Source organism: Accipiter gentilis, chromosome 15, assembly GCF_929443795.1.
Source record: "Accipiter gentilis chromosome 15, bAccGen1.1, whole genome shotgun sequence".
NCBI classification, from domain to species: Eukaryota; Metazoa; Chordata; class Aves; order Accipitriformes; family Accipitridae; genus Astur; species Astur gentilis.
In genome coordinates, this window is record NC_064894.1 from 7,632,929 (window position 1) to 7,777,107 (window position 144,179).

At 38.6% G+C, this 144,179-nt stretch overlaps 1 protein-coding gene and 1 long non-coding RNA gene across 3 annotated transcripts; both read left to right on the forward strand.

Annotated features, from left to right (window-relative positions):
- The first annotated feature begins 22,306 nt into the window (after nt 1-22,306).
- LOC126046198 (uncharacterized) lies at nt 22,307-27,801 on the forward strand. Of its 2 annotated transcripts, XR_007508253.1 has the most exons (4): nt 22,307-22,592; nt 23,151-25,099; nt 25,218-25,306; nt 25,547-27,801. It is a non-coding gene; the product is annotated as an uncharacterized LOC126046198 (long non-coding RNA). The 2 variants fall into 2 exon arrangements; XR_007508252.1 differs by having other exon boundaries at nt 23,151-25,306.
- A 17,361-nt stretch (nt 27,802-45,162) lies between these two features.
- Nucleotides 45,163-114,277, forward strand: MEI4 (meiotic double-stranded break formation protein 4). Its single transcript, XM_049818275.1, has 5 exons — nt 45,163-45,193; nt 53,832-54,080; nt 66,505-67,064; nt 82,134-82,265; nt 114,026-114,277. The coding sequence occupies exons 1-5, from the start codon at nt 45,163-45,165 to the stop codon at nt 114,275-114,277; spliced, it is 1,224 nt and encodes a 407-aa protein (XP_049674232.1).
- Nucleotides 114,278-144,179: the final 29,902 nt, after the last annotated feature.

Here is a 144,179-nt window from a genome sequence, read left to right on the forward strand (position 1 = left end):
CAGAGGCAGTATATCAGATTTTCTGATGAAGGATATAAGAGTTTTTCCATTATAGAAATCATCTATACTCCCTCTCGCAGGGGGAAATCCAGACTGCAGTATACAATGGTACAAGAAACCATATATTTTGCGCTGGCTTCTAGAACTGGCTGGGTCATAACTTTACTAAGCAGGGCACTGCTTGAACTTAAATATAGCTGGAATATAGTTTGGCATTTAGCTATGTGGGACTAACATCAAATTGTGCTTCCTGGGTTTACTGTAAAACACACGTGTAACAGGCTAAGAAGGTTTAGTTCAACCTGATGCAACGCTGTCTTCATTGCTCAGCTCTTATCTCAGCTATACTACTTAAATTGCAGTATGATAACTGTTAGGGTGGTCTGACATACCTGTGATAGTATTGTAAATGCCTTGTTTTTCTATGTGTTACCATAGACAAATTTAGTGGATAATTACATATTAGATTTTATGCCTCTGGTTCATATAATTCTATGGCTCCCGTTCAGCCACAAATACACTTAAAACTAAGTTTCTGTGGTTTATCATAGATTAAACTGTCACCGTGAACAGTTCTACCATTGTGTCAATTAGATCTTATTAATGTATTCCTGTTAGCCAATTAAATAATTCTGTTTTATAACAGATTGCATTAATAACAATTGGCATACATGAATTCAAATTTTTAGGAAGGTATTACCATGAATAAAACTCATCAGGAACATATCTCCCTGCTGTTGTCTTCATGATTCTGTAATTGCAATGACTTCTTATCTCAAAATTCAGGACAAAAGGGCTTGACTGAAGACATTTTAAGCTGATAGAAAGTCTAACCAATTTCAAAATGCTTAGAACTAGCCTTGCTAGTCACCGCTAATATTATCATAGATTAATAGAAAATCAGAGCAGGAAAGTCCTTCATGGGGTCATTTAGTCATTTAAACAGAATCAGAGCTGTCACCGAGTTCAGTGACTACAAATCACATCTTAGGAAATATAGTTCCTAGTGTTGAAAAATTACTCATTTTAAATATGTTTTTAGATATATTTTTTTTATTCTACAGAAGCACATCTTTTGTCATTATTCATTTATTCCACTTCCTGGGCTACACAGTAGATGCAATGTTTTTCCAGACGCCAGGTTTTTCCAGTCAAAACTATTTTTTCCCTTCTAGCTGGCTGTAATCTTTCAGGGTACCCCAGAGTCACAGCAGAGCTCTGTTTCTCAGAGCATTCATTTACCCCCCAAACCGAATCCAGCCTGTGAAGGTCCCGTTTTGCTCATATCTATGCCCACGTGAGGAGCCCTTCCACTTAAAAGATGTGCTAATAAGGTAAAAAAAAAATGGAACTATGCTGGCCTGTTAAAAAAATGGCAGGTTTGAGTGCTTAGAGATTCCTGATTTTTCTGGGTAATTTCTTCAAAGAACAAAAGTTTTGTTCTTTGTTGGTTAATCTACCTTGGAGTTTAAACATACCGTAAAGCAGATTGGCTTCCAAGTGTTCAGTGCCATTCATTTATCTCCCTCTTGCCATTCCACTGACATGCTTACCTGCCTCTGAAGCATCATTGCTGCCTCTCTTGAAGATTTTTGTTAAGGTTGTATAAGTACCCTGCTTATCGCATTGCTATTCCTTGCTCCAGAGTGCATTTTCGTGCCCTACCTGCTGCTGCTGGACATTTGTTGCTTTGAACACCTCTGCATTAAATCTTAGAGTTTATCTGTAGAAACTTAGGATGACGTGTGATTAACCGCAGAGCTTTGATTTTGTTAGAAAGTTCTCCTTTTATGTAGGACCCCCGCCCCTGGCAAGCAGATACTAACTACCATTTAGTTGCTATTTCTTCTAGCATCAGTCGTTACACTTCTGCAGTTTCTTCAGCTTATTCTCAGTCTCAATCCATCAAATTCAGGAGTTCATTGGTACATCACATCTGCCTTAAGAAAATGTACAGAAAACATTACTCTGTCATTTTTTCATCTAAAGGCTAAATACGCGTCTTTTTGTGATACCTCAGAAAATCTACATACAAATTTCAGCTCACCCAGAGAGGTTGTGGCTGCCCCATCCCTGGCAGTGCCCAAGGCCAGGTTGGATGGGGCTTGGAGCAACCTGGTCTGGTGGAAGGTGTCCCTGCCCATGGCAGCGGGTTGGAACTGGATGACCTTTAAAGGTCCTTTCAAACTCAAACCATTCTATGATTCTAATTTACTGTTTCAGAGTTATATAGCCTTGAAGATAAAAAAGTATATTTGGCCTGTGATAAATTTTTTTGGTATAGTCATCCAGATCTCATACATTTTTGACTCACACTGCATTTGTTGACATTTTTACTAGCTTCTAAGTAATTGACTTTAGTTTCCAAATATATCCTCATTTGAAGTATATAGTTGAATGAAAATGTAAGTATATGTGGCTAGAGCCTGTTAACTGATGACATTGTGAACTGAAGAGCAGCGTGTTCAGGAAAGGATAACCAGGATTTTGTCACTCTGAAATTTTTAAGGAAAATACCTGAGTAAGCATTTAGCGGTAGAAAGATGCCACTTTGATTAGTGCATGGAGTGGAACAGTTTGGGAGGTTTGGGTTATTTTTAGAGGGGGACAAGCTAGGTGCTGTTGCATATAATTGTTGCCTGGTAACACATCTAGGATTACAAGATAGCAGGGTCATTGATGTAGACTTACTTCTACAGAAAAGAAAGAAAAAAACCCAAACCCAAACCCACTCCAGCAACCTGTTGCTTGGCAAGTTCTGTTTTTCAGTGTTTTGTGAGCAACTCAGTAATGCCAAGCTTTCAGAAATATATGTTCTAGAAATGCAAGACCAGAGTAACGGCTTGTTAGTCATTGCTTTTGTTGTATCAATAAGAAAGCCAGTTTTGCCTTTGGGCTTGGATTAGATTTATTTTCATTTGCCTTGCATGTCAGTTTACAAATACACAACAAGCTTTGGATGCTTCTCTGTATGCTTTTCTGCTTTAATAAATATTTGTTGATATTTCTTTTGTAATATCTTTGGACCTGATCCTAAGAGTGTAACTCACACTGAAAGCAAAATTTCTTTAATAAGATCACTCGTGCCCAGCTCCTACCTCTCATCACTAAGAGTGGCAGAATTAGGTTCCTCATAAATGTAGACTGGTGAGCTTTTCTAAGCATGTGTACTTAAATCTATATTTAAGTATTCAGTTGCTGAAAAAGTATCCTAATTTGCACAGGCATTGAGTACTTACAATGAACATTGTTTGCCGTGGGCATTTTTGATCCTCAGAATGCCTTGATTTAGGCAGCATTCAACAATTTTGGCATCAAAATATGCTTGAAATTGTTGGTTAGCAAATACAGTTGTCATTGCCATATTCTTAAGACCACTTTTTCCTCTGAATACATCCTACCTTTCTGCCAAGAACATTTTTCCAGCCAAACTGGGGACAGCTACAGAAGTCACTTTGCAAGTGGTTCCTCAGAGGTTCAACCTCTTCCTTTGAAGTCTTTTAACTTTCCTAAAATCTTTTATTTCACTGTCAGCAACTAAGAACTCATCCTACATCATATCTTGCTTGTTGCTAAGTTTCTTTAAAGCTCTGGTGTAAACAGGAACTGCTGGTGATGATGAATCACACTGGCCCTTGAGTTTCTTATGCAGTAAAATTAATCTTCCTGGGTTTTGCATGTACAGACTCAGGCTGTGACCCCACAGCTGTGACCTGTGCTGAAGCACAGCGCAATGAATCATAAGGGACCTTGTCAGAGACTTTGTGTGTGTGTGGGGGGAAATTCTCTTTTGTTACTCTCTGGACTCTCTTCATAAGGGCCAGAGGGACAGACAAACTGGGGAGCATTTCCCACTACTGCAACTTACTCAAATGGCCACAAGGCTCAGCCAGCAGAAGACAGTTGTTCTGTCCTAGGCTCAGGTCCTTTAATTCTTCTGGTTTCGGGAGGGTGAAGGGGGTGTGTGTGGAGATTGATGTTTGTGTTTTCTGATCTATCCTTCTGTTGAATAAATGCTTGCGTCCATCTCTGGTGTTCCTTGACTCCACTGGGAAGATGTTTACACCATCAGCAGTTTGCCACCTGTGCTAGGCAGACTTCTGACATCAGATATGGAATGTAAATACAGGCTCTTGTGGGAAGGGAAAAGAATAAAATGGGAGAATCACTGCTACTAGCTTTTTTCTAGCACCCTAGTCCTACTTTGCTTTCTTCTGTGTAGGTGGTGACCTGCATTCTCCTTGAGAAGCAGAACATCTTCACACTCACCCTTTCCTCACAAAACAGATCTTGATCCCTTACGCACCTCTCATGTTTGTGCCATGTTTTGATCTATACGAAATTGCAGCTTTTGATGGGAAATATTTTCTCAGTATGAATAGGTAAATATGAAAAATCTACATTCATTATCAGAAGGAAGCAATTAAACCATTGCTTCCTCCAGGTATCATCGCTCCATCAGTCCAGCTTTTCTGTTGGGGAATTTTGTAGTTTTGGTTTCTGCTAACAAAAAATCTTTACTTTTCAAATCTTCTTCTTTTTATTTTTTTTTGCCCCAGCAGCATTCTTTAAGGTCTCATTTCTAATATTATTTCATAATTAAGATAGATAGGAGAATCTCCTCCCTACTTTCTATCTCCACCGAACATAAAAATAAAAAGGAAGGTTTTGTCTTGAGTGTTCTGACTCTTTTAATTACCCTCTCAATTTTGATTTAGGTTTTTTTTGTGGCCTAAAGTAATTTTGCTTGCCAGCAATTACAGATAGTGTGTTGTACAACAAACTGTTCCAAACACTGGGGGCAACCTCAGGAAAATAGTTTCCGTGGTGTTTAGTCAGACCTGCATAAGTGTTGCTTTGTGAGGAAAACAAGACAAGGGTACTCAACAGCAGCAAAGCAGAGGGGACTTGATGTTCTGGGTTTCAACCTGCATGTTCAGCCGTACTGGCCAGACCTCCCAGCCAGCCTGCTGACGTGCTGTGCCCCAGCATGGATGGGGTATTTTACCAAGGTGAATTTGCTCAAGATTCTCTGTCTGAAGGCCAGATGATTATATGATTCTCTTTTCCTTTTTACTTTGAGAGTTATGAATAAAAGATGCTGAAAGCATGACTTACGAAGGGCTAGATCTACAGAACTCCCTCCTTCAAAGCCCACCTTCTCTTACCTCACTGCTCACATGCAGGAGGATTTCACTGTTCCCTGAAAAAAAAATAATCCTTGAGCCTCTCTGGTATTGCTCCAAAGCTGCACGGGGTCACCCCGAAGTTGGAGGCTGGGTGCTGGCCATCCTGGAGCTGCAGCTCGGGGAGTCACAGCTGAAATTAGTGAAAAGTGTTGCCACTCCTTAAAGCTAGAAATACAATTTCTTGCTTCTGCTGCCCAGTGGAAGAAGGTGAGAGGGAAATCTCTCTGCATGTGGGACAGGTTCACTTATAAAACCACATAAGAACTGAAAAGTTTTGTTTTTATTTGGATGAACGTGCAACCTGGACATCAAGCTGTACTCAGACAGGGCAACCTTGTGTTTAGGAGTTCCCACAAGACAACCCGGTACCTCCCTCGGAAATGAAGTCAGCCCCCTCCTTCTCAAAAAAAATTTCTCCCAAAGAGAATGGAGTCATGTGTTGCTCCTGCCTTGACCGTGAGCAAAATCTGAGAGATCCGGAGGCCTTCCCCACATCTGCCTGGCGCCATACGACGCCCGAGATCACTGATCCCACCTGGGAGGTTTAGAAGCCCGCGGCTCACCCTCATCCATGGGGCTGTGGCTCACTGTGATGGGTTGACCCTGGCTCAACACCAGGTGCCCACCAAAGGTGGAGAATGCGGGCAATGTGAGGAATTTGAGATAAGGATAGTGACTGAGAGAGGTAACGGGCAAAACATGGACTGAACGCAGCTAGAGAGTTAAGAGCTGCTTGATAAGTGGGGAATCTTTATTGTTGTAATTGTGGTGAAGGGATGAGGGGTGGATTGTGTGTGTAAATTGTCCACTTTTGTCAGTTTTGTGATGATATTATTTTGATTTTGGTGTGGGGAATTATTTTTGTGATGTGAGTGAAGACTTTGTGTGATGAATGTGGATTTTAATGATAGTTCTTAAAAATGTGATGCACAGAGGCGAGGGGTGGAATGTATTGGTTTTGTTTGGAAAGGTTTTGGTAGCGGGGGGGGGTTACAGGGGTGGCTTCTGTAAGAAACTGCTGGAAGCTTCCCCTGTGTTTGAGAGCGAGCGAGCCCATATTAGCCGGCTCTGAGACGGGCCCGCCGCCGGCCAAGGCCGAGCCAATCAGTGATAGTGGTAACGCCTCTGTGATAACATTTTTAAGAAGGAAAAAAAGTTGGGACAGAGAGAAACTGCCGCCGGAGTGAGGAGTGAGAACATGTAAGAGAAACAAGCCTGCAGACACCAAGGTCAGTGAAGAAGGAGGGGGAGGAGATGCTCCAGGCGCCGGAGCGAAGATTCCCCTGCAGCCCGTGGGGAAGACCCTGGTGAGGCAGGCTGTCCCCCTGCAGTCCAGGGAGGTCCACGGTGGAGCAGATATCCACCTGTAGCCCGTGGAGGACCCCACGCCGGAGCAGGTGGGTTCCCGAAGGAGGCTGTGACCCCGTGGGAACCCCGCGCTGGAGCAGGCTCCTGGCAGGACCTGCGGATCTGTGGAGAGAGGAGCCCACGGAGCAGGTTTTCTGGCAGGACTTGTGACCCCGTGGGGGACCCGCGCTGGAGCAGTGTGCTCCTGAAGGACTGCACACCGTGGAATGGACCCATGCTGGAGCAGTTCGTGAAGAACTGCAGCCTGTGGGAATGGCCCACGTTGGAGGAGTTCATGGAGGACTGTCTCCCGTGGGTGGGACCCCACGCTGGAGCAGGGGAAGAGTGTGATCAGCCCTCGTCCTGAGGAGGTGAAGCGGCAGAAAATAACGTGTGATGACCATAAACCCCATCCCTGTCCCCCTGTGCCGCTGGGGGGGCTTGGTGGTGAAATCCGGGAGGGTAGTTGTGCCCGGGAAGAAGGGAGGGGTGGTGGGAAGGTGTTCTGAGATTTCATTTTACTTCTCGTTACCTTGCTCTGGTTGATTTGTAATAAATTGCATATGTTTTGCAAATTGAGTCTGTTTTGCCCGTGACGGTAATAGTGAATGATCTCTCCTGTCCTTATCTCGACCCGCGAGCCTTTTGTTATATTTTCTCTCCCCTATCCAGCTGAGGATGGGGGAGTGATAGAACGGCTTTGGTGGGCACCTGGTGTTGAGCCAGGGTCAACCCATCACACTCACGGAAAGGCAAACGCCGCATGTACCACACCTGTGGGGCAGTCAATCTGAGGGACAGGGGACGGATAGCTCAGTCCTGTTCCGTCCTGGGCTCCGGTGGGAATAAAAGAGCATATTTTAAGTGGCTTGCAGCAAATAACTGCTTTTGGGCACACTCGCCTCTGCCCGTTTCATCACCGTCCCTAAGCAGAGCACCTCCAGCAGCACTGCCCAAGTGTTATACAGCCCTGGCTCTCTCTGGGCTCTTCCCCATGTAGCTGTGGTTTTAGCTATTGCTTTACACTGATTTATCAGTCCCTGTTCACTCTATCCCCTGTAGATACAGTCCTGCATTTCACTGTCAAGCTAGGAAAAAAAATCTTCAATGCGTTAAGCCAACTTCTGCCCACAAATGCTCCATTAATTCCATCAAATCTATTTTGGTCTTATTTCTGCCATCAGTTCTGCCACATTTTGTGCCAGCTCAAACCAATAAGCTAAATTATTAAGGCTCGGAGCCTTGCTCAGATAATATGGGCACTTTCTGAGCAGCACAGGACAAAGGTTAGCAGCAGAATGCAGCAGTGGAAAATGAAGCACGGAAGGGATGTAGCGTAAAGATGTCACTAGTTTTCTAGCCAGGCCTAGCATTAATGCACTTACTGTATTTTCCATGTCATTTACACCATCCTCTTCCCAGTTAATTTTGCAATCTGAATCCGAGGACTAAGGCTGGGGAGGAGAACTCCTCTTCTGGAAAATGGGAGGCTGTTTTAAGTATTTGAGAATTAAAGTGGAAATGGGGAGAGGGAAGGCTGGGAAATTTTGTCTGGGAAAGGGAAGGTGTTTCATTTGACTTTCCTTGCACTATAAAATGAGTGTAAAATGAACGAGATTTGTCTAAGCAGCTTTAGTTTAGAATGATCGCAAAGCTCTTCACAAATGCTTCACAGTTTGTATTTAGGAGAAGCTTCATTTTCCACTGAAGAATTATATGACGCTTCAGTCAGAAAATAAGGACTAAAGCCTGGATTTATTCCTCCTAAATTGAGGAGTTAGGTGTCAAGCTATCGTACCATAGCAACCAAAGAGATTTTCAGCCATTGGTGTGCCCTTCCAGCTCATGATGTCCAGGGTAGGGACCCTAACCCCACGTGCCTTCCCCAAGATATCTTGCATTCGATTGATTCCCCCTCGTGCGAGGAGTACGACCATCTGTATAAAAAGACCTCACCTCATCCTGACCTTTGTGCTAGCTGGGGAAAGAACCAGCAAGAAGGGGTTGAGTGAAATAAACATTGAGGGGGTTTCGTTTGGTGGGTGGGTTTTTTAAGAGGCAAGTGTGAGGATAAACTAAACTGGAGCGGATTGGAAGATATCAGCAGGTTTCAGGGAGAGAGATTAAGAAGGAAATCAGCCCTTTATGTTTCTTCAAGAGTTTGTCAGCTAGTCCCATTCTCTATGGGATGCTGGCAGAGACATGCCCTAGGGGCAGGGCATAGCGTGTACACCACTATTAGGAAATTCACGGGGGACACAAGAGCTAACCAAAATATACAAGGTCAGCTCTGTGCATAAGTGGCAGAGTGCACTCTTTCATGACTATCTTCTTTCTTCACCCTCTTCACCTTCAGGGGATTTCCCAAATAGGCAGCTACTTCCTAAGCAAGTCCTAATGGGGACTCATCATGTTTTACACTTGATGCTGCTTCTGCACGGTGCTTACTACTATATGCACAATGACTAAGTGGTCTTCAAAAGGAAAAATGCCACCTTCTATATCAAAAAAAATCTGATTTCCTTATGAGCCTGGATTTAATATTTATAGATCCTCACATTGTTTTCCTTGTTTAAAAAGCACATCCTCCTCCTCCTCCAAAATCTGTGTCAGAAGCGTGAAGGGGAGAAGCACACTTATTTGTAAGATTAAATTCCTTTTATCTTCCTCACCACCAGTCTTCACGTCAATAAGACAAGGCAGGTTAAGAGGTCTCTGTAAAGTACAGAGTCCCAGTTCTCATCTTTCTTAGTACAGACTTTTCAGTCTCTTCCTAATCTGTCTTATTACTCCCATCTGCACCCTTAGAAAGACTATATTTTGAAATAGGCTAACCCGAGGACAGCATTCCTAGCACAGCAGATGTATCTTGATTTATAAATGGGCTTATGATCTTTTCCTTTTTATTCTTCACACCAGCCTTTTGTAGCCTAACATTTACTTTCTGATTTTCATCTCTGTTGAGCAGTGATCCTTAGAGAGCTGTGATTAGTAATTTAGGACTGCATCCAGATTTACTGTAGCATTGAATTGCATATTGCCACCTCACTACACTGCCTATTTCCCCATGTTAGTCCTTCTAGTTTTGCCTGGGTTTGCTATCTTGCTGTTTATCACCCTCCCCAGAACGCTGCTACACATATATAACCGCATAAACCTCATGAATGTATTTGCTGTACCTCAGCAGTCACCTTTTTTTTGACTCTTAGCCAGTTTCTAGTCCATGGCAACAAATTGCCTCTCACCTTGATCGTGCTGAATTTCTTTATCCGTTCAATGTGAGGGATTTTGTCAAAGGCAGTTTCAAAATCTAAATAATGTCAAATAATATTTTCCTGGCATTTTGAAAGACTGCTAAATAGGTAAGAAGGCACGATCTCCTTCCTAGCGTACTCACCCTCACCGAGCCCTATGGTCATGAGGATTTAGAGGACATATAATTATGGTTATAATTATCTCCATAACCAATTCACAAACTATAAATTCAAAAGATTAGAATTACTCTGATAAAAATATATCTTTATCAGACATTAAAATTGTATTTGAATTTAAAAAAATGCTTTTGAAAATCTAATGCTTTTGATTTACTTCTCCATAGCAAAAAATGTAGGCATTGTGGAAACTTACCCCATTCAGAGGAGAAGCTTCCCCTCTGCAAGTCATTTGTGCAGTCACTAGAAGGGAGGCCACATGGTGTTATGTTGAGCTTTTCGAACAGGATATCCATATGGGAGATCTCAGTATTACTGATGCTTTCAGTTACAGCAATCTTGTTAGGCAGAAAAATACTTCTGACGTTTAGGTGAGATTTTCTTCAGGACCCCTCAGTTGTTACATGGGCCCCTCATTTTTCTTCATTTATGGGAGAACACGTTAAAGCACACTGGCATATATCAAACACCCTATAAAAGAATGACTTTTTTTTGCTTTAGTGTTGAGTTGGCATTAAAGCACTTTGACGTATTTATTCATTTAAACAGTTTCATTAATGATTATAAGCCATCAGTTAGAACAGTCTTAAAGACTAATACAGTGGGTTGTCAGATTAAATAAAAATCAAATTGTTAAGTAGCAAATTAAAACATTAGATCACACTTCTTCAGTTTACCTCTAGAATCCTATGTCATTTTTACAAGGGGTAACAATTGTCCAAATTCCTTGTTTAACTGGTCAAAATGTGTCACCCCAGTGTGCTGATCTCTATAAGTCTCTGCTGTGTTCCTGCCTGGTTACCATTTTTTCCCATTTTTGAATTGCCAGAGCATCATATTACGAAGAGCTCTACTCCAACTCATTCTAAGCAAAGAATAATTTTCTGCCCATCATTTCTCTTCTTTTCAAACGGGATAAGCTTTCCTAAGCTTCCGTGGAAAGGTCCTGGAGGACCCAGACAGAAGCACAGTCTTTGAGAAGGTGATTCAACCCATCTGGAGATAAGCACGAAGACAAATAATGTGCATTGCCTTTGGGAAGCACCTATCTCTCCCCATTGACTGTGGAAAGTAAATAATACATTTACATTGCCCAGTGCAGTGCTACACAGATACCGGAGCTTAGCCTATAAGCAGAAGCATAGCGGCCACTCCACCCTCATTAATTAGTCTTTCTGAAAAAAAAAAGAAAAAAAAAAAACCCAAAAACCACTGATGTGGCTGATTGCAGGATCTGAACGAGCACCTCTGCTCGTCACTGGTATTCAGAAAAGCCTGGCGATCTTTCTATGGCAATACACTGCACTGAGTAGCTGTGCCATCAAGGCCAATGTCACCCGCAGATGGCAAGTCCTGGCCCAGAAGCAGCCAGGAATGTGGATGTATTTTGGTTTTGACACCACCTACAGAAACATCAGGGTCTCGCAGAAAGCCTGGGGTGATATGCGAATGCTAGAAAGCCTAAAGGGAATCTTCTGCCTTTAAAGTGATTAAAACAGAAAATCAAGGAAAGAAGAAAATTTCTCTAGCAGTTTAAGGATTTTGAGGTTTTAACTGAGTATGCTGATTTTTTTAAAAAAGCGTGGCTTTATTTCCCTCTTTTATCAATGAAATCCTTTCCACTTGAATGTGTAGATTTTTTCTGTATGTATAGAAAGACATTTTAAATCAACTTTCATTTTTGACTCTACAGAGTACCACTCTGAATAAATGTCATTTATTCAGAAGACTTCCTGAAGAAAAACAGATTTTCGTGACAGGAGGTCACTAGAAAAATCCAGTGAAGAACATGGCTTTTAGTAAGTTAAGACTGCTACTTGTTTATTAAATGTTACTGTCATCACGGATCTCTTGACAGAATTAGGTGCAACGAGTGGAAACTTCTGTAATCTATCCCCATGTGCCATTTTACTCAATTACAATGTGCTTGTCTTGTTTTCTCTCTAGAGCATAGGTTAGCTGTTTGCTCAAGCCAATACTGGATGTAGCCTAAACATGACTAATACTTTTAACCAGATGGCTCTACAGATAGGTGTTTTTCAATTATTTTTTCAATATTTTCTTCCTGGACCTCTTATCTAGATTTATCTTGAGGTTTTAGCACCATATGTCCATTTTATATACCTTTTAATTGCCTGGACTTGTTACACAGCATTTTCTTTTCTAATGGCTCCTCAAAACAGTGAACTAACCAAATTGTTACAATTCACGGTCATTTTCACACTCTAATGTCTTTTTTCATAATCTGTTTAAAAGTAATTCTGGTATCTTATCCAACTAATGCTGCATCCTCTGAGACACTCCAGAGATATTCTCAGAAAACACAAAAGGTTTGTCCATTCATTGAGCAAGACGTTAATGCAGACTTGAGTTCTGCATCTATCACATTCCTGCTTTTAGTTATGTAAATCTCATCATCAGACGGCAAATTTAAGTGAGCTTGTTTCTATATAGAAATACCATCATTTTCTTTTATAATGGAAATTGTGTGAATGAACACTTGATTTTGCAAGTAGTTTTGGTGACTGCACAAATATGTTCCTAATCTGGGACTGTATTTTCCACTCAGATGTTTAAATTTACTTATGTGAATAATGTCATGGAAACGTTCTTCTTTTTTGGGGGGGTAAATTTAAACATACTGCATGTAGAACGTCTCACTAAGGATGTCTATACATAATGGTATTGGCTCTAGTCTGTGCACTAAACAAGAACTACAGATAATTGCTGAAGTAATCCACAATAGCAAGAAAACATTTTTAATATGTGTAACCAATTTCTTCAGCAAAAATTGCAGCTTTTATTGTAATTAACTCTTTGTAGTTAAGTGGCCTGAACTGGGCATAGGTCCCAGTGATTCAACACCTCTTCCAGGATGTAGCATGTGGTGAGTACTTCAGGGACACCTCTCTGTTTGTCCTTGAGTCTTTTGCTCAGTGCCTCCTTCCACGAGCAGAGTATTGGCACTCGTCATTGCTCTCATCACCTCCAAGCTGCCAGTATGATCATCAGTATACGTCTACATTATTTTTTCTTGGTTCAGGTAATTTTCTTTGTGCTGTTTTGAATAAAATTGAAATTGTTTCTGCTTTGGAGGTGTCAGCTCTTAAACTTTTTCCTTAATTTGCTGCTATACGAATGGTAGCCGCTAAAAAGTCACAATTTATCATGCTGATGTAAAAGCTGTTAAATACTTTGAACACAGCTTAAATAAAGTCTTTAAACTTCCAAAAGACTTTATCGGAAGATTTTCTTAGAGAGAGAAAAAAACCCTCATACAGTGAAAATCTAATTAATACTGGCAACGGATTCACAAAGAGGAAACAACATTCCTCTCATATGGTCAAATAAACGATGCTTTTCTACTCACTGAATCAGAAAGCTGTCATCTCGCCAAACAGTATAGCTCTGTGGTCCAAATACCAGATTCCAGAATTAATAAAAACAGATTGTGGCACATGTGCTGGACAGTTTGTTCTCAGATTGCCTGTAACGTGATGTGCCTTTCAGGAGAGAGTGGTGGGCTCCAGAGGGCTGGGAGATGGTCACCAGCCCCAGGGAAGGAAAAAGTCTCTGGGTGAGAGAGTCGTGGCAAGAAAGCAGGAGCAATTTTTCTCTCTTTAAAAGGTTAATTACTTTGGTTTATATTTTAATAAATTCTGGCTTTGAGTTGAAAGAGCTTTTTGGTCTTCTGGTCACCACCCTAAGGGAAGGGTCAAGACACGCATCTCAGCTTTACCTGGCTCTCCCCTCGCACCATTGCACACATATCGTTGGCTTAACAGTACGCAGCATTTGAATTTATCAGAACTGGCTGCAAATTAATACTTACACCCTGTGAAAATGCCAAGGTTTCAAAATTTGTGTTGTGTCAGACAAAAGAAATATTGTCGCTTTTTTTACATGGAAGTCATATTTCACAGCATCCCATTCTTTTGTTTTGTTTTGTTCTAAGCTAAACAACACTTTTTGACATTTCCAGATACTGGGTTCACTGTGAGCTTAACCGAAGCCTATTATTAAACTAATAATCTTCCTCCAATTTAGTCTGGATTTTGAGCCACTGTGCTGACTCCTGAAGAGCTGGTCTTTGTGCCTCCACTCTATTTTAACTCAACTTACGAAACTTAACCATCTCAGTGCTGTGGAATCCAGCCCCAAACTAAATATTTCATCTCCCAGTGGCAAGCTGAAAAGTCTCAACCACTGCTTCGGGGTTTGGAGGTTATCGTTTGGTTGGGTTTTAATTTTGAAAAATTGTCAAACAACTCTACACTTCATTTATAAAAATACCGGGCTTAATTTAAGAAAGAAGTTTTTACTGTGTTCCCGAAGAAAACCCTCAAGTTATTTAACAGTCACTATATTTTTTTATCCTGGCACTACGGTGCTGACTGATTTATGGCTTCTCCCATGGGCTGCTTTCCCCATTTGGATTTAGTTTTAGATCATCCAGAAACTTGGGAAAAATCTCTAAACATCCTAAGAATGTGGTTTTGACTTACAGAAATGTTGGGGGTTTTTTCTGTTTCACTGTAATGGTCTTTGTAAAGTACTAAGTTATGAACATGGGCCTCTGCTCTTAGGTATGTAGTGGAGACCTTGCATTTCAACACCACACTATTATTTTGAGTACCCTTCCGTAGCTACACACCTACTTGAATTCCTGGAAAACTGCGCTGGTTTGGGATTGTGACTCCCCGTTCCCTGTTGGTGCTCTCTCCTTATCTCCTCCTTCACAGCATTTCCCTTCTCTCCCGCCAGCTTTGTGCGATCGCTTCCACGAACCACAAATACCACTCCTGAGAGCTGGGCAGGGTCATCCAAAAAGACTCCTTGGTACTGTGGGAAAGGCACAAATAATCTTGGGTCATCACATTTTGGTACTTGTTTATTTATTTGCAGGTTGAGATCCTAATTCTTTAGTCTGAATTGATTCACAGTGAGCTAAAGGTCATACTCATTTTGGCCAGGCAGTTGACATGATTTATGATTCGTGTTTCTCCAGTTTTAACCAGGGTCAAATATTTAAGAGAGCTGTATCTGAAACGTTAACAGATTCCTAATCTAAGTACAAGGGAATATTTTTGGTATCCTTTTTTTTTTTTTTTTTTTTAAATAAAATTTGAATTTATAATGAAGAATATATAGGAAATTCTTAGATTAAATCTTTTTCTGTGTATTTTCTTTCTGCCTTTTTTTTAAAAATGAATATTGAAATTGTGCAATAGTATGTCTTTCTCTTTAGAACTGTTTTAACTTCTATACTAATTTTCTTTTGTTTCCATAAGTACAGCGAAATTCTGTCATGTCCAAACATTTTCTAGTTGATAATTTCATGACTATTACACCACCTTTTTATTATGCATGCTTGCTGTTTTCTTCAAACACTAAGTTTCTATAAGAGTCTACACAACTCATGTGTTACTGTTTACTTCTGCTTAAAGGGTAAATGAGAACATCCTATTTCTTCATTCACACACACAGTTATACGTGTGTGTGTGTGCATGTGTGTATCTACACACACAGACATATATATTTCCATCCTAAGCCCAGAGCAGAGGATTTCATAACTGTTCCCTGGCCATGAGTGAATATTCTGAAGCTATTTTTACACTGATATTATGTCAAGTAGTCATAGTATTTGTGACATTTTCCATTGGAAGTGTCTAGAACTCTATAAGCACTATATAATTACATTATTATTTGTGTATAAAATGTTGTGAATACTATGTTGCCCACAATAACTCTGCTTAAACCTGGGGAAATGCAGACAAACAATTAAAAAATCTTTTGCTATAACCCTTCGTTTCAATGTGTTGACAATTTGACTTTAGACTTTTTACGTTATCATCTGCTTTCACAGTATCAAGTTATGCTAGACTCCAATTTATTGCATATAAAACTATTTTCTTGGAACCTCTGTTACCAAGATCTCACACTGAAATAATATATTTTCAATCTTTCTCTAAAGAAGAGATGGTATCTTTCAGAAGGTCTGGAAACTGTTCTAATGCATAAAGTGCCTTTCAGTGGACAGGTACTTCAATTAAAGTAATATCTATCTGTAATGTGACAGGCTTGCAATAACTGGATTCCTTGTCTAGTCTAACTTGAAAGCTCAGAGGTAACCATTGAAAACCACAGGAAACGAGGTTTAATTTGACTATGTGACCTTGTGCCTTGATCTAGATTAGTTGTGTTGTGGTTTCTGAAACCCTAATGAGTTCGTTTAACAGCCACCCTGTAATAACCAGCCAGTAAACAATACCTCTGCCTCAGTCTACCTATTTTTATTCTGAAGAAGGCAAGAGTTGTGGAGATATGGAATGAAAACTAAAAAAACAGTAAAGCAAATACACAACTAGATAGGAAATAGCAAACAAATTGTCACATTACCCAGATGGCTTATCCTGTTTTGATAACAACTCCTAACTGCTGCATACATCTAATTTAAATGCAGAATAACTACTTGCAGGACTATGCTATGTAGTGCTAGTTAAGAACTGTTTTCATAGTTTTATAACAAAGGCTCCTTCATATTTATTATTCCAAAGGAATAAATCTATTCTCTTGCAAACAAGTTTTTTTTTTCTGTTCTTTTTCTAATCTAATGCTAAGAATTTTAATATTCTTAATCTTCACTTGATTTATTCATCTGCTTGATTGGTTAAACAGTGATCACACATGATGGTGTCTCTGGGATGTGCTTTCTCTTGGGGTTTTTATGAACTTGCAATCCTGTGTGCTGAATACTTATCAGAAGTAGTCATCTTAGTTAGGACTGTATTCAATTATACGGCTGTTATGTTTCACCTTCCCTATTTGTGTAAGGTGATTTCATCCAGAATGTTATCTGCTTTGTCCATTATCATGCAAAATAGTATTTCCAAATAACTTTCTTCTTTTCTTATCTATAATTTGCCTTCTCGTGGCCCTTTCTGACTGCTGCAAAATTTCTGTATTTGAATTCCCGTGGTCTGACTCTCCCTTCAGCACAAGAACAGGACAACATATCCAAGTATTTTGAAGCTCCTGGGACTGCTGATCCTAGTTTTGTTCCCCTAAGCTCAGCTTTCCTCTACCTCCCCCTTTTGCCATCGCTTCAGCACTTGTCTTTCCTTCGGACATCTTGCAGAGCAAGCATCCTGTGAGTAATATGGGGCTTTGTGGTCCTCTAATGCTACTTCTGTTATCCCATTTCTTATCCTATTTCTCCACTCTGGAAGACTTCCAATAGTACAGCTCTGCCTCTAGCAGTGCAGTTGTCATGATACCTAAAGAGCAGAGAAGTTACTTTATAGCTCTTTACACTTTTAAACGAGGTTATCTTTGTTCTACTTCTTTGTAGACTTTTTGAAATACAAGGAAACTTTTCCAGGCTCTGGAAGTCATTACACAAAGGGATAGAGCCCACAGGCCTCTGCGCCACAGGCAGGCGGGCTGTGAGCCAGTGACAGGTTACGTCTGGGGAGACAAAAATGCTGACTGCTAGGCATAAATCTCTCTACTTCAGGAGCTATAATCTTAGAAGGTCTTGAGCTCCCAGACCTTCTGATAGCTGCAAATAAAGGTTTCGGTACTACTTCTAATATCTAACCCTGCGAAGGGGTAATTCTCAGGAGCACAAAGGAAAACATGTGCATATGGGTGCTGTAACTGAAATAGTGAGCATCATTGCGGCTGTCTTCAGTGAAAAGTTAAACTGATGCAATCAAATGTATGCGTTGATGACTTGTTAAACCAGTCCCTGGCACATTCTGAGCTGAGTAAATTAGTACCCTGCTGAGCAGCTCCAGAGCACAGGCTGCCCCGTGCCAGGGTCCGTTCACAACAGGCAGTTTGGAAGCGGGCACCCCATTTTGGAGGCTGAGAAAAATGAAGAGTATGGGCACAGCCAGTCTAAGCCAGGCGGCCTGGGGATTAAGGAGCGGACCGTGGGACTGGTACGTTTACTGGTATAGACATAACCATCTTGTGTGCTGAGTGCTTGGGGATGCATTGCAGAACTGCAGCTGGCCAAAACCCCCAGGGAGGGGTGGGGGAGTGGGGTTCGACAACCTCATCAGATGCAATTTAGCTCTTTCATGGTAGAAGTGCCTGAAAAGGGCATGAGGGGGCAGTGCCTGAAAGCCAGGCTTTTTGCAAAGTTACAGTCCATATACAGGTAGCAACTAGGATCTGCATGAAAGGGCAGGGAGTGGACTTTACAGACTCCCGGTATTTGGGCAATGAGCACTAGGAACCTCTGGGACAAACCACCGCAGGTGGTTCAGAAAACATCTGTAGTACTACCCAGAGAGGGAGCTCTTGGGTTAGCTGCTGGTATATGGTATGCAGGTATATGCTGGAGGACACGTACAAATAATAATGATAAGGCTCAGTTATTATTGCATAGCCACATGTACAAGAATAACAAGCATAATGGAATAACAACCCTAACTGGGATATAGGTTTCTGCACCATGATGAGTTGAGTTGATGATTGGGTTAATAGAAATGGGACAACATTCAGTAGCACAAAACATAAGGCCAAGGATTAAGGAGTTTCTGCAGTAAATTAGCTCACCTGTTGGAGCAATAGACCAAAAAAAAAATTGATAGCTGGTAGTGATCCTGTGATAGACTGATTTGATGCAGCCATATAAAAAGACAACCTATCCGCAGGGATAGGGAGGTACTAAACAGTACTCAAGCAAGAGTTTACCTGGAATGCAAAGTACAACTATAGCTGGTTATACAAGTGAATTAAACACGCTGAATAGCAGAGAAAGACTTCCAAGTTAATTAGGGGAAAGAAAGGTCATCAAATGATCAGGGGGCTGGAGCACCTCTCCTGTGAGGACAGGCTGAGAAGGTTGGGGTTGTTCAGCCTGGAGAAGAGAAGGGTCCAGGGAGACCTTACAGAAGCCTGCCAGTACCTAAAGGGGGCCTGCAGGAAAGCTGGGGAGGGTCTTCTTACAAGGGCATGTAGTGACAGGACAAGGGGCAATGGCTTTAAACTAAAAGAGAGTAGATTTAGATGAGATGCAAGGAAGAAATTCTTCCCTGTGAGGGTGGTGAGGCGCTGGCACAGGTTGCCCAGAGAGGCTGTGGCTGCCCCATCCCTGGCAGTGTCCAAGGCCAGGTTGGATGGGGCTTGGAGCAACCTGCTCTGGTGGAAGGTGTCCCTGCCCATGGCAGGGGGTTGGAACTAGATGACTTTTAAATGCACTTTCCAACCCAAAGCATTTTTGTGATTCTGTCTTCTGAGAGGAACTTGGCTTTTACAGCCTAACAAAATGTTGCGTGTCTATAACATTGCATGTTAATACACCAGAGAAAAGCTATTTGAACTGATAGCCACTGCTGGCACAAGAACAAATGGGTATAAACTGGACATTAATAAATTTATCCCTAAAAGAAGGTTTTCAAGCATCAGAGCAACAACATTTAGGAACAGCCTTTCTAATTGCGGCACAAAATTTAATGTGGTTAAACAGCATGATCACAACCTGGATTAAATGATGTGACTGACCAAAATAGCAGAACTGTGATGCTTTCCTATGGCCTGTATTACTAGAGGGAAACTTTACACAAGGTTTTGGGCAATGGAGGTATAGATCCTATATCTCTAGATAAGTTTCTGAATTCAGTGCATGCTGAAAAACATGTTTGCTGTTGCCAATTTTTTCTTGCCTCACTTAATGCTTAGGTTCTGTGTCTGTTGTTTGCTAACAAGAGTTTGTGAAATTGATTATACATTGTTTTGCTACTGTTTAGGTACTTAACTACATCTCAGTCATTAAATACACATTAATTCTTTTAAAAATATAAATAAAACATTTTATTATTTCAGTAGATTAGATCTTTGCAATATATTGTTAATCTTTTAGTTGTATTGTTACATTTCAGTTTGGCATGCTGATGTGTTATGTCCATTCCCCTCTCCTATTAGGGTTTTATTGGTTGCTATAGTTACCAGCCATTCCTCTTCTCGTGTCATTTATGTAGGCGAAATTCTTAGTGACCCTAAAGCTGTTATCATACACAACTTGTTGTTCTATTTTGTGGGATGGCAAAGTACCCAGCCTGTTCTGAGAAAGACTTCCAAAGAAATGAGTATAGCTTGTCTGCATGACAGTCCGGACTCGCAGGGCTGAATCCCTCCCTGCACTGCCGTATCTTTTAAATCCCCACTAACAAGAACCCAGCAAGGTCTTGTACATGCTGTAACACAGTCTATCTTGATATTTATTATTTAATCTATTAAAACATTTGGCTCTCTTCACACACAGTTGGGGAACCAATTAAAAGTCCAGAAAAACCATACAAAGTTTCTGATGTAATTAGACATTTCAGGGCATGCCATTAGGGGCCATCTGTTCTCCTGGTTGACTGAGTACGACAGAAATGCGATGGTTCCTTTTGTACTTGTGCCTTGATGGGGGTGGGGGCTGAATTTATTTATAGTGGTCTTAATTTGTATAGTTGGTTAAGTATGGTTTATCGGGGAGGATGTTGAACTGTTTAGCATTTGAGGTGCCCTTTATTGTTTCAGTGCAAATAAGTCTCCTAAACATATTTCTAGGAGAATCTCCATTGGTTTTCTCTTGTTTATATTCCCCCATCACCTGTTTTTTTCCCTTTCTACCAGTGATCCAATTTTGCCATGCAGTAAATGGTTCCAACGAGAGAGAAATCACTGACATTTCATGCATCTTGAATTTGGCTAGTAAAGCCAAGCAGATCTGAGCAGTACAGCAAAACATACGCTGTAAAGTTATTAGAACTGGCTCACTGTCTCCTCTGTAACTTCTATGCGATCCCACTGAAGGCAACTTAGAATATGTCAGACTGACACACAATGTGGAGATAGATACCCAAATTAACTTTTAATTTCGGCATTTCTGCTATTCTGCCAGCCGTGATGTGTCAATACTGTTAAGAGGAGAGTTCAGTCCCTTTGTATCAGTGCAGCTGGTTGTCTACACTTTTCTCCCTAAGTGCCTCTAAATCCTAATAGAGCAATGACATGCAGCAACGCTTATGTTTAACATTTCTAACAAGTGATTGCTTCAGCTAGATTTTTGCACTAGCAAACGCACATTTCAAACCCAAGCCTGGCTCTAAATAATATTTTCACTTCTTGTATAAATTCATGCAAATAAGATCAAAGGTCTCATATGTTCTGCACATAGCAAAGTATTCACAAATCTGTGCCAAGGCAAGACATCTGGTCATTCTGCTTGGGTTATGGCACTGTGTTTCATTATATCTCCTGTGCTTCGTTGTTCCATCCACAGGTGCAGCAGGTACAGTTATAGCAATATTCAAGCAACACATTTATCTATTCTTTCACTGAAATGCAATATTGTTTGAAGAATTAAACCTGAAATATGAGTTTATAATGCACTATCACTGCACGCTTAGCAATGCTAATGCCACTGCTCCAGCATCACCCTTAGGCACGTAATCCTTGGCACTTGCCCAGGCTGGATGGCTTCCTGTCGGTTTTAGGAACGTTTATCAAAATCCATAGGCAGTTCAAAAATAGTATTTGAAGGTAATTGTAGGCACTTAGGGTAGGATCATCTCACCAAAATTAGACAAAGTCAGTTATCAAGGAGTGAGTTAGCTACCTTTCATTCCCTTTAGTGTCAGCAGAGAATAACAGGAATTTCCAACTTGCAATTATTTTCCCTGATTTAGGGAAGGTGTGTAATTAGGTACCTCATTTGGAGTGAGATGAATCACCTAGGAGCCCACATCTCTCATCACTATGAAGAGCTCAACCTTGACTTCTCTACGTTTTAGCCCCCTGAAGCTAACTTCACCCACCCCCCAATATGTGTTTCCCTGACCTGCAGTGCGATGAACTCAGCATTTTTCAGCTATTAGTAGCTGACTCTAGAGATGTTCTTCCTCTCTCTTGAGGAGATAGGGCATGCGTTTTTCTTCAAAGAGAATATAAGTGCAGCCACTGTGACCATGAAGCTGCAGCTGTTCATGATCCACACCACAGTGAAAGCAATTAATAAAGTCATCTGGAATTTATTATGTACTGTGAAGGAGATGTGGATACTTTGGGGTGTAATTGGAAGGAGAATTTAACTTCCTTTTAAAAGAATTCTCCCTGAAATAAAGAGTATCTTTTTTTTTAATTTAAAGTGAGTGAAGTTGCTTAAAGAACACAACAAAAGCTATTAAAACTTTGACAGATGTTCTGCTCTGGTAAAATGGGAAACTGTGTTAATTTTAACCCAAATAACATAGAGCTAGATTGAGCATGTCAGAACTTTTTGTTGCAACACTTTTGCAGACTGAAATGTTTCTTTGCATTTTTTTCCTTCAGGAATTACTTTGTTTCAAAATTGTAATTATTCTATAATCAGAAAACTGGAAAAATGAACTTTGATGGATTCATTTTTTTCTAGAATGGTTCTTTCATAAAGTCTCTGAAAGCATCAAGATTTCGGGAAGAATGAAATCATCCAAGAACTGGAATTTTCATCCTCACAGGAGCTCTACTGAAAGGTCATCTTGCAAAGCTGTTTTCATCTTGGGAATGGTCATGTCGACTGTCTGCTCCCTTGACGATAATAATGTACATCACTTCTCACAGTTTTCATGAAATGGAGGATGGTGTAAGTCACTGCATATTATATCATTACTAGATGGTAAAAATACTGGGTTTAGAGATGGTTTTCTATGTGCTTTAAGACATGTATCTTCCAGGTGCTACAGTAGTGGCTATGCTTTCTCAAAATTTAATATTCATCAGGAATCCTTAGCATGTTCCTTATCAATTTTCTCCATTTTCTTGCTTCATAAGAACAGACATTCTGTTACAGAGGAACTGAAAAAAAGATATGCACATGAAAGCCATGGTCTGAAAAATGGTTATACTATAAGCAGGATGGAGAAAGGTGATTTTTCTGGCCCTCTTGGCTTTTCTAGGCCCTGGCAAAAATATCCGGGCTTCTCGGGCTCCTCCCCATCTCAGCAAAATTGTTTATAAGTACCTAGAAGGGACATGTTTTCTTATAACGGAGACTGAGCGGCCAGAGATTCAGTCAAGTCTCTGCTATTCAGCAGCGAGTGTAATTTTCCATTCCAACACTTTACCTAGAGACACAGCAGATCCTTTGTCTCTCAGCATCTAAATTAAGATCAGGTTTTTATCTTATGCAAAATTTCCATAGCGATATCGGCTGTTTTCCATGCTATGGAGGACGTTACAGGAGATCGCTACGGCCTGATCCAGCTGCAAGAAGCTGTGAAAACTTTTGAGCTGTTTTCAGCGACTCTCCTGTCCGTGGGATTGCTCCTCCTGCCCGTTCCCAAGAAGAGGGAATTGCATGGGAAGTATTTTGGACCCCGAAGCCGTGTGTCCCGCACGCCTCAGCCTGCGAAGAAGCCCTGAAGAGCCTGGGTGACTGGTGCCTCTTGCCTTTCCCCACGGGGACGGGTCTGGGCTGAAGCAGCAGGAGGTGTAAACGGGGTGCTCCTGCTTTGGGGACCAGTTGTCCAAAAGGGGCTTGGGGAGCTTCTGCGCCAGTGGGGTTAGTAGGGTTTTTTTGTTCAAATCTTGGTTTAGTAGAGGAGCAAATGAAAATGGGTATGTGAAAGCTCTCCTGTTAGGCAGAATATCTCAGACTCTGTGTTCAAGCTGTATTTTAATCAAGGGTATCAAAAATACAGACAGTTTGTCACACAGACCGAGCGTTAGGGATATTTTAACAGGCAGAAAGAAGGATGAGCGAGAGCTTAGCAAACTAACATAGGCCTGGAAAATAAGATTTGATGACCTTTTAATCACTGGCTTCCTCAGGATGTAGAGGAAGACAATTTATTTTCCCAGTGCTTCAGTTGCTTTCTGTACAGTGGGGATAATAACACTACTTGAAATAAGCCTTGTAGGGAGAAATGTTAAATATTGGCAGCTGCTTATGGGTTTACAATCAAAGAATCACACTAGCTATTTACTTCGGGTGAGTAAATGCTATGTGTAGATACAGAATTTCAAAGTAAAATTGGTCATGAAATCATAACGTGGTAAGGCACTCCTCTCAGACTAGGACCAGAAGGCACGGGAGGACCTGTGGTATTTTATGAGACACCTGTACCATGAGCTAAAAAACCAACTGGACATTAAAGAGCCTTTGACAATCTTCAGAGGAAAAGACGAGTTATCACCTTTAAATCTGAAATTACAGATAATTACATTTTCCTCCCTTAATCACCCCGTGGTTCCAATTAGGGATGCTATTTCTCACTTTCTCTCCCAAAGTGTGGCGCAATGCCGCTATGCATTAGTGAACAGCTGCCTTACTTGACCCCAGCGGTGACTGCTTCTTGGCGGAGGATGAAACGAGCCAGGCCGATTCCTTGACTACATCACAGGGATATTGTGACTAGCTTAATTAGCTAATGCTCAAGAAGCGTTGTGAGATACTTGGCTTAAAAGCATTATGTAAGGCCAAATTAATTATGAGTATTAATACAATCTTGATCTAAAGAGTAATTTGAATAAGAGATAAAATAATAACGAGATCTTTGTGAGTCACGTACAGAGTGCTTTGCTTCTCCACATAAAACATCTCCCACGTCATTTAAAATGTTTCCGTGGAGCAGAGCAGGGCAGCGCCGCTCAGCAGTGACAGGAATATGCGCTGCCAGATGTGAGTCATCGCTGAACTCCAGCACTCCTCTCTTTGTTCACATCTCAAGCACAAGACACCCTGTTCCCTACGACAGAGTTGCCTGCAGATGCCTTGATGGAACATGAAATGAGGAACCCGCCAGACAAGGTGGGGTTGTTTGGTTTTGTTTTGAAGTTTGGGGGTTTATCTTCATTCCCTGTGCAGATCAACCAACCTCGTCCCTGGGTGAAAGCCTGGCATTTCTGAAATCAAGGAAATGTTCCCTTTGACTTCAGTGGAACCAGGATTTCCACCACGTACATGTTTCAGTGCTGGGTTCTTTCAAGTAAGGAAACGTGGAAGTGCTGGAAACGATGTGAATTTACATAGCCATGTAGTCAATTTCCCTACAAAAATAGAAAAATCAGACTGAACTGAACTGACTGATCTCCAAATCTGTCTTGACGGCTGTGTGGCCAGCACAGGCTTCCACTGCAGCTTTTTGCTTGGTAAGCTTTATACATTTTGTGGATACCTAAGAAAGTTTGGTATCAGATTTATTGTAATGAAATCTGAGCACATGGAGAACAGATTTCTAAGTCTAAACTTTTTATATTGCTACGGTAGATGCTTTTGATTAAAGACACATATCTACAGTACTCTAGGATGAACTGAGTTGCTCCCTAGATCTGCACTGACGCTAAGAGGAGTCTACAGTAAGTAACTACATTTAGTCACATGAATTTTATAATTTTATATTTACTTTTTGGTAAGTACTTTAGGATTTTAATGAAACAGGGCTGGAATATTGAATGAGTTAATGTTACTGAGCTAGTTACCACAGAAACTGAGCACAGAATTGTATTTTAACTTTAGAAGCAGTGTACCTCTGCAAACTTCTCACTTTGTTTACCATCTAATGAAATATTTGAACTGAATAACCATTTTCTTTTCAGGTATTGGACAAATATCTCTAATGACTACTCTTCACACAAACTCCACTTATAAGGCCAGACTTCCACTTGCAGACTTCCTTGTTATGTAAAACTTGAGCTGCCTGAGTAAAGCCAAGCATATAAATGACATTCTGAATATTTAGTTCTAGTCCTGTTATTTTTATTTACTCCTGTGCTTCATTACAATGAGAGATACATGTTTTTGTGTTTCAGGGATTATAATTACTCGTGTCCATAGAGCAGCTCACCGGAGAGTATAATTATTGCTCACACATTGGCTCAAGGCAAGAATAAGAATAGAAAGTCGGACACGGTCATGACTCTTACATTTTAATTTGTTCACCTCCTGGTAGCACCTAACAGATCACCTACGCCTGTCCTAATTTTTCAATACAAAGAGATTAAACTCCTGCCTCCGTGAGGCAGATATTTTTTGTGAGGAAGATATTCATACCTGAAAATGCAGTTCGCCTTACTCGCAAAGACATAGAGCTGTCCGAATCGCCACCCGCGGCAGGGACGGGGACGGCACCCAGGGCAGCTGGCCACGCGTGCACCGCAGCCGATATCACAGAAATGTCCGAGGCCACACAGACACGCCAGACAGCGCTGGGTGCACAGGGATGGAGGGCGTCCTCTTTTTTTTCGGGAGAATTCAAGCAAGGTCTTGGGGCAAGCTGCGTTATATACCACAGCTGGAGAGATTGATTCAGGCTGGAGGCGACATATCCATTGCTCGTGAGCCACGTGTAGACCAAGAATCGGTTTGACGTGGCCTCTGAGGACTCCTTGAAGATGGGGGCTACCGCGGGGATGGCCAGAGGGCCATCTATTTCCAGGTGGAACCTGGTCCAGAATTCCAAAGTGCTTTTAGTGCAGGAAGACGCTGGCCTGCCCCTCACTCGCCTGGAGAGCGGGCGCGGAGGGAGGGAGGGTGCTACCTGGCACGGGTACCTGCTCCTTTGCTATTTCACTGGCCTGTGCACTGCTGACGCGTCTGGTTTCTTCTGTTTTCTGTCCGGTGCACAGTTTAATTTCCTGAGAACTCTCATGTTTCAGTACAACAAAAGTCTCCAGGCTTTAACATAGCATGTCTGGTAAGACATTATGGTTTGTGTTATACGTTGGGCTAAGCCAAACAAGTTAAGCTCTATCAAGCAGTAAAAACTGGCAACATCCCTTCTTTGTCTATTACCAGTGAAACCCGGACCTCTAAATCACTGAAAAATATCTGGTACTCAGACTTTGCCTGGGCTGAATTACTCTTGAGTTTGTGCGAAGATTTTCCTCCTCCGCAGGGAGTCCTGACCATCTCCTCAGAGCTATACTGAACAGCATGTATTCATGAGCTTAGTTTGGGAACTACAGCCCTAGCTATAATGTTGGCCAAGATTTCTCCATGAGGCCTTGGTAAGGTACGTGAGACCACGTAGAGATGGCCACCCCGCTCTCCGTGCTACAACCAAGTGAACAGAGCAGCCGCTTTTCCCTCTGTACACTCCGTTGAGATCTTCCCTTTCACTGCCTCACCATGTACAGCTTCCTCCTCTGACTCCAGAAAAACTGTCTGTCTTGACGACAGGGTAAGGAACAGCAGAATTTCTCCTGGGCCATTCTTTTTCCTGAACCTCATTTATATTTGATCACAACCATGTTGGTATTAGAAGCCAGGTACCATACATGACCATTAGAAGCTTTGCTGAATGTGACATCCCACTTTTTTACTGAAGTGAAGCAAGGATTATAATTTTTTAATTCTACCCAGGACCAGAACCCTCATAAGAGTTGTACACACTTGCAATTTTAACGACTTAAAAGTACCACTTATCTCATGCCTGAATTTAGCCCAAAATGACTCGCTGCAAAACAATAAATTTATTTTTCAGAGATTTGTCTCCATTACAGAAATGCTGGAAGTGGTAAGAGGAGAGCGAGCAAGTTGTTTGTAAATATTAGTTATTCTGTTTTAACATCTCTTAGTAGTAAATGTTCACAAACAAGCATAAATTGAGAAGTTAATTCTGCATATTTTACGTTCATTTTACCTGTTTCTTTTATCGGACTTATGTCTGACTGTATGATTTTAAGTGGTTTTTCAAAATTGCTTCAAAAAAGATGCTTCTGTAGAGTTTGCATATGCTTGATATATATATCTTCAGAATGATTTGTTCTTGTGCATGCTTTTAGTTACAGAATAAAGACTGCTTAAACTTTTATTGAGACAACTCAAGTAATTTCCTTACAACAAACGGCATGAAAACCACAGCATTAAAAGAAGATTTAAAGACAAGAAAAAAGCCTTTTCATGAGAGCACGACTCTTGAATAATAACTTCAGCTCCGACAGTGAATTCTTAGTTATTTAATGAAATCCTAGTGAGCAGTACTTGATACCATATGTGTCAGGATTTTTCAGTGTGAGAAAATGAGCTTTGGTCCTAATGTGTGCTCTGGGAGCGAGAGGCACTGGGAAAATATTATAGCAGGGCACTTCAAATTAATTTTCTGAGTTGTCTTTGGAGGTAGCCTGGGTGCTGATAACAGCAATTCCTGGTTCTCCGTCAGGCCGTGCACGTGTGCGGGAAAAAAACGTGTCACTGTCCTTTCCTTCCCCACCCACCGGTTATGTTCATTCCTCCTGATACATAATCCACCTCTGCAGCTCTCTCCCCAGCATCACTAACCGTGACCCAGCTGCATCTACTCCCCCCCTGCCGCCTTCACCCCAAGCCCTTTTTTTTTGCCATCACAGCAGCCCCACGCTCAGCCAGCGAGCCGGAGCTTGGACGCACGCCGCCGGCGATGCACGCTGAAAGCGCGCGTCCTCCCACGCTCGAACACCCTGGCGCAGGGGCTGGTGTCGGGACGGTTTGGGGTGCCCACGGGGACCCCCTGCACCCAAATGCTCGGGTCAGCACCGTGGCAGCCGCTGCTCTGAGGTACCACCGCGCTGTCGGCCGTGCCTGTAGCCCAGCAGGACAAGGGCTGCAGTAATGCGTTGAGCTGCTGAGGCTGCAATTCCTCTCGCCTACTCCGGCTTTCTAAAGGTTGGAGAACTTGAGACTGGTCTGTTCCCTTCCCTGCTAATGGAAGGAGACAGGAACAGCTGTGCTCGGAGCGGAAGCTCCGGGTGGACCTCATCGCTCTCCAAAGGTGTCTGTCCTCCACTGACAAGGACATCAGTTGGCTAACGCTAACTGCATGTGGCACTGCTAGGTCTCGAGAGTTTGCAGAGACAGAGCTTGACCTTAATGCGCACCAAAATCATTTTAGCGTTAACAGAACCTTTCTCGGCAAGTGAGTTGCTCTACATAAGGCAAGATCTGCACAGGGTCCTCCCAGCATCTGCTCCTAATATTTCAAATTTCTTTTGCAGGTTATAAAATGCAAGAGCAATACAAACAAAAAGTGTTCCCAATGATGAAGAAATATTGTCATTAGAAGCTAATGAAATAACTTTCTAAACCATTTTACACCAGTTTGCCAATAGCCCAAGCCCAGACTGAGCTAACTCAAAAGGAATATAAATACTGATTTTTGAAAATTAATAAAATAAATAAAACCGCACTGTCCTGGTTTTGGCTGGGATAGAGTTAATTTTCTTTCTAGTAGCTGGTATAGTTTTGGGTCCAGTATGAGAAGAATGTTGATAACACACTGATGTTTTCAGTTGTTGCTGAGTGGTGTTTACACTAAGTCAAGGATTTTTCAGCTTCTCATGCCCAGCCAGCAAGAAGGCTGGAGGGGCACAAGGAGTTGGGAGGGGACACAGCCAGGGCAGCTGACCCAAAATGGCCAAAGGGGTATTCCATACCATGGGACGTCATGCCCAGTATAAAAACTGGGGGGACTTGGCCTGGGGTGGATCGCTGCTCGGGAACTAACTGGGCATCGGTTGGCAGGTGGTGAGCAATTGTATTATGCCTCACTTGTTTTGTATATTCCAGTCCTTTTATTATGATTATTGTCATTTTATTATTGTTATTGTTACCATTATTAGTTTCTTCCTTTCTGTTCTATTAAACTGTTCTTATCCTAACCTACCAGTTTTACCTTTTTCCTTCCAATTCTCTCCCCAGTTCCACTGGGTTGGGGGGAGTGAGTGAGCTGCTGCGTGGTGCTTAGTTGCTGCCTGGGATTAAACCATGACACACACTAACATTATCTGAGCAAAATTCAAGGTGGAACCAAGAAAAGTAGAAGCAGATTATTTGCATTTCTCAAAGATTATTGCTGGAAGTATATTCATGTCTATAAGTACAAAGGGGAAATTGAAACTGATATTATTCATAAATCAGCACATTTAAAGTAATATTACATAAACATTTTCATTGAGTATTGATCCACTTAAAAGCCATATAGCATAGAAGAACAGTGCTCTCATTACATGAAGTGCTTCATAATAAATACGTGAACCACTGAGTAAATCCATCTCATTCATAAGCTGCACAGAAGATAAAGGTAATCAGTGGGACAAAAAACATCAGCTAAATCTGTCATTGTTCAGCATGAAGTTCTTGTTTAGTGCCAAATTAAACTTTCTCGAACTTTTTTTCTCATATCACTACTCTTTGATGCTTTATGTTAAAGATGTATCTGAATAGAAAGCCAAAGTCATATCTTTCATTTGCAAATAAGAAAGAAATTGAAATTTGATTAAATACATTTCATCAAATGGCACTTCTGGTACCAGGATGTGATTGTAAAGCTCTTCCAGTATAGTGAATGACTTTTAAGCTCTTTTTTTTTTTTTTTTTTTTTTTTTTTTTTTTTTTTTTAGAAAAAAGTTACTTGCTTGCTTTCTAGCACTAGCATTTACTTTTTACAAATACATCTTCTGTACCTTATTGTTTTTGTGATGGAGCTGTTTTGACTGATCTCACACTTTTAAAAGTCAGTGAAAAACCTCTGTTTCATTGAAGTGGAAGCCTTGATCAGGCATTGCTTTTCCTTCTTAAAGCTGAAATAAATATAGAAGCATGTGTCTTAGTACATTTAGATCAACCTTTTCTTCTGCTCATGAACAAAGAACTCAGGAGTGGAGGGAGAAGATGAGGGCTTTCTCTAGGACAGGAGAGAAAGCCAGGGGTGGGGGGAGAATAAAAAACCCCATAATTTCTCCTTAAAATCCTTAGAAGACCAACTTTGCCTCCCCCTTCGTGTTTTGTGGATGGAAGGTTTTGAGCTGATTGGTGACAGAGGTAGGTCAGCAAAAGGACCATTTATTGAAATGAGGAAAAAAGCTCTCCAGGTCAAATGCTTCCATTGCCTTTCCAGTGGTTAATCAGTACTGTCTTCTGAGACAACATGACTATGTTGAATTCTGTTGCAAGAAGATTATTGCTGTAAAAATGTTCAACCAACAAAGATTTCAGAGTATATATTATCAATCTGTATGGGTCAAATCTTTGTCGGCAAAATCTCACTGGGATTTGCCTGATCCTGCAAAATGCAGTTTCCAGCTCTAGCTCAGTAGACTCATACCAGGTACATACGACTCTAAGCAGACCACCAGTCCCATGTATCAGAGTAAAGCTTTTCAGCACATTACAAAACTCATCCCTAGTTGTTTCTGTTCCAGTAACTTTTCCATATTTTTATTGTAGAAAGTTCTTCTTAGTTGATACGAAATTCCTTTCTTACACTGCATCCATCCCAGAAGAAGCAAAACTAATTGTCTGAGTGTGAATGTGTATGTACACACACACACATATCCACACACATGTGCTCTAATACGTACACAACATCACCCAGACTCCTAATATCTACAGCCAAAAGTAAAAACAGGGACTGTTTGACACAAGAACATTAAATGCCCCTACTGAACTGAAAAGTTGAGGATATCTTTTTTTAAAACATTCCTCTTACTGCAACCACCGACATAACTGACATAGCTCTCCTATCTGTCATCAAATAATTTTTTAATTGCTGTAGGTGAAAACTAGATTTAAACCAAAGCCCTGGAGGCATGAAGTTCCATATTTACATCCCCCTTCAATAAATAGCCAGCTTTATCGGTTCAGATTTCATTTATGTGTAATGAAAATACCAAAGCATCTGAAGATATTCTTTGATCTGCTTATAAACAATTTGAGATCAGTGGCAACAGTCAAGGTACAGTAATATGATTGATTGATACAAAAAAATTAAGCATCAGTGAAGAAAGTCATTGAAAAGTCCAAAACTCCCCAAACTCTTAGAAGACTGGATTTCTTCTAAAAGGCCTTTTTCTCAGTTAACTCACTTGGCAGTGCTCAATAAAACTGAAAAGCTATTAAGCTAAGTTAATAATAAGCTAAGTGAATAAAGTTAATAACGATCAGAAACTGTCTGGTTTTTGTTAGTCAGCTTCTTGACAACCAGTTATAACCAACAGCCCTGGTGTCTGGGAAAACTCTTGGCTCTGGATAGATTCTTAGAGAAGAAATTTCAACATCAAAATAATGAATGGTTTCCATGTAGCTTGAAATTTTCATTTTGTTTCCTTAAATTATATAAGGAGATGGAATTTTGTTCTCTCATATACCAAGCAAAAGCTAGGAAAATTTAGCAACAACAGCCTGGATAGATGGCTACACATAACATACTGAGTATTGCAATAGGATGTGACATGCTGCGCATTGCAAATGACATCAATCATTAAACACTTACATGTTAAAGGCCCTTAAGTAATTTATGCAATTTACTGGCTAGTCCACAAGTCAGTGTTTCAAGATTAATATTATACTATTATGGGTTGCTGAACAATGTCAGTGGTCAACTCCCTTCTTTTTCCACCACCTTATTTTGTGGTTCTCATTAGCGATACCACTTAACGCTTTATTGGACTTCCATTTGCCTGTTTTCTCACTATGTAGATATATTTCTGTTCCCTGTAGCCAAGTACCCACTGAATAATATGAATACTATTCTCTTTAAAATGTAGTGTCATTATGAGTACTTGCTCAAGCACACAAAAATTGCTTGGATTCAGAGGCCAGTAAATACGGAGTCAAGCCAATCTCAGGTGCTATTGTCAAAGTCTTCTCATTTTTCTACTTAGGTTTGTACATTCATTGAGCTATATGATTGCATCGTTCATAGAGAATACTGGGATCACATCCTGACTTTGTCACTTCTGCTGGTTTTGTAACAGTATACACTCCACTTCATCATCTTAGAAAAATAGGAAGGGAAAAGAAAGAGAATTGTATTTTCTATTCAACATTATTCAGCATACAAAATGCTATTTGAAGTCCTACCTGAAAATTTTAGCGCTAAATGGTTATTGCAATACACACTGAACACAAAGGAGAATTCTATTAATTCAATTAAAATGGAAAGACAGATGTCAAGCACAAAGAATCCCAGAAATTATTAAATATTCCTTTAACATCATCTAAGGTAGCTATGAAAGTAGATTACCTCTTTGTTGGAGGAACTACCAAGCCAAATGTTATTACTGCACCCGCTCATTTTAAAAGAAGTTGCACAATGTCAAAATGTTTTATTCCTATAATTTATCCGACATTTTATTTTTCAGTATGCCTCTTTGTATGTGTTAAGAGATGTTTTCATGAAACGAATGAAAAGAAAGAGGACAGTAGGAATAAAAAATAGAAGTCAAGGCAAAAATAAACTATCTATAGTCATGTATCTCTCTGTAAAAATGCCAAATAACCATGGCACTGGAATAATTGGCTGCTTTGTGTGACAAAGGGGACAGAGGAGGCACTAGCTCACTCGGAAACTGTACCAGCTTTCACTGGTGCTACCCAAGGCTTAGGGGGTCCTCGGAGCAGAAAGCCCACCTGGAGATGAGCTGCAGTTCCACCCACATCTCTGTGTCCCCTGACCTGGTCGCTCTTGTCACATGAAATCTCTGAGGATGTGACCAGCATGATGTGAGTTGTCCTGCTTGTTTAGAGAGGTAGGACAGGAACAGCGTGTCCTGCCCGGGGCTGGTGCAAGCAGCGTTTGTCTCTTCTGTCTCCTGATTCCCTTGCATCACCCACTGATTCAAAGAATGCAATTAGACTCACCCTAAATGAGAAATCACTTGATAGTACATCCGTGAGCAAATTGTAATTGTAAATTACTGTCACTGAACAGATGGATAAACAGAGATATTTTTCTAATGTGCATTCCTCTTTTATTAATAATATCAATAAGCAAAATCACTTGTCTTCTCAGGCAGGCTGGGGAATACAAGCAACTGCAATTGTTCATTAGCTCATTTACACAAGTACTTTTTGCTAAATAGGCGCATATTCTTGTATCCTCACCGCATGATCAAGACAAGATTGCTGGAGCTCAAAAGAAACAAAGACAAGCCCAGGGGGACTGCAGATATTTATTTAATCACAGGACCATTGACCTGATTTTCTTAAGCTATTTGCTCACTTGAATTCAAACCCATCCATAACAAGGATTAAGCAATTCACCAAACTTTGAGATGTAAACATCAAACCAAGCCTGTTTTATCTGATTACCTAAATTGAAAGGAAAATTTCCCAGTCTCTGGCACATTAAAAGATAAAAATCCTCTCCTCCCTTGCCCTCCCACACGTTTACACCTTGTCTCCAGGTCACATGAGAAAGAAACTTGTCAATTATCAAAACTCTTAACACTGAGACTGGGATTAGACAGAACACGGAAACATGTTTCAAAATTAATGCAGTAAAGAAATACGGCAGTAATAAAGCCAGCCTTATGCCTCATTTTAATATTTCCTCATTTTGGTTATTGGTTTGCAATATCGGCACCCCATTAGAGTCTAAGCTACAATGAAGGCTTCAGGATAATAGATCTTGCTTTAGGCACCACTGTTTGAAGGGAAAGGGACAATTTAATATTTTAAAGTCAGTGGAACTGTGTGTGGGCAGTAAGGAAGAGGGGCTTATCTGTAGATTTACTGTGAAACAATTACGCTCCTGTAAGCTCTAAATCCCTCTCCTACTCACAATTAAGGGCATAGATAACTTCTTAATGTACAGCAGCTGACAGTTCAGATGATGGAAAGCCAATATCTATCAGTCTCTGTTTACTTACTCTGTGTGGGGAAAATCAGCCATATGCAGAATCCATTTGGGACAAAAAGAGCTTGACTATCAGAGTAGAGATCATTTCCAGTATCAAACTGTTTCATCCATCAAGTCTCTCCAGCAAGACAGGACTGGATGTTTCATTTGCAGGGCAGAGGAGGCGATACCAAAGGAGGAAGCAATCAGTTCAATGAGAAAAGGAAAACTCCTTTCAGGCAGAATTTGAAGCTCCTAAATGACTTCCTGAAAGCCTCTGCATGGCTCCTTGATGGTTCTTTTGTTTGCTTGTTTCTTCTCGGAAAGGTAATTGCCAGAAAACTTCACTCAACTTGCCTTTTCATTCATAGGGAGAGCAGTGCAAAAGGAAAGGGTGTGGGATTTTAACAGGTACAATGAATCAAACCTTGAAGACTTTCTTCAGTTTGTGTTTTACAGCTTATACAAAACTGACCAAACCTGGCAGAAGCTTCAGCACTTCAGGAAGCCCAGAATTTGGCCTGCTGTGTTTAGCTGTGAAGCTCTTCCATCCACCTGTTACACAAAGGTACAGTATTTATTTGTACAGCTAAATTCAGTTTATTTCACTCGTAAAATTTATCCAGTCCACCAACAAAGGTTGTCTTTAATGCACATGACTGCACTCTTCTAGCAAAGAAAGCCATGAAACAGATCCTGCTGGATCCAAAGCATCCTATGGCTCTCCTCAAGCTCTTTGGAGGCAGTGAGGCTTCCCACTGCAGGAGCAGGGAGTTACTGCCTGGGGAACTCGACCTGTCAGGCACCTGGATTGACAGCTTAAGCACTTTTGTAACTCTGTTCCGTGTCCTTGTTTTTCCTATTAATCTCTTATTTTACGGGATGTAAAAGGAAGACTGGCAAACTAAACTGTGCAAACACGAAGCCAAATGAGAAGCTTGGCTTGCCTCCAAAATATCAGTAAAAACATCCTAATTTTCATATTACTTTTCAGATTTCTGTACCCTTCCTCCTCCCCTTCTCTTTTAACATCACAGGAGATTCCTGGCTGATCCTTACTTGTCATAAAGATTTTGTAAGGAATTTGTTTAAGGGGACTTTAATGAAGATGGCTACTAATAGCTCACTTGTGCTAACTATAGAGCGAGTAACTGAGGAGACCTGCAACTTGTCCTCTATCTGCCAACATTTGTGGGTCCAAACCCAGATGCCTGCTGCTTGAGACCTGCCGCACGTGCAAAACTGCGTGAATCGGTTTGCGCTTGCAGTGTCCATTTGCCTAGGTTATCTCCTTGCCTGGCCCAGCAACTATATGGAAGCCTGGCGGATTCCTGCTAAAAGCTGAAAAGCAGCAGGTCCTTCTGTTGAAGGTCTCTTCTGCCCGTCTACTGATATTGCAAGCAACTCCTTGACATCCAAAACATTTACCTCAAGAGACACATAATCTACAGTCTGCAGAAAATCTGGATACCTTGTATAGTGTTATATCTCAGTGACAGAAACGAAGTCAAAACCACTGTGTCAGTTGTGCTCCTTCAGGATTACATTTCAGTCTCGGCGCGAGACTGGCAGCAGCCTAGGGCAAACAAGTAAAGATGGCAGGTACTGATCAACAGTGAAATTACTTACTTCCTTTTTATTCATTGACCCATGATTGAAGTGATTGAAGATCACCCTCCTAGAAAATGGTATCAAAAAAGCAGGTTCAGCTCTTTTTCACCTCACTGGTTATTTAGGTGTAGGTCTTTGCAGCAGCATTTTTATTTTTGGAAAGAAAGGACCCTTGCTTTGATCTTAAAAATTTATGTCAATATTTTTTTAACCAGTTCAATCATACCTGAGTAGTATATTTTTGTGCTTCAACATAGTGTGCAGAGACTTGCATCAAGAAAACCAATAAAAGGAATTTTAAGGGGGGGGGGGGGGGGGGAGCATTTGTTATTATGACATTTGTCTTCCAGAGCAACCACTACATGTACTGAAGCCCTACATCCTGGGAAATGGCTGGACACTGCCTGCTGATGGGAAGTGGAGAATAAATCTTTTGGTTTTCCTTTGCTTCCATGTGTGGCCTTTGCTTTAGCTTTATTAAACTGCCTTCACCTGGACCCACGAGTTTTTTTCCATCTTATCTTCTCCCTCTCCCGTCCAGCTGAGGAGGGGAGTGATAGAGCGGCTTGGTGGGCACCTGCTGTCCAGTCAAGGTCAACCCACCACAGCTACCAAATATTTTTAACATCTTTCACAATCAAAGGTATATTTGCTTTTATAATTTTTGTAACAACATAATCTTTGTAGTATTTACATGAGGGGGATCGGAGAGTTGGCTACTAGGCAGAACATCTTTGAAACTGTTAGGGGATCGTTCAATGTATTCTCACCAAAAAGCAACATCTAATCACCATGCAAGACACTTTAGTTTCTAAGTCATCCTAGAAATTAAAAATCAACACTACCTTTATCATACAGGGAAAAATAATGAAGATGGAAAAACTTCCAATGCACAGGTTTTCCCTGTGATTTTTGTGGAGGCTCAACATTTTTTTAAGATCTTCTTATTTCATTGTTTTAAATTGAAAATTCAAATCCATGTTTTTATCATTTTTTTCTTTTTAGCTTCAACTGTTTTAGTCACCTAACAATCCATTGTTCACAATTTTCAGATATTAATAACTCAACATTTCCTTTCAAGGACTTGCTTTGAAAACTTGCTGTCTAAGCCCTTGTAAAAGTCTGACTTGAGTTGCATTTATGATTTTATGGTGAAGGATCTGTCAGATTTTCAATTATAAAGTTTTATTTTCAAGGACATTTACATCATCTTTGAATTCCTTCAGGGACATCTGAATGATCCTTTTAGGGTTTCCTGTATTTGACAGGATTTTCCAAGGTTTCTGTGAGCTACATAGATATTTCACAGGGGCTTTCTTAGCCCTGTGGTGCAAGCTTACTGCATATAACTCAAGAAACTGTAATTTAAGCATAGAAAATCAGTATGGGATAACATTTGACACAGTACTCAATAGCAATTTTTTCAGTTATAAATGGTGGGGGTTTGGGGAGTTCTCTTAGAAAAATGTAAATACTCTGTCCTGCAACTCTGTGGTTTGAACACATGTTAAAACCTACTCTATTTAATTTATAATCAATTTATCTAAGCACTTAGCTTTTGTAAACTGAATTAACATCTGTGTTGCATCAGTGTCTTGGGCAAATATAAATAGTGATGTTGTATATGGCCACAACCTGACTTACAGCTGTCATTTTACCAAAGGAGAAAAAACCTGTAAAATTTAGACTACAGCTAACAAGCTTTGAGGGCAACTAGTCATCTTGAATATGATCACTAACACTTGAAATGAGCTCTGATTAAAAACCATTACCTAGAATAGTAAACACTATCTGTATAATCTGCACTTTTGCATTGAACAGATAAGAAAACCTACTGCATGATCTTTGAAACAAATAAATACGCACTGAAGAAGGCTAAACAAATGAACACCTATGAAAGCAGCTAGGTTAAACTGAGTTGGCAAGAATTCTGTCCAAGTTAATTGCTAATTAATATTTTTTAATCACATGGGTCAAACAGGATAACTGACTTTATTAGATAGGGTGCTAGTAAAGAAGCTGGAGACGAAAGTTTAGTTTCTCACTCTGTGGTTGATTCCCTGTGTCACTCTGTTCAATAAAATTTAAGCAATGGCACTTTCTTACCATGAAGGTAAAGAGGAAAATAGAAGGATGCTCAGCTATGGCAGTAATGAAGGGCTCAACGGTGCCTACAAGCTGAAACAACACACAATGGAGAAAAACAATGCCAGCAAGCAATCTTTAAATAATTTTCTAACAGCCCTTCCCTCTGCTGCTGTAGGAGAGACAAAACTGGGCTAGATGGACTAAAACTGGGCTGGTGAGGAGGGCTTTACATTTGCCAGAGGGGAGGAACCTCAATCCTTCCCACTCCTACCAGTTTGATGCCAGTGTCAGCAATAGATGCCCAGAGCCTGGAGGGGGATCACAGGTCAGCAGGGAGCACCTGAAGAGCCACAGAAAGGATTTCCAGACACTCCAGCCCGTAAACCAGCCTCATCAGGGGCCCAACTTAAATGCCTCTATGCAAATGCGGGTAGCATGGGGAATAATACGTAAATAAACATTTCAAATGAGGAAACAAAGAGGAAAATGTCTTTTTTTACTTCTTATAGCATCTCACTGGTAATGGCCATAATTATGGTTGAGAAGGTATTTCTATTATGACATTTAGAGGTTTAAGAACATGATCTGTTGTGCTAATATTGTTCATGTTTGTTCACTACCCAAATGTGAATTATTAGGAAAGTGTAGTAAAAATCCAGTCTAGCTGGTTCTGAGTTATGGAATATGAGCAAACATACTTCTGCATAATTTGAAAAATGTTTAAGTTGCCCTTTTACACTCCAATTCACGTAACTTTTAGATTGACATATACCTGCCTTTGGCATGTTTGAAGAAATCTGTTTTTGAAATAATCAAGTTATGCATCTTAAAACTGCCTACCTCAATCACAACTGTGCCACACTGCATATTTATTAAAGGCCACATTTTCCCTTGAGAGAAATATGTGCATATGTGCATGACTCTCAATGAAGTCACGCACATATCTGTGTGTAGAATGAGGTGATAAAGCATAAATAAAATAGTAGAGTTGAAGAAGGAATGAAAATTATAAAAGCTATTGGAAAATAACTCCCCTCTAAATGCAAGGTGCATGGGAGTACAAGAGGATTATCTCCATAAATACATTTCTTGGACCAATTTCACCTTAGGTTCTCACAGACCAGTGCAGAGCAAAACTTCTGATTAAACTTCAGTTTAACTGTCTTACAGACCTTAAAGAAATTATATATATAGCACATATATCAACTATCACATGTACTCCACAGAACTCAGATTTCTTTATTCTCAGATATGAATTATCGAAGAAACCTACATAAGAATTTCACTCTGGTGACTTGCTGCTTTTTCTTTCATTGTTCCTCAAATCCTTGAGACTTTGAGTTATACAACCAATCAAGCTTATAGTAAAGAGCAACTGAATGTTACAGTTGAAATGAAAAACTGTGCATTGATTTTATATATCATAACTGACAAATCAAATAGTGAAATATTTCAACAAAAGTCTAGAAATTCGCTAGAACTAAACTAAATAGAATTTAGTCAGAACTGCTTTTAGTTTGTTTTATGAACTATACTTATACAGTAGTTTTCATGGATTTAAATGAAGCATCCTTCCCTCTAACAAGAGTTTTAGTGATGTACATCATGACAACTCAGTCTAGTTCCACAATGACACATATCATAAAATTTAGGTTCACCTTCATTGCAGCTAATTCCGTCTAACCAGTAGTTTTCTTAATAATTACACAACTGGCAATCTTGCAAATTTTCTTTTTTAAATTTTCTTCTGATGTTTTCTACTCATTCAGCAGAAACATCAGTGAAGATAGCACACACATTTTGACAGATGGGTGATTGCCTCTTAAATCCTCCTCTGGAATGGATATTTGTGGAGACCTATGGGCACGTGCAATATTTTCCCCTTAAAATATGCAGAGCCCGGCCTTTGTGGTTCTAATCCGCGGCCTGACCATCAGATTTCTGGACAGCTGCATCAAGACATAACTTGTATGGATCTTATTTGAATTGGAAATTGTGTCACTTGAGTCATGCCATGCAAGTTTTAAATGGCATCTTCATTTGCATCTACTGATGCTCACATTTGTAGATCACCACCATTTTATTTCAGACATGGGAACCATGGGAATGTGACCCTCTCATGCTGTAAGCAGATGCTCTTCTCTTCTGCAGCAACAGCCCAGCTGCTGGAAAGAAGAATTTATGTCAGGTCCACTGCCCTTCCCTGATGGGCTCCAGGAGCCCCAGGAAGCACAGGATAAGAGTTTCAAAGCAGATACAGTATTGATTGTAGCTCCCTTGATCTGTTAAAATTATGTTCACCCTTCAGCTGTAAAGCTTGGTAACAACTGAACTAGGACATGTGATGGGATTTTTCTGTGCGAAGGAAAGTTGTGTGTGGAGGAGACAAAGTGTTTTATCTTTGGAAGCCAGTTGCTATAGTTGAAGCATATTAATCAGATAACAAAAAATTACTTTCTCTGCCTCTTTACCACAACCTGTTTCACTTCATCATTTGTACCTAGCTATGTGTCTGTCTGTCTGTCTGTCCATCTATCTATCCATCTGTCTAAATGTGTATATATATATTATGTGTGTATACCTCTATATATGACCTATTCTATTTATGCTACATATTGCATTAGAAATTCATTTTACTAGTCTAAAATATTTAAGTTTTTCTGAGGAGTTTTTTTCTTTCTCCAATCTCCTTTCCACAGTTGCTAGATACAAGGAATTCTGGGCTCCAAGAATCTACGTTTTTAATAATTTAACCTGAAGCCTACATTTCACACCAGGAAAAATGAATGAATTAATAATTTAAGCTTGTTAAAATCCATGGGACACATTTACAATTAGAGCAAACTGACAGAACTCCTTTTAAGTGAATGAAATGGTGACAATTTACATGGCTGAACTGTACTCACTGTATAGCAGTACAGTACAGTCCTTTTGAGGGGAGAAGTTACCCCAATTTTGAAGACTGCTTTGTCTATAAGAATAGGTCTGTTAATCACTACTTATGTGTGCGCCTGTGTGCAAGGAGCATGTGTAAACAAGATAAGCTTCCACAAAATGAGGAAATGTCTACGTTGTCCTTTGTGGATATTTTAATGCACTCAGTTTTCTACACTACGAGGCAGTTCAGGAGAACTGTTCAGATGCTCTTTGATTCTAGCCCTGTGTGTAGAAGTGTAATCTAAATTTTGTATATCCTAGGATAGCTATTTGATAGCAATTACCTCTTCTCTCTGCTTTTTCTATAAACTTCATAAAGAAAACCTTGCGGAATTACAATAAAAAGTACTAAATTAAATGAAAATTCTTTTTATATGTCCTTACTTTAATTTTTCTTTCTTCCCAGATGTCTGTTGTCCTGTATAGGGAAAATTGAAAAAAAGCTCTCACAACAGTTTTTTGTTGGTCTTAGATCAATGATGAAATGCAAATGCAGAAAATTGTCTGTTATATTGTTACATTCATTTCTAAACATCTCTACACTAAATTATGACTATCACTCTGATTACTTGCTAACACACTTCTACCCTTTTTCTTACCTGATGGTGTGGGAATCTTTTAGTATTGATTTCCAGATGGTGCAATTCTTTGAGGGAAAGGTTTTCTTTCTTTAGTATGTGCTGTATAGAAAAGAATGGAATCTGTTGTCATTATCTTGTGTATACATCTAATTTTACAGGGTTATATAAGTGATAACATTTAAATAAAGCACTGTAAAGTATCTATTCATAACAGAGCACACCATCATAACTGATGGTATGTTGCCTCTTAATGGTAGCAAGTTTTGTTTCCTTATTGTCATCATACTGTGTCTAACTTTTTATATTGCTTTTGCAGCACGAGTTTTTCATAGCATCAGATGCTGAAGTGTTATCTTTTTTTCCTGATGGTAATGCTTTATTTCTGAACAGTAGCAAGTCATCGCATAACTCCCTGAACATCCTAAATCAGATGATTTATTTAGAATTGCAGATTATGATCAAAGGGACTACTTGAACCGTGTTTCTGTCATCAGAATTACATACAAAATAGAGCCATCACAAACATATTATAATCTATTTTGAAAAGAGCATGATGCTGAGTAATGAAGAAACATGATGCCAAATTTTTTTTTTAATTAAATATGGCACTGTAACACAGAAGAATGAAAACTCAAATGAGAAGACACTGACATTCCTGCTCATGATTTTCATGCATTCTTCTCAAGACAGCGTATCTCTTGCCCCACATCAGCTAAACAAAATTGCAGACTACAACAGTTGAGACAGCATATTACATACATATTTTCAGACACTTCCAGCTCTTGGGTAAATTGAGATATATTGAAATATAAAGATATCGGATGACTTCTGACAGATTGTAGTTCTCCAAATAAAAAGTTATTGTTTCACGTTTGCTCAAATTATTGTTGATATTGTAGGCAGCCAGTAAGAGCAGGGCCTGCCTGTTTGATAGTAATGTAATCCATTTACTTTTAACAATTGTTTGAAGCCTGGTTTTTTGGAGTTTGTTCTGAGTGGACCACTGACTTGTCTGGAATTATTCAGCATGTGGATTGGTGAAATACAGAGCATTCATGACCTCTAATGTGATTAAATACCTGCGCTGCTTTTATATTTCAATATTAATAAAAGCAGCTAATTATTTTCTATGACCTATTGCCACGAATGTATCCTTTGACAGTTCTTGAGATCAAAAGGCATCTTCAGAAACCGAGATCAAAAGAATTTATCTGCAACTAGTAGAATCAGCTTCCTTCATGATCTACAAACTGCTTATTTCAAATCAAAGCTTGATTTTACTGTTGGTTCACTTGAGAGTACATACAGTGCTAATCATCCTACATTTGGATATGGAAATGGGAATTGTATCTTATTTTTTATTTATTGGATATAACATTAATTTGCACACGTGCATGAATGCATGTGCACACACACACACTGTTCATTTATGAAAAAGTAACGTTAGATTATGTAACCACTGGGAATATTTAGTGCATAAAGTTAATACAAGTTCTGTACATTATTTTTGAAAAGTGTTCTTCAATAGAACAGGATCACGCATCTCAGTGAATCTGCAGTTGATTGTGCTCAGATTTTGCTGCTTTCAGATGACTAAAAATGTCCTTAGGGATGCTCTGTTAATGGTGGGGGTGGGGGGAATCAGGTTTTTTCCACCCTGAAAATATTGGGATGCTTCAATTTATTTTAAAGGCAAACCTAAAAACTGTAAAAAAGGTGTTAGTTGGTATTCGGAAAGTTGCATACAGTAAGTTTATAAGTTTAAGACACATTCCTTTTAACTACACCTAGCTCCAAATCCAGGGGAAAAAAAAGGGAGGGGCTGTGTATCTAAAACTAAATTTATGCAGCTCTTAGATGTTTAAGTCCAAAATAATCACGCGAAAAACATCCCTCCAGGCAGCTGTTTAATGGTAGAAGGTCTCAGGATTGTTAGGTGCCTCTCAGTAAGCCTACATTTGTGAGTAGGACTGGTACTCACACAAAAAGCAAACACTTTATTTTTTAGAACAGTAATAATGTTGCCTCCTCCTAATTCTGCTTTTCAGATTCAGCTCTCTGTATATAAATGCCAGGTTTGCAGGTAAAAGCACCGACGTCCCTGAATCTTTTATTTCAGTCACAGTTGAAAAGACTATGTGAAAACATGGATGTGCTGCTCTACCTAATGACTGTCCACTTTGCAAAGCATCTGCATCAGTTACATGCACAAAAGATGCGCAGCAAATGATAAACAAAGTGTAGCTGCTGATATGTCACCGAAATAAAAGGCTGGAGAACGTTTTGTTTTTTTTTTCCCCTGGGTTTCACGGAGAAATAAGTAGTGCTGTCAGAATGAAAATAGTCTCTAAATTATTCAGTCTAATTTATTTTTATCATTTGAAGTCTAAAATGAAAGTTCCAGTGTGTTAACGGTTTTCTGTAGTTGGGACGGTAAATCTGTTTTTCAAATTAAAAAAAAATAAATTAAGTACATTAGCTGGGAAGCCTACCACTATGTATTTTGATAAAAAATAGCCAGTTTTTAGTTGGGACGGTAAATCTGTTTTTCAAATTAAAAAAAATGAATTAAGTACATTAGCTGGGAAGCCTACCACTATGTATTTTGATAAAAAATAGCTAGTTTTTTGAATACATTAATTTAATGTGTTAAAAATAAAGCTGTTTAGATTACCCAGGAACAAAAACATGGGGATGAGAATTTTAAAAGTATATAGTAATGTTTGTCACATCTGAATACCGCCACGTTTAGAAAGGTCAATGCCCCTCTCCTTAAGACACACTGTGATAAGGCTAACGGCACCTAACGCATCTGACTTTATTACTAATTTCTTATCTCTCCTCCTGTCTGCCCTCCTCACCCTCCTCACCTGAAGAGACTCCGTTTCTGGCCAAGAAGGTCTTAACACAGCCTCTTCAGCAGAGTTGGCGTAAAGAATGTCATTTTACATACAAAACTAATTTCTTAAGTTAACTGGTGAGCTTTCACCGCAGTGTCGCAGCTAAAAGGCAGCTTCTATTTCCAATCTGCTGCGCAAGAAATACTGTTATGATCTGATTTGCTCTTAGGGTAGCGGAGCATAAGAAATGTTTGAGGAGACCGAAATGAATCCAAAATTCCTCTAGCGCTAGAACGGCGGCGGATTTGAGATCGCCCATAGATCGGCGTACAAGCGTGGGGGTCCTTTCAGGGGACTGACGGTGAGCTCCGCCACCTCCACCCTCAGCAGGACGAGCGGCAACACCGAGACAAACACGCGTGGGACGAGGAGGGCCTGGAGCGGAGGGCTCCCACCCACGTCCCCCGGGACGGGGCCGGGGCCGGGGCCGGGGCCTAGGCAAGGGGCGGGCAGGGCCCCGCGGCGGCTGTGAGGGCGGCTGCCGGCCGGTGCGCCTCGCCATGGAGCCGGGGAGCCGGGCTGCCCTCGCAGGTGGGTTGGGGCCCGAGGCCGGCTAGGGCTGCCCGGGGAGGCGGTAAAGGGAGGCCGGGCGAGGGCTCCAGGCGGGAGGCGGCGGCGGCGGCCTGAGGAGATGCCCCCCCCGCCCGCCGCCGCGGCGAGGAGCAGGGCGGGCTGCCTCCCCCGGCCGCGGCCGTCGCTGCGTTTGGGGCCGTCCTTCGTGTCTGTCAACCCGGCGTGTGGCTGTGGAGGAGGTCCGGGGGTGGAGGAGGTCCGGGGGTGGAGGTCTGGGACAGCAGAGGTGGGGCGGGCGGGCCGGCGGGGCCGGGCCGCCCGTGGAGGGTTCTCCTGGCGGGCAGCGGCAGGAGGCCTCGCGTGGGCGGTGTGGGGTGTTCCTGGAGGGGCTTCATGAAGAAAGGTTCCGTTTATTTGGCTTGTTTTATTTGGCTGTTGGAAATGGCGGCCCTCCCGTGAAAGTCGCGCCTCTTGTTATTAGCGAAGGCGATAAGCCGTCAACGACTGCTGCCGACATGGGTTCGGGGCCTTGGTGTTCTTTTCTAACAGGCTGCGAATCTGAAGTTTTTTTCTTACTCGTTTCACCTGAGTCACAAGTGTTGTTGCTAAGTTGTATTGGATAGATGCTGGAATGCGATTAATGTTTTGCTAAAACACGGTTCCGTTAAATACGCAGATATAATACAAAGGGATTATCAGAGAATTATCAAAGAGTATTTTTACCTGAAACTGATTATTTCTAACGTCACTGAATTGACTGTTTCTGATCCCCTCGTCATTAGGAAATTAGAAGTCATAGTGCTCAGTCTTCTACACTTTTATCAGTGACCGACAGAAGAAAGTAATGATTAATTTTATTTCCTGTTTGTTTTCTTAATTTGAATGCACTAGTCATTGAGCTGAATTAAAGTGTGAGAAATACTTTTCAATGGACTTGGTGTGAATGCTTGACAGGCACTTCCATAGTCCACTGTCTTTTACAACTTACAGTGCTTCGTAAACTAATATTCAGGCACTATGTATTTAATTGTGGTTATAGTTATGTTAGTAGCTATAGTATATATAAGACTTTGTTCTTCACTGCATACTGTATGCTTTTGAGAGTACCAGGTTCCTAGTATTCCTGCCATTCTCTCTTTTCCTTGTCTTGTATTCCAAACATTTGCTTTCTTTTGAACAGTCTCATCTTTCATTCTACCAGTATAAAATTTGTCTAAGAAAGCCAAGATCAAGGTTTTTAAAATACAACAGATGCTTTGTGGTACCTTACTTGAAGGAAACTCGTTCACTGAAACATACTGATCTTGCAGATTTATAAACTTGTGGAAATGGAACTATTCAGGTGAAGACTGAAAATGTGAAATTAAAAGAGAGAAGTATGGTGATATTTTAGCTGATATATTTTAGCATGGGAAGAGAAGAGATGCAAAGTAATCCCTGTATAATCCTCTAAACTGTTCATGACTTCAAAAAAAGGCACTCTGCTTTGAAATTCTATATTCAAGAACTAATGCAGTCATTGCAGTAGGTAAAACTTAGGAGATATGGCTGCTTTCCTGTTGTAACTGGCAGTATAGAAGGGCTGGGATTATTTTCCACAGTCCAAAATGCCAACTGTAAATTTATACTTTATGTAATTAAATATTATTAGCACATGTGAAACTTTGTAAATTACTAAGGGTCTGACTTTCATGGTCTATCTCATAAATCTACAGTTGTTTGAAGAAATAAATCATGTTACATTTTAATCACGTTTCCTTGTGCTTTTGACATAACGTATTTTAAATACTTATTTCAGTATAATTTTAGCACCTTGAGTCCATTTAAAAAAAGAAAGGAAAAAAAAATATGCTGGGGGTATTGTTTAGGCTTGTGGTAGTAAAACCGAGTTTTTCCCTCACCAAGTATGTCAATATTACATATCTTTGTGTGTTATGAGTATAGGTTGTTTAAAAATGACACTGTAGAGTAACCTTGTTTTAATATACATTTTTACAATAAAAGCTGCTTAATTGGAACACAAGACATACTTTAGTTCATCTTGATTATGCAGCTGTCCCATTATCATTATTTATTATATACAGGAAAGACAGTATTATGTTAGGCATACCAATTAAATCAAGTTTATTGGTGCTTAATGTTATGGCCTTATGTGTCTGCAGCTCAGCCCAGTTCCGCTAGAGCACTTGCATCGTTTTGTGACCCATTTTGTCTTCCATTATAACGGATCAATATCTTGGTTGCTATTGTGTAATGCAGAATGAGGTTACAAAGATGTGGGTAATTTTTTCAACTTTATCTGCAGTGTGTAATTGACAGACTAGTTAAAGTAAAAATCATGGCAACAAAGCAGTTTTTCCTATTATGTTTATGCCATTAAAGACAGACCACACACTTATATTTGGAAGGAAAACCATTTTTTTTATATTTGTTACATACTATTATTTAGGACTGTCTGAAGATTTTTAGCTGTGTAGTAATGGTGAATCATAGAATGGTTTGGGTTGGAAGGGACCTTAAAGATCATCTAGTTCCAACCCCCTGCCATGGGCAGGGACACCTTCCACCAGACCAGGTTGCTCCAAGCCCCATCCAACCTGGCCTTGGACACTGCCAGGGATGGGACATCCACAGTCTCTCTGGGCAACCTGTTCCAGTGCCTCACCACCCTCACAGTGAAGAATTTCTTCCTTATATCTAACTTAAATCTACCCTCTTTCAATGGTTTAAAACCATTACTCCTTGTCCTATCACTACATGCCCTTGTAAAAAGTCCCTCCCCATCTTTCCTGCAGGCCCCCTTTAGGTACTGGCAGGCTTCTGTAAGGTCTCCCTGGACCCTTCTCTTCTCCAGGCTGAACAACTGTCTTGGCCTATCAATTGCAATTTGTTTCTGTCCTGACAAATCCTTTTATATGTTCCATCTATTTCAAATGTGAAAAACCGAGCCCTTGAATGGCCTGGAAGTTAAATGAGTTACAGTCTATTTTGTGTCTTACTCTATTTTAAAATAATGTTCAATCTTAGATGATAATGATCTGAATAACAAATAAATGTCCTGTTGTAAGCAACAACATTTTGTCTATGACATTTGAAGAAGTATCTTCCATTATTAGGCATGAATTTTATGGGCAGAGTTAGAGATCATGCCTAAGGTGTGCAATCCTGTGACATAAACGAGTATTACTCAAATGTTGAATTATTTCAAACAAGTTTAGGGTTTGGTTTTACTTTGAGGTGCCTTATAATTTTAAATCACAGTAGAACTTAGCCCTGTTCCCCCCATCGCTTTGTGACTTCCCTGTTTCCAAGGTCAGTCAGAAAACTGTATGTAGCGCTTGGAAAGGTGAATTATCTAAAGTTATTCACCTCCCTTACCCAAAACCATCCCTGAAAGATGTAAAAGCTCTAGAGCTGAGAATTCCCCTGTGCAAACTGAGTAGCTCATCCCTTGTTGGCTGGGTGCAGCACAGGCTGCTGTTCCTCTGGGTAGAGGAGCCCAGCTCTGGGTTGGAGAGACCAATGGACGTGGGCCCAGGGGCTGGAGGAGGCTCAGACCAAGATCACTGGGGTTTTCGTCGAGGAGCAGTCCGTTTTGATCTGACTGCAGACTTAACTGTCCCACTTTCTAGGTTAATCGTGTTTAGGAGGCCGATTCCTCTAGTTCACATTTACTAATGCAAAGAATAATGAAAAGATCACCCCTGCGCTTCTGTTAAAGACAGAAAATTATTGTTATCCCTGTCAGCCTGTTGTTGACACTAGTGCAATTCTGGCATGAGGTAGAAAAACCCATACAGCATCAAGGAGTACTTTTTTTCCTCTTGAGACTTAATTTGCTGTTGTGTGCAGCAGTGAGGGCAACTGCTGTGCATTCAGAGACCAGGCTGTTCAGTTGTATGTATTTAACAGTGAAAAAAGAAGCAATGAAGAGGTAAGAGGCAGAAGAGCATCTTCTGACAGCTGAGAGAGTGCTAGGGGAGGAAGGGATGCTTTTGTGCCAGTAGTGGGCTCAGGGAATTGTCTTTCTTTCCTGAAGGTGTCACGTGTTTGACCTCAACTTCCAGACTTTGACAACATGTTATGGGGATGAAAGTGGGGATCACTAACTAACAAGGTGCACAAACGGCCCTTTTGTGGGGTTGCAGGTTTTTTGGAAATAGGAAATTTTATAGCTTGTTAAAATGACTTTAAGGAATGATTTAAGTTTAGATGCAAGTGTCATGGCTCTAATGGATGTTTTCAGTTTTTTTAATAACAATGAATGATTTGAACTGTTTAGTTTTTTTAACCAGTAATGTGAAACCTTTGAGCTTTGGAATGGAGTTAAATATACGAAGTTTCCGACTGACAAGAAAACAAACTAAAAAGGTGAACATCTGAAACTAGTGATTTGGTTTTTTTCTAATTAGTGGGAATTATTTCTTCCTCACGTGTTGCCAACAGTGTCAAAACCAAGGTGAGACTTATCAGAAAGGTATCTTGCTGTAGTTAATGGTGTAATATGAGCTGCTGCATCAAATGCACTTGCAAAACAGCAGGACTGGCAGGTTGGGGGAGTAGGGTAGTGCTTACAAATCAGATTTACCCTGGTTCTTTCTGTTACCCTGTTTCCTTTTTATATCTAAAGTCGTCAAAGGATTTTACACCACCTCTTATTTCCCCTTGGTTATCTAACACAGAGCTGTATAGGACAGTTGACTTCTTTTGTAATTATTTCAGCAGCTGAATAATTACTCGGCAGCCTTCCACGGCTGGGACCTCGGCAGGGCTGTGGGTCCTCAGTACCCTCTCCCTCTATGAGAGTTAGAAAGCTGGAGAGGGGTGGAGGTCTCTCTTGTGCTGGAAATCGGGAGGCTCAGTCCTGTTTGACAGTGATGTTAGCCAATCCTGTCCTCTGCATGCACTTCCCGTATCAGTTTGCGGATTGAAGGGCTTGCATAGGTATCTGTTGTTAGGGTGCTGCTACATGCTTCTAGCAGAGCTCGCAAGGGGTTACTGGTTCCCTCCTTAACACTGAGTAAACGCAGTTACGCAGTGAGCTTTGTTAGTAAGTAGTTACTCTCACTGAGCAACTTGTGTCCCAAATTTGTTTTGGTGGATAATTCTTGATCCTTTCAGTTCTTGACAGTCACATTTTGACATTAGCAGCTAGGATTAGACTGCTGACTTTTTCCTGTTGTTGGCCCAATCAAGGAAAATTTCTGGTTTGGTTCTAAACTTTTTTTCTGCCTAACCATTGGTGTCATTTCTGTGCTGATATGAGCAAAAATATAATTGATAAAACTCTGTAGCTGCCAATATGCTTTTAGTAGAATGCATTCACATTTGGTGGTCTTTGGTGCAGCACTTCCTGACGGCAACAGATTGCTGTGCAATTTTTGCTAATGCACAGTTGGCCAGCATCCCCATATTTCTAACAATGTCATCCGGTGTGTTATTTTCTAGGAGAATTTTTACAGTGGTTTCTGAGAGAGCAGTTATGCCTTTAGGGTGCTGTGAAAAACTTGAATCAACTCTTACAACTCCTGCTTTTCCTTCCACAAACTTCTCTTTTCATGATCATAAAAGAAGAAAAGAGAAGAGAGATGGTGATAGTGACAGTAATAGAAAGGAGGTGAAAGAGCTGTATATGCTCTGTAAAATCTTCATGAAATCCACTATTTCTGGAAATACGTGCAGGTATATCACCATTTGTCATTAATTACCTGGTTTTAAACAAGAGATTTTGAGATTCCAACAGAATTACTTCTCCAAAAACTGTTTTGATTGTGTCTTGTTCTTATGGAGAACCAACTTTGTGATCTGTGCTGCCTCTTTCTTTTTTTTTTTTTTTAAACCAGCATCTCTATGAGTAATTATTCCAGAAAAGGAGTGATTCTTTTTTCCAGAGTAAGAGTGCTTCATTAAACTCATTCAGTGTAAGGCATTACTACTGTAGAAGTGAGTCTGTACGAGATGTTAAAGAGAAAAAGGCGTCCCTCAAAGTCCAAATTTCATTACTTAACTGTATGTCCTAAGTGTTAAGGTGGAATGCTTTTAAGATTTTGATGATTGTGATTTAAAGCAAAATTAGGTAAGATACCATGGTTTATGTGATTTATTAGGGATACATCTCCTTTAGGAAATAGCATTTTGGCATGTTGAGGGTGAAAGAACCTTTTGCTTGTCTCTGTTGTATTATGAGCATGTGCACTAAGGTTTTTGCCCTGCTTAAAATATAGTAGTCCCCTTTAAAACAAAGTAGAAAAGTGACTCTCTTTAGTTTGGTAATAAGTAGTGAAAAAATACTAATAACTTTCCTTGACCTGTAGAAATTCAGTCTCAACTAATACTTGTCTACTACTTACATTATTTTTATTGGGGATTTCTTTTGCTCTAAATCACTAGATTTAGAGTTGTGGGCTGAGATGTATAAAGTGCATAGTGGTAAAATATTACTGGTCAAACAGCTAACTTTGACTTTTCTTTGTAGTAGTATGTCATGTGAGTAGAAATAAACAGAGCATGATAGAAAAGAAGGTATTGATGGTGACTGTAATGATAAAAGGCACCTGAACATTCATGAAACGCTGAAATTAAAGACCATCTCCTGACCTATACTGGAATGTTGGTCCTTCTGCAACTTATCTGAATATAATTTAAAGGAAAATGCTAGTACTGACAAAGCATGTTACAAAGCACAAAGCGAATCTTTATTTGTCCTTTTTTAAAAGGGGGTGAATCAGAAAACTTTTGCAAAGTAGACTCTGGAGATATCAAAATGATAAACCATCAGTGAAAGCCATTTGTAACACATCTTTCTGCCTGCCTTAATGTGTGGCTCTGCTATGCGAAGGAACTTCTTAAGAACGAAGCTTGACAGACACTGTTTGAGTGATATCCGGGTGAAACTTCTATTGAAGACGAGATAATCTGGGGAGCACCTTTCATGTTCAAAGCCAAAGATTTGGGATACCTTACTGTTACTACTTACTCTTCTTTCAGTGTGGTTCCATGTATTTCATTTTATTCACAGCTTTGAAGGCAGTTCAATTATTGCACGGTTCTGTATTTGTAAAACATTTCCTTTGATGTATGAGGCAAACAAGAGTCTTAGATCAGTTTGTTGTCCCACAGAGGGGCTGATCCTTTGAGGCTGGGAGAATTAACTTGTATTTTTCCACTGGAATTCTTGGATATGGTTCCAAAAGTTGTGTGAAATAGATTTTTAAAAGTAATAAGTTTTGCAAAAAGTACCATTTATTTAATGCATAACTGCTTTAAGGAGAGGGTATAGATAGTTTAGTTCAGTTTCTAAGGGCTTACTCTCTCATTAGCTTTAAGAGTGCACTGGTGGCTTAGACTAGGTGTTTTGTGCCCTGACACAGGGCAGGAATGTAGTGTTTCAAGTGGAGAACAGTAGCTTAAAACATAGCTGTAGGTAGCTAGATCCCAATGAATTTTTGCAGTCTTATCCCTTGTGCTCTGTACATTTCAAAGTGTGACTGGTGTGTCTGAATGGACACTGTGTAAGGAATGTACAGGAATTGTTTGTGCATTTCAGAAGTATTTGAAAGGCGAAATAAATATTTAAAAGGCAGGTCTTTATGTAAGTGCCCCTGATGGATAAATAAATATGTGATGATTTATGACTTACTGTTCAAAGTTGAGGAGAAGGAAAGGAGGAAATCAGCTTAGTGATAGCAGTGAAAGGGTGACATAAAATACCTTATTCAAACCTGTGCTGTGACTACTTCAGAGATACTCAACAGAACTTATTATAGTGCCTAATCTACAGTTTTCTTGGATAACAGGAAAAAATAATATTATGAACAATTTTTAGATGTCAAGACCAGGATGAAAGTGTAGGAAGTGGTTTTTTATTATTATTATTATTCTGGAAGGAATATTTTTTTCAAGTAAAAAAAAATACAGTGAACTACTGAATGAAAATGGTGTAAAATTAGAAAAAAATTTTGCTAATTAGGCTGGATATTATTAGTTATTTTTAATTTCATTTTTTCCTTTTCAGTTCCTAGGTTCTGTGCTGTTGCCCATGACACAATCATCTAGATAAATATTTTCTTTTTCTGACTCCTGTAATGCCTTTTGCCCTGTCCTCACAGTTTGTAACAGAGCTGATAAAACTATTTTCTTCACTTATCTTACTATCCACTTGCATCACTTTGAAGCTGTCTTCATAGACCTTTCTGTAGGCTTGAGGCTTAATGTAGATTTAGAACTGCAAGTGCAGCAATACCAGGTGTCCAAAGCCAGAAACTAACAACAACCTTAGAGTTTTATCTTTTGAGCACTGGGACTTTTTGGTGTTTTTTAGTGTTTTCATCTTTGTTTTAGTGGAGATAGCATTTGCATTTAAAATTTTTCTAGGATAAGCCTATTTGAAGTGCTTGCTATTTCCACAATTATTCTCAAACACTGCCTGAATTTTATTGTTATAGCTGGAGTGCAGCTCATGTATGTTTTATTCTCACATTGTGCACAGATGCTTACATTTCTACTCTTTTCCTTGATGATTTAGGAATGCACTAGAAATAAAATAATTGGTCTCACTGTTGAACAGTTTCCAAAGGCAAGAAAATGCTGTGCATAATTTCCTTAACAGAGTCATAGTGAAGTTACTTTTTTGTTTTCTGTTTTTCTAATGTAATAGAACTCAAAGGCGGAAGAGAAAATCAGGTTTGGTATTTGAAAATATCAAAACTAGCATTGGCTTTTGCAATTATCCGCTCAAAACCACCAGGGAAGAGTTGCAAAGAATACACTGAGCACCTTGCCAAAACTGTATCCGAACAAGATTTTGGATGGAAATCAAAAGTTGAAGTGCTGGAAGCTGAAGTTCTTCGATTACGTCAGGAACTTCTTTTGAACAAGATCTGTCCAAGATTCTGCTTGGAAAATGGTAAGTTTCTGAAATAACTTCTGACTTTATTGCAGTAGCAAGGAAACAAACAGCTTTCGTGTTGCCTGCACCATTTCTTGTACCTAGATATGAGAGTCTTTAGTGTACAGCTTTCTATTTTTCCCAAAGCTCTGAAGTAGTAGAACACTTAATTAATTTGTAATGGGATTGAGCTTGGGAATTTGATGCTTACTCAGAACTTACATTTTTAACTTTCAGAATCGATATGTATCATATGGAATAATTCCAGACCAAATTGTCAATACAAAATGTTACCCTATGACCTCAGAGACACTAGTTTGCAAGAATATTGATGTAACCTATTTACATTTGGAACATGTCTTAAAAGATATATTGCATATTTTTTTACCACTTTAAAGATGCTTAAAGTCAGAATTTCAGCCTGATATGTTGAAAGCATGAATCCCTAATATGTGTAACGGGAAGGGTGGGCAGGCAAAGGACTGTATGTCTGCTATTTCTGTTAATGTATTTAGACTGCGGATGCTGTGAATGTTTATTATGACGTATGATAAAATTTTGGGAGTCTGATACTGTAGGATTCAGGAAAGCTGTTAGTTAAAGAATAAGAAATAAAAGAAAAAAAAAGATGAGCTCACACAGCACTGTTTGTCTGACTTGTGCATGTTGAGTGAGTCATTCTCGCTCTGAGATATCAATGGCACAGGATGAACTTGGAAATCGGGCAGTAGGGGATGTCTCCAGGCTCTGGGGAGATACTTCCCCCAGGAGATGGAGGTCACAGTGCTCTGGGCTGAAGGAGAGAGACAGCTCACTGTTGAGGGGATCTCTAAAATCAAAATGTATAGCTAGTTGCCTTATGACTTGAGATTTTTAGAAGGTTCCATGATAGAAAACTTGATGAGGCTTTACTGGAATGATTTTGTACTGAAATGGTAACTTCTTTGTTTACTTGTGAAAAGATTTCTGGATTCTAACTCTAACTGAGAGGGCGAATGTATTAGACTTTAGCTAGAAGGTCTAATTTTTTTTTTTCTTTTTATAATAGACCTTTTCTCTCTAGAGAAGTGAATTAATGACTATTCATACTTTGTTATTGTTTGTATGTCTGTTCTCTGCATCCTGTTCCAAATGTGAAGTTTCTTTGAGTAAAAGTAACTTTCAAGCTGCCCTTTCGAACAGGTGTCTTAATATTACAAAGAACTGGTTCCATATGATGCATATGATCAGGAGAGATTTATTAACATCTAATGTCTGGAGAGGATATTCTAATTGTGGATTAAGCAGAACATACCAAACGCTGGAAACAAAATCAATTCATCTGCAACTTCTGTGTTCCAAGTGTAACTTCTTAAAGATTCTTTACCCCAAGCTGTTGAACTGAGCAATACTGGTATGTCACTTGCCAAAGTAAGCTCTTTTAGTTGCGAGATAGGCGGAGGGAAGCAACTGTCCCTGGCAAATAACACTTTTTTCAAAGGATGTTAATTTTCATTGCCCTAGTCACAGTGAAGTTTGTTCACAGGCCTAAAATGTGATAAATCTTATCTAATTTTAGATGTCTGCAGCAGCACTAAATTTTCTGTGCTTTTTTCATTATCTGTACAGGGAAATCGCATGCTTCCTCTAAAATTTATGGTACACTTGACCCATTGCGATATTCACTAATATGGGTATGGTGAATTGTCCACAAAAGACGTTCCTCTCCATTCTGCTAGCAATAGGCTGAGTGGCTTAGAAAAAGTCCCATGATTCCCAAATCACTTAAGTAAGCTGCTCTTTATAGATAGCTCTTTTTATTTTTTATGGTCTCAGCAGCCTGTTCAAACATAACCTGGGTAGCTGACCAAGTCTCATTTTTCAGTGAAGCCAAACTTTAATTTCAGTCTATGTTTAGCTCATGGGATCATAAATAGTAGAGATGAGTATGTGGTATCTATATCCCTTTAGTTTCTCCAGGGTACAAAACCAACACCCTACTAATTTGAAGGATTACCGTGTAGCTGCTTTTCCCTTCAAATGTTTGTTTTGTATTTATGATTACACTGTAGATAAACCTGTTAGACAGAAAACCTTTTGACATTTGAAATATCTGTGGGAATTTACATCAGCCCCACCTGCATCATATGCCAAGAGGAATAGGGCATAGTCTTCCGCTTCGGTTTCTCTTAGCCACTTGGGTGTAAGAGAGCAAAAATATGTGGAAGACCTGTATCATAATTTCTATTTCTTCATACAGGTTTTCCTTAACACTGAAAGGATACTTTCAAGCTCTTGGAGTCTAACTTTGAGATGGCCTTTTTTTGTGATATTTCTTTATTTTGACTGTTTTGGTTTGGTTTTCCTCTCCTTCTTAAACCTTGGTATGACATGTGAATTCTTCTGATAATGGATGTGAGCCATATGTTCTTTTGGAAAGAATATGTTCTTCATCAGACAGATGTAACTGCTGAGTGAGCATTCATGGTTACAGTTACATTGGAGACTACAATGCTCAGTCTCTTGCTTTTGAGTAAAGAAAGATCGTTACTGACACCTGACGGGATATCTGTTGGTGAGATCTGTGCACTCTTCTGGTGATCAAGTTGATGGTGTATATTAATAGCAGAACACCTGTGGTTGACATTTAAAGGGGGGTGTAGAAGCAAAGCCTACCTGAAATAGGGGCCACTCCACCACTGACATCTTCTGCTCTGGGGGAAAAAAGTTTCCTCTCGTGTGTTGTGCCAGTTTTGAGATTTTTCAAGCCCGTGGAGATTAGAAGCTAAAGGGGTGGCTGCTGCTGAGATAGGAAGGCACAAGGAGCTTGAATCTAAGTTGAGAGGAAGAGTGGTATAAGTGGTGTTCCATCCTGTTCACTTGAAGGCTAGTATAGATCCATCAAGCCATTGTTATGGTTTGTTGTTGATGGTATATTGCCCAAGTTTACTACCTAATATCATACCAGAGGAGTTCTCTTTAGGGCCAAGTATAACTGGGCTTGTTCTTAGGGCCAGATATTCTACAGATATCATGGATCCTTTTCCTCCTTCATTCGTTTCTCCAGCCTTGTTTTTGGAGCTGGTGTTCTGCTTAAAACAATGCAACCTTTTAAAACAATTCAAACCCTCAGCTTTTCTTTGGCTTTCTTGTGTTCTTAACAGCTCTATAGGTGAAAGAACAGCAGGGTTTCACAAAATCCACCACTGGAAGATCTCGTGCAGCAAGGATCAGATACTGCACTTGTGTCTGCTGCTGCCTGTTGAGAGCTGAAGAGTTCGAGTCCTTCAGCCAAGGTTCGCTTTGCAGCTGTATCTTCCCTGCTCTGCATTCTGAGTGAGAGAGCTTTCCTCTCCCACCTGCTGTTTGTAATAATAATAGTAGGTCTTTCAGAGGCTTCAGGAGTGATTAGAGACTGCCCATGGAGTTTTATTTCCCTGATGTGAGAAATTTGTGAGCTCTTTGAAGCTGTGATGTGTGTTTTCCTTCTCCACATAAAGTTGCACACAGTATGGATGCACAAGCACATGAAGGAGAAAAAACAAAGTATCCATTTTTAAAGATACGTTGTCTAGATTATTTTTGTCCCACCTGACCAGTTCTTTGTCCTCAGAGACCCCAAAAAAGTTTGGGGTTCCTCACTGAGGGGAAGGAGCATGCTTTGCTACAGGTAAACTGGTGGTATGGGTTGTTAAAGTTTAATGTGTTGTCTATGAAATTGCTGTGGTATATATTCACTGACTGTGCTGTGTCTGGAAGTTCCTTATTTGATTTAATGTGCAGCTGTCTTTCTGAATACAAGGACACTGGTATTCCTTTTACATGGTGCTGCTTTTGTCTGTATGTCAGCTGTCCGAAGAGGAAAAGCAAATCTTTTCGTAATTGTCTGGTCATTATTTTTCACCTTGCCAGTATTGTCCTGACAATTATGCCTATGGGTAGAAAAAAAATCAAATTTTCTGTTAATGAAAGTTTCTTGCCTTTCTTTGATTTAGATTGAAATTTCACAGAAAGGAGGAAACTTGTTGGTGTTATTCTGAGAATAAGAATATAACATATTTGAGCATTCTGTTGTCACTTTGCTTTGGAGCTACATGAAAATACAAAAGGTCTTACAAAGCATTGATGAATTGATAGATTCATGGATTGAAGCACCTGTCCTCTAAGACAAATTCCTTAGCTCATCAAATCAACAATCATATTGTTTCTTGGCAGCCTCTGTTAAAGAGATCTGAAAAGCCTGCAGCTGTTACTCCATTCCTAAGAAGGCATAAATGCAATACTCTACCCTTTTTTGCCAAGCATGTATTTTAGGAATGACAATTTAGAGGACCGATGTTTATTGCCTTGGTTTCTTTAGGCTGATACTCTTGAAGGGTTGCAAATCAGTTATCCAGGGTAAATTTTTAGCAAAACTTGTATCGAGTATGTGTTCTCTCTTCCTTAGCTTCACCTTCAATCTTGGTTCATGTTCTTCCCTTCTTATGGAGTGGATAGGAATTTACTGAACTGCTCGCTTCTCTAATTAAACTAAATAAATACATAAACAAACCAGATTCTCCCCCACCTTTTTTTTTTTTAGAATTAGTTTATTCTTCCTTTTATGGATAATTTACAGTAGAACTTCATCTGCCATGCCCTGAAGTCCCGTCCTGTATTCTTAGCCTCCACATTAGCATATGGCTGCCAGCCCACCCTACCATAGTCTGTGTGTTTAGGGAAATGCTGAACTCTGAGTCAGAATGTGATTAATGTGAATGTCTGATTTTTAACTGTGTCCTGAGGCTGTGTTTGACTTCTCAGGGTACTAAATTCTGCTTCCTGTGTCAAGACATTTGAAGCAACTTGTACCTCTTTAGGGAATTAGAGCCAGAGACAAAAAGAATTTGTTATCTCCTGCTTCACTCCTTAACTTGGTGTGTTTCTTGAGGCATTTAGATGTACACGTGGAAAAAGGGAGCAATTTCCTTTGCAGATTAGTATGAATGAAGACACTTCAGTCTCCTTTCTTCTTGCTGGAAGCTCAGACTTGTTGCAAAAGCAGAAACATATAGAATTGGAACCAACCAGCTCATCAGCTGAAGTAAAACTGATTATAAATGATACACAACTCCAGTTTACCAGCAGCCTTGTTTTGGGCCACAGAATTCAGCCATCTCTTCCCTTTCCACTTCCCTGTAAGTCATGGCTTGGCTGTTTCTTGCTCAGTAGGGAGAGTCAGAAACTCTGGGTGCTCAACTTAAAGCCCCAGCATTTCCTTGGTGGGCAAAGAAGGGATCAGATAAGTCCTGCTTTGATGAGAGCAGGAAGAGTGATAGCCAGTCAAAATCCTTTTGAATAATTTGATTTCAAACCTCTGGAAGGGCAGAACTCTCTGCCATAACTTAAATAATGTGTGATGTTTCTTATTCCTGCTTACATTAAAAGGAGCGGTGGGAGAACATAATTGATAATAGATTTTTTTTTTTAAAGCTCATTTTCAAAGAGAAACCAGTCAGATGAATTCAGAAAGATCAGACCAAAACATATGCATATTCCTCAGAGAATGTGTTATCTGCAGCCTCATAAAGGAATCTTTCTCGTTAGTGGAGGGAGCAGCAGCAGTCCAAATCGGACTGAATAATAATGATAAAAACATATTAGTCTATTAGGAGAAATTACTTCCCTCCCCAGAAAGAAGATGAAATGGTGTGAAATGTTTACAGCTGCCCTGAATAGCACTTAGCAAAGGCATGGTAGTAAGGTAGAGGAATATAGACTAGAATTTCTAAGTTATCATGGTATGTTTATGTAAAAGCTATTTCTTCAGGTCAGTATGTTTGAAAGAGCTGCTGTTACAGATTGCTGTGTCCTGTCACCACTTTTTTCCCTCCTGGTATTTAGCAGGAAGCAAGAAATGCAAAAGAATGACAGTTACAGAGGAATAGTCAACCTCTGAGGGGTATCTTTGGCTTCTTTCTTTTTCTAGCTTCCTTCTTCCAAGGTGAGATGATTCTCCATTGGGCAGCAGTCAACACTTAGTTTGATGTCGCCATGGAAAATATATCTGATTATTTTTGTCTGGTGCTTAGGGAATGTGATGTTTCTGCCCAAAAAGATTCTTCCTCCTTCCCTCTGCGTGCCTCCCCTCCCCCCCCCCCCCCAAAAAAGGGGGCCTTATCTCCATACAGACACATAAGGGCAGCCCAATCTAAGTGTCATCTCAGCATTTTCTCTAAGGCCTGATGTTGTCAGACAGTATTTAAAAAATGAACTATTTGACATCTTAAGTGTACTAGTATACTCCCATGCTTCTACCAGTGGTACTAATGCAAGTAGGCCAGCATTGCAAGTAATGTCTCACAACCTAAAAAGTATTTTATTTTTTTAGGAGGGGAGCAGGGAATTGAGAACAGATACGTGAGATGACAAAAATGAATTTAAAATGTGTTTAGCACAGATTTATGGGAACATGGCTCTTGGAATATGATGATGAGATAAATCTGTTCCCCATAATTGTAGTGACACAATGGGGAACTTAATGAAAGCTGAGGCCTTTTCAGGATAATTAAATAAGTTAATTTGCAATCTGGAGAAAGCACCAGCTGGAATGTAATGATTCATTGAAATCTCAGAGTACTGCTCCTTCCATGGATAACAGGTCTGTTTTGGTTGTGGAAACTTTATCCCTTCGAAAGCAGATGCTGTCTATCTTATCAGATGGCATTGCTACAGCTGTTCTAAGCACAATCTTGGGGCAAAGGGACCCAAGCAGCATCCTTTTCTTTCCAGGTTTCTGTATAAGGAACCTATTTGGAGGCAAAAACTACCCAATTGTCCCAGCAAGAGAAATATACTATTTTATAAATTCCCTGTGTAGATCAAGTTCCTGATAAGATGCATAGTGATTTTTAGGAATAAGGTTCGTAAAAGCAAGGGGGATTCCTAATTTAGTGTAGATTCATTTCCTTTCTTCTGGGTAACAGAATTATAGTTTTGGGGAAAACTGAATGTATATGGTAAAAACAGGTTATGAAGTGTGGCCATGGCAATTAGGATCCTCTTGCCTATAAGTCTACTGTGGGGAGCTAAGGATCAGTCAAATTTTTCTGTGGAAATACAGAATCACAGAATGGTTGAAGTTTGAAGAGACGACTGGAGGACATCTTGTCCAACTCCCTTGTCAAGCAGGGCCACCTAAAGCCAGTTGTGCAGGACCATGTCCAGACAGCTTTTGAGTATCTCTAAGAATGGAGATTCCACAACCTCTTCGGGCAACCTTAACCTAACTCAAACTTAGATTTGAGTTCCTCAAGCAGACCTTTGTTTGTGGGCTCCTGGATATATAAACAAAAAAGCCAAATATTTATACCATGTTGTATTCAAGAAAAGAGATGTTTTTAGGAATGTACACCCTAGCTGATTCCTTAGGGAGTCCACCTCATATCAGTCAGCCTTCACCTCATTACAGTTGCACCCAGATCACTGCTGCCTGCATTGGCTGATACTTCTTGTTTCTTAGAGAAGCTCTTTTTGACGATGCAAAGCATTTTTAATAAGACATAGTACTTATAGTTCAGTACTTAAAGTTCAGATGGGTAGTCTTCATAGGTAATATTAATTCACTGAATATCTTGAAATATCCCCTATCTAGCTTAGAACTCAAATTTCAGTCATCGCATTGAGATGGTCAATATTGTAAAGCATATGTTAGATCCTTTGTTGTGAAAGCTGCTTGATGAGCATTAACTGACCCAATTCTGTATGTTCGTCACCTGATTATCGATCCTTCCATATCTTTACTGCAAGTATTCTTTATTTGACTTGAACTACAAAGGATTTGTGCTGTCTTCTACAGAAATCCCCTAAAAATGAATGTTTATATCCTCAAAATCCTTCTCAGTTCTTAGTGAATTCTAAACGTTTAGATGCTTTATATAAGCAAAATCCCTAACAAATTGAAGTATATGCTTCTAAGCCTTCTGAGAAGCATTTAAACCCTGGCATTGAACAATTAATTTGAGAATTTTAGATACTCAGGCCTATGTTCATTTCTTGAAATTATTCCTAAATGGGAAAAGTATGTCAGCATGAAATACCTGACCTTTAAGCAGAAGAGCTTTCTTTTCCGAGCTGGTTATAAAAAAAAAAAAGGAAATGCAGAAGCAAAGTGTGGGTTACGTGGCTTCTAAAATGTCTCCATTTGGAGAATCCTGGAAGCTTTTTATTATTTTTTTTGTTACTATTTCAAAATGTTCAAATATGTGAGACAAAATTTCTTTGCTTTGATATATAGAGAAGTTTGGCTTGGTTCCAGATCAGGACAACAATGGTGTGCTAAACACATAGGAGTTCATGAGGGAGGAGAGCGAGTTGTTTTTTCTCAGCCAGTCAGCTTGGTTAATAATGAAAACAGCAGAATAGAGACAGGCTTACACATGAAGAAAAGGTAAAGAAAACAGTTAATAAGTGTGAGAAGATTTTTTTTTTTTTAAAGAAGAGAATAAACTTGATTCATTGTTCATGGAAGGTGCACTTGTAACAAACCAATCAGTGAAGGCTAAATGAAGAATTACAGAGTCCCAAAAAATGCAGAAGTGGAGCAGTGAATACAGTAGGAAAAAATATGAATAATTTCACATATGTTTTCATTTCCTTTTAGAAGTTACTGACTGAACACCTTCTTGGAAATAAGAATGCAGTATCAGCAAAGCGTTTTCTAAGATTGTCTCATTTTTAATTGTCTTTTTATTTTTTTGTTTTAGATGTGGGACTAAGCCTATCAATTGTATCTGAGTTTTAAGAGAGCTTTACGTGTCAAACGTCATTGGGTTTGATTTTCAAGTGATAATCCATGTGTGTGCTTACAAAGTGAGAGAATATGAACAATGCCTAATGCTTGAAACTGAAGTAATTTTTTCTTTGCAGAATTCAAGTCATCTCTTCACTTTGTTTCTTCCATCTGCCACCTTCAAGCCCATTTTCTGTTCTACAGTCCCTGTTGGTTGTGCAACTGCAGATATATTAAGTTTTTCAAAAGTCTTGAAGGCCATTTTATGATTCCACAGCAATTTCATCAGATGGGAACCCTTCTTCAGTTTTTAAATTTTGAACTACATACAGCATGTGGCCTTCCTCATTCTAACACTGTCCGGTCTGTGGCAGCCAGTAGCGCAGGCGTCGGGCAAAGCATCTTCCACCGCCCCTGCTTCTGCTACATGGATATTACAGATGCTGCCTCTCTTACTCTGCGTTGGGTAGGACCAGGAGCTGGGTCATTCCCTTCTCTCTTCAAAGCTCTGAGAAACCTTATGATGGTACTGCTGCCAGCAGGCACCTGGGAGACAAAAGGTGTTTTCCTGTACTGGTGAAGCAACTGGCTCTTCCTGCTCCCTTTCTTGTCCCTGAACTGATTCTTGGTGTCTCTGTTAAGGTGGCTATTACGAAGTGAGAGAATTCATCTGGGAGATGGGGTGGACTCTGGTGTTTGCCAGAGCTCTGCTTCCTCAGGACTACTTGAAGACTCCACAGTATCTAATCGTAAGACTGACTGGCATCTCACTCCACTGATGAGAGCCTCTGTGTTCTGTGGTCCCACAGCAGTAAGGTGCATTTGAGTTCTTATGCTTCACAGAAGTGCCTACAAACCTTGCTTACATACTATGCACAGTATGCAAGTCACTCCCTTGTCCCTTGAGTGACAGCTGGTTTTCACGCCAGACACATTCTGCAGTGGTTGATAGGTGTAGAGGGATGTCACTTCTTCAGCCTTTGCACCCCAAGGCTGTTCTTGTGACTGTATCTTGCTTTGGGGAGCACTTAATTCCGATTTTCAGCTCAGGATCTTAACGTAGTAAGGCGCTAAAGGGACTTAAGAATTTAAATGTTTCCTGAATCTGATGTGGCATATTTAAGGAGGCTGTAAAATTGCTCATGACCAGATATTTCATTACCTATATAAAGGCATTGTAAAATTTTGTTGTTAGTTTATCATGTGCACTAAATTTTCATATTTCTTGTTCCTGTATATTTATAGTCAAATGTTTTTGAAATTACTGTTTAAAGATTATTGTTAGTGTGAGGCAGGCTTAATACTGTTCCTCTTTTTTTTTTTTTGTACTTGATAACCACATGGTGTGAACATCAAGACTGCTTTCTCATTTAAATAGTAGGTAAGTACAAAGTGATTAGTTTACCTTCTTTCAAGAAATAAATGATAAGCTGTTTCTAGACATTTTGAGGGAAATAATGAGTATTTCCTGGTGGGTGATTTATTTATTTTTTTAAAAGATAACTTCTACCTCCTCCCCAAATGACTAGAACATATAAATAACTGAACATTTTTAAAGCATTTTGTATTATTCGTTGAACTGGAAATATGCTGCTATTGGGGACTTACTATAACGGGTTTTCTGGAAGCTCATCATGGGACAGGAGTTTGATATCTCACTGAGTAGGAACAGGAGCATAAATGGAACATTGTCTCCTACTGGTAGGAGTTTCATTGAATATGCTACCTCTTTTATTTGGGGACAGTCTGAAGTTTGGTTCCTACTGGTATCTCTATATTACTCTGTTCTTCCCTTTTTCCTCTCTTTCCATCTCCTTTCTTTCACCTCTGATATTTTTTCTTTTCCTTTGACAAGAGAATCGGCGAACATACATATGTTTTTTTGCACGTAGTTCTTGCTTTGCTTCTTTTGACTCCTGGCATTACATCCTCATGAGCAATTTTTATGTTGCCCCATGGGATTAAGAACAGGAGCAAAATATCCACATAGTGAAACTTACAGTAGATGGATTCCCTAGAATGGCTTCTTTTCCTTCCTTAAACAGTACCAAAAACAACTTTCAGGTTTTTTCTTCTGGAATGTCTTTTGCTCAAAACCTTAGGGAGAGAAGACATGAAAGATTGATGACTGTTTTTGTTAGTCAGACCATGGGAAGTGTGCTTTGCTTCTTTGCTTGCTTTCAAAGTCTGGGTATGCAGGGCATTTGGGAGCAGTGTTAATATATAAAATGCTAGGCTGGCCTTACAAGCCCTGCTTTTCGTACGTCCTGGAAATGTCGGTTGATTTCCCTACAGTTAGCCCTTTCATTGTGAGTCAATTGGTACCAATTCCTGTTCAATTTTCAGTGTGTCTGAATGTTAAAGGCATGAAACTTGACGATAAATAAATAAACAACATTTCCAGTTTTGATCTCAGTAGTAATACCCTCATTGGATGATCTGGCATGTTTTCAGAGACTGAAGTAATGGTCAGAATTCAGTTTGAAATTGTGCATTTAATGAAGTCTGTATAAAATTTTTTGAGTAGTGTTTTTTTAGTGTACAGAATACTGTAGAATGCTGCCTAGTGATGTTTTCTGTGTTAAATTTTTTTTTTTTTTAACTTGCCATGAAATATAACATTTATTTCCTGTCCGGCCAAACGATCTATAAAATCTTTTTATTCATTTAAGAATACAAACACAGAGGAGTATGGTATTGCTTTAGATCCTTGTGGAAAATATGAACAGTATATGCATGTTTTTTAAGAAAGAAGCAGTTTGTGGCTGTGCCCCAGTAAGCAGGGCACAGCCAGGAGTTGGTCAGTTGGGGTTCTAGCCTTGCCTCGTGGCACAGACATGTTTATGTGTGTTGGTCTTCCACTTCACTGCTCTAATGTCTCTTGCTTGTTTTGAGTGTAATGTTTTGACATAGGTAGCATGTAGCACAGAGGGAGTCTGTTGTCACCTAGTACTAAGTTATGCCCAGAGGCACTGTCTTAAATATATCTAATGTGTGAAACAGGATGAAGGAGAGTCTACGATAGTGATGGTGTAAATGCAATGCATACCTTCTGTAACATAGTTTTTCTGTCTTTGGAGAAGATGGTATGAGATTGGTGGTGACTGGAGAAATTTTTGATTCTGAATGTTTTTCTTTGTTAAATAATAAAAAACTCAAGGGTAATGTTCTGTTCAACTTTGTCTCTGTTAGAATTCCTTACCTGACTTGGGGAGAAAGAGTACATGTAAAGGATGAGATCTTATTTGATGCGGTTATAGTAACAGACCTTTACTGTCTTATAAAAACAGTCTGAGTTCTTGAGAATAGAAGTAGTGAAAAAGTTTGGAGGACCAGAAATTTATATGCATTTCCTTCCCTGGGAATCAATGGGAGTATAGAAGTCCACTTAAATTATATATGTGAAAACTGAAAACTGTCAGGAATTTTAAACTCAAAATTACTGTTCATATTCTATGAGCATAAAACATCTTGTTCACAGATAGATACTACCTTCTGAAAGTTTTGGCTTTCATTTAAAAATGTCACCTTCTTCCACAGCTAAATTCAAGTCATGAGAAGTTCTTGGTGAGCAAGCATATGTATGTATTACGTGATTTTTGTGTGGAAGCAAAAGGAGAAAGCATGTACGACACTTCCCATAAGTATGTATTTAAGTGTTATGTAAATGTAATATTTACATTTGTGTTTCAGGAAAACCAGATGCCTCTGCTGAAATTCTTCTGGATCAGGAATGTATAAACCCTATGAGTTACTCAAGCCAGCTAGAAGACTCTGGATGTGATGTCTCTAATGACTACGCATTCGATTCTTTAGGCATAGCTTCTGATTTTCACCAATCTGAGCATAATGTCAACACTTCTAAACGTTGGTTAGAAAGAGTTCCCCCATTGAATCTTTGCTGTACTGGCAAGGAGGAATCTCTGACTGCTCCAGTGCAGTTTTTGCAACATCTGCTTGAAATAAGAAAACTGTCAGAAGGAAGAATTCTTCAAGCAGACTTCACACAGCTTGAGAATGATTCCTTCACCATATGCAATTCAGTGTCTCAGTTGCTTGATGGACTGACTGTTTTTTACAACAGCCCTAAACTTCCAGTTTCAAATGTTCTTACTGAAGCAGTTTGTGTTTTGATCAGTTTAATAACTGATACTAAATTATCTAATCATGTTTTGAAGAAGTGTTTCAAGAAGCTGGAAGAATTTGAGAAAAAACTAATTCAGATTATTTTAAGAAACAGCAATGTCAATAGGGTAAGTTTAAAACATCTTCCATCTTTACTACACTATTTCAGTATACTGTAATACTCTCCTGGTTTTAAGCACTTTTTTTAATATTAGTTTGTCTTACTATATTTTGAAGAGTACTTCTCAGAGATTTTTGTGATTGCTCTTTTTTGTGATATGTACAATAATACTCTAAAGCATTTTAAAAAGTTCTTGCTCATGCATGCAAGTTCTTCTAGTCTGTTCCTGAGTATAGGACTTCAAAAAAACTGTTAAAAAGGCAGATTAAAACAACTTTATAGAAAATATGAGACAAAACCACATTGTTGCTCTTGCTATATGAATATATTTTGTAGATATTCAGAAAGTAATGACTATACAATTTTTTTTATTCTTTCTTGTGCACCTAGATTAAATAGGTTGGTTTGCTTCAGAAGATCTCTGTCACCCTCTAGACATTTGCAAATTTGTGTTTTAAAAATAAATCGGCAGATGAGTGAAGAACTCAGAAATAGCATGTCCACGGCACAAACAGCAAATAGGACTGAACTGCATTTTTTCTGTATTCATCATTCTGCTTTGTTCCATGCATCATCTTGTTAGTTTCCTCATTCGACTGAAATATCCCTAGTCTGTCTTCACAAGACTTCTCATAAGTAATGAATTCCATTGTATGTCTTAGGAATTTTGGTTTTCATTCTGTCTTTTAGAGTAACTTGGAACAGACATGATAGTGGAATTGTTTGAGACTTAAACATAACAATTTAGTGTATGCAACTACACTACTATTATAGTAAATAAAAATCATATCCCTATAATCCATGGAGATTAAAGAATGCTGACCAGGTACTAGGTCCCTGTTTTAGCATGAGCTTTAAAGTTGCCTTTAGCAAAATGAGAGCCTGGGTATCCGCTACACCTGTGGACAGATGTACCCATTTGTCTTAATTTAAAATGAATCCCACTCACTGTGTATTAAGTATTTACCCCAGAATGTAAATATAAAACAAATATTATTACCAAAAGAAGGGGGGGTAGGGGTGTGTGGATATGCCTGTATTTTGGTTAGAAAGTGTTCAGAAGGAAATCTTCATATACTGAAGCTTTTCCAGCACTAGAGCCTTCTGTCTCTAACACCAGGGTGCTTTCTATTTGAGCGTTGCCATGGTGTGATACTTAGTTTTTAATTAGAGGTGTCCCTGGCCAGTGTTTTGAAAGGATGTGAGCATACATACCATTTGTGTGGTATCAGCAATAGAGTCATGCAGGTGTGGCTCCTTTTATTTTTTTTGTGTGATTACAGGATACAGAACAAAGAAAACTTGGGCAGGCATTCAGTAAGGACTTCTTCGTAGTTGATGATGTCCAGTGTTTCCACCTGTTCCCCTCCTCTACCTGAATGGGAAGTTAATAAATAATTAAAATAATTTTAATTGTAGGAGAGCAACCAAGAGGTTTTCCAGCGAGGGATTACTTGTTCACTGGAGGAACCTGGCAAAGGTTAAGTGAGAGGTGCCACATCTTAAATGAGAGAGAATATCCTGATAGATCAGGGATGTTTCAAGTCTGCAAAGTGCTTTTATAAATCATTCAGGAAGGGTGGAGTATGTCCACATAATTTGCAAGTGGCATCTTTTCTCTGAATAACTTCACTGAAACAGATGGTGCTTTATGAGATGTTTTATATCTTGCTTCCACCAAAATATTGACTTAACAGTCGTTCCTATCAGCAGCCATTACTTCCATCAAACAGATTCAAAGAGTTTAAAAATTGTATAAACCAATTATTAAGGGATAATTGTGGTAGTTTCCAGATTTGTAGGGAAAAAGGGAAAACGTTGTCTGTAGTAATTGCAATGTTTATAAAGATTTATTGAAAAATCCTTTTTAGAGGTTTGGTTTTCTTTAAACTGAATTGAATATGGAAATAAACATGTAGAATTCAGAATTAGTAGTGGAAATTGTATAACTAATTCTTCATGTGCTGTGTACCAGATATCTCCCAGGAACACTTTATGCTTCAGTTTTAATCATCACTGTTTACTCAAGTGGTGATTGAAATATCAAGATTATAGGTTTAAAATAAAATTACCATTAATTACAAGGCTGTCATCTGGAAAGAGTGGCAAACTGTATGAATTTTGGTTCCAGGAGGATGCTTAAATCCATCCAGTATTAAAACATTAGGAATTTTGTTGTATCTAACCTTACTAACTGTCAAAAATGCAGCTATAGTATTTAACACAACTTTCCCTTTGCCATCTTCACCTATAAAACTGTCAGGAGCTGTCAAGGAGGACAAAGGGCTGTGAGAAACACCTTAAAAAGTGAACAAAGAGAGAAATGGCTGTGGATTACACTTAACACCTCATCTTCAAAAGCAATCCCAGCGTTTTGCAGTGCAAATTAAATAGCTCAAAAAACCTTTAAGAATTGGAAAAGAGATAATTATTTCTACATTAGATGTAAAGGAAGAAAAACAGCAGCAGAATTGCGTGATGTAACTGTTAAGTCCTATTGTTTGAGATGTTTCTAATTATAAAGCACTGGAAGCTGTAGGAACCAGCAAAGGCATATACTGAGAGCTTTTCTGCCTGGATTCAGTTGCCTAAAACTGTGCACTTTGGATAGAATTTTCGACCTGAAACTCCAAATTGATGTGAGTATCAAAAGGAAAAAAAATAAAATCTATCATTTAGGATATGAGAGCTAAAATAAAAGGAAATACTACTTGAAATATAAAACCATTTAAGTCAAAGGACTACAAATAAAAGTAGCCTCTTGAACTTCCCTTTTTAATTTTTCTGTTCTCCCTCCATGTTTGGAGAGCAGCTCAGAAGTCTGCATACAGCTGTCAGACACACAGTCTTTTGGAGGAAGCCTTCTGGAAAGGGCCTTAAGTCACGGCTGCTAAGGGTGAAGCATGAAAGCTCTGAGGTTAAATCATCTGCTCAAAGGCCTGTCTCTGCACATTCTCCTGGGATGCCATGAAAAAGCTTGTGAGGATCCTGTGTCTAAATCTGGTACAGATAAGCTGTTGCTGTCCTGTTGCAAAATCTGTGATAGTAGCTGCTGATCTATGGAGCAAGCACTTTGTCACCAGTTTTTGAGTCCTGAGCACTGAGGCTCTTGCAGGTTTGTGTGGGTGTGTGGCTGTTGGTGCATCCCGTTTCGATGTGCAAATTGTTCATTCATGTTGAGTCACTCCGCTGTCAGCAGAACCACTGTCCTATTTATGCAGATTCTTTGCAAGTGCTGCTTTCAAGCAGTCGGAAGCGTATTATAAGAAAACTGTGAGACTGTATCCAGTTTGTAGAACCACTGGTTCTACTTTTCAAATGGACTGCTTTCTACCACCTGACAAAACATTGGAAAACATTTCCTATGGAGAAGTTCCGCAGGGTCTATGGTATGTGATTACAGCTCAGTGGAGTAGAAACTTTGTCTCTTCTCCTTCAGAAAGGAAGCACAGAAACACTTTTTTTCCTTAATCCACCCATTTGGGATTTGACAACAGCTATCTCCATCCACCTCCACAGGGACAGAGTGAACGTGCATCTCTTCTGCTCCTAGATTCATCACTTGCTCACTGGCACTGAGATGTGCCTGTTCTGTTGAGGTTTGTCTCTGTTGTCCAGCATGTATTGGAACAAGGGATCATTTCTCCTATATCAGAAAAATGCAACAGTCAGAGGCACTGGGGATTCCGATTCCCAACTCCCTGTGCTGCTCAGAATAGCATGGTTTATGTTTCTGGTGAAGGTTTTCCACAGCTCATTGCAGTAGGGCACTTCAGAGAGGTCACTAAATTCCTTTTACATGGGCAGTGTCCTGAATCCTGCCGGAAGCCTTCTGTAGTGAACTTGAGCTGGCTGTAGTATATAGAATTAGCTTTAAAGTCAAATCCCTTTAACAGAAGTTAAGATACTTCATACACGTCTTATTTACATCTCTCATATATACAGCTGTGTAAAACTTCAGAACAATTATTGTTAAGGAATTGGGAGTCTCACTTGTTACTTTGGAGATAGAAGAAAAATACTTTTATATCTTGCTTCTTTCAGTGCAGTTCAGCTGTATTCAAAGCTGTCATGGCCAAATACAGTCACAGGGTGCTGCATTACACAGGATTTACGTGATGTGATCCCTAGTGGTGTCACACTAGTTTATCAGCATTCTTGACAGAAGTTCAGTTCACTGGTTGTACTTCTTCTAGGTGCAGCTGATACTGTAATTTCAAGGATGCCTAATGCATCAATTACGTCCAAGGAGATCCTGGCCTTCACCCTGGGTTCTGTACAGAGATCTATGTCTGTTGGACTTACTGTTTTTAAGGAATTAATTGAAACACTACAATAGAAGACAATGGTATATTGCCTTCAGGATTCTTGAGCAAAGTCGAGCTGTGTCGGGCTCTCAGAAGACACTGCTTTCTGGTTCCTCATTCCTGTTCAACAAATACCATCTGCCATCTGCCCCACATCACTCATAATCTCTTTCAAACAAGATGCAGTTGGAAAAGAGATGTGTTTTGGTGAACTGTGGTTGTTTGCTTCTTCTCACAGTATGTTTAAAACATCAATACTGACTTCAAAGATGCTGTCAAGAGTCATGAATTGCCTGCTTTGTTCAAACAAAGCAAAAAAAAAAAGTTATGTGTTATTTCCTTCCTTTTTTTTTAATGCTTGTCCCCTTTGGAAATTGGCTACCATACCTTTAGGGTAGTTGTTCTGAAGTTGTTTTGCATTAACAGTATCTGAATGGATACCAAGACATGAACATTAGTCTTCAGGAACTTTTCCTATCCTGTTTGGGACTTCACTGCCTGTTTTCATTTTTCTCTCTCTTATGTTCCATCGAAAAATCTTAATGTATAATTTTGCAAATGCTTAAATATTACTGTTGATATATTTAGGAGAAAAGCAAACACAAGAATTTTGAGTAGTAGTTTAATGCCTTTGTTGTCCCAAAAGTGGGGTCGTTTACCCAGTGTGCGAGACACCAATATACACACAGAGCAGAGGTATTTTATTCCAATTCATGTTTATGCAGATGGGGGCTAGGTGGTAATCCACAAAGCTAGCACACCTTATACCTAAATGGGCAAGCAGTTTATACAGCTTAGTTTTGCATATTTGGTTTCCAAAGTTCTTCCTGAAAACTATTATCAGTAGTCACTTATCTACCACAGTTTCTATTTGGCTAAAGTTTTCCCCACTTTGAATTAAAGGTACAGTGTTCTTTTATTCTACAGCGCATGCTCAAGGTGTTGGCCCACAAACGGTGTTCATTTACCTGGTGTGCAAGCCAATAACACACAGAGTTGAGATATTTTCAAATTAATTTCATTGATGTGTATGAATGGGTGCCTGTCTCAAGACAGCACACCCTTGTCTCAAAAATTCTCACATTTATACACTTAACTAATACATATTCATTGTTATTTTCCTTAATGATTGGTTCTTTCTTCTTCGCCCCTCATGTAAATTAGTGCGTAGACTCTGTCTTCTTCCTTCATTGTCTTCTTCTGAGTAGGTGGTCTTGTTTGAGTAGGTGGTCAGTGAGTCGGTGGGCATGATTTCCCCCTGCAGGAATTACGTTTTGTCTATTTCTTCCCTAATCTTGGTAGTTCCAAGTGGTTCTTCAAGGTTTATTGCCCAGACCACAATCCATTACCTTTTCTGACATAAAGCCCCATTGTCTAATAGTTCCTAAATGGTAAATCATGTGTAGTTATTGTTTCCCTATTTTAAATATTAACTGATCCAGGCTGTACACAGGACTTTAGCAGCTCCCTGGTTATTTCAATCATATTATGCATATTAATTGATAACAAAGGAGGGGTGGTGGTGGTCTTTTTTGGTCTTGAATTGAGTCGATGGTCATGATCTCCCCTGCTGCCTTTACCTTTCCCCCAGTTACGGAAGATCTTTGCTGACTTCATGCGTATTTTGGAGCCTCCTGGGGTAGGATGTTCCCTTCTTACACATCCTTTAGTTCTTCAGGGGCACAGTTGTTAGCAAGGCATGCATTGGTTATGCAAAGGGTATCCTGTTTCACAAGACCTTTGTGGCCTTTTTCAGGTGGCTTAAGTACATCGCCTTTACCAGATGTTTGTGTGAGAAAGGTTTCACAATTCTTCATGAAAAAAACAAGCTGAATTGTAGTACAGTGAAAAGCAGAAAGAGAGAAATGTTTGAATCTCATTGGCAATTATAAAATGAAATGTGTGGAAGGGTGCTTGTGCAATTGAAAAAGTGCACATTAATCAGAACCATGGTTTTGAATCTTTTCTTGTCTAGGATACAATTTGTATGATTCATTAATGACTGAAATTGCCTGGAAGAGAGTAATCATGAACTTATTCCAATGGTTTTAATACATGCAACAGTATGTATTTAATACATGCTCCAACTAGTTGTGGGTAACAATAAATTCCCCCAGCTTTGTATAGTTTGCAGTATCTTTTGTCAGCAACTGCCAGGACAGTGTTTAACTCATTAATTTAGAAGAGTCTTGCCTGCTCAGGGACAAATAAGATCTAAAAATAGTTATTCATGTCACTAGTGGTTCCCAAGTATAAAACTAGTGGGCCTCAGTTTTCCTAAATTAATTGAGTCCCAAGGGGAATATCATGGCTCTTGAGACATGGTGCATTTTCATCAGCCAAAGAATTTTGCTTACCTAGTGGAAGAGCAGTTCATTCATATGAATATTAAAGTGTGTTGCCAGGATTTTATGGTCTAGTAAGAGTCAATGTTTGAATCTCTTGATTGTTGAATTAAAATTTCTCAGCAATCTGTTGTCCTATGCAGAGAGCCATTTAAGTCAAATGGTAATCAAAATCCATTGTTTTGTAAATCATGACAGTCTAAAGCAATCACCAAACTGCCTGACTCTCATTTACTTCTGTAAAGTGGATCATAGGAGTAACAAGACAGGAATGAATGAAAGGAAATTTTGTCTGCCTTTTAGACTTTTGTCCACCTTCCTTCCGCAGCCAGCCTCAGCTGGTATACATTAGGCACTAAAGCTAAAATTATTGAAGAGTTACAGGATGAAGTTAGCAGAATTTTTTTTTACCATTAGGGCAAAAAAGTCTTACTTATGTTTTCCAGCCTACCTGTAAAACTCTTTTGTCAGGACTGTCTCTTCATCATGATAAATACTGTCATTGCCTGTTTTTAGTCAAGTAATTAACTAGTATTCAGGGTATTACAGATTATTTCCACTAGGAGGAGAAAAAAGGGATGGAATAGGCCTTTGCTGTTCGTTTGATTTACAAATTAAGTATATGGGGGCCCTTAACTTAAGAATACAGGAAGTTCTTGGTTTTGACAAATATGGTAGGAAATACCTATCAAAAGCTGTTTGCTTCTTTCCTCTGCCCCCAGTCTCTCTCCAGTGAATGCTTTCTATTAAAGCTCTCTTAACTTCCTGTAGCATCTCATTAGCCACTGTCATTTTGCTGCTTTGGCATCTCTGTGATATTTGCAGCCGAGACCATGTGGAACAGCAACATCAAAGCCCATCCCTCAGTCCTTCACTTATCATGCCTGTGTAAAAGCACTTGAATTCTATCTAGGCCTTGTTTTCTGTTATTCTAGCCATGTTATTGAACAAAAGGACCTAAAATTGTTCTGGTTTTTTGGTCTTGGGTACCATAGTAGGTCATTATTCAAAAGGATGGTATGACCATGTTCCTGCTCTAAGGATTGTCTTTGCACAGAAAAATTCAGTTTGTTGCTTTTGACAGAGATGGTACTTTTTTTTTTTTTGTCTTGGGGGAAAATCACCTCTTACATCCTCTAGTTTTTGAAGGTGGCTGTATATCCTAAGGAGTTTTTGGTAATCGTCCTCAACTGTTGCTTAAAACGTGTGTACGTGCTTTAATAATGAGAATCTTGGGGTTTCTCTGTTCTTTTGCCTGTTTACTAATGAACCTTTCCTCGTAGCTTAAATTTGTCATACTTCTTCTCTAGGAAATATTTTTGTGTGCCCAAACAGGATGTGTGTTTGTGTTATGGTGATAGGATAGAAATGAAAAGTAAGCTCTGTAGAGCCTGTTATCTACAGCCAGTTGCAAAGACAGCTGAGTATTCCTTGACTAACTTTTTAGTGCTTAGCTCCTGCAGTGAAATCTACAACCCTAAACAAGGTGCCTCTGTTCTTCCTAGATATGCATGCCAAATACTTGGCATCTTTAAGTGGTATTCAAAGTAGCTTGCACATTGTGTGCGAGAGGGAAGAAGAGTGAGTGAAGGATTGGGAAATAAACATCTGAAATCCATTTTCATTTGCAGGGACTGTCTGTAAAACTTGGACGCTTAAATGAGACATTGAGTTACATCTCTAAGCTTCTTCACGGATGACCAGCTTACCCTTTAGTTTAAAAACCTAAAAGCTAAAGAATATCTGTTTTCTGTAATTTATCCAGTGACTTTTTCTAAGCAGTTCTCAGTTTAAAAATTTGAATCCATAACTCCTCTGCTTTGAGTGAGCTCCTCACACTTGTTGCTTACTGTCTTCTGCATCCATTAACATGGCTTGGCAATTCAGCATCACCAAGCAGATAGGCAGTTCTTCACTCCTGTAGACCAGGACTAGTTAAGAAGGAGTAATCAAGAGTAATATAAATTTTAATCTCTCAGGCAGGGAAGACTTTAGAGCTGCTTCTTCATAATCAATAGAATATTTACATAATCAATAGAATATTAGTCGGTATTAAAAAAAAAAAGGGCAGCAGTAACATGAATTGTCTGAGTCGCAGCTGTTGTGATGCTGTTTATTTAACTGGGATTGATACTGTTTTCCTGTTGACAGTATTTACTGGATCCAGCCTCTTGCATGAATTAGATATCTAGTTGCCTAATTCATGAATCCCAAGGAGATGCAGACGTTCTTGATCTCTGCCAAGATAGCATTGCTTAAAGTAAATTTATTGGTGAAAACTGTGATGCGGGCAGGATCCCAAGTGTCTTCAGTAGTTTGCTGATTTCCTTATACATCAGTTTGTACTTAAGTCTTCAGATGAACTGAGGACTTGTGTGTTTGTGTGTCCTCAAGGAAAGTGTTGCCTTTTCTGTAAAGGTGATTGGGGTGAGGTGACATAAGCAAGATACTTGCTTTTAGTGTATGGAAATGGATATTACCATTTTGAGGTAGACACTAAATTAAACGTGATAGTGATTTGCAGGCCTGAATTCCTCTAAGGACATCCAGATTGTGCTTTAGTTTTGGGTTGGGGGTTTTTGTTTGTTTGGTTTGCCTTTTTTTGTTGCTTTTTAAAAACCAGAAACTCACAACAGGATCTGTGGTATGTATTTTATTCCATCAACTAGGTGTCATTGTTTTATATATCTTATCCAACTCAAGAGAATGTAAGGTGCTCAAAATGGGAAAGACAAGGTAAGTCTGTATTCTATGAAACCAAAAGGAAAAAAAGTGAAATAACTTTAGAATCAAAGACTTAGAGATGGTATTACTGTAACTGTAGGATTTCTAATATAACATGCTCTATGTTTGAAAGTGAAGGTTAAGAGGAAGTTACCTAGATAGTAGTTTTATCTCAATAACATACAAAGCTTTATGACAGAGTTAAAAGAAAAGAATAATTAAAGATTTAGAGATAAATGATATGAAATGCAACATGAGTTTACCAGAGGTAAATTGTGGCAGAACAACATAAGAGCATTCTTTGTAAAATAAACCGTGTTTACAGATGGGAGATTTGATAGCTCTTATCTATGTAGTGTTCAGTAAAGCATTTGTTATGGAACTCATGCTAGAAAAATGTTAATGAAACTGAAAAAGGTGTTTAATGCTTTAATCTTCCGTAGTTGGATAAGAAAGCAGCTAGAGAAGTAGCAGCAAGTTGTGCTGTGTACTGAGTGTTTGTACTTGACAGGAAGGGAGGGGAAAGGTTTGTGTATGTCAGTCAATCCGAGGACGTACTACTTAAGGGTAGTCCAGCCTCTGCAGATGCGCTGGGCCTGGCCTGAGTCTTTCCTCCTTACTTCAGCAGTAACAGCCTTCCCTTGTGCAGGGAAGGAGAGGGTAAAAACCTAGGAAGTAGTCTGGGCAATTTACTTTTGCCAGAGGGTTTGGCAATGTGAAGAAGCAGTAAGGGAGGGGGGGAATAGGAAGATGGCTGCAAGCATGTCTCTCCTTCACAGCAGTTTCTGTGGGGTCTCATCTCTCCTCCTTGCTGAGTTGACTTGGCTTAGTTTAGCCTGTGGACAGGAGCAAGCAGATGCGCTGATTACTGCCTGCTTTGCTAGGGAACTGGTATCAGGTTGGATAAAAGCATATATGGAGCCAGAGGGACCCTGCTGATCAGTACATCAGAGAGTGACTTTCAGGCAGCCATGAAGAAATAAACTTAAGAAAGATATTTTCAATTCGTGAGCGGAAGAAATCGCACCTTCACACTCCCAGTCTGACATACAAGCTTCATGATCAGCAAAGGTGACTGGGAGGAGTTCATGTAGTATGCTTCCTTGGAGATATTCCCTCCCCACTCCTTAAATTCAACAAAGCGCTACTTAAGCCAGTAGGTTGCACATTTCTTTCAGTGAGTACCATAATATCTACTGCTGGCATTTTTGGCTTTTCCAGCATCACTCACCAAAGTGTTCTGGCTTTCGGAATATTTAGTAGGCTGATGGCAGGTTATTTGTTTTTCCATCTCCATCCTCTGCTTGGCACGCAGGTGCTGCATTACAATAATTCTTTCCCAGATATTGAAATACCTTGGTTTAATTTTAATTATTTTTTTCACCTTTTCTGAATTGTTTCTTACCAATAAAAAATTAAAAATTGTTCATTCTTTTTGCATTTTAGCTTGGTTTCTGTAAACATTTTTGGTGCATCTAGTCAGGGATGTTGCAAATAGACCTGCCTCTATTGTATGCCACACTATGTGTCAGAATGTTTTTCAGCTAAAGCTCTGCCAAAAAGTACTGAAATACTGTAATATAAAAGGCAGCTTGCAGCAATGAAGCTAACCAATGGTCCTAGCAGAGAACATCAGGTTTAGAAGAGTGGAGAGAAGTACGAACAGGATTTTGAAGGGGTAACAGCAGAGCAAGGGATTGAGATGAGGTTTACAGAGCAAAGAATTGGAATAATATGTATCAAATCCCAAGACTTGAAGATAGGAGAAACAGTGCAGCATAAGCAGGAGGAGAGATAAATGACAACCACCAAATTAACAAAGGAAGTAACATGACAGATAAGGAAAGGGGTACTAATGTTCCTTGTATAAAAGTCAAACTTTTCAGTTGGCATTGAGTTAGGAGTGGAAGTCAGGTTGTACTAAATGGGCAAAAGGCAAGGGTGATGTGAATTCAAAGGCAAAAATACTGTTTTGTTTTTAACACCTCACAGTTTGAGGACACCTGTAATAATTATTTGCCTTAGTCCTGTATTGCCAAATACACCAGTCGCTTGGGGAAGAGTGCTCTTACTTGGCATGAAAGGTGTAAACTAGTGAAACAGAAACTAAGGTGCAGTTTTCATAGTTGCAGGGTGTAGTGAATCATGCAACTCATGACGGAATTAAACTCACAAGTTTTGGGTAACTGTTATTAAGGAAAAGTCTAACATTATGATAAATGAATTCTAAACAAATAATTGGTAAGATTTTTATCCTGGTTTCCCGGGGAAGCAAGGCTCATACGAGTGTGCTATTTATTTTGCCTGTCAGTCTTTTCCTCTACTAGTAACTTTTAAAACTGATAGGCAGTTTGAAATCAGTTGGAAAGATGTGGAAGGTCAAAAATACCTTCCAGTAGGCTTTAAAATCGGTGGCTGGGTGGAGGAGAGACCAAATTAGTATGCTTGAGGCAAGCAGAACATCGACATTATATATTCATTTTGGTAACAGCCAGGTCGACAATCCACACATCCTTCCTAGCTGCTGTCACAGCATTGCTCGCTCCTGCTCTGCATCCTGAGGAACATGGGGGAGAGCAGAAGCCAGGGTGTGGGAGGAGGGTTAAAGACAGATGATGCAGCTCCTGAACAGTGAATCAGGCGCCATTATTTTCTTGTTTCTGATCGTATGGTTTTTAGAATCTAATTTTCTGACTGCTTTTACCTGAGAATCCCTGAAGAGCAATAGGTCTTTATTTCATCTATACCATTAAGCAAGCCCAAGGGATTAAAAGATTTCTGTTCTTTTTTTAATGTTTGATAGATTTGAGAGCTGAAGATATGCTTTTATCTTTAATGAAACTGCATACTATTTGAACTATTATCAGTTTGAATTTTTTACAAAGTTTAATTAGCAATACATGAGCATTGCTCTGAAACACAAAGTCTTACTTCTGTTCGCTATTGACAGTTTTATTGCTTGTATGCTATAAATTTTTTCTGTATGCATTTAATGCATACAGTCTGTGAGCGTTATTTTAACCTTAATTCTTTGTTACTTCTTTATTTTCTTAAAATATACTAAGAGATCCACTTGAATACAATATTAATTCCATACTCTTTAATAAATCAGTTAGCAGGTGGAATTTTTCAGTGGCATCAATACCCATATCTCAAGTCCCGTAAGTATTGTCATTACAAAATCCCTGTTTACTTCCCTTAGTAGAGGCTCAGGTTTTAAATTTGAAGTTCCCCTGTTATCTAGTCCTACAAAATTCCAATTAGAAAATGGTAACTCTTGCCAAACCAGAAAGGATATGGAAATTTTTTGAAAGATCCTATTTTAGTTAAATCTCAACTGCTAGCATTAATAAGTACAAAAAGATAAAAATTTTCATTGTTTCACTGTCTAAAAATCGTGTAAGCAAATAGAAGAGAGCTTAAAAAAGAGCAATCATAATCATGTTTGTATGTAAATATATACATTTAGTGTGTTCTTTGGGAGAGGTAGCATTGAAAAACTACTCTGGATTGTCTCGCTTGCTTTCCAAAGGCAAATTAGCAAGTATACTCAATGTTATGCTCTGAAAATATAGAACTATAAAATATGTATCCATTCTTAATTTATAAAAAGAAGTAAAAATGAGTGGAGACTTTAATGAAAAATATGCTATTTTTTAGCATTGTTTAAACCTTGAGTTATGATTTGAAGCAGTTGTACCTTTTCAGAACATGGGTGCTATCAGGGCAGAACCATCCAGGTGTTGCAAACTTTGTTTCTGTCTTACAGTTTTAGTAGTTACTATGGAAGATCTTTCACAACTGTAAATGTCTAGATTATTTTTAGGAAGAGGAGTCATTGTTTTGTTTGGAAGGGTGTACATTTCCAGTATATGGAAGTCTGATTTTAATTCGTATATCCTCAAAGCACATGTAGGTGCATGCATTACTTTGTCCTTTCCTATAATTTTAATTGTTCAGAAACCTGTTTTTATCTCACCTTCATTCACATTTCATCTTTATAAAATCATTGGTGTATACATTTATGAATGATTTGGAGCTCATAGATTTTCAAAGCTATATGTGTACAATTTATGAATTCTCTTTAATATGAGAAGCTTACTTTGTATCTCTGACTGCAGATTTGATTCTGAATATAAGACTTGTGCTTATTATAGTTTTCTTTTTATATTTGTTTTGGGATTACATGCTAAAGTGAGATGATTACAACAAAGATTTATTAAAGTTTGGTTGTTGACTGTGAATAGGAAATTGTCTCATATTGGGCAGATGATAACCAAGCTGATCAAACTCCTCAGTTATAAAAGGCTGGTAGATAGGTGTTGCATCAAATGGCAGGGCAGTTTGACCATCTTATCAGGCAGACAAGCAGTAACTGTAAATGGGAAGCTGCCTAATTAACGGTTTTTACAGCAAAAGTTTTCGGTCCACCTCACTGTCCGCTTACCTAACCTGGTCATCTCACTGTAGAAGTCTATCAGGTTGGTTAAGTACAGTTTTCCCTTAATAATTCCATGCTGACTACTGGATCGCCTTCCTGCCTTTTGTGTGTTTGGAAATGACTTCCAGGAGGATACATCCAATGCAAACTTGGAAATGGTGGGCAAATATTTTAATTCATATATATGTATATGTGTGTGTGTGTGTGCGTGTGTGTGTGTATACACGTGAGCTGGCTAGAGGAGTAAACTAGATTGTTAATAGGATGTGGTGGTCTGCCTTTGAGTGGTTAAGACATGGTAGTTATTCTTAGAGATACAAATTTGGGTCAGAGTATCTTTTTGTCAGTCTAAAATATTCATTTACAAAGAGATATTGAATATCAATGTTGTAGGGTTATACATTTATATAAAAGTATAAATTATAGTATTTAATGTGTATTGCTTTTGTCTTTGAAAGAACTCCAATACACTTATATATAGAAATGATAATTTCTTCTAGTAGTGTTTTACGAAATAACGTTGCATTTACTTTGTAGAGCAGTATGTTTCATTACATAATAGCTATACATTTCTATTTCAGCAAACAAAGAAAACAGGTTTTATTTGTTTTTAGTAGAAAAACTGTGGGAAGAAAAAAACCCCAAACCTAATATAATTCTCATATAAGTTCACATCACTCCTCCTGTGCTTCAGGAGGAATGCCTTGTTTACAGCTTGTTAAACAACAATATGAAAATGAATTGTTTGAATTTGAAAAGATAGTGTATCTTCTATCAGTTCGCATTTAATGAAGTTTATTCCTGATAATACTAGTGACTGAAAACTCCAGTATAGCTCTTAGCTTGCTAATGTGTTTGAATTTCAAAGAATTCATTTGTTCATTTGTCTACCTGTGACAAACAGAATTACTGTATATGCAGGGTAGTCGCCCACTTTCTATGACAGCAGACAGGCATGATGACAGCTAATGCTGAAAAGCTGCCTCCTGGGGAATTCACACTTTTGGAGGAGTTTGTTCATATGACAGTGTCCTGTAGTGCTAATCTTTTGAGAAAGGAAAGTTTCTAGGTAATGGATTTGGGTTTCTCATAGATCTCATATGTATGTAATTAATAGAGTTTTAAACTCTTTAAAATTTTGAATTTGACTTTTTTTTCTTTAAAATTTTAATCTGTAAATCCCATTTCTATTTAAGGTAATTGTTTGCGATAAAAGAGACATATTTTGAAAGATCAAACTTACTGTTATTTTACTTTAGTTTCAGGCACTGCATGCTGTATCAAATACGCTGGTTTTGCTAGGAAGGAACAACATACTAAGAAATTCTTTAATATCTCTTCTACTATCAGAAGTCCGTCAGTTTGCTGAGCAGCTGTTGCAAGCTCACCAGGTACTGTCATCTTTTCTTTTGGAGAAGGGCCGAAGAGTGGTGTTGGGGAGTGTTTTGTCTGTATCTATTCGTTTCATAAAATGTAATAAATGGATCATTCTATAGAATATGTAGGTTTAAGAACCCAGCAACTGCTAGCACCTAACTTTAACAGCTTATTCCAAAAAAATGATATAAAATAAAGAAAATTTCCTTATGGACAAAAGTAAAATTATCAGACTGTATAATAAATAGATTGTATAGGTTTTAAGATCATGCTATATGATTTGGAAAATACTTGAAATAATTAGTTAAAACAATTATTGCAACATGTAAGTTGTTGTCTATGCAGGCAATACAACTTTGGTATCCAGCTAGACCCACAAAGAATTATGTCTATCTCTAGCTCATATAAAACTGGAAAGAAAGTTGCATTATTTTATTTCAGAATTAGATTTCATGTTTCACATTATAATATTAATTTCCATGATGCAAAAGTTATCCAATGCTTAAAATTATATTTAGTTTGATGCAATGAGCAGGAGATGAAGAGCAGAATAGAATGGAGATAATGTTTTTAGTAAAATGTATTCTTAAATGAAATTTTTTCCAGTAAACTATAGAGTTTAAAAAAAAAGAGACAGGAAGTGGATGTTCCTTTAACACTTAGAGAAGAGATGTATGAAATAAATTGGGTTTTCGTAGATTTTTCATGTATTTGTGTGTGGTGGTATGTATTTAATGCAAATTGGTTCAGTTTCACTTGGGATTATGACTTGATTGTACACTATCCTAGAAGGCTCAATAAAAAGAAAGCACGCAGCTTTTAATTTGGTGGCAAATGAAGTTATTGATATATATAGAAAACATTCATCATAGGTATATCTAGTGGTGGTCCAGTTTAACAAATGCTTTAAATGTTGCTCAAGCAGTCTTAACTTTATTCTTTTTTTCTCTAGGATGTAATATGGGAGTAAGTTCTGACTGCTGGAGAGGGAACAGATAATTTCCAACCCAAATTTCTAGTATGTTTGAATTACATTCTGGAAAGGCTTCAGAAAGGCCAGTTTTGAAAGAATTAGACAGTGAGCTCTGTCTTACTTTAAGTCACTAGTAGCATACCAGAGTTATTGATGGCAGCCAAAAGCAAACAGACTTTAAAGAAATGTAAGGATAGGGAAGTGTGTAATTAAAAAAAATAATTTTGATTTTAAGTTTAAACAAGTTGCCCATTTTTAACATTATTCAATTTCAACTGTTTAACAGAATTAGTCATCCCTCCTTCCAGCAGTGTTCTTGTCAGTGGCAGCACAGAACTCTCCAGTGCTCCATGCTGATGAAAAGCTTACGTTGAGCATTTTGTTTTGCTGCGTTAGTTACTATGATACTACTTAACCTTGCCGTCATAAGTGAGCTTCAGGCACTTAGGTGGAGACTCCAGTGACTAGTTTTACAATGACCAAGTAGTCTTGAAATGTTCGCTCCCCAACACAGTATTGGACTTTTTCTGGGAAAAGCAGAAGGTTCAAGGTGGTTGAATTTGAAGCCGCAGGAGCTGTACTTCTCTCTGTAGCTGACACTTTGTAGGACTATAAAAGTTTGAAAAGCTGCAGTTCATGTAGGGAAAGTAGCTAAAGTTCTGGTTTGCTTAGCTTGCTGTAAAGTCAGTGCTTTTAAAGTTTGTGCATTCTTGCATTTAGTCCAAATAGATGTATTGTGTTCATTTACAAACCCTTATATGTTCTCTATGTGATAATTATTTCTGGAAATACTGCTTAAAAAAACCTTTCTACTTATCACAATAGGACACTAAACTCTAGTATTTCTTACAGCCTGATTTACAGATCTGCTTCTGAATGATTCTGACTTTGTGTAGCATTACTTTTGGTAGGCTTGATTCTAAAAAGGATTAAAATATTTTTTTCTTGTTTTATAATCAAAACTAACAATATGGTATCGGTTTGAAATATACCAAATGACAGCTTTAAAAAAAAAATTCTTCATAAATACTTAAATTAGAATTTGCAGGATAATACTTTATATAATCATACTTCATTAGCTGGCAAGTATCCTAATCCTGTTCTGTTACTTAAGCAAAACTGCTGTTCATTGCAAAGGCATTTCATGTCTTCCATTTAAGACAATCAAATTAGGGACTCTGAATTCTAGTTATGATTAGAGGTGTGCAAATACCTGTTTTCTTTTTGTTTTGTTGCTTTTTTTCTTTTTTTGTTGTTGGCAGATAGGAGAAATAAAGAAATCATCTGAGGCATGTATTCAGGTTAGCTTGCAACTAACTTTTAAACATTTGGTCAAAAACAGAAATTGAAAAAATACTTATTAATCCAATCAAATTTCTGTGTTTTATTTTTGTATAATTATAATTTTTTTTAAAGTTGAAGATGTTTTCCAACACTGACTTGGTTTGAAAACAAAATTACTTTTAGTTTTTCTAAATGAATCATCTAGGTATCTCAACATTTTTATTTTAACTTCCTCATTAAGACAAATAGTTTGTAAAGTGCTTGCATTCCAGAATATGCAACTTTATATTCAGTCATTTCTTCAATAGGAAGTGTGCTCAGCTCAGGTTATGTAGATTTGTGGATATATCCTTTGATAAATATTGAAAATTTTTTACTTCAAAGTTCTGACTGATTTTAGTGAGTTTGTATCTGTGTCCTCTTTGAACAAGCTTATCTGTCTATGACCCACACTTTTAAAGAGCTATCTATGCCTCTAGCTTTACAAACTAAAAAAATAGGTTGACTGTAGGAGAGTGTATCTAATGAACTACACCAGAAAAGTACAGAGATTACTCTGCATATTTTTATATTGTTCTCTAATTGGCTAAATCCATTAATTGTAGATATGACAAATTAATGTGAAATATATGAATAATAGAATTTTGTTCAATATTTTGGACCAATATTCCCACGTTAATATAGAAAATAAAAGTAACTAAGGAGCATGTAAAACAGTATAGTTATGCTGATTTTTCACGCAGTTAAGATTAATTTTATGGTAGTAAACTCTCAAGAAAGTTAGTAGTTTGCTTTAATTCATTTAAGTACTTCATCATTTGCTTAAAGTGAAGCTTATACTTCAGCGCTTTGCTGACACCATGACACTGACTTTTAGGCAAAAGCATATTAATATAAACTCAAGTGGATCCCTTAATTTTTTACTCATGTTGGATATGTACTTTTCATTTTTATCTGTAATAGGAAGCTGTCATGCTTCATAAATACAGTTTATAAGAATACAGTAACTGAATCTTATCTTCCTATGGAATAGAAATCTTCTGATCTCCAATTGGATTCCTGCTGCAGAGCAGATACAATTTTAAGATACTAAGATTTCAGAATGATACTGTGGAAGGTGGATTATTTTTCAAATGCTGAACTCCTCACCATGATAGCAGATCATCCTTTGTGATAACTGTTTCAAAGACAGAGGACCAGAAGAGGAAAGCACATATTGGTTTGGTGCCTATTTCTAATCCCCCAGGTATTAATTCCAAGAGCTCTGAAAAACAAAATTAAAAACCAGAAAAAAAGATTTGAAAATAGAAAAAGGAAGACATACTGTGAGGTTTTGGAAAGCCCTGTTATTCAGTAATTGCTGATACATAGCTTGTCTAGCATTATATTTTTATATCACAGTATTTTCTGTACACTATTTTTCCATTTTTAAAACTTTAAAATATTTTTATCACAAACACTGTTCACTGGATAGCTTGTTTTTGTTTTTTTTTTTAAATCAAAGCACCAAGTTGTATATAATTCTTAATGTTACGTGTAAGCATTAAGTCCAAATCCAAATGTGGGTGCTAACTTTTCTCCTGAAATGAATGGTGCACTTAGACTTTGACACAGGATCCAGGGTGGGATGCATCCCATTTAGTTTACATGTATGTAGGAGGTACTGCTGTCTACTTCTCATAGAAGTCAACCAAGCAGCTAAGGTTAACTAAAAAATTTGCCAATGTGAAGACAGTCGTGCAAGGCTTTGTTGAGTGTTACATCAATTCTTGAGAATTGGGCTCATTATGACAGAATAGCTTGACTCAAATGAGCGAAAGGAGTTAGACATATGGTGGGATTTGTCTCACTTCAGATTTCTATGATGTTTCCATCTGATTTTCTTACTTTAGTTTTCCTTTATAACCAAGGGAGGGAAAGAGGCATTTCTTGTCCAGCCTATTTTGGATGTACTTAATTATGATAATTGGCCCTAGAGTTGTCTGCTTCTCTCTTCTGGCTATGAAGATCTCTTTTGGATGATCTGGGCCAGAGCAAAGGCCTGATCCTACAGAACAGTTGTAATAGGTAGTCATGCAAAGTGTATTTCTGACTGAACACTGAGAAACTTATTCAAGTAACTTTCTTACATGTTTGTAACAAGTTATATTTCAGTTAGGATAATTAATAAGCTAACTTAGTTCCCAGGTATTCAAATTCTTTAAGTGTACACATCACTGGAAGAGATTGATGATGAACTGGGGTGCAGGATACATATATTGGAGCTTCTCGTAACCTGCATTCAGCAATGGTCTGTCTGATGCATGCCTCTAAAGAGGAGGCTCTGTTCAGCTAACAAGTCTATGCAGGCAATGTACTTAGGAAGAAAAACAACAAAGAGGAGCATGAATGCAGTATGATTTTGAGCATTTTCCGGGATTTTTGTTGCCATTCAGCACTGTGTAGCAAACAGTCGTGTCACTGAAATGTCAAACTGCACAGCAACAACTCTGTGTGGAAGCAAATGAAGGGCTGAAATATTCCTGTGGCTGGAGAGCCGTTTTTTTTCTAGCAGGCCTGCAAATTAGAGACATTGTGAATGTCAAGATGGACTAGCACAGTTGGTAATCAATCCATTGGGGAAAAATGGAGTTTGCCTGGAGCTGTGTTCAGCTAGATAACAGAAAGGTTTAAAGTGCTAAGAACTGAGCTATTAATGTCAGGGCTTGTCTTCACAAGCCTTTCTCCATGCAGCCATTCTGTATCCAGCAGATGCTCTGGACAGGTATGGTACCCACCACATGCTTTATTCCAAATGCAAGCATGTCTGATGTGATGTAGAGAATTCTTCAGATAAGCTCCTGTTTCCAAGAAGTCTACTTCATTTATGCAATAGGTCTAATCTCTTCAGCCATAAGTTTATATATGTTGTAATAGAGCTTTTATATGGGTTAGAAAAAAAGCTATACTATTTTTCCCAAATATGATAGAAAATGGCTAAAATCATTAATTAGAAAAAAATAGTTGAGACTATTATGCAACTAGAAAAGCTAAATGCACTTTGCAGTCCACTGTTGTTCAAGATACTAAAATGGCTATACAGCATATTTGGCTTTTTGTAGTTTCTACCGTTGACTTTTACCAACGCATCAGATTACTAATACTTCACCCAGGTAAAAGAAGAGAGATTGGTGCCTCGTAGACCTTATGAAAATAATTAAATTTGCATCTGGACATCTGTTCATCCCTCTTAAGATGTCATTTCTTTTCTTATTATGCTGATAAGCATAGATTGTAACATATTTTAAATTGTAAATGATTAAAGATGGTGCAAAATAGTGCTCTGGGTAAACGTAGGATTATTTTTTATTCCATATGACTGCTGATGCTACTGGTAACAAAGGAAATAACGGCTGCATAGAATAATCAGTGGATCTGCATTTTGTATCTGATATATACCTAGTTTGGAGATAAAGACCTGTGAAAACATAAATCTCTCCCCTGAAAGACAGGAGTGAAAGAATCAGTCAAAACTCGGTATATGTCAGAAGAGTGCCATACACCTTTGATGTGTATACCTGCTTTTCCTGCTTATGTCATCCCCTATTACAGATTATATTTTAAGGTGCATACATGTCAGATGGAACTGGAAAATGACAAATGGTTCATGCATTTTCTTTCTTCCTTCTCATACTGTCATAAAATGATAGTGCTAAGGAGAGAGGAGTTTGGAAGGATTCTTACAGAGCTAAAAGGTAGCGAGGCTTTGGTAGCACTTAGGTGCTTGGCAAAATTGAGGATGACAGGTAATCAGAAAACCTCAGGTGTGTTTGGGAATAGAAGCAGCAAATATCGATTACATGAGGAGGACTCTGTATTACTGTCAACTAGAGAATTATTACTCTTAAAATTGGTGAGTCATCTTGTTCATGGAAACATAATACTGGAAAGGGAAAAATGCTTAATTACAGAAATCAGAATGTATCATACCTCAACAAGTAAATAAGTAATATTCCTGGAAGTTTTCTTGTTTCAAATCTTGCACAAAAGCCAGGCTTAAAAAAACCAAAATAACATGATTATAAACTAAAATGACCTATTTGCATTCTTGGTACAGGAAAAAAAAAAAGTGCAATGAAACCTTATCTGGGTTGATGCTACTCTTACTTCCTTATTCTCAGTGTTAATTCTGTTCTTTTCCTATTGCTTTCTTTACAGCTCAGTTAATCTTTTTGCATGCTTGAAAGCAGAATGTGAATAAGGAAGAAGCATCTGATTTCTGTGGCATATGTGGTATACCTGGTAGTCTGGAAGACCATTTGATTATTACTTAATCTATGTCTCCAAATAGGTAGTTTTAATGCTTCTGTTAACTTGCTTTCTTCATGGAGCATTCTTCCTTACTGATAGTGATTTGCAAAACAGAATGATGTTACAGCAAATTAAGCACCGCTGCCTTAATGCTTTTGGATATTGGAGTTGTCTATGTGAATTAGCATATATAGCATATGTGCTCTTAAAAGTTCAATTTACAGGCAAGGTAACATTTTGTTACAGATTTATCTTCTGATTTTCTTTTTTCTTTTAGAGGATTGTTTAAAGTCTTCATTACAGTGTACTTTTATCACAACTTCACTGAATGCTTTTCGGAATACGGTATAAATGCACCGTCCCTGTGTCAATGGCTTTGCAGTTTATTTGCTGTTTTAGTATTTCATATCTTGAAGTGGAAAAGGGAAGAGTTGTAGCCCTACAATTTCTAAATAGAAATTATTGATATAATGGATTTTTGTTTGGAAGAGTAATTACAGTTGATAATTAAAACTGTCTTTAAATAAAAGCCTACTTAAATATAGTAAAATGTAAATGGAAAGTATGAAATGATAGTGGATACTAGTGAACTCATCGCTTCATCTTTCTTTCAAAACATTCTTTTCATTTTACAGGACACATTAATATCTCTGGATTTCTTAGCTTCGCACGTACTTGCCTGTCTCTAAACACGTGAGAGAGTCCTGTACATAATGACTTAGAACATCAGCTTGCCCCATTGGGACCTCATTTATTGGTTTGGGTTTTTTTGCTGAAAATACCTTTGAAGCTGTGTTTATCTACCTATAGAGCTTATGCATAACCATCACTACTTTAAATCACAGTACCGGGAAGATTAACTGATGTTTGTTCAGTGCTTTCTAAAATGTTAAAGTGCTTTTAAAAACTCATTATGTAGCTCACTGTGAGACGTTATAACCACTAAGCACATGCACAGTGTCATATCTTTTGCAGTATGCTGTGGTATGCCATCAAGCATAGAAAAACTGCTTCTGTTCTTTGCATGTTCTTCTTTGATAAGCAGTGTTTTTCCTTATGAACTGCTGTGAATGCCACCACATCGAGAAGGAGCTGCTGTCCCAAGTTTGGCTCCGAAACAAGCAGAGCTTGTGTTGCTAGGATTTGACTGATGTATGAGTTATTAATAGAGTAGGTTTATGTCTGGGATGAAAGGGTTGGCTACCTGGAGTTTCTTTTGTACCTAAGGTTGGAATTATGATTTGCATGGCTGAGCCATGGTAGGTTAAATCTGGTTTTGTAGCTTACCTTAAACATAGTCTAGATTTTGGGTGACAGCTGGTTAAGGCTTGATCTGGCAGGGCAGCAAACTGCTGTTAATACTGTGCCCAGAGGAGGAGGCAAATTTCAGGACTGGTGTAAGCAGCAACTCCTATTCATTGTTAGATTGACAGCATTTCTGGTATAGATTTAATTTAGGGAGGTAGGATGTGATGAGCTAAAGCTGAACATGCTTACGGAAGGTATCACAGAACTAGATTTAGGGCTGTCGTGCTGAGAGCTTAGGAGTCTGGGTTTTCAATTTTAGGTAGGCACTGATGATGTAGCCTTCTCAATCCACAACTAATTTGGTGGAGGTAGTGTATTGGTGGGCCTGGGTAAGTGTGAGAATGAGAATTGAGCTTATTAATGCCTTTGGGACTCGTAGGGGTTTTGGAGATACAGGAATGGGATGCTGGGCTAGGTTTGTGGTGAGAGAGAAAGGGAGCAGCAGCTGAGTGTGTTTAGATCTGTGTGTTAGTGACATGAGTTGCTGGACTGGTGTGAAGGTAGAGAGCAAGGCTTGGATGGCCAGGACTTGTGGAGCAAAGAATGCTTTGCTAAAATTGGAGGTATTGCAGAAAGAGAAGCTGAAGTATGCTTGGGCAGGATATGATTTATATGGCTTGATTAGATTTAGGATTAAGACGTTGCTGCTTGCAGTCTTGGACTTGGATGAAATACAGGCAACCAGATACCTTTGCTGGGCTGAACCACAACTGTAAAGCACGTGTGCGCACATTTACAGTCACAGAATAATCTATGGCAGCACAATCTGTATCACGTATCTTCTAGAATGATTTATTTCCTGCTGAAGTATGTATGTGAAATGCATGTAGCACTAACATTACAGAATTAAAACTAGTTTTAGGAAATAATGTTCTTGAAACCACTCCAGTTTAACTTATATAAGAATTAATTATTTTCACTTGATTCCAGTAACAGTTCACATAGGGAGAAAAAATTGAGTCAAATTCATAGAGCAAGAAAATGGGGAAAATAGAAGAAAATTGTGTATGTTTGTATTTCTTCTTTTTTGTAAACAATGGCATCCCAGGTTACATGATTACAGTGCAGCCTTTGAAGATTTAGCTTGCATGTTTTGAATTTCCTGGCATCTGTCAATCCCTGAATTGAGTTGGCAAAGCACAATTAAACCTCTAGGTGTATTGTCTTGAAACAAGATGATTTTGGCTCTATTTCATCCTTATAATTAATTCTTTCATTAAAAGTTACTCCTAGTCTCTCTTGAGTTTTCAGAGAATTAAAGTTCTAGCTGAAGTTGCTGGTTTAAAAAACTCTGTTTCGTGTAGCCTTATCATTTAATCAAAGCTCTTTTACTAAGCCTAGCTACTACATTTAATAGAGAATACTATAGGGAATTGTGTATGATAAATATGAGAGTGTGGTAATAGACAGAGATACAAATCTGAGTAGTAGTTCTGCCTATAGGAATAAATTATAAACAGAGCTTAATTTAGGCTTTTCAGTTACTCATTTTGAGTGCTTCTGACCCAATTTGATTATGTGAACTATAATTCAGTCCTGTTGACTAACTTAAACAGAGTGAATTCATCAAACGATCATAGAATTGCAGAATGGATAAGGTTGGAAATGACCTCAGGAGATGATTTAGTACAAACCTCCTGCTCAAAGCAGGCTCAACTGGAGCAGGTTGTTCAGGGCTGTGTCTAACCGAGTTTTGAATTTTTCCAAGGATGGAGACTGCACAGCCTCTCTGGGCAGCCTGTTCCAGTGTTGATCACCTTTATCATAGAAGAAATTATTTCTTACATGTAAGTGGAATTTCCTGTATTTCAGTTTTTGCCCATTGACTTCTGTCCCGTCACTGGATACCACTGAGGAGAGTCTGGTTCTGTCTTCCTTATCCCCCACAGCACCAGGTATTTATAAACATTGATGAGATCCCCCCTGAGCCTTCTTTTGTCCAGGCAGAACAGTTCCAGTTCTTTCAGCCTCTCCTTGTACGTTCTTGTCCCTTCATTATTTTTGTGACTCTTCACTGGTCCCACTCCAGTATATCCAGGTCTCCTTCGTGCTGAGGAGATGTGCAGAACTGGACCCAGCAACCCAGGTGTGTCTCACCAGTGCTGAGCAGATGGGAGGGATCACTTCCCTCAGCTTGCTCGCAACACTTCCCCTCATGCAGCCCAGGACACAGTTGGCCACCTTTGCCACAAGAACTCAGCTTTGGCTCATGTTCAACTTGCCTGCCAGGGCCCCCAGGTTCTTCTCTGCCAAGCTGCTTTGCAGCTGTCAACCACCAGCCTGTACTGTGCATGGGGTTATTCCTCCTCAGGGATAAGATTTTACACTTCCCTTTGTGGCAACTCAGGATTCCTCTTGGCCAGTTGCTCCAGCCTGTTGAGGTCCCTCTGAATGGTAGCACAACCCTCTGGTGTGTCCATCACTCTTCCTGCTTTTGTATCATCTCCAAACTTGCTGAGTTTGGAGATGTTATGAGAGTCCGGTTGTCCAGGTTGTTCATGAAGATGTTAAACAGTACTTGTGCCAGTGTCAGCCCCTGGGGTGCACTAGTAGTGAGTGGCCTCCAGCTGGATTTTGTGCCTCTGGTCACAACACTGTGGGAATGGCAGTTCAGGCAGATTTCAGTCCACTTCACTGTCCACTTCCCAAGCCTGTAAATCTATGCTGACTACTCTCAATCACCATTTTGTCCATCATATGCCTGGAGATGGTTTCAAGGATTATTTGCTCCATCACCTGGCCAGGAATCAGGGTGCAGCTGACTGGGCTGTATTTCCCTGTATGCTCCTTCGTGAAGACAGAAGTGACATTTGCTTTCTTCCAGTCCTCAGGAACTTCCCCTGATTGCCATGACTGTCCAAAGGTAGTTGAGTGGCCCTGCTGTGACATTGGCCAACTCCCTCAGCAATCGCAGGTGCATGGTGCCAGGTCCCATAGTCTTATGTATGTCCAGTTTCTTTACATGTTCCCTAACCTGATTCTTCTCCACCTCAGGTAAGTACTCCTTGCTCCAGACTTTTCTGCTGATCTTAGGGACATGAGATTCCTCAAGGCTGGTTTTACCAGTAAAGATCAAGGCAAAGAGACCGCTTTGTCCTTTGTCACCAGTTTCCTTGCCACATTTTTCCTTGTCTTCATTTTGCTGCTGATGTACCTGTAAAAATCTTTCTTGATGCACTTCACCTTCCTTGTCAGATTCAACCTGAGGTGGGCTTTGGCTTTCCTAACCATCTCCCTGCACATTCAGACAGTGTCTTTTTATTCCTCCCAATTCACCTGACCCTGTTGTATGCTACCTTTTTATTTTTGTCAGGAGGTCCTTGTTCATCCATGCAGGCCTCCTGCCACCTCTGTTTTCCTCTACCTCAGATAAACCATTCTTGAGCTTGAAGGAGGTGATCCTTGAAAATAACTAACTCTCCCAGGTCCCTCTTCTCTCCAGGGTCATAGCATGTTGGATTTTCCCAAATAGATTCCTGAAGAGGCCAAAGTCTGCTATCCCAATGCCCATGATGGCAGTTGGGCTTTTTGATTTTGATAATTTTCAAGCAGTAGGTGAGATTATATTTGCAGATTAGTTGAGTTCCTAAAAGAAGTGTTAGGTCATATAGAGGCAAGTCACTTTTCTGCCTACCAAGGAGTAATCCTCTTCAGGAAAGCTTATAGGAGGTTCAGTAACACTCTCAGAATTACGAACCAGTGAAGATAATTATTATTATATGAAGGTAATAATTCATAATGAAGCCCACTGAGTTTGTGGGAACATAATGTGAGTATTGAGGCATGCTCTGAAGCTCCTCTTTTTTCTCAAACAACCTCTAGAAAACCTTTGCGTATACCTAAGAAGGTGAAACAGAGGCTGGGATCTGTTCTGGAGGGTAGCACATTACCTACTAAGTTAGTCCTTAGTCTTCCAGGGCTAAAAGGTATTTCAGAGGGACCTTAAATAATAGCTAGAACAAAGTATATTCAAGTATGTTCCATATCTTGGCTATTGTTATTTTTTTATTGTTTTGAGAAAGGAAACAGAGAAGCTAATGTGGTGCTTTCTAAAAGTTATTTGTTACAATTTAGAACTTGTCTGATTTTAAGAAGGGTCTTGGATAACTTGAGCAAGCAAGAAAGCAAAAGTATTTCTAAGAAACTTTAGTATTTGGGTCTTTTAGGAGCTGTTTTGTTTTTCATCAGGATGTGCAGATTATTTGGAAAGCGTGCAGCTTAAATTATTAGCTTGACAAACTTTCTTTGTGTCTGCTCATGTCTGAGAGCATACGTTCTTTCTGCTTCTGGCGGAGGTATAGTACTGCTGTTTCAGCAACACACAGGGCATGGAGAAACCACCAGGGATTACTGGGAACTCATATTAGGTCTAGAGCAGTGCTTGCCACTAGCAAGAGTGTAATCAACATGGTGGTTCCTTCACTGTGATTAACCTCGCTTCTGTGTCCATCCAGCTATCTTGAATTCTCATTGCCTCGTCATTTCTGTCTGGTACCATTGTATTACTGCTAGATCATTGATGTTATCACACCTTCTTTCCAGTCGCCTAAATCCCATGACAGTTATCTTCCTTTTACTTCTGTCAGCCCTGGTTTCACACCAATCCTTGTCTGTCTGTCACAGACTCCAGAGTAGCAAGGAGGAGGTTGCACCATAAGTTTGGAGCTAAAGAGGGCAAGAAGCTTTTAAGCTTGAAAACTCTTTCCCATTAAAAATAAGAGTAATTCTAGATATTTACTAAGGTTTTTCTCAAAAGTAAATGGCATGTGATTCCATTTGGTATTTCCAAAATGGCTAGGAAAATTAGACTAGTGAGTTGCGCTTCTGTCAGATAAATGCTGTGTGGTTGAAAGATGTTATTGTACCACCCGCTGAAAACAGAATAAATTTTCAGGTATAACGTGAAAAGAATACTTTTCTCTCTCAGTAACAAGACAAAAGAAACAACTCTTACACAACAAAATTCACCTGCACTGTAGATCAGGTAAATTATAGTGTTTTCTATCATAAGAGCTTGTTTTCATTTTGTAAATTTTGGCAGATGTTAAGCATTCAGGCTGAAACTTTTTTCTATAGATGTCTGCCTCAGGCCGTTTTTGTATGTGCTTTTTCCTTTATTTTTGCTTCTGTGAGTGCATGTGTACAAGTTTAAAAAGGAAGGCATAAGTGTCCACAGCTTTCACAGAAGTCAGTAGGAGCTTTGTTTTGAATTCATACAGTTCTGTGTAATGTCAGACATTGTAAAATCATGTCCTAGTCGGCCAAGATCGGCAGCTGCTTGGAGTATTTAAAAGATTCTTTCGTAAAAAGATGAAAGCATTACCTCTCTCTCTAAAAGCAGCTGTGAAGTTAAAGTAATATTTGTGGCATGCGTGGAATTATAGCAATGATTGTCATTTAAAAAAGAAGGTATTAATTCTGTATTCAGAACAGAGACTGAATGCTACATATTTTATGCCCATGCATATAATAAGGACAGAAAAAGTACTGAGTAGTATTTCTTCTAATTCCATCCTCTACAGTAACAGAAGTAAGTACCCTTGCAAAAAAGAAAAAAAAAAAACCCACAACCAAACAGTAAGCGATCACATAATTAAAACTGGAGGCATAAGAGAGTCAAATTAGGCTTGCCATGTCGTTTTATTAATTTAAAGTTGCCTTTCCTAATAAAAAGCAGGTAGCTAGTAGTACATTAAGAAACTATATAAAATAAATGAGAGAATTAATTCGCAATATTTAAGAACATAGTCTGAATCATAGACCTTCATTTTCTCAATGTTTCATGATTCTGTTAATCAATCCTTTGACCAACCTTTGGAATATGTCCTGCTAGTTCATTCTACACGGTGGTTGCTCAAGAATCATTCGGCTCTACTTAGCTTAGAGGAAGGTATGCTTTGATTAGTGTCTGAGTTTAGTGAATTAGCAGTTTATACCTACATTTTGTCTGTAACACAGGAGCTGATTCCAGGTTGTGCTTTTTTAAGATACAGTTTTCCATGGTCACAGATTCCTGAAATTAATTATCATTGTCTGTTTCTCTGAGTGTAGATACCACTGTACAATAGTAGAGGAAGTTAACTTTCAGAGAAAGTATAAAGTTGCTGAGACTTTCCTTATGCATGATTTAAGACTAATGAAAAGGAAGAGGGTTTCTGCTCCCATAGTGGTTTTAGAAGAGGTATATAGAGATTAAACTGCTTACAGAATTCTTTTTTTTATATAATACTATTGTGTTATTTGCTATACGGCATTACTAGTCACCTTTAAAGTGTTACTTTTGCAATTATGGAAGACTTAGCAATATTTTGCTCAAAACGCATCTATTTTCCATAGACAGTGTTGCTAAGTAGGCCAAACTGTACAAGGTGTGGTTGTAATAGTCTTCCAGGACATGAAAAGTTGCTATAGAAGGAGTAGTCCTTCTGACTTCTGAAGTGAACCAAGAATAAATGTACTTGGTGATTAAGGTTAGATATCAAACTTCTCATAATGGAGGTCTTCAAGTACGTTCCTGGTGAGCATCTTTTGGGGGTGACCAAAGTATACTTGAACCTGTCTGAGGGTGAGGGTTGGAACTAGAACTTGTGAGGACCCTTTCAGCCATAAATCTGAACTCCGCACTCCAATTCATGTATTATGGTAACATTGATAATTATGGTCAAAATTTGAATCAGTTGCAAAGGAGGGGGAAGGAGGCAAAACTCCAGTGCAGATTTCCTCTGCACTGAGTTTTAGAAGAAATTGAAATACTATTCTAATTAAATGTGTTGATGCTAGTTTTGGGGGATTGGTATAATGAGGATTTAATAATTAATCCCGGTAGGTCAGGAAAGAGGTTTTACAGAAAATTTACAAAATTTGACTCATTTTAGAAAATTGCTAACACGTCCTACAATCAGGATTTCAAAGTGCAGGAGGTTAGAACTCTCTTCTTCAGGCAGTAATAAAAATTCAGGATGTAGATTAGATGTGTCCTGGCAGGGATTTTAAACAGGTGATTTTTGCACAGAAGGGACTGGTTTGCGTCAGAGGAAGCCTCTTGGGGTTTTCATATTTGGATTCCTGTGAATTCTGTATTTCTCAGGCGATTACTTTTGATGTCCCCGCTTATATTCAGTATTCACGGTAACACCTGTGTATAATACTTTTTATCTATAAAGACTGAGAAAACGGTAATTTTAAGAGAGGTCTTGGAAACTGGGAGAAAAATGTAGCTGAAGACTGGACTGCACCATTGATCAAAACCTTATAGATTTGTGCTCGGTTATATTGGTGCTATATGTACATATAAGGATCTGAATAATGAGTAGCTTACAGCTGTGTTCACTTGAATAGCATTTCAAATAATATGTACTGTTCAGGGTTGTTTTATGCTAATGACAATATTAATTACATTCAAGAGCCTTTTTGCTCATTTTTAAATATTTCTATTTATCATAAGAGCTGTTCTTCAAAATGTATTTTAGCATACATTTCAGTTTCAGAATATACTTCTTAACTTCCTTGCAAACAATTTTAAATGCATTTGAAAGTTAAATTATATTATCGATGCATGGATTCTGAGGTCAGAGGGAGTCATTTAGTCCAAACTCCTTTCTACACAGGTGATAGATTTTTCCAGAAGCTGAATTTAAGAATCTGTTATCAATATATCTAATCTGAAAACTGTTATTGATTCCGTTATTTTTTTACAATTATTATTCTCCTTATTCTTTAATAATAGCTTATGAGTTTTAGCTTTCTCTGTCTGAATTTTATTTCCTAGAATTAAGTAATAGTTCAAAAAAACCCCAAACAACAAAACCCTGATCAAGACTGATAGAATATGCTGAAATAGTATAACAGCTGCATAAAGTTATATAGTGCTATATATAAAGTTATATAGTAAGTTAGATAAATTATGAATGAAGCATAAATAATTGTCCAAACAATTAGTTTTATGTTGAATCAATAGTATTAACTAAATATTGGTTTGTTTTGTTATTTATTATGTATTTGTTAAAATATTTACTTAAGGAAGAAATCCAGCTGGTGGAAACAAAATTTTTACTAGAACTCATTTGAAAGAAGCGTTACAAATGCTTAGAATACTCCAACATTTTCAATATCAGTTAAGATAGTTGGGAATGATCCAGTCCTGGCTATGTTGTGGTCTAATTGCATTCTGCATACTGCTAGTCCTGATAATTCAAAAGTTAAACACCATGTCAGTGTTGAAATCACTAGAGGACTGTATTTTTCAGTCAAATTACATTAAATGTTTGGATTTATAATATGATAGCATTATACAGTTGTGGAGTTTGGGTACTTTTAAAATAACAGTATTTATTTAAAACACAAATTCATATTTTGTTCATGTAAGTATAATTGAGTTTCCTTTTACCTAGGGATTTATAATTTTTTCTTATACTTCAGATAACCCTTACTTTGTATCAGTAATTTTTATTATGACCCTTTGTAAGCCATGATTTCATCATTTTTGTGTTATTTATGAAACATAAACTCTAAAATAATCCTACCTGCACTTATCAGTGATGTCTGCCTGATGCTCTGAAACAGGATTCTCTATATCTGTCTCCTTATTCACAGAGGGTACCACATTTAGCAAACCTGAAGTAGTCTATTTGCATTTTCAAACTTATCAGCCAGTTCTGTTATGATTCCTGTAACAAAGCAACAGTAACAAATGCAAATGTCTGGTTTAAAGAGAGAAGAACAAACCTTAATAGTGTAAGTTGTCTGTACTTTTGGGACTGTTTTCATGTCATCCATATTTTCTTATTCCTCTTGTTCAAACAGTTTTAAATTGCAGCGTAAGATATTCAAAGAAGAAATTGAGTGGAGATTTTGAGGGGTTATCAGGATACAAAAAATAAGGTATTTGAGGTTACTCCAGCAATTCCGTCTTATTTTTTCGTAACAGTGTTGGAATGGGGAAGAAATTTTATATTTTTAATGCAAACACCCAAAAGAGGTAGCCAAAATAAGTTGTACTAATGTAGCAAAGATGAAAAATACATAGCATAGTTGCCATGGCAAAGCTTTTTCTTCTTTCTGGTGACAGGCAAAGCAACTGGGAGGACTCTTGCTTCTCCATCTGACCTTGGTACTCCATCAGTCTCGGGTCCTGCGGGACAGCACCCCAGAGAGCTTGCGCCAAGCCTGCAAGCAGCAGTTCTCCCTTTAGAGCCAAAGGACCATTTGCTCACTCAGCATCTTGGCACATCTTTTGTCATCCCGAGGTGCTTCCTGATTGATTCTCCTGCCTGAAAAGTGAGGGCAGAGGAACCAAAGCAGGGCATTTTAAATATTCTTGCTGGCAGCCTTAAAGACACTTTACTGTCACTGTTGCAGGTGTGAGAAATTCTGTCAGAATTGCAGATAGCATACAACATTGCTTTTAACTCTATATACACCACCACCACCCCACCACCCTCCAGAAGACCTCAATTTTTCATGTGTTGCATTGTCTTTAAAGAAGCATTCTTCATGTCTGCTTCTTTCTTCTAATAAGCAGTGTAATATTAGGAAAGAAGATGACTTTTTTTCTCCTCTTTCAGTATCAGTGTACAGATCTGAATACACTGAGAGCAACTCAGGGTGGTTTTTGTGGGCAGAAGTGATGGCTCCCCATGAATTTCTGCACATGCAGGAGCTGGTGTAGCATAAACATGGCAAATTCTATTGTAATCTGTGCACAAGGCACTGGTATTTTTTTATTACATTTGACTCAGCAGGAGACTGATTTCTCGAATTTCATTCACAAAGATGAGATGCCTGTAGTCATTTGATCAGTAATATCTTATTTGTAAAATACCAGCCTGCTCTAAGTTTCAAATTCCAAAGAGGACTTAAAAAAAAAATAAAAAATCTAAAGGTAACAATCTAAAAGACTGACTTATTTTTAAGGAACCTGTTTCCTTCAGTAGGAAGTTTAAGAGAGTCAGGATTTGCAGTCAAATGCATCATGTGAAACAAGATTTTCAGGAATTTTTAGCTATCAGTGTAGTTAAAAAAGAACGTTGACAGTGCAGTCTGTGGATTTTTTTATAATTATGTTGAAATTGAGTCATATTGATTTAATTGCCATTGTGGTAAATTAAGGGTCTGCAGGAGCAGCAATGAACAGTTCTCTTATCAGATTATAACTGTTTCTATCATTGGCAAATGAAATTTTTTTTTTTTTTTTTTTTTTTTTTACCAGAAGCCGCAATAGTTAAGTATAAAAGCATTGCATCTCGAAAACAAACTCTCATATAGGCATCCAGTTGCAGTTGGCATATTTCTAACAAGACCTTCAGGGCTTTGTTGCTGTAGGGAAATACTAGCAATTAATGTGAAATCTAGTAAGTGCATGTCTGTCTGCTAAGTTAATAAATAAAACATAGACGGGTTTTATTAGCTGCCAATTGTATCCAGCAACACAGGCAGTGAACTGTGATACATAAAATAAATTGGCATCTTACAAATACTATTTGAGAAATAATTATAGTCCCTGAAGTGATTAGCCATAATAATAAATTTTACTTTTCCACTTCTTCATGCTATTTCAAAATTAATTAACTATAGAAAAGTAAACTACGATTTTGTGATTTAGTCAAATATCTTTTAGTGCCAAGATCCTTCTCGGGTAGAAGAAGGGTCTGCTTCTTTTGATACTCCTTGTTTGCAGTCCAAACCATGAAATATTATGTTTGTATTGAACATAACACTTTTTGCACAGAAACTTTGTATTTTTGTAATACTCAGCATGAACATAGGGGACAGAACTGTGCTCCAGTTAATTCAAAACTGTATTAGCATAAAGGAATTTCTTTAGCAGACAGGCCCCACTGCCTTTTTGGCAAATGCAATATCCTGTTGACATAGATCTTCCAAGCAGTGATCTAAGGCTTAATATACACTTATGTTTGATATTTTAATGTGAGTCTTGATATATGTTCATTGTGAGAAATATTACAAAGGTGCTCTGGAAGGAACTTGAGAGCATCTCTTAATAAAGTGTTAGGCTGTGGCAGGTTATGTTTCATATCCTCACTTTTTCAGTTCTGTCCACAATATCATATGGAATAGAAATGTCCTTTTCTTCTTCCTCTTCAGAAGTGGAGGAGAAACCACTCTCGAGTATTTCTGGGTTTTTTGTGTAACTAATTTATAATTTTCCTACTTATATTTAATAGGGTAAATTTGTTTTTATCTGTAGTTTTACTTTTATTCCTAACATGCTTTAAAGTTCTTATTTCGGGGTTTTGGGTTTTGATGTTGGGGTTTTTTTTAAACTCTACTACTTATTGATATTCTGTGATCCCTTTAACTTCTCTCATCAGTTAGTAGCATTATAAATTTTTACTTTACCTTCAGTGCCTTTAATTGCCTCCTCTTCTGTTCCCTCTGTATAGATTATTTAATGTTTTATCAGTGCTCTCACATTTTCTTTTAATGGATTCATTTTTATATCAGCATACTTTGTAATGTTGATGCTTGGAAAATTCAGCTGACATACTGGCGGCTTACAAGGAAAAATAGTGACTTCCATAGTTTGTCACCTTTAAGATATACATGTTTCTGCAAGATGATTAAATTCATTTTGTGGGAAAAAAAGATGTGATTTTTTTTCCTTGAACTTTCAGATCAAACAGTGTGGTTATTGTGGTCCCTTCTAGATTTAAAATTGAAGGCTGTGTAAAAACACCATACTACATTATTTAAAACTTTCAGATACATGATTACCAAGAACTTGGAACTATTTTTTAAAAGAGGCAGAATTACTATTCTGGTTTTGTCTATGTTTCTTTGTTCTAAGTATTTTAAGTCAAAATATTTGTTCTGAATTTGAGCTTGTTTATTTAGTTTGTTTTTACATGCTCTTCCCTTCAAGGGCAGTTGTGCTATAGAAATGCCACTGAATGGGTATGAATTTGGAGTTAGGAAGGGTAAAGTGACTGTGTCATAAGATGTGAGAACAACAGCAGCAAAAAGAAAAACCTTTGAGAATTGCTTTCTAAGTAAGCAAAGCAGCAGCAAAGGAGGACTTTTTTGTTTTCTTTTTATGGACTGTGTAGAATTTCAGCCTCCTGCAGTCTGATACACACATACGAAATAGAAATAATAAGGCCTGTCACAAACTTAAGGAAATGCTACACATATTAGACAAACAAGGCCTGTCTAGTTATAAATTCTAAAATGACTGTTTTCTCATCATCTTACTGGTGCTTCTGGTTCTTAACTTGTGTGCCTGCTGGTAGCTAATATTTGAGACTGAGCAATGAATGTGATTTTCTAGTTAGGGTGTACTTCTCAGAGTGAGCTAGTGAGTCACCGTCACTGTCCGTTTGGCTTCTTGCTGTCAGCCAGGTTTTGCTGCCTTTCTCACAGCTTTTTGCATCTCGGTCAACTTTGCACTTTTAACAGTTGTTCCTTGTCATTTCACTGCACGATTTGCTCTAAGGCTGTTGATTTTCCTAGTTTCAGAACTTCTCGGTTTTGTTTGGCTATGTTTAAAGCTAAACTTTAAACTCATGGTTTCACATCAAAACTACCCTTAAGTATTACCATAATGCTAATCTTCTTATGGGTCATTCATATTTCTATTGCATTTACTCGTCTTTCCTTTTATTTGCTTACACACACGGTTAACATCCAGAGTTGCTTTTGAAAATAGACTATCAAATTTGCATTAGTCTTTTAAGCATCTGTGTCGGTATGTTCTAATGGTGTTACTGTCGTGCTGCATCTTCCTAAAGCAATTCAGAGCCCAGTTGTCTGTCTCTGTAGTGAATACTGCAGCTACTTGAATTAGTTAACTTTTTCAAAAACAAGGACGAAGAAATACTTTCAGACTTGCACAAAGTCAAAATAAACCTAAAAAAATGTACCTATTTTCTTGCAAAATTATTCCCGCCAGTCAGTGACTGCCTTCTCAAAGGCTCATAATATAAATGCAAGGGGAGCATTGCAAATGAACAAGTAATTGACTGCTATTCAAAACTGCTTACAAACATGAATATTATAATAACCAGTAGAATGGCAATTACAGTCTGTGTGGAATGTTAATGTGCTACTTTGCATGAAGTAGGCCTTTGTTGTGAGTTCATTTTATAGGTGAGCCAGTGTAGATTGTTTTCAATATGAAATATGACATGCAGTGGTATTAATAAAATCTTGTTGCACATATTGCCATCTCTTAATATGCAATTAAGCATAGTTTTAAATTGTAAGATAAATCATACTGCATGCAAGAGCAGCAAATTAAAAACCACTCTGAGTATTTTGTCATTATTCTTTCATCATTTAGTGTGGCAAGGTGGTGCTAGCTATTGTGGATCTAAATTCTGATGATTGCAGTTAGTGTAATTTTTACTCATAACTGTAATGAATGATTATTTTGTTTAACCCTTAAGAGTGAGTTCTTTAAATTTAATTTCATGTCATTTACCAACTACAGAAAATAGGTTCTTAGCTATTATTTCCATGCAGAGCAACTGTTCTAAAATATTATTTGGATTTGAGATAAACTGGTAAAGATGATGAGTTGTAGCAGACCTGGTCATGTGATAATGTCTTCTTAGAAAATATGTAATGGAATAGAAAGGGTTTGGATAAAACCAACGGATTTAGAGACTTTCAGTCATCTATTCTGAGGGAAAGAAAGATTGTGATTTAAAGAGGAAACAAATGAGGATTACAACAGCAGTATAGAAACCAGTGTATGATGTAAAGAAGAAAAACTGAGTTGTTCTTTGCCCTTTATCATTATGGAAGAACTAGATGGCATTGAAATGTGAAGGTTAAAAAAACTTGCATCTGAGAAAAGACATACCTTTGTTCAAAGGTAATATCTAGTATATTTTCTTTCCTGATCTTCAGATCCTGTGTGAGAACTTTCTAGCTGTTTCCTCTGTGTGGATATTCCATGAAAATTCTTGTCATATGAGCTAGTTCTCTGTAATCTTTTTTTTCCCTCTGCTTTACCTTTTGTCTTTGGACTATTGATATCACTTCAGATGTGTTTCTCTCTAAGGCAGTAATTTTCATCCGATACTTTGTGCTTCGCTGTGGATCTACATCTAGTGAATCCTAAAGGGTGAGTAAGAAGAGTAGATTCAGGAAGTACTGTGCTTCTAACCTTTATCTTGTTCTCGGAAAATGCCGTTAGAACATGCTGCAGTTTATACAAGGAGTCCCAAATGTCCCAAAAATTGAAACTGCTCCTTGAAACCCCTCACTTAGTGTTTCTGTGTGTTTCCAAAGCTGTAATGGGGCAGCCCCTGGAAAACGGGGCACGTGGTGGCAACCATGGGAAGACCAGATATGAGTGGAAAAGCTGTTTCCTTGTCACAGTAGTCTCCCACCTTCAAATGATGGTTGCTTTTAAGAACAATGCATGCGGATTATTTCCATAAAAATATTTTAAGCATTACCCACCTGATCTGTTAAGCTTTTTTTTTTTTGGTACAAATGTGGTGAGAAAGAGCATTGGTTCAGGAGGAATGTTCTGTTGACTACCTGACTCTCCCTATTCTTAGAGTCTAATAAGTAGAAATTTGCTAGGAGTTGCTTATAGCATAACATCTGTGAACCTTAATTTTGATAGGATTTGATTTTGTTTCTTCTCTCCTCTATTAATGATTCAATCTGTCATGATTTTCTGTCATATTTTTGTTAATGTATTTCCTGCAGTCATCTGAAATCATTTTGAAGAGATAGGTGGCCTTTGTATTTAGTATGATTTGTTAATATGATCTTTTAATATCTTTCACAGTGGTTTTAATCCTGCCTGATAAATTAACCAACTATGTTAAATTGCATTAAATCTACAGCATTACATCTGTTTAACATAGCAAAGAGAAAAGAGAAATGCTATTGTGTTATTAAAGACACTCAAATAAGCATTGCTACTTTCTTGTATGTATTCCCTACTGGTAATTATTAAATAGAATTAGGTGACTGTAAATAGCCTTGTGCATAAAATGAAGTAGCAGGTATTTTGAATTATGACATCTGGTCCATAGTTAGGAATATGCTTTATTTCTTGTTCCAGACCATTTAATTTTTAAAAAAAATATACCTGTCTCAAACTGAAGCTTAGCTATTGTTTTGAAAGGCTAGTCATTTTCTGAAATGTTGGAGGTTTTCTAATCTTTTCAGGACAAATTTTTAATAAATATCATGCTATATCTAACATTGCATTCTGATTGCACAGTAAATATGACATTAGCATTGCATTTCGCCTACTGTGTGCTCATTTAGTAATTGGCAAGTATTCTGGCACCTGCAGAAAGAACAGGATCATCTCTGAGAATGTTCTGAATATTGGTTACCTTAATTCTGGTAGTACGATGCTATTTGTTGTTTTACACAAAAGGTCATGTGCTGTCTTAATGGTGCTAAGGATTAGGGACTGATTTTTGTAACCTTGAAACTGTATTAAGCTCTGAAATTGGTTAGGTAAGTACCATATTGTAATTGCTTTTTAAAATTCTACTTCAGAAAAACAAAAACAGCCTTATGAGATGAAAAGTGTGTTCAAAAGCTTCTTTTCAAAAATGAATGAGTTATGATTAAGTACTGATAAGCATGTATCTTGCATTGCTGTCAGGATTGTGTTTGTTAGAGCGAGCCACTAAAGCAAAGTGATTGCTGTTTATTTTCAGTACCTCTGTGCGTTTTCTAAAGATATGTAAACTTCGGTCTATAAAGCTGAAATTAATGTAGCTGTATTTTTCAGCAATCCATTGTTTTCTGATGTGATTTTAATTAATAGAGGACTTTTTATTGTTGTTGTTATTCAAAACTTAATTTTATTACCTTAGTGTCATTCTTTACCTATAAAAATGTTATATGTATGATGTTTACTTTCAGGACTTGCTTAGATTACTAGCTTTGCTGTATACTTTATGACATTTCCTGTAGGATGAGAGTGTAATTTCTTATGTCAACAAACAGCATCTATTATTTTGATGATACGGTTATTGCATATGGTACTCCTACACTTGCTTGTGGTAAATGAAAGAAAGGCACATCAGACAATGAAGTGATGTTATGTATGTGTTACCTCTCACCTGTTTGCCAAAACCAGAAGCTTGATAGGGGTAAGGCTGACCCAGGGAACTGAGTGGAAATCTTGAAGGACAGACAAATCTGCCTGTGAACAGAACACAGTTCTGTCTGGGAAGGCCCGTTCAAACATCAGCTGCAATCAAAGCACTGCAGGGTTTCTGGTCAGGAGGAGCTTCCTTACCACTTTTAAGAACGCTTGAAGAAAGAATACGAAAGCTGTTTTCTGTCCTACTCCTTGCTTTTCTTACAGACAGTAGCTACTAAATGGGGAAACTGATGGGTCGACAGCTTATATTCTTACTGCTTTTTTAGCTTGTTTTTCTGATATGTTAGAATAACTTTGATACGATACTTGACCTTCTAGTTATAAAATCTGGATGCTTATGTGCTAGGACCCATACTATGATAGATTCTTTCACAATCGTTATTTCAGATTCTTTTCTGAAAAACTAATAAGAACCCAACATATTTCATGCTTCAGATGTGAAGAATTGATTTTTCTTTTTTTTCATTCTAGAACAGATTTCAAAACTAACATATATGACAGAAGTGACAATTCAAGTTTATGCCTTGTAGATTGGAGTAAAATAGGTTCATAAATTCCTGGTATCCAAAGAAGGTTGATACATTAATCTTTTTGGTTGTTCTCTCTAAATGAGATTTCTTAGTGGCTCCTGGTTTAGCTTTCTTTAACAGGATAATGGGGATTAGAATTTACTTTTTAAAGCTTTCTGGGTCTTTGTTATGTTACTTGCAAAACAGTTGTTACGATTCTTACTCCAAAGTGGAAGCTTGAATGCTCTACTGCTGGTATATTTCATTTCTTAAAATATGTTGTGGAAATCATATTACTAGATAAGAATAATACTGCTTAAGATGGCTTGGGAGTTCCTTGTAATTCAGTGTGTCATATTAAGGGCTAGGTAACAGATGACCCTGCTAAATGATATGTGGAAGAGGCATGATGCATAGATGTCTTGGGGATAAGCATCTTCCACTTGGGTGATAGAATTTGAAGTGCTTGTTCTCTTTGCTATCAAAACTATTTTCCAGGGTATGCCAAATTATTGTGTCTGGGAAGACATCATTTTGGCAAGATTCTTACTGTTGCTTCTGAAAACTCTCTAGCGTGTGGCTGGCTGGGACATCTAAAGTGTTGTTCACAATATGTTGCTCAGGACTGTTGTCACTGCACATGCTGTAGATTCATTTGTTCCAAGAGTTTAGCTGATGGTCCCTCCTCTGGAATTTAACTTTCAGAAGTGTTAGTAATTCCTTGACCCTTTCTGGAGGCATGTTTGGTCTTGATCTGTAAGCAGAATTGTTGAATCTTAGGGAGCCACTTGAGAAGAAAGTGATAGCATGAATAAAGACACCACAACTAGAATTTCAGATCCCATTGAATAAAAGATCAAAATACTTTGAAAGTTTGGGGCAGGGGGGGAGTTGATATAAATTTAAATAAGGAATCGTAGGTGATGTGAATTTTGCTTTAGATACTGAAAGAGGGTGTAAATCAGTTTGAACTTTCTTGGCAGGTGAATATTGACGTGGCTAATAAGGATTATGATTACTGGGAGGGATGTTAGGGAAATATGCATTTCAAATCACAAAACAAAAAGCAATTAAAGAGAAATGCTAATCAGCTAAAAACTGAATCCCAAGTCATGGCAATTTGTAATGTAATTACCTTTTATTCAAATACAGTAGTATTAAAATCAGAACAAAAAGATTTCTAGAAAGTCTTTCATGCATACCTGCCTTAAATATTGTAGAGATGCTTATCAGCATGTTATTTAAACACTAAACAGCAATTAGAGATAACCTCTTTTATCCTACTGTATGCTTTCTTATACCATGGATATTGTTGGGTTTGTAAATTTTAATGATCCACATAGAGGTTACTTACATGCTTGTGGAACATCCAGTTAAAGGACATCCCGTGTTGTTTTGAAGTAAAATACCTATTACCCAAACATACATGCCACACTCTGAAAAATGTTTGTCTTCTGTTTAGAACTTAAACACAGCAATGAGTAGCCTGGACAGGGATTTCTCAAAGGAAAAACAAAGGGTCAAAACCAGAATTCCCTGTGAGAGTCTTCTTTGTTCATAAAATGAGACTGTATTGCCACATGAGGAAAGAATTCATTCATTCTTGAAATATGTTTCCATTAACCTCTGACTCAGCCTGGATGAGTAGAGTAAAACAGTGTTGATTTTACTGAATACTTTAGTTTTGTCAGCATTACCTTAGCAAACACAAATTTGCTAGATTCTGATCACTTGTTGATAGAGTTTCCAGTCCGTAACTTCTTTCTTATTTTTCATTATGATAATTTAGAAACTTTTTTCCTAAAAAGTGGTGCTGTTAAATCTCTCTCCCTTTAGGGACTTGTTTTTATAATAATATACTTGTTAGGACAACTGTAGTGTTAAAATACAGAAAACAGTTTCAGAGAAGCATCCCTCCTATATGCAGGCATAGTGAGCACAGAAATATTTTTTTTCATTTCTGTGGACATCAATGGCTATTATTTAGTTTGTCACTGCCTTGTTGTGTAGTCCTAGATCCGCCTTCCTCATAGTTCTAGATGGAGCAACCCCTCCTACTTCCAGAAAGCCAGGGCAGCATATAAATAAATGATTTTTTTAAAGAGTTGGGATAATTGACCATTAAACAGCATAGCCAGTGTTGTGTATGTCTAGAAATGTGTAAATCAAGCTTAGACATTTTCTAACAGGCATGCTCCACTTCAAACAGTTTGGAGTAGTTTGGGTAAGTCCCGTGTTCTGTGTTACATGGGACATCAGCTTACACTCTCTCTGTGGCCTCCTAACCCATGAATTTTACTTTTCTTGCCAAGAATTCAGTCTGCATGTGTACCTGCCTGCACCAGCAGCCTTCTGCAAGGAAGCAAGGGGTAGTGGAACTATTTGTTGAGATGTGTTGGTTGGTAATAGACTATTTCAAGGAAGTTCTATGCTCTTTGCCTGCTCTCACTTGCTCTAAAGAATTTCTAGGAACTTTGGCTCCATTTGCTTCCCTGAGGAGGGGACAGACCATGGGGGATTTTTGCTGGAAATGGCTAGATGGGCAGATTTGGTTCTGCTCTATCCTCCGTCCTCCTTAACTACCTGAGTGATCACAGCCCAGGAGCTGGCGGTGCTGCAGTTCCTACTGCCTCTGCGTCTGTTGAAAGGCAGTATTAGCCATAATACTTCAGTTTAGAAGTTCCTGTTGTTTATTTCAGCCTTCCCTTTATGCTTGTCTGAAAAATATGCATGTAAAAGGAGAGAAATACCAACTTCTAACACTTAATATTTCCATGAAATTTGAAATAGAATTTCTTGGGATATAGAAGACATCTTGCTAGCAGAAAAGTTATATCCCTGCTGAATAATAAAAGTTTGCCAAGAAATGGAAGTGGCAAAAGTTACAAGAAAAAATTTACAAAAAGCAAAACTGTTAGATCATGATGGATTGAGGAGATTTGGGTGGAACACTTGTCTGCTAAAATAGCCATCTTCTAGAAGTGCCAATTTTATCACTTTCTAAACAGCAGAGGTGTATAAACACTCATCTTTCCAGTTTGATTCAAATTTGTATCAGTATGTCAGTATTTTATATATAGCATTATGTTGTGTATAATTATTGTTTGCAATATACATTTAAACTCAGTATCTTCATAGGACTAAAAAAGCCTGAACAGGTGTTAACTAAATTATAGGGATAGAAAAGCAGTAAAGCTTTTTTTCGTTAATCAAACATAATGGTGCTTCTAGATTAATTCTAATTGTTTTAATTTTGTCAGAAATTACAGCATTTCAACATTACATTCTAAACTAAAAATATGTTTTCCCGAGTTAGAGCTGTTTCTGGCTTATTTGAGAAAGCATACAGGTGTTGCTGGGGCTTTGTCCGTAGCCTACCTAAGTATCTGAGTTGCATGGAAGCAAATGCTAGTTGCCATGAACATAATCTCTTTCTTTTCATCTAACTTGTATTTGCACTGGTAGAGTATTGTCTCCATTCAGTAGGTCCTTTGAGACATAAAAGCAATAAAAGTTATTTGCCTATACTCAGAAGGTAACATTCAGTTTTTTGCATGTGAAAATTCCAGCCTCAACAGACCGCATCACTAGAAATATGAGTTGCAACTGGTAAATGGCTTAAAAATTGTAGAGCATGTCTTCAAAGCTAATATTTATTCTCCTGTTCTTGTTTATGTTGCTCTTATTGAGAGTGTTTGAATAGATGACATAAATGTGCATGAACCACATTCTAAGTGCAAAAATTGCATGTAGAATATCACTTGGGATTTTTTCTTAATCTGGTTGAATAACCTTCAGAAATGACATCTACTGTTCTGTGAAGGTTACTTCAATTAATTCTGTGCTTTCAGATCCCTACTTTTTGTCCAAAATTTTGCAAAACCCCAACTCTAAATCTGTCCAGTAAAAGAGCAGTGGCTTGGAATTTGATCCAGGGCCATCTGATCTGTTGCTTTGCAAAGAGGAATGATAATAAAAGCCCAGGGACCTGGAGCACAGATGGCTTTTTAGCATCCTGATTGTCATTGCTGCATAAATTTTTGAGCAGTTTCCTTTAATGTATTAGTCCTGGTTTCTATGATAGCATTTGTAAAGAAGACAGGTTAGAGAACTTCTTCCCTGCTTTCAGATTATGTAGTAACTATGTGTGCTATTCCAGGTGATCACTGTGTAATGTAGGAGAAGCTTGGAGAATTAATTTCAGCCGAAACCTTTGACAATTCCTGCATTCTGAACTTGGTGATGTAAATATATGAATGCTGCTTAGCAGGTCATCAAATCCAGCCAGGAGATCCTTGTACCCCGTGTTTCCATCTGATGTAAAGCTCAATCTTATATAATTAATAATTTTTTTAAAAATTATTTAACTTTGAAAAGGTTTTTTGGATTGAGAAATTGTAATAAGAAAATAATTCCAAAAGTTAAATTCAAAACTGAGGTGTGTACTAAATGCATCTTACTGCTAAGAAACACATTTCCAAGTACCTGGTGAGGAAAAATTGGCAAGGACTGATCTCAGAAAAAAAAAAATCGTATCCAAACCCCATATTGCACACCCATCTGATCTGTAAAAAAGAGTGATTATCTTAAAATTCTTTCTGAAAAACAGATTTAAGTGTTAAATGTAGTTAAAGTTGGTATTAATGTATTGGAATTGTAGTCTATAAGTGAGGTTTGCGTTACAGACATACCTTCTGAACTTTCTGGATGGGCCAGCTGTGTGTATGTGTGTATGTACACACACATATGCCGCTACCCGCTTACACACATAGCTCTGTTATCTGTCTGCACCATTAGGTAACAGTGAAGGTATTCCTTTACAAATTCAGTAGCATAAATTTGCATTGGTAGTAATTGCATCAATTAGTGCTACAAGAGACATCTAACAAAAGCAATGGAGACGCGTTTTATTCAGGTTGTTAAATGGGTTGGAAAGGTTAATAAGCCTTGAGCTGAAAAATGTTCTAGACTGATTTCCCCCCCCTCATTTTTGTGAAACAATATTTCAAAGTGCATTTGTCCCCTGAAAAGCAATAACCTCAAAAAAATACTTCCTCCTTGCCATCAGACTTACCCTTTCTGTTCGAAGTCAGTTCTGTGTGGCTAAAATAATTTTCCTTTAGTGCAGTAGTATTTGCAGAGGAAAGAGAATTAGTTAGGTTGTGGTTTCTATTATCCATAATCAATTAGATTGTTTACTAAGTTGCAATTAGTTGCACTTTTCAAGACCCACTGAAAGTAACACGATTACTTAACTGCTTGGAAGAGCTTGAGGTTACAGGGATAAGTGAAGTGACATAATTTGCCTTTCTAAAACATTTTCTATTGATTCCTCATGCAAAAGGAAGATCTGAGTGAATTTACAAGGCCAACACACAAGAATCAAACAAAGGTTTTTGCTTGTAATGTTGTACTTCTAATATCCAAATTACAGGAACTGAAAGCATAGAGCTTCAATTTATGTTTCTACATAGTCATTTTTCTGGGCACAATCGTACTTTATCACTGTAAAGAGTTTCAGGACGTGGTACATCTGAGGATCTAGTTTAGAGTGGGATGAATTACATCCTGAAAGACTCAGTTGCCAAAACTTGGACATCTAATACCACACTAGATGCGATGCCCTGAGGTTGTACTCCTGGCTTACAGCTGCTGACTCTTATGTAAAGCTCTACTCATCCACATGCCTTGGATACCCATGGACATCCAAAATGGCAACAGATACCTGCACTGAAGCAACTGAGTCCCACCCCCTGCTTCCTTCTGTTGGCTGAAGCAGGAGCCAAGGATAACTATCTCAGCCTGTTGATGCCTCTGTTTGGTCAGATGACTCCTACACTGGAAGTCTTAGGAGCAGACTTTGTAGGCCTTTAGAATCATGTATTCCCTAGAAATTCAGGAAATCATTAATACCAGTTATTTTCTCAACTTTGAGAGAGCTGTAATTTAGTCTAATCAGCAAAATAAATACATTTATCTCACCAGTATCAGTTAATAGTCAAAACAATCACTGTTTAGGCATGGTTGTCCCGGAGGCAGATGCTTGGTATTTGAAGAAACAGACTGTCTTGTAACTCTGCTTTAGAAGGAGGTTTTCCCTAGTTACAGAATTTGATTTCATTGGACTTTAAAAGTATGCAAATAGTTAATATTGTCCTTTTATATTTTTTGCTGTCTGTTGTGATAAGAATGTCAATATCGAATTCTTGGCAGCAGCTTTTGAACTGCAGATTTTTCGTACCTGGTTCCAGGGAGACAGAACGGGAGCATGCAAGGCTAGGGATAATATTTTTCAGTAATTAACCTAAATTTCAAGATGTTTAGAAAACTCAGCAAAATTACTTTGCTACATTGAGGCTTTGCAGTAGGTTGGCTATGGTGTCTTAGTCTTGTCCCTAAGGTGGGAGGTTACCTGAAAGACATTACCATAGGGAGCTTCAAACACAGATTTTAGGTTTGAGAACTACTAGCTCAGAAAGACAAAGTGAGCAGCTATGGTTTTACTTTTCAGTTCTGATCATCTATCAGGCCATTAGTAGATTTTGCTGTTAAGGAGGACACAGAATTTCATTCCAGGGAGACAAGTCCCCAAGGTTTAAGTTTTTATCTTACCAGTTGTTCCCTCTGTACAGCAGAGATTCTGAAAGATTCAGTTTGAAATTACAGTTTCCAAATACAGGGCAGGTGAATTTATATTAGATAAAACTATAAGGCTTTTAATGAATTAGTAGTTTGGTCAGTGAGCTCATTTGACAAACTGACTCTTCCACTTTGTAACTGACTCAGATATGTAGTACTGGCTTGTGTATTTTCTACTGATATTGAGAATTTGGACTTTTTGTTTGCTTTCTAGAGGTGTCACTTGAATAGGTGATTGTCTATATTTGAGAGTAAAAAAAAAAAATATCTTTTTTTACTTGTTATTTTATTTCTCAGAAAAAAGAAATCCACCCATTATCATTATATGCCTAAAACAAACAAAGCTGCTGTTGTTGTTTATCTGTAGATCATTATTGTATGTCACAGCCTCTGAATAATTAGGTAGAGAAAACCCTCTTTGACTCATGAACAGGATGTTATGTTGACTTTTCATTTGGTAGCACGATGGAGAGTTAATTATTTGGCTGTTATCACAAAAAGGAAGACATTTCTTGGAAGTAAGCCTACTGAGTGTTGTAGCTGTTCTGATCATATAAATACTACTGCAAATTTTTACATTATTCCTTAAACTGTCGTCTGAGATGGTGGGCTGCAGAAACATTTTCAGACTGTGCTTATATATCGATTTTTCTTTATTCCCAGATGCAGGCCATGTATGACATTACCCAGTATGAGAATATTTTTCCTTTGTGCATGATTCTGGAACAACTTCTTCAAAATGAGACAGAAGAAAGTAACATTTCAAGCTCAGACTATGATGGAGAAGAAAAAATCGAATTTCTGAAGAACCTTGATCGAATTATTCTTCATCTCTCAGATGAATTCCCTTTGTTTTCTTTATATTTATGGAGAGTGAGTGTTCTTTTGAACTCAGCTCAAATACAAATTGATTAAAACAAGTAGCCTACTTTTTAACAGTGCATTTGTTGTGGGATTGCATTGGAAAATTTTTGAGACAGACAGGAAAATGGTCATTATTGGAAAACATTTACTTTAAACTACTATGCTATACAGCAGTTTCAGAGATAATGCAGTTTATTTCCAATTTTAAATACAGAAAAAAATGTTATAGTCCAGGTGCTGGTTTTGAATAAATGCTGTTTCTCATAATGGAAAACAATATGTTGGTGTTTGTGTACACAACAAAGTAAGTTGTTTCAGGTGATGTTTAAAATAAGCACTATGAATTTTAAAGTCTAGGCATAAAGTGTGTGTAGAGCTTTCAAGTTAGGAAAGTAATGCCTGTCTTTTAAGAGTTGTATAGCTTCTGTGTACTTTAGAGACAATGGCTGGTTGGCAGCAATAAAAATGTTTCTTTTTAAACTTGGTAACTTATCACTACAAATTCTTATAGGACAGACTTTGTTTCTGATTTAATCAAAAGAGTCATCACCTGAGCAAAATTAAATCTGGAGTTTAGTTTTACAACTTTCTTACATGCATTGTATACTGCTTTTCTTTACTTGTGTATGCACAAGTGTAGGCACAGTAGGCCTAATTCACTCCGAGTTGACTAATGATTTCAAAGATTTAGGCTAAATAAATTAACTCCTTAAATGATTACTTTAAACCTTTCTGTTCAAAATTAATGAATATTGAAAAAATCCCCTTTGTATATTTATATATTATCTGATTTTAAAAATTTTATTTTTATGATGGAATTATATTCTTAGTAAAAATTGAAGTAACATATTTTAACAGAAATCATCTTAAACATAAAAGGCCTTTAAAGTATGAGTTCAACAATACCTTAACTGATCCAGAGTCTTTGATAAATTTAGAGGGGAACTAATGACATTTAGTTCTATGATGAATAACAATTACTTCTAATAGATAAACAATGTTTTAATTTTGTTGTCTCCTAGTAGTCCATATTCACCATAAACATAAAACATTTTTAGCATTAGTCCTTATCCTTCCCCTTGCACTTGTTTTGTCAGATCAATTTTTGTCAGAAAAATTCTGAAACACCACTTTTTTAATACTGTAAATAATTTATCTTGTTAATTTGAATGCATTTATTTCAGATAATAAACCTTTGTTTTCTGTATATATAAAATATATACATATTTACAAAACAAGTTACTCTGATGTTGAATTGGCTCCTCAAAGAGAGATTCTTATACTTGTTTAGACGCTGGCCACTGTTTTTTCTTAAACTTTGTATTTGGTATGTCACACGGTAACGTTTGTTTAATGCTTTCTTTTAGCAAACTAACTTTCAACAGAAATGTTTGATTTGCAAAACAAGTGTTCCTGAATAGTCACATTAGGAAATAGATCAGATAAGTGTAGCCGAATTAAAGCAAATGGAGTTAAATAAGTATGTATGTTTGGTAGCCACTCAGGAACTACTGTGCCCTTTTTGTTAGTGCTTGACTTTGTTTGTTTCATTAAGGTAGAAGATCAGTTCTGCCTCCCTCCAGAGCGCTGAAAGCATTATTATGAAAAGAGCAAGGAAAGGAATAAACAAAAGGAACTGGTATCTAATTGATATAATAATTTTCATTTTATAAAAAAGCTTCATTCAAAAGTATTTTGTAAAGACAACACAAAACACAGGATGATAATGGAATCTGTATAATAGCAAAATGTATATTGTTTCAAGACTCCTGTTCTAAAGAACAATTTCAACACTAGATTGCACACCACTGCATATTTGCTGATCTATTGGCAAAAAATATTTTTGTTATTAGTAAAGCAACTTGGGCACAAAGGAACACATATTTTTTTCTTTGCAGATTGCAGCATTTTTTCACCAGTAAACTCTCTAGGCCGCTGGAAGAGCAATGGATATTTTGGGAAATACATGCATCCTTGATGAGTTTTGAAGTAACTGCTGACTTGAGAGATGATTTTTGAAATCTTTTTCACAATGTATATAGAGAGGGGGTGTTTTGTGTCCAGAGATGGAATAACTACCTGGCACTTACACTTTGACAAGGATTTGAAACAATTTGTTATGCAGCTTTGAAAGCGTTGGGGCAGAGAGTTCCCCTTGTAATGCCATTGCCGCGCTTTAGACACACACTAGCCTCTCTGCAAAAGTGCTATTAACTGGTCACCTGGGCTCTCCTTATCTGTTTCAGTGCAAACTTAAATAGTGGAGTTAAACCATATTAATGACCATATCTCAGCTTTGGTGGAAGCAATAACCTCTGCAACCAGAATAGTTATTAGACAGATTGTTGTCTCGTTTCTTGAAGAGATTTTTCACCAAGATGGGACTTGCCTCAAGAGGAAGATGCACAAAGGTAGACATGTGCATTCAGATGTCTCCATGTGGTTGGCATGTCTAACCTATGAAACTCTTAAAATACCCTGATATTTTGGGCTGGGTCTCCAGCTGCTACCCCAAAGGACTGCAGATCTTCTGTAAGTCCTGTTTCACATTTTCTCTCTTCATGTAGGTGCCTCTGATACCCTGGAGCATCTTGAGTGGTACTGTCATTAAATGTGCCTGCTTAGGCAGCTGAATCAAACAGTGATGATAGCATGAGCTTAGATATGTAGTTCACTGACATGAACATGCATTTAGGTGTCTTAATGTGAGAAATAAATCCCACCCTTGTGATATCTTACCTGGTTTTAGGAGTAGGAAATCCTAGGTTTAAGTCTATGCTCTTCAGACAATTTCTGCTCTTGTCCAGCAACTGTTAGATGTAACTTGAGTAAGCATCGCTGTCTTTAGTTTTGAAATAAAACAGGATGACTGAGTCAGTCCCTGGAGTTAGCTGTTACAGGTGAGGATTTGCGACCTGGTTGGAAGAAACCTTCCTGCAGCTTGGACTTATAACTAAGTTGTAAAGTGCTCACTAAATAGGTATGTTGACATCCAACTTCTACATATCTGGCCTCCAGAGAGGAATCCCAAATCCAGAGAAAGTAGCTGTGGTCTTTGCTGAGTGGAGACTATTAGATGTCTCAAAAGAACAATCTCAAAGTCCCACGTGCTGAGTATAACATGTCGTAGATCTAAAGAATAGGAAACACTAAAAAAAGAACTTGCTCTGACCTGTCATCGCTCCCTGGAGTGTTTCACCTGAGTTGCCCTTACAGCTTTAGAATTAACAGTTCAAGGATACTTCTTTTGCCTTGCTGATTTCATTTTTGTAAATACATGTACTTTAGAATTTGGCAAAATACTGATGTTCTGCAAATGCAAATTGTTCAGGCTTTTATGTATGCGTATATGTATATATATATGCACACACACGTATGGTTGAATTATATGTTTATATGGTTGAGTTAGCAGTGCTTATTAATTAGTAGCCTAATAGAAGTTTATGATTTTGTAGTTTGTTACCCTGCCACATTCTTAGCTTCCCAGGTGACTGTGTTTTGTACCTGTCTCCATCTGTTTTAGAAAGAATTTTATGGTAGAGTGTCTCTTTTTATGAGAGTAGAAAAATTATGAGACAAGGAAAATAAATTTTTATTCTAGTGCTGCTCCATTGACTGTTCTATTCACTAAAGAATTTTACATGCCTACTAATGACAGCAGTGGGTGGGATTTTGAAGTGAACTGTCTCAGGATTTTTTTGTAAACTTAATTTGGAATCTTTTTATAATCTGTTTGTGATTTACTGATTTATTTTTTTTTTAGGTAGTTATTGCTTGTATATGTTGATAATAGCAGAAATGAAGTTGTACCTTATTTTAATCCTGTAATAATATTTTTTTTCTTTTCTTTCAGTTATCTATATATTACTAGCTGATACAGAGAAACACTTTAACGTTTGCTGTGGCACAACGTTCAGCTGACATTCACATGATCATAGGAGAATTTGGATTAGGGGTGACCTCAAGGTCTGCAGTCCAACCTTCTGCTCAAAGCAGGGTTAGCTATGGGGTCAAACCAAGTTGTCTGTTGCTGGTTCAATACTCAGTCAGGGATTGAAAACCTTCAAGGACAGAGACTGCACAACTTCTCTGGATAACCTGCTCTTCTGCTTGACTGTCTTTATAGGGACAAAAATTTTCCTTACATACAGTCTGATATAAAATTTCCTTTTATGCTCTGTGTCTTTAGTCTTCCCACCACCCAGAGCCTGGATCTGTCCCCTTGGTACCTTCCCCATAGGCCCTGGAGGCTGCTGTTAGCTCCCCCTGAAACCATCTCTTTCCTAGGCTGAACAAGCCCAGCTCACAGCGCAGATTCTCCACCCCAGTCGCCTCGGTGGCCCTCCACTGAACACGCTTCAGTTTATCAACACCTTTTTACTGGGGGGGGCCAAAATGGGCAGCACTAGTCTAGATGCAGAATAACATGTGCCGAGTAGAGGAGGGTGATGCCGTCCCTTGGTCTGTGCTCCTGCTGACCCAGCCCAGGATGGCGCTGGCCCTCGTTGCTGCTGTTGCTGCAGGCTGATGCTCTGCTCGCTGCCCACCAGAGCCCCCGAGGGCTTTCCCTGCAGAGCTGCTCTCCAGCCAGGACTCCCAGTCTGTGTCACTGCAAGGGGCTCTTCCTTCCCAGGTTGGGCACGTTGCACTTGTCTTCCCTGAATTTCATCGTCTCCATCTAGCCCATTCTTCCAGCCAGCGTCGGTCCCTCTAACGACAGCTCCGTCCTCAAGCATATCAACTGGGACTCCCCATTCGGTGTCATCTGCAAATCTGAGAAGGGTGCAGTCCATGACTTCCTCCAGGTCACTGCTGTTGAACAGGACTCATCCCAGGGTAGTTCCCTGCGATACTCCACTTGTGGCAGGCACCCAGGTAAAGTACAACCCATTAACCACTATGCTGTGAGCTTGATCATCTTACGATTTTTTTTTTTTTTTTTACCCATCTGCTTTTTAACCTATCCAGACACATTCTATCCTTGCTTTGCGAGGACACTGACCAATTCTGTCAGCACCCATTAATGTAGACGACCTGATCCCATGGACATATATGGGCTGAAATCTCACAAAGAAAAATCTGAACTTGATCTTCAGCTACTCCTGATAGTTCCCTTTGAACAATTTCACTAAGCAGAAAGGCCTTAGGAGACCTTGTTGAAGACTGAGGCAAAGAAGGCATCGAGTTCCTCAGCCTTATCTGTGTCTGCTGTCACTAGAAGTTTCATGCTTTGTAAATCCTCAATTTGGTTGAAAGCCATCTGTGAAATACCGTGATGTAAATCACTTTGAAAGTCATCGGTAATGTAATTAAGTTCATCTTTGCATTTCCAAGATCTAGCTTTGAAATTTCAGAATTAACATCAGATTTGTATAAAATTATTTAATCTGAAATTCAGTTTAGCTTAGCCTGTTTTAAAAAGCTATACATTTGGGGGTGATTAATGTATGTTCATATTTTATTGATCGAGACAAGGGAGTTTAGTCTTTAGATCTCTTGCTGGTATGGGAACCGAGGACTCAGAATGACTGTTTCATCAAACAAAAATATCTTACAGCTTCCACTTTTTTATTAGTTCCACAACCCATGAGCATGTCTGGCCTGCAGGGACAACTATGTGGACCAAACCAACGTTTACTTCTCAGAGGTGGAAAGCCCTACTCATAACTTATTTTACACCACAGAAGGGCAGGGCATTCTCCAAAACTGTGCAAGGGAACACCGTGTCTGCGAGGTAAAATAGCAGTGTCTTCTGAGTAAGGGTATTAAAACACAGTGTTTACATGCAGATCCTCTTGTAGCTCTTGCACAGTAGTAATCCCTTTAGCTGTCCTCAGCATCCTGCGACAAGGGGAGAAGCAGCTCATCCCAAAAATTAGACTGGGGAGAAGGTGGAGAAGGAGGTGTGGATGAGCAGGAGCCTTTGATGCTGCTGGGGGTGCTAGGTGGGACAAGGAGTGTGGGAGTAGCACATGGCTGGGTGACAAAATGAGACACCGTGCAGAGAGATTGGTACTGTAAAAAACCATCATTTATCCTTCTTTTCACAAAGAGGGAAAAGGCAAGGGTGAAATTAGACTGGTTTTAAGCTAAGGCATTGTCACATCACTCCCTCACAGCCACAAATCTGACTCCAGCTTCTTCAGTTCTAACCCCTTAAAAAACTCTCTTCTGTACCTTAGCGTCCCTGCGCAGATTTCGGTGATCAGCTCGAGAGAGAAGTAGTTAAGAAATACAGTCGGGTAATAATCATAGGACTACATTAACATTAGCATCTTACTCTGTTTCGGTTTAGTAGTGAAAAAAGGGCAAGTTTTTAAATATTTATTCATAATGCTAAGCACAAAACCAGAAAAAGCAAAGGGTGGTGTTTTAGATGTTTTCCTTCAGTGTTTTCATTCTCTGAGCAGTTGTCCATATATGTCTATTTACCTTTAGAGCTCAGAGAAGTTTTGCCCAGCTATATACTTGTAGCTTTCCTGGTTTGTGCTTTTTCATCTACCACATGCCAGAAAGGGTCTTTTTCTGTTCTGCAGTTCTTAATTGCCTTGATTTGAGATAGAGTTTCTGCAACTTCATCCAGACGGTGTGCTTCACTTAGACCTTCTTTAAATCACCTCCCCCTTATATAAATTATTTCATCCTCCTTAACTGTTTCCTTTTAGTTTTCCCTTTTTTTCTTATAACTAAATTCACTTAGTCTGCACCTGCTTCTTTAACTGAACAAGCAAAGTTAGTTTTCATCCTTGCTTTAAGCAAGCTATTCCTTCAGTGTAGTTTCTTCTGAACTTGCTGATTTCAAATTCATCCCAAATTCTTTGGGGTTATGCCCACCATTAAAACAGTTATAGTAAAGAGAAGCTCATCCTTTGGAAAGCACTGTTTGCCTATCACCTGCTTACCAGGCTTGACTTCATGTTTGAGACAACTCTTTCAAACTATACTTGAGGCACCAGTCTCTGCCAGCCAGGAAAATCCTCCAGTGAACAGAAATAGTTCCAAGACAAGATCTTTGGGGTTGTTCAGAAGGGTGGTCTTCTTTCTTTTCATATTCCTGTAGTTGCCGGAGATTCACATGACTTGATGAAGGCCAAGCCTGGCGCCTTACAGAATGCAACTCTTCAGCATGTGAGGCTTCAAAAGTGACACACATGCATTCATCAGCATTTTCTCCATCACAACGGCACGAGAAACTGTACACTGTGGATTTTAGCACTCATGATGGTTACTCTTCCAACAAGTTTTGGTGATTTCCTGCCTCCTCCTGTCAGCTGCTGTTTCTGGTGTTTCTTCTGTCAAAGCATAGCTTTTTGCAGTTATTATTGAATTTAGTTTTGTTCTTTGAAGACCTTCTTTCCAGCCTATGGAAACTGAAATTCGTCTCTGTCTTCCAGAGTAACCGCCCTCTCCTGACCCTGGCATGAGGACACCTGCAAATTTCAGAAGTATACTCTGTGATACATTCAGCCAAGTTTGCACAGCCAGAGGAATGTTATGAGTAAAAATGCTGGAGAAAACAACAGAAACTGAAACTCCTGTAAATGGCTATTAAGTACTGAAAGAAGAGAAAACATTGAAAGCAAAGGTATTATTACAACAGAAATTCAGAGCCTAATCTGTTTTCATTTAACATAAATGAGCTCCATTGATTTAGTGAAGCATTTACTTCGTGTTTCTGCTGAATGCAAGTAAAAACTGTGTCAGCCGAATTTTCTATTATCTTTTTGACATATAGAATTAATAAGAAGGGTTTACATCCGCAGAAGCCTTTGAACACACTTATGTACTACTCCTTTTGTTACCTGAGGAAGATACCGGGACATCTCTGACCTTCACAGCCCTTCGCTGTCTCCTTCTGGAAAGTTGTTACTTTTGGCCATTGGGTATTCTGGGCTTTGTCTTTTGTAGAAGAGATGAGGAAATATGTCTTGAGCCAGAAAAAGAAAGAATGAAAGATTAATGTTGTAGCTTACTATTTTTCTTAGTGACTGACTCCTTTGAACAATTTTTTTCTTGCTGGGGGGGAGATGACTAACTCTTTCCACGGGGGGACTCTGAGTACCTGGTTTCAGGACTCTGAATTTTATAGGATATCAGGATGCCTCGCTGGTACCTCACTGGTACTCGTTACCCATGTGGTAATGAGTCCTATCAAGATCAAGGTTCTTCAGGCCTTAGAGATAATGGAGCGTTTTCCAGCTAATCTTTCAAGTTATTTTAGTAGCCATCCATAAAAATGATCCTAAGGGCTGAAATAATTCCATATTGACCTTACTCTGAGGCTGTCTTATCCCCACAATGCAAGGAAAAAAAAGACAGATGAGAAAAACAAAGAAACAAACCCTGATGAGACGTCTCAGAACGTACAAACTCCAGTGAAATTTTCTAAAAGCGTGCCATCCTTTTAACGGTCCAAGCAGCACGACCAAATCACGCCTTGCAGGGTCCTTGCCGTTAGGTTGGAGCCAGCACAGGCAGTAGGAAGAATGGTCCCACGACCCAGTGCGATGTCCTCAGCACCGTGCACCTCTGGGATGTGCAGCACCAACTAGTTTGGATCACCAGGGCAGGCACCCGGACACTTGGCAGGGCAGTTGACTACAGGTCTTCTTAAAAAAACTAAGCGTAGTCTGCTTCCAAAATACAGAGCCAGTTGCAAGTTTTCATATGGTTTTGTAAAGAAAAAATTAAAGGAACGCCTCATAACCGGGCAATGAAGATTGCTAAACTCCCCTTCGGTGGTAATTTTTCCTGTTAATTATCACTTACTTTTTAAGGCAAAAACCCAAGCCTTTTCTTTCAAAGGAGACCTTGTTTTTCTCTTTTTGTTTTTGTATAAAAGGCTCTTTTGAGTAGAGAAAATTTATAAGAAATTATGCAACACTTCAAATGTTAGTCTGCCACCATTAGAATATAACAGAATAGATTCTTTTGTAGGTTTTTGGTGCAGCAATTTGTTCTGCTTTTCAGAAAACAGATTGTACTATTTGATCCTTTAAAAGCCTACTCATATATTAGAAGCTAATAGAAGCACAAAGGAAGCCTGTTCCATGCGGCTACCCCTTGACTCCAAATTCCTTGTTGTACTAAGGTATTGTTGCAAGGGTTTCTGCGTAATATTAATTTATGTTCTTGAGCAGCATACTCAACTTCACTTTTTTCCTCCTAATGATTATATAAACCAAAATTGACATCCAAAACTGTAAGTAAAATGACTGTGAACTTTAGGATTCTGTTTGGCATTTCTAGTTTTTTGCTCCAAATGAGAAAGAAAATCTGCTTAAAATAATTTATGCTTTAGTATGAAAATCACTTAAGGCAATAATTGAAACAAATAAGTTAAAGAAATACCTGCCAGTCGTGTATATCACTAGAATTATTTTTGACACTTTCTGGTTTTTTACTCATTAGTTTCTCGTAAAGTTAAAAAGGGTACTAGAGGCAGGTTACACTCAAGTCATTTCACTGCTACATTAATTATCCTGTTGCACACAAAGTGCCGTTATGGTTATTTTGAAGTAAACCAAGGGGGTTCATTTTTAACGGGAAAATGTTGACGGCTGAAAGGCTTTGTTGCGTTCTGTGAGTAGACTGCACACAGATATCACGTCTACCCTTACTGTTAACACCTTCCCTCATGTCTTCAGCCCTGGTAAGGCAGACCATACAGGGAGAGTTTACCTGCACCTCTTTGGCAATTAACGAGAAGGGTGAAGTACTGAAATTGTGTGATCACATTTAAAATGAAACATTCCCGAGGTTTTCTTATCTATTTGATTTTTGCAAGATATTTCACCTTTATTTTGGTTGCTGTGAGCACACAGACATAACTAAGGGTTAGATTTTACATTCCTTACTCAGGGTACCTTAGGGTGGGGTTTTTGCTTCTGTTTCTGGTTTATTATTTTATCGTAACTTCAGGATGCACACGTGATGCAGGAATTAACAGAAAAGCAGAGGCATGAGTCCTAAGCTCCCATAGCACTCCTGTCCCAAAGAGCAGAAAAGACAAAAACCTTATAGATGACACTGATGAAGAAGTCTGTGTAGTTTTCCTTTTTTGTTCTGTATTTCTTCTGGAGGGATTATTTTCAAAAACATTGTGAAGAAAAGTGTTTATCATAACCAAACCGTCAAAGCCGCTTTTAGGCTCAGTGACAGTATTCATGTCAGCAACACTTTAGAGGAGGATTAGAAATTATGAGTGAACAAATATCTTACTGATTTCCAAACTGATGAACAGCAGATCATTTTACATGTTGTCTTGGTAATGTGCTACCAAGTGTTGATAAACAGGAATATCTCCATTTAATATTCTGTGTCCCTGGTCAGATCTTATAGTCTTCATTTGCTTTCATTCAAATCTCTTGACTGTCCCTATGATTCAGTCTTTCCAGGCAGCATTATTTGTGTTGATAACCTGTGAGCTGATTTGATAATAACTTTCTAATAACGTTATTATGCTTGGAGAGTAGTAATTCTAGCCGTGACTGTACCTGCTCTGCTTTGCGTGGTTGCAGCCTCCCTTATGCATGTTGCAGCTGCTCGTACAAAACCACCGTACATTGTGCTGGATACATCGGGCACTGAACTCCCCTAACACTACTGGGGGTTTTGTGCATTAAGATTTAGATGCGCATCCTTTTTTCTTAATAAAAAGAAATGGGTAAACTCTTCTAACCGGTCTCTGATCACACTGAAATAGGTGTTTCAGCTAAAATGGGTCAGTTAAGCACAAATGTGCTCTTTATGGTAGCTCATTTCAACCGGGCTGGGTTTTGGGTGCGAACAAGAACAGTTCGGGAGGCCATCATGACCCCAGGCAGCTGCACTCAGGAGCAGCTGGAACTAATTTTGAGAAGTGATCTTTTCAGTCAGTTCAGCTACAATCAGGAAAAAACCCAAGTGTGTCTGCAACCGTACTGATTCCTGGGTTCTTTCCTGCTTGTGCACTTAACTCCTTTCTCTCTTCTCCCCTTCCCCTTCCTCATTGTCCTCTTGTGGTAGACATCTGTATTATTTGCTCTATTTACCACATAGGCGCAAAGAATTATCCTAAGCCAATACGATCCGCAGGGCTTCTCACAAAATGCATTTGCAGGTACCTTGTTTCGAAGGGTGGCCTCAGAAGGCAGTAGCGAGGACGTTCGTTCGTTCTTCTTAACGCAGTATCCAGGTGGGTCACTCACCCAAGCGTGGAAAATCAGTGGCCCCTGCTCAGTCTTTCAAAGAAAGGCTTCTGGACAAATATTTTCAGAAAAGATCTACTCTGTGCCTCCCAAGTACTTTCCTGTCGTCTTGCGTAAAGGCTTACATTTAAGGCCATCCTTCTCGTTACTCTCCCAGTGACTAACACGGAGCAGGACCTTGCTAAGCAGCTCCAGTTCTTCTCCTGAGGCGTGCAAGACGTCTGCCACCCTGCTGAGCCTCGAGGTTCAAAGGCTGCGTCTCTCAGGCCGACTTATATTCTCAGAGTCTTCTAATCCGGGTCGCCGTGTCCAAGGCAGCTGTTGAGGGAAGGTCCCTGGTCTGAGTTGTAGGGAATCACGGGGGAAAGTGCTAGATGAGTGGTGCCAAAATGGTGCTGGGGACCGTTCTGGCGTTTCAGCGATGGGTGATTGAACTTCTCTGCCCTGACGCTCTGATTCACTTGTGCAGGCAAAGTCCGCAGGTTTCTAAGGTCGCGCGGAGGCTGAAATAGGATTTTGCACAGACACGCCTGTTGCTGGAAATTCATGTAAATGTATTAGGCTTTGCCTAACATCTAGTTACATGTGTGTTTGCAAATTCCATCACGAGGTTTGCGCTCTTTGCTTTAAATGTCATCCTACCCAGAAGGAAATGTCACCAGAGGTTCTCAGACGGTCTGGAGAGGGTCAGGGAAAGTCGGAGGGGAAGCAGGGGAGCAGAGCTTTGGACGGGTGACAAGCCACGGGGCCTGAATTCCCAGGAAGGAGAATAAAGGGAAAGCAGAGGAAAAGGGCTCCTGAGAAGCAGAGCTAGTGCCTGGGCTTCCAAAGGACATGGCGTGCGAGACCTAGATCACAGTTCGGCAGCTGGAGGCAGGAGATCATTCTGGGCTGAAACCTCAAGTGTATTCGAGATTATTTTCTTCCTGGAGGCATTAATTTTATTTTTTCCATTAACTGGAAAATTCTGTGTTTCATTTATTCCTCTGATTAGTCTTTCCTGTTGATTTCTTTGCCTTGTTTGTGATTTGTAAGGTCTCTCCTTATGCCCTGCTTATGTTTGAGAGTGTCGCTAACACAATCTCTACTCCTTCTTGCAGATCACTTCTGACGGCATCACACGTTGTCAGTCCTAACACCATCTTCTCCAATACACGCCGGGAGAGCTGCCAGCAGTCAGTTCACCAACATTTATCATCGCCTTTTGCTAATGCTGCTTTCGTCAGCTTTTTATTTACTCAAGTCGTAGCAGGTATGATCCCAGGGGAGACTTCCAAGGGGAAATGTAAATGGCAGTCAGCATAAGGTCCCCAAGGCAGAGGAGAGTGAGCCAGGTTTGGAGAGGGGATCATCAAAGCAAGGGGTCCTATTATATATTCAGATTCCATCTCCAGCACCTGTTTAAATCTTAGATAGCAGCACTGATCTTATCCTTACATCAACTCTAGAGTTTATCATCTGAAGGAAAATAGTAACTGTAAGTGGGAGCAGCTGACAGTAAAGAAATTAAGACTCGGGAGAGGGGAAAGAACTCAGAAAAAGAAGGGAATCTTGGTTTGACCTTCAAAAGGACAGCTTTAGTGGGAATAGGGCCTCAATGTATACTATGGAAAAAAGAAACTTTTATAAAAATCTGGTAATTTTAAAAGTTACAACAGAAGATACCTGTTTTTCAATAAAGGCCATCTCCTGAAATAGCTGCAGATGAAATACTAAAGGGAGAAGCTGAAAGTGAAGATGGGTACACTCAGTAGTGTGCGAGAAATCCAGAATGTAAATAAATATAAACCAAAAAAAGTAAGTAGTACAAGTAATATTGATTTCTTCAGCTTTAATAAGCTGATTAGCAGTTACGTTAAAACTGTGATTATTGTGAATTTTATGTTACTGGAGATTTCTGTTCACAGCACCTTGAAGATTAACCTTTACACTGCTGATATCTTAGCATGAAATCAGGAGAGGGAAATCCTCATTTACAGAGGTTGGGAGTAAGGTTGATGATACATTAGAGTTAGTAGTCTTTATTTCTTGTAATGAAGCTATTGTATTCTGTACTTTTATTAGAACTTCATTATCAGTCATTCAATTTCTGTTTTTGTCTGGGTTTTTATAAGTTGGGGTTTTTTTTGTCAAAATCCACTAACTTCAAAAGATTCTTAATACTTAGAAGCAAGCAGATTTTGCAACTTGCATTTCTGAAAATCGAGGCCATCTGTACCCAACATTTACACATTGAAGGCTTCAGATTGCCTGGAAGTTTAGGGACAATCCCCCTCTAGCACAGGAACTCTGTAACTTACAAAGACAAAAAGTATGCACACACTAATTTAACTTGTGAATAATTTCAAAGAAAATATGCAAAGCATAAGATGAATATGATGTGAATTGAAAGTGCTGACATATCAAAATTTGCTTTAATTCAGAGTTGTAATGAAATTCTGACAATACCTATTTTGCATGAAATATAATCTCTGCAGCATTGCAGTTTCTCTTGGTTTTTTTCCTATTGGAATCTTACCTTGGAATTTCACTTTTATATTTGTTTTATTTCTGTTTTTAAATATATATGTGTATATATTTATACATATACTTTATATTTTTATTTTACTTGTATATTTACTTTTATTTTAGACTTATTTCTTTTACGTGCCATAATTTGTTACATAAATTATGCAAACATACTAACATACATACTTTACTATTGATATGCCATAGCAACTGAAACTTGTATTATTTGAATTGTTAGTTTATCTTTTTTTAAAAACTTAGAAGCAGCTGTTGCTCAGTTCTGCTTGAAACATGTTGTCATTTTGTCTTTGGTGCCTCCAGCTTGAAACATGAGGGCTTTCTAAAGTCGCTGTCTCTAAAGTGAGGTCTGTGCCACAGAACAGCAACAATGCATCTGTTGCTAAACTTGATTCTTAAGTAGTGCTTACTACTGGTCTGATGTCCATAAATTTTATTCTCACTTATAGTTTATACTCACAAAGTTTTCATAGCTTACTTGAATTACTAGACTTCCTATAGCCTATTATCTCTCAGGTCTCTTTTGGTTTAGCATTTGTATGCTTTTCCAGCTTAAGCTCTGTAGGGTTTTTTTACATGCCAGTCAACTCGTCTCATTCAGAAAACAATTGCATCCAACTTAAATACAGAGGAAGATTGTTCAGTACTTTCTATTCAAAAAAGCTTTAGACTACAAGTCGCTCAATAAAGTACTAATAATTAAGGATTTCATTTAGCAGATCAGATGCTATTAAGTGCAGCTCAAAGTCGTTTAGACATGTCAACAATTAATTCTATAGAAACAAATGTTATTTATTAATGAGTTGGAACCCATTAATACACAATTCTTCAAATAAATAAGCTGTAATTATATCAGAATATAATCCTCTGATGGAACAGCTACAAAGTTTGTCTCTTTCTAAAAGCTTTTTCTAATGCCTCACTGATTTCTATTTCCTACTCGATAAATTATGGCCCAATTAGTGTACAGCTTTGTTGTAGAGAAACAGCTTTTACTTTCTAAAACATTAATCTTTTCATATTTCTACTTTCAGCAGTAGTCTGTCTAAAAATGATGCTGCTCTGCATCAAAGTTGCCACTTCATTTACTGTTATAAAATGCTGAGGTGATGAGGGGTGTGGAAATTGCTGTAATTATGCAAGTATATGTATTTACTTATTGTCTCACAGCTGCTTAAATATTATTTAAAGATAGGGCTCATGAGCAAACAAAAATTTCATTTACTAATTTTTTTTTATGTCTTTTACACTAAATTTCTTCCAGTACAGTAGAAAAGGTAAAGCTTCAACCAAGATAGATCTCTTACCTAGACCCAAGTTCAAGCTTTTTGCTCTTCTGCAATCTGGATGAGGCAAGATCGTGAACCTGTTCCTGTCACCTTGTCTGCCTTAGCTTAGACATTGATTTGTCTCTGTCTCTCACAACTCAGGTATTCTTGCTGTGATTAAGATCTAATTAACCTGGTATTTTAAATCTGATTAAAACTTCTACACAAATTTAAGAAAATTTTCCCAGCAAAAGTTATTTTTTTAATTAAAACTTCCCTGAAAAAAGGCTTGTCTTTCAGGTGGATATTAGTCTAAAAAACAAAGTTTTCTTGAAAGTTCCCAGTCAGCTCTATTAAGCTGCTGGAGGGGGGGGGGACACGGTTTGCTGCTATAAATCATGTACAGCACTTAAAGATAATTTGTGGAGCAATTAAAATAGCTACTAAGATTTTATGGTGTGCAATTATGTTTCTTCCATCAGAACATCATTAGAAGGAAACTTGTTTGCCCTTGCAAGTAGAGCTTGCTAAACGTAAAGAAAAATGCAACTGGCAAGCAATAAAGGGCAGATTAAGGGACAAATAAGATGTCCAAGGACTTCTTTATGAGCAGGGCTTTTTTTGTGTGCTCAGCTTTAGTTTTTCTAGCCTTCCCTGGAAGAAGAATAAGAGCTCAGAAAACCTACTGAAGCCCATATAGTTGGCTGACAGTTTTAAATGCAACTTCATGCAGAAGTAGTAAATATATTAGGTTATAGTTAAGTAAAGAAGTAGTACATGCTGAACTTGCGTATTCAATACTATGTTGTGACATTGCCCTGTTTTTTCAGAGTTTTAGTTAATCTCCAAAAGGTGTCTGCATGGTTTTTAGATCTGTAGGAAAATTCAGGTTGGAAAGGACATCAAAAGGTCTAGTCCAACCTCCTCAAAGCAGCGTCAACTAGAAGGACAAACTGGGCTGCTCAGTGATTTATCTAGTTGAGTTTTGGAAACTTCCAAGGATGGAGACTGCATCACCTCCCTGGGCAGCATGTCAGGCTCCAGCCCTGACCATCCTGGTGGCCTCCACAACTCACTCCAGTTTATCAATGTTTAAACATTTTCATTTCATTCATTAAGCATATATGCCTGAGTAATTCTACCCCAATTCCACAGTAATCCTTGTTTAAACAGCGTAAGTATACTCAAAGTAGCATGCGTGCTAAATAAAAACAGAATTCATTGACAGCTCTAGCACTTTTTCAGAAAAATGAGCTGAACGTTATACTACACTGTTGCAGAGTCAATAAACATCGGACTGGAATGCGTAAGAGGAGTTGAGACTTCAAAACATGAAATCATTCTCTGCATCCTGATACTGATAAGGCCACAAGAAGAATAAGGACGAGTAGCAGAGAATTGGTGGTGGGGTTGTTTGTGTTTTGAACTTCTTTGTGATTAGACATCTAACCATGACTTTTGGGGGAACACTGGAAAATTAGAATGAAGAGACAACTTAGGGGAGCCATTAATAGCAGCTTTCAAGTACATAAAAGGTGTATTTAAATACTGTATCTGACGCTGAATTTCTGGTTCGTATGTAACACTTTGAAGTTGACAAGATTCATACTTGCATGAATCAGCATGGCAGAACAGGAGTTGTCAGATGGAGCATCCTCTGGCTGAACCACTGCTCAAAAAGGATTGATTCAAAATACAGACGGAACTAAGTCATGCTTTGCTCTCTGTCAGAAACTTGAGCTTTCGGCTGAAATAAAAAAGAAAGCGCAAATGAGTTTGAAGTATCCATCCCGTTTAACCCATTGGTGTGAGAACAGGTAAAAATTGAATGAGAATAAGGTCTGTTTAGCAAAGAGAAAATGTCCAAAGTATTTATTCATATAAGGCATCCTCAGGTTTTAGGGAGAAAGTGAAGGAAGGAAGAGGAGGCCTCTGTGTTTACTTGATAGGCTGTTCAAAAGTGGTAGCATTCGTGTCATTTTTTTCTTGCCAGCACTCCTGGCAAGAAACAGAAGTAATTCATCTCTGCAGCTGTGTACTGGATTCCCAGGTGTCCACGTTGAAGGTGTGCTTAATTTCTCATTTCAGGCTTCAACTGAGAAGTCTGCTATATTGTCTAATACTGTTTTCCTTTTGGGGTGAAACAGACCACTTTCTGCTTTAACCTCTGCAGATAGAAATAGAAGAGGAAAAAATAGGTCAGTAGATACTTAATAACTTGAGTAATAGACTTGCACACAGCTTTACTCAGAATGGCCATACATTCTCCTCAATTGTATCATCTCGTACTAGACTGCATTACAGGTGAACATGGGATTTACAATAATAAAAAGATAAGTTTCTGCCACAAATAATTCTGAATTTAAATTAAACACAGCAGTAAGCCAGAGTTAGAAGAGCAGTTATAACAGCAGCTTGTCAGAATAATAAAATAGTTTATTGTTGCAGATTTTTTAAACTTAAAAATGCTTTGAGTTTAGGACTTAATGTCCAGAGGGCAAATATGATGAATCCGTGTTCAGAATAAAAAAAAATCCAGGAGTTTTCTGACATTAAAGTTATATAAAGTGTCATTTTAAGTTCTGTGGGGTGGGCCCTCCAGACTCATTGAATTTCCAGATATGCATGTGCAAAACCGTTCCAGACTAAAGGCTTGTTTGCATTTGTGTCATTTTTAACTTATTTCGCAAACATTCCTGTCTTTTAATGCTCCATGGAAGAACATAATGCAAAAATGTATGGTGTTTCTCATTTCCTTTCGTCATCAGTGGCTCAAGATAGATGGAACATTTTATATCTAGCACTTCTGTTCTTGTCAATAGAGCTTGCCTTTCATGACTTAATGGTTTGCTCTGGCCATGACAGTCTCATTGGTTTGGTGGGTTTTGGGTTTTTTTTGGTGGTGTCATGTTGTCATCAACCAACAATCTCCATCTATAGTGGCTGAACATAGTCACCATGTCAGGTGTCTGTTTTGCCAAAGAGCATCGCAGGAAAATGGGACTAAACTAAAAAAATTGCTGCACAAGCAGATCCTTGCTGCACAAGTTGTCCTTTGACTGTGTAGTGCTAGAGATGGAGGTCTCCAGCTCCTTGTCTGGAATGTGTCATACCTTTGGGCACCAGCAAAGTTCCAACTCCTGAACGCCCCTGAGAGGTCACTCCCTTAATGCCAGCCCCTTCAGTTCCTCTGGGCTTTTTCTACATGCTCCCATTAATTTGAGAATCCCACGGCTTAAGGCTGCATTATGTATGTTTTGCTTTTGCTGTCTTACAGCCTTGCCCTTTCTGGGGATTTTTTTCAAGAGCTATAGGAGTCTAAGAGCCCATTTTTCAAGCACCTGGCAATGCCAACAGTGCACCTGGTTTTTAAGTGTCTTTCTCCTTTTGAAAGTATCACTAGGAAGGGAGAAAAGCTATGAGTTCTATTGTTCGTGCTCTGTCTGTAAAGACACAGTATGAATGTGTTCCCTGCAGTTTCTGAGATTTATCTAATTCAGAGAACTAGTCTACCTGTGTTCTACCAAGAAATTCACATCCCAGAAGTGGACTCATTCTTCAACACTTTCCTTGTCAAAAGGGTATTGCTTTTCACTGCACAAAACAGTCCCCAAGGTTGTTTCCACTGGTAATTGGGAAAGCTAAATGTATGATTATCTCCTGCTAGGGCTCTTAAACTGGATAAATGAGTTGTGTCAAGGTCCAATATGAGATTACCAGGATGGAGACTACCCTCAGCACTCCCTGGAATTCAATAGAAGTGCAATTTATCAGGCATTATAATATCTCAGTGCCTTGGGTGACCAATAACCACTGGCTAGTTTGCGCCTGTACTTTCTGGGGTTCTTTTGGTTGGACTTTGAGCCCTACATGTCAGGGAGAAGTTTTGAGCCATCCACAGTGTAAGTGTGCCTACAGGCAATGACTCAAAGGTGTAACAAAAAGGTGATTCAGCACATTCATGCTCATGCGCATTTCTGTGCTCCTCCTAACATACTATAAAATTAAAAATGAAATTGCTTTTGAATTGAGTATTAATGCACTCACGGTGGGGCCACAGGCACATGAATCTCAATGGACTGCTCCACTAGTAACATATTTCTTGAGTCTGATTTAAGGGAGCAACAATTTTGATTGATAGAATGCAGTCTGACTGAGGTTATATTTTGCAATGCCAATCCCTGAGCAATGATCACAGTAAATTTCTCAGGAAATTTACCACCCACATCTATGAAGCTGTCTGATGCTATTTTAGATAGTGTATCCCTGGGTCCTGTTCCAGCAGTCATGTCTATTTTTTGGCCTAACCTCTTTCCTAGTAGCACGTAGACTGATAGAAAGTTGGCCAATCTTCGTCTCAGCATCTGAAGCCTCTCTTGGCTTGGTCCTTAGGCTGGTGCTTTTTTACTTTCTTGGCCTTGGTTTGTGCTTGACCACGCAGCTCCTGCGTTCTCTGCCTCTTCTGGCTTCACTCCTGGCTTGGTCTCAAAGTCTTCCTCCCTTTTGTGCATAACAGCTCCCATCAAGAACACCACCGTTCCAGCAGGGTCTCAGACCTTAAACATCTACTTGTCCTGAACACTCCCCCACTCCCTTTTACTTATTTATTTATTTTTCAAATTTTGACTATTATCTAAATAGTTTAGTTAAGATGAAAGAAATGTTGCTGGATTTGTTAACTTTTTTAGCTGTCACGGCCATAGTGGCAGACAGGGCCCGAGTTATTGGGTAAGAAGGAGATGGATGGACAGGTTTTTGGCTTTTGTGTTTTCTGAAGTAATGGATGTAATACATCTTCCAGCAGTATCTATGCATGAGGGTTTTTTTTTCCTCAGGATTTATTCTCTGTATTAATGACTTGATAATTTCAAAATTCAGGAGCAAATTATTGTTGATTCATTGGTTGATTCACTCAGTCTTTATTTTGATATATTCATTGTTTATTTTTAATTAGCTGAACAATCTAGAGTAATTTAGCCCCAGTCATTGTTATTGCTGTGCACTTCTTCCTTTAATCATAATCCTACACAGAGAAGAGAATTGATCTTTTAAATTACATCATTAACTCCGAGATTGTCAATAACTTAGCAAATAACTTCAGTTATTTAAGTTGTTCTTCTAAATTACTACTTTTGTCCCCCACAAAATGAACTATAAAGTCAGTAATGAAAAGCAAATAAGAAAGAGTTATGTGTTTTGAGGGGAAGATATACATACCATGGTTAAATACGGTGCGAGCATGGCTCGGGTCAGTCAGGGTCTGCCGGTGCCTTCTGAGTGCCGTGGGATAATGCGTGGGGTCTCTTGAGGAAGCTGTGGAAGTAAGATACTCAACATTTGGACTGTCCTCCAAATTTAGCATGAAAGCCATCACCTATGAATGTCCTGGGCTCAGCCTACCTAAACATCACCCTGAGCCTCTGAGCAACCCCGTGACTTAGCTGGGGCAGCAAGGAGCTCCCTGTGTGCCAGAAACAGGGCTTTCTCGGACATTAATTCAAGATCAATTCACTATTGATCCAAGTGCAAAATGTGCCTTTTTTTTTTTTTTTTTTTTTTTTTGATACCTTAAGATAAGCCTAGAATAGCACAGACATTGAGCTCCTGCAGGAAAACTCTCTTCCCTCCTGTCACCCTAACAGCCTTTATTTTTACTTACATCGCCAGAGCTAATCTTTCTTGAACGTACCTGGTCTGATATGTACACAGGAGTCCAAACGTGGTTTCACCAGGTTCTTCTTGGAAAATTATACTGCCATATTCTTTTAGCGGTACTTTCCCTGATACGTGTTTGCTTTTTTACAACACTGTCCCGTTGTTGGTTCGTTTATCCTACAACGGATTCAAACTCCTTTCACGTACCCCTCCTCTGTGATTTTTTCAGCTGGTTAGCCGCATTTTTAACACTCTGTTCTACTCATTTTGGTACATTCTTCTGTTTTGACAATACTTCCCAACTTTGTGTCTGTTGTCCACTGATTCCATTACCATCTTCCATTATCTATGGAAAATACTTATATTCTTTAACAAGATTGGTCCAGAAAGCAAGCTTCAGTGGAAATCCTCCTCTGTCCTTTTAGTCCAACCTGCTATAATTTTCTTCTACCCAACTGTTGATGGCTTATTTGGATTGCACATGACTATACTTCTTTTATTATACGTGATTCAAAAAGGATAATGCTGCTCCTAATTACCATTTTGCAACAGTGCTAATTTGGAAAGGGCAACTGTCAATAGGTGTGGTTTTACTTTAAAGAAATGTCATGGGAGCCCAAATTGATTAATACACTAAATTTTTCTTCTTATTATGCAAGCACATTTGTTTGTTTATGCTTTTTGAGAAAGCCTGAATTATATATATATTTTCCTCTGAGAAAATAAATAAATCTGGAGACCTGGCCTGGCACGAAATCAAGCACTGAAACAATTCTGTGATGTTCTCTCGACATATTATTCCTGACTTTATATGACAAGTTTATTGGAAACATTCAGGTAAAATGTTCTGATTTATTGCCTTTCCATGGTAGATTTACTGAATGCATAAAAATGCAGTGAAATTAAATAGGATTTTCATGAAATTATGCGTGCAATAGCATTTTGATATGAGTGAGAGATCACAATTTTAATTTTATTTTAATGTGTGCTTTGATCCTTTACTCTTGTATCAATTGTATAGTCTTTTTCAGCCCCAGTATTTTCTTGGTAATATTTCAATCATGCTCCAGTGTATTTATGAAAAAATATGGGAATTTAAAGTACTGGGACTTTTTGTAGGTGTTACATTTGGTGGGTTGTAAACCTTTTATAGGAGGGGATGCAATTAAAAATGTATTAAAAACATATTTCATGTTCTGTGTGAAACAAGAAGTACATTTTGTCTCTTAACATCATCTGGTGATGACATATTTTAAGCAGAGCTCTGATCATTAAAGCCAAGCCGAGCCACTCGGCATTTCTCACTGCCAGTCAGCGGGGTGTGCATGCAGAGGAAATGCAGCATTGCAAGTCCTCAAGGGCCTCAGAAAATAAAAAAGAATATTAACAGTAGAGACCACGAATGCCCACCTGATTGAAGACAAAGGTCTCCAGTAGGCTGAGACCAAAAATCATGCTCTGGGAAAGGAAGGAGTGTTCTGGTACAGGGTATTCTGTAAGAATAAGTATGGTTATTTACTTGGAGGCAATAATTAAGTGTTCCTAGGAGTCATTGTAAGGCATTAACTTTCTCTAATAGTGTGATAGTTGAGGGATTTGGAATAATTTTTACATAAACATACAATATTGCTTCAAAAGCTTGCAATAGATTATATGGTTTAAACTGTGTTTAAATTGCGTAAATTTGCTCCTGTTAGACTGGGCTTGAAATACCTTTATGTGGTTAAACTCACAAAAAAATAATTTAATTTTTTCCCTTCAGGTCCCAAAACTAACATCTGAATTTAAAAATAGGTTCTAAATCTAAGTTTTAAAGATTATCGATGTAGCAGTGGTAATCAACCCATGTGTTCATTTCTAAACTCTAAGACTCCCCTTTTGTCGTTGCTGTGGAACAGATCCTGCGCTGGCTAAGCAGTGGGCATTTTTTTTCTTGACAATATTGAAATAGGTTCAGAAAATTCAGTCTGAAGCAAGAAAAGTCTTTTTCTCTCAACCCCCTTTTTCTTCCTACTCTTAGAAAACACACCTATCAACAACATCTTACTTCTTAATCTTTTATGCAGTAAAACTAGGGAAAGTAGTAATCTTCAAAAGGTTTGGGTAATTTTTGGTTCCAAACATTTCCAGCCCGTGCCACCTGGGACGTGTTGTGATTATCGGAGCAAAACTCATTCGCATTGAAAGACTGACATATTTTATTTAGCAGACTTTGATAGGAGCAGGTTTAATGGCAGAAATCACAAAAGCTTAACCAATTTGCCTTCTTTCTGCAGCAAAAAGGTTTTGTAGTAGAACAAATAGGCTTTTTTAATTGTTCTAAACAATGTTACGCATGAAGTGCTTTAGAACAGTTGCCAAACTGGTGTTAGCATTTTACAGGGAAACCATTGTGTTGGCGAATGCATTGAAATAAGAGACAAAAAGCACAAACGCCTTAAATTGCACTTCATGTAGATGTGAACATTAGGAAACATTGCAAAACAAAAATATTGGTAAAGCTTTTATTCATGTCCCCTGCAAGAGCCATGTGGATTTTGTGACTGATGTCACAAACTGCAGTAACCCAAGAGTTCAGAACTGGACAGACTCGTATCTGACGAGTAGCTTAATAATCTTTAATACCTCGGAAATGAATTCACAACTAACGACAATACCACCTGCACTCTTATAGTAAGTGCATACCTAGTACGCTTGTCTCCTGAAAAACTGCCTTGCTGTTGAGTAAATAGGTTGAATACCATGGAAAGAGGGGGAAGTATTAAAAAAAAACAAATGAAAAACCAGAAAAAAACCCAAACCTTTCCATACAGTGCAGAATCTCAGTGTTACTCCTTTATATCTCTGTCTTTGTTACATTCCAAGTGTGCTATAATTAAAAAAAAATCCATGTACTTCATTATTTCCATTAAGTTAATTATGGGATATTCAATAGGGAAAATCATTTATTCATTGAATTTCATTTACCCTTTCTGCCTCATCACAGGAAACTGTATCAGTTTGCCTTTTTGATGTAAGATGTCTAATATAAAATGCTGAAGATAAAATATGATCAGCCTTACAAAGGAAAGCAAATGAGCATTGTGTCTTTGTTGCAAAACTTTTAGTAGGACTCTTTAAGAATTCATAATTATTGAAGCCCTACTTCAATAGTCTTAGTTTTCTAGTGACTGCATTCTCAAGTTTTAAATGCTACCATTTAGCTAAGGCTGTGTTTTGTCTGTGACTGAGTGCCACGTGTCAGTACGTATTTCCTTTTCTGTTTCTCTGTTACCGTCGAAGCCTCTGTGGAAGTCGTGGTTTAAAAATTAAGGAGAAGGGACGATTTTGGAGGTAGCGGAGATTGTTGCGCTGCAGCAAATTTGCAGGAAAAGAGAAATGGAGGTGGCTGTGGCCTATAGTGAACTTGAGGAGGCGGCACCTCTCACATCTGACTGCAAACTCCCCTTCCACACCTTCTCAAGCACCAGAAGCCGCAGCAAGTCGCCCCAGCTAGTTACCGTCTTCTGAGTCAAGACAAAGACGTAAAGAACCGACTGTTTATTGACGGTAGAGAAAAAGAGGTTGCAGGCCGCTGCGCGCTAAATGGATGGACCTCCCGCACACCCTTCTGCTCCTGCTGGGGGCTGAGCTGCCCCCGGCTTTGTCTTGAGTCAGCAAGACTCTTTGCTGAGTCAGCAAGAGCTGCTCTGCCCCTGCCCCTTGAATTCAGCGTCCCTGCCGCGCCGTCGTGGTTTAGCCCCAACCACCAGCTCAGCTCCACGCTGCCGCTCACTCCCCCCTGCTAGTGGGGTGGGGAGTGAGAGAGTAAAAAGTGAGAAAACTCGTGGGCTGAGACAAAGTTGAATAGGTAAAGCAAACCGAGGACTCCATTCCCCGCTTCCCACGGGCAGGCAGGTGTTCAGCCATCTCCAGGACAGCAGGGCTCCAGCACGCCTGACGGGGACTTGGGAAGACAAACGCCATCGCTCCCAACGTCCCCCCTTCCTCCTTCTTCCCCAGCTTTATGTGCCGAGCATGACGTCCGATGGTCTGGAATATCCCTGGGTCAGTTGGGGTCGGCTGCCCCGGCTGCGTCCCCTCCAACTCCTTGTGCCCCCCCAGCTCCTCGCTGGTGGGGTGGGGTGAGGAGCAGAACAGCCCTTGGCTCTGGGTAAGCCCTGCTCAGCAGGGACCAAAACAGCCCTGGCTTACCAGCACTGTCTTCAGCACAAATCCAAACCGCAGCCCCATAGTAGCTGTTATGAAGAAAATTAACTCTATCCCAGCCGAAACCAGCACAACTACATGGCATCTGCTGTTACTGGCAAGAAGGGTGATGTTGATTTTTCTAGTCTATGATTATGCAGGCTTTGCGATGGATCTGAACAGACTGTTCTGGAAAGCATCTCCAAAGCCCACTAGTTAGTCAGAAGAGATAGTTCAATTGTATGTGGCTTAAATGAGTCCGATGTTTCTCTGAGCTGGGGTATTTTGTCGCTATGTGACACATTAGTGAATCGACACCAGAGAGAGAAATGAAATCAGATATTAATTTCACAAAAGCAGAGCTATTGGTCAGTAATTGTCTCTCACAATTCCCATTTTATCCTTAAAACAAAATCAGAGAAGAAACAAAAAGGAAGATCTTTCCTTTCCCACAAGATAAACAATTGTATTTTTTTAAAATGCTACTAAAATCTATTTGTTCTTTTAAAACACAGGTCTCAAAACTGGAATACTTTCCACAGCAGGATTATTTTACAACTCAGTTTCCTGAGGTAATATTTTCTCTTCTTTTTATTCTAATTGTGTCTGCACAGAAGTCAATAAATTCATAAACAATGCTTGTTTTGTATTCTAAATCATAAAAAGACATAGTTTAATAACAGAAACTTTGTCCTATGTGGTAATGAAAACTCTGAGATTCAATAATGAAGCATGCGTGCAAGTTACAGTGAAATGTACTTGCAGAAGAGCTCACCTAATTATGTTTGAGTTCACTGACAGATTTTTAAGGTGCAAAATCACTGTGCTATAAAAGACCCACTTTATGTTCATTGCATATCCCAAACTCTCACTAAAACTCTCAATAAAGGGGGAAATAACCATTGGACCCAAAGGACTTTTGCATTGGCTCTCTGGTGAGTTTTAAAATAATACTGGGTACAGCATGTAGTGTATCATGGAAGTCTAATAAAGTAAACAGAGCTTGCATTTCTGTAAAATTGAAGGGTTGCTGCAGAGTAATACATTTTCCTGGTCTGAAAACACTGTAGCTTTTTTTTTTTTCCCTGCAAAAGTATGTAGAATTCATACAGGTTTGCTATGTGAATGTCATCTCTTCCAGCACGATGATTTAGTCACATCGTTCTTGTAGCCAAAGGAGGATGATTACTATCCCATGCTGTGATTTTCACTCTGGCTAATAAGGAAGAGAAAATCAGAATCTGAGCAATTAGAAAAAACGTACTTTTTTTGTTATGGCCATATTTTGCATCATGCCCTTGTATTGTTGTATACAGCATACAGCAACGTACAATAGTGTGCTGCATAGGAGTCTTATACCAGCAGAGAAGTTCTGGCAGTATGTGGATACAGCAAGGAGCAGACTAGTAGGATGGAATTTAACAACTTCTGAGTTAGAAGTGGAAACTTTTGGGAATGAGCTAGTGAGAGGGGACTTGCATGATGAGAGACGAAAGGCAAAGTAAAATGTCTTCCAGTGTCAAAGGCTAAACTGTAAAGCAGGTTTCTAATATAAACCAGAGGTTCAGATAGGGAGAAAGTCTTCTAGGATATACAGCATGGTGCAAATAGAGGAGACGGAGGGGAGGGCAAGATCAGAGGTATAGAATAAGCACGGAGGACAGTGTAGAAAAGAGGTCAGAGAGTCACCTGGGGATCCTTACAAGAAGGAGGAAAAGTTTTAATTTGATTTAAAAATACCACAAACGCTAAGGAAAGCGATTGATAAGGTGCAGCTTCTGGATTATAGAATACATGCCACTTGACATGCACTACACTTACTGGGAAAGCTTTAAGAGAAGATGAGTAACAGTCAAGATGAGAAGTACTTCAAGTCTGAAAGCGTGTAAGGAGACAGTTAAAGCAGACAATGGGAATGCAGGAATGAATTGTAGGAAGGTTTCAAGGGTGGGGATAGGCTCCCTCGTAGTAAAAATTATATGAAGGAAAAGCATTTGTTAGCTGTGAAAGCCTCTCGAGGTTTTCCTAAAAAATGGGGTCTAAGAACAAATTCAGAGCCTGAGATTCAGACCCTAATCAAGGTGCTCAGCAGAAAATAATACCAGTATCCTGCGACTGACTAGCCCTCTAGTTTATCCAGCTGAGATGCAGAAACAAGAGCAAAGCTTAGTGGAGAAGGAGATACGAGAGAGTACATCAGCCTAGAGAAGAGAAGAAAAAAAACACTATTGTTTCTGTAAGTTCTCGCCACTCAAAATCGACCTAGATTTAAAGAGCTAGATCCCATACACAGTGCAAGGGGAATGTAGTTTTAAAATTGAAGCAGGTGAGGGGTGGAGTCACCAGGATTTGGAGGAGAGCACAGCTGCGTAAAATGAACAGGGAACTGGTGCAGATCAAAACCTGAAAGCCCAGTCTGGGGACTCATGCCTTGAATGCTGTCTTGAATTTATATTCCCATTTTTTAAAAACCTGAGAAGGGACCCCTCAAGTGTATGACAGCTGTTCTATACCAGCGCTTGCAAGACACCGTACCAGGTAACTCTGTCTCGACTGACTGTGGAGTTTGGGGGTTCCTTTTTCTTCTCCTTGAGGTTTCATGCAGAATAATTGGAACAGAACAGAAATCCAGATTTTCCCCTAGGATGTTTAATTTGTCCAACCCCTTTTACCACCGCTCTCCAGTGTACTAATTGCTAAGAGTTTTTGCAGCCTCAGCAGCACTAGCAATTTGTATTATCTTTTGCCTTGCATGTTAAAGAGTGTTTTCTCCACGTGTCTGGAGTAGGTGCTAAACGCAAAGGCACACAGCTATCACAGATGGTTCTTCATTCACCCACATCTGAGATGACAAAAGGATCTAGGAATTAGACAGCTATTTAGGAAAAATTTGGAGATGACTGGAATAAAACAGAACAGCTGCTCTCTGTGGAAGCCGATAACATTATACCAGAAGTAGAATCAGCTCCCTTTAAGCCAGATGTCTCTAAATTAGGAACAGACCCAATAAAGGACTTAAATATTGATGTGCTATATCGAGATACCGTAATGCTGTAATTTGGATTTTGTTCCTGACAAAGGAACCCAAAGCACAGTTAGGTACACAATCATAATAGCCATCGTGTGAGGACTGTCTGGTGCGTCAGAATGAGATCCAAGTGGCTAAAGCACTGAGCAGGGGGCTGTTTAAAACCGGCTGTCCGGAAAGGCTGGGAAGAGGGCTCTATGTTGAAGTCCCTCCTTGATGTTCCAGAACAGCCCATGTGGAAGCCCTTCTCCCTGGTCTGGTTACTCTGTGTGTAGCCATCTCCTCAGGGCATGTGTCTATGATTATTCATCAACAGCAGGGCAAGGCTTAGCCTTTTCCTTTAAAGGATAGCTATTTGGCGGTATTGCCTACTTCTTATGTACAATCAAAAAGCTGAATATTCAAAGAAGGAAGTCTGGGGTTCAATATTCTTCTTAGCCCCCCATCTTCCTGGCTGGAGTCCTTCAGAAGATTATCTTAACCACCAGTTTAGAGGTTACAGTAGGCAAGGCAGAGGGGCACCTTTTAAACTTTTTAATACCGAAAGGAGTAGGGAATTCATTGCCTGGCACCACAACGGTTATCGCGGTAGCCAAGGCAGTTGCCCTTTTCGGGGAGCAGCACCGTTCTGCAGGGTCCATCAGATGCAATCACAGCAGAGCAGCTCTGCTGACCCATACCCTCTTTGCTGGGAGTGTATAATATTAAAAGATTAAGTCAAAACGGTGAATAGAGATTGATGATAACGAGGTAATTTATGAGATGTTAATTGGCATATGGTGTACGTCAAAAAAATGGATTGCAGAATAGCAGGAATACCAGCTGTGTGTGTTAATACTGATGATACAAAACAAGCAGCATCTGACCATGTAACAGCCACAGCTGGGTGACTCGAAAGGAGCACCTGCACTGTGCTGCTCCGAGGAGTCCGGGCAAGTGAAATACAATCCATGTTTCCTGTAGTGAGTATAACCACTTGTCATCAGTTATTCACATTAGTAGAGATGGGTTGATAGAAGAAAATTATTATATTCTTTGTACAATACCATTTCTCTGAAAAACAAGATCAGCTAACAGGCAAGTCAATATTTATATGGCAGGAACGGACACTAGCAAAAAGACCAATTTACTTGATGAATTCAGATTGATCCTGTTGTGAGTACTGGTAGAAGTGTTACATAGTGCTAATTAAAAATGCAAGTGCTTCAGGTTTTTGGGACATAAATCTTTGCTTTTGAAATGGAGTAGGCACCTCCTTGACTAAAGTGATCAACCACCAGCTGTACCCTGTCTCTGATAGTTCCACCTCTACCATGCAAATCAACATGTCCAGACAACGCATTGTAATCAAGCGAGAATAGTAACTGCAGTTAAACTATTTTCAAAGAAGAGTAACCTAGCATGTATATTGTCAAAAGGAATATGAGAATAAAATAAAATAGCCGCAAGGCATGTGTTTAATAATGAATGCCAGCCTTTGTCGTAGATACATACAAAAGTATTAGCAGTGCTTTCTCATTGTTAGGGTTGTCGGCTGGAGTGACCCGGTAAAAAAAGAATGCGGCTTATTAAAAATAGTACATTAAAAAGTTAGTTGTGTACACTTTATATGCACACATGCACTGTTTGTTCATATTGTTGTGGAGATCTGTACATCCATGCTTGTTATCCATGGACCAGATGGTACTGTGACTTGCACCAGGTGAGGAGCCAATTCAGTATCCTCTTAAATGAAGCAATCGATGTAATACTGAAATGCATCATTTGGTAGTGCTTGTCATCCAAATTCATCAAAGGAGCGATGGTACAAAGTGCAGATAGTTCTGACTGTCTGTTTGTAAGGGAGAAGATGAGCGTATGTTGTATAGCAGCAGGTAGATTCCAGTTCCCGCCAGTGCTGGTGTTACTGGAGCTGCTAAAGCTTTCTTGCACACAGAACAGGTACAGGCTACAAAGGATTCTGTGGATCAAAAATCATCTAACGACTTGAAAAACATGAAGCTTACACAAATATTTAGTGTTCTGACATAAAGAGGAATGAAGTAATGATTAGGGAGGTGTAAGAGTAATTGGCCTTACACGTGGCAGAGAGCATCCCA

Coding starts and splice junctions, on each gene's coding strand:
- MEI4 (XM_049818275.1), top strand. CDS start 45,163: ATGGAGCCGGGGAGCCGGGCTGCCCTCGCAG. Junction 54,081..66,504: donor AAGATTCTGCTTGGAAAATG/GTAAGTTTCTGA, acceptor TTTGTGTTTCAG/GAAAACCAGATGCCTCTGCT. Junction 67,065..82,133: donor GAAACAGCAATGTCAATAGG/GTAAGTTTAAAA, acceptor ATTTTACTTTAG/TTTCAGGCACTGCATGCTGT.